Source organism: Sphaerodactylus townsendi, linkage group LG12 (genome assembly GCF_021028975.2).
Source record: "Sphaerodactylus townsendi isolate TG3544 linkage group LG12, MPM_Stown_v2.3, whole genome shotgun sequence".
In the NCBI taxonomy this organism is placed as follows: Eukaryota; Metazoa; Chordata; class Lepidosauria; order Squamata; family Sphaerodactylidae; genus Sphaerodactylus; species Sphaerodactylus townsendi.
In genome coordinates, this window is record NC_059436.1 from 28,885,311 (window position 1) to 29,028,935 (window position 143,625).

The 143,625-nt window shown below is 43.6% G+C and overlaps 5 protein-coding genes across 7 annotated transcripts in view; 2 read left to right on the forward strand and 3 right to left on the reverse strand.

Annotated features, from left to right (window-relative positions):
* Positions 1-7,316: 7,316 nt before the first annotated feature.
* Positions 7,317-22,354, reverse strand: LGI3 (leucine rich repeat LGI family member 3). 2 transcript variants are annotated; one of them, XM_048513080.1, is made up of 8 exons: positions 21,896-22,354; positions 16,311-16,382; positions 15,048-15,122; positions 13,782-13,853; positions 12,656-12,727; positions 11,182-11,351; positions 10,470-10,634; positions 7,317-9,651 (listed from the first exon to the last, which is right to left on the reverse strand). In XM_048513080.1, the coding sequence occupies exons 1-8, from the start codon at positions 22,108-22,110 to the stop codon at positions 8,834-8,836; spliced, it is 1,659 nt and encodes a 552-aa protein (XP_048369037.1). In that variant the 5' UTR covers positions 22,111-22,354; the 3' UTR covers positions 7,317-8,833. The 2 variants fall into 2 exon arrangements, with proteins under 2 accessions (XP_048369037.1, XP_048369036.1); XM_048513079.1 differs by having other exon boundaries at positions 15,037-15,122; positions 21,896-21,954.
* Positions 22,355-26,504: 4,150 nt separating this feature from the next.
* On the forward strand, positions 26,505-35,959 carry SFTPC (surfactant protein C). Of its 2 annotated transcripts, none has more exons than XM_048513196.1 (6): positions 26,505-26,586; positions 27,306-27,446; positions 30,149-30,289; positions 30,932-31,042; positions 31,988-32,155; positions 35,264-35,959. In XM_048513196.1, exons 1-5 carry the CDS (start codon positions 26,542-26,544, stop codon positions 32,120-32,122), a joined length of 573 nt encoding a protein of 190 aa, XP_048369153.1. In that variant the 5' UTR covers positions 26,505-26,541; the 3' UTR covers positions 32,123-32,155; positions 35,264-35,959. The 2 variants fall into 2 exon arrangements, with proteins under 2 accessions (XP_048369153.1, XP_048369152.1); XM_048513195.1 differs by having other exon boundaries at positions 31,988-32,129.
* A 5,486-nt stretch (positions 35,960-41,445) lies between these two features.
* LOC125441514 (pulmonary surfactant-associated protein C-like) lies at positions 41,446-44,951 on the forward strand. The gene is made up of 5 exons (XM_048512123.1): positions 41,446-41,524; positions 42,805-43,143; positions 43,331-43,459; positions 44,520-44,621; positions 44,823-44,951. The coding sequence occupies exons 1-5, from the start codon at positions 41,462-41,464 to the stop codon at positions 44,949-44,951; spliced, it is 762 nt and encodes a 253-aa protein (XP_048368080.1). The 5' UTR covers positions 41,446-41,461.
* Positions 44,952-61,347: 16,396 nt separating this feature from the next.
* Positions 61,348-92,227, reverse strand: RASSF2 (Ras association domain family member 2). The gene is made up of 11 exons (XM_048512835.1): positions 92,076-92,227; positions 76,015-76,098; positions 74,763-74,838; positions 73,949-74,100; positions 72,709-72,797; positions 68,428-68,588; positions 67,540-67,641; positions 66,157-66,208; positions 65,917-66,038; positions 63,331-63,428; positions 61,348-62,856 (listed from the first exon to the last, which is right to left on the reverse strand). Exons 2-11 carry the CDS (start codon positions 76,071-76,073, stop codon positions 62,787-62,789), a joined length of 981 nt encoding a protein of 326 aa, XP_048368792.1. The 5' UTR covers positions 76,074-76,098; positions 92,076-92,227; the 3' UTR covers positions 61,348-62,786.
* Positions 92,228-99,224: 6,997 nt separating this feature from the next.
* The window catches only part of SLC23A2 (solute carrier family 23 member 2), a 64,270-nt gene continuing 19,869 nt past the window's right edge, over positions 99,225-143,625 (reverse strand). Inside the window, exons 4-16 of the mRNA XM_048512326.1 lie at positions 136,464-136,580; positions 134,627-134,784; positions 129,910-129,998; positions 126,335-126,405; positions 124,960-125,141; positions 120,555-120,675; positions 117,062-117,218; positions 115,454-115,601; positions 114,046-114,151; positions 109,407-109,536; positions 107,638-107,775; positions 106,169-106,264; positions 99,225-105,358 (exon numbers count right to left, since the gene is read on the reverse strand). Coding sequence (XP_048368283.1) covers positions 105,138-105,358; positions 106,169-106,264; positions 107,638-107,775; positions 109,407-109,536; positions 114,046-114,151; positions 115,454-115,601; positions 117,062-117,218; positions 120,555-120,675; positions 124,960-125,141; positions 126,335-126,405; positions 129,910-129,998; positions 134,627-134,784; positions 136,464-136,580 — 1,734 coding nt within the window. The 3' untranslated portion in view covers positions 99,225-105,137. The remainder of the gene's footprint in view (positions 105,359-106,168; positions 106,265-107,637; positions 107,776-109,406; positions 109,537-114,045; positions 114,152-115,453; positions 115,602-117,061; positions 117,219-120,554; positions 120,676-124,959; positions 125,142-126,334; positions 126,406-129,909; positions 129,999-134,626; positions 134,785-136,463; positions 136,581-143,625) is intronic.

The window sequence follows — 143,625 nt, forward strand, 5'->3', positions numbered from 1 at the left end:
AGCTAAGGGGCAGGGCGAGCAGGTGGCGAAGCCGGAAAAATAAACCGGCCTGTCTGTTGCAGTATTTGTATGGGAGCGGATTGGTGTGGGCTTTTTCAAAAGAACCACCAATTTTATCATTTTTTGAAAGCTGCGGGATAAGGCAAATCTCGCAGGCCCGAGTGAGACCCAGAAGCCATGCGTAAGTCACAGCCAAACCGGGATGATTCACTTCCTTATCCCAGGATATATTGGCCATGGGGAAAATGCTCAACACTCTAACCACAACACTGTGTGGATCCCTAGCAAGGTGACTCATTTGGGTGAATCCTCCCAGAGGTCGGATTCAGGGGGTTCCGAAGGTTCTGTGGAACCTGTTGTTAAAATTTAAAATATCACTTTTTTAATACTTAAAATATTTTTATTAAGTATTACTATTTTTAATACTTAAAATAAAAAAGTGATATTAAAATATTTTAAGTACTTTTTAACAGTCATTATTTGAATCCCACCACCATCGGAACCTGTTGTTAAAATGTTTGAACGTTGAGTTGTCAGTGGCTAGCCTTAATACACGTTTGCATCTGTGGTGAAATTTCAAAATAGTGTTCTAAGTTGTACTTTGTACAAAATAAGTAGGGTAAATCAATAGACGCAAGGAAGCAAGGGGAAAGCTCTTTTTGTAGTAATGCCATGCAAAAAAAGAAGCTATTTCATTCCATTTTCTAGTAAGAGGAACATTTATCTACTGCCTTATCCAAAAGATCAATCTGTAATGACTTTTTGAGGCACGCCAAACAAGTGGCTTTAATCTGTTTTTGTCACAAACACACTAAGAAGTCCTCAGTCTTCAACACCATGCTGCCTGACCCAGAAGGTCTCTTTTCCAAAGCCATAAACACACAATGACGTTTTGGTAATTCAGTGGGGAGAAGGATACTCTGTGCTTGGATACACATTCTGGCTAGCATCCAACTCCAGGGAGGATGAATGTCAGCAACTAATATATAGTGTGGGACTTCAGATTTTAAACCTTCTAAAACTTCAAATCTGACAAGTTGTAGGTTAAAGGTTGAAAATGGCTTTTCCATTTTATGTATGAAGGCAGAGGAAAGTGTGGTGCAGTGGTTAAGAGGAGCGACTCTAATCTGGAGAAATGAGTTCGATTTCCCACTCCTCTGCATGAAGTCTACTGGGTGACCTTGGGCCAGTCACAGTTCTCTCAGAACTCTCAGCCCACATGGAGGCAGGCAATGGCAAACCACCTCTGAATGTCTCTTGCCTTGAAAACCCTATGGCCGTGGTGGCGAACCTTTGGCACTCCAGATGTTATTGACTACAATTCCCATCAGCCCCTGCCAGCATCGCCAATTGGCCATGCTGGCAGGGGCTGATGGGAAATGTAGTCCATAACATCTGGAGTGCCAAAGGTTTGCCACCACTGCCCTATGGGGTCACTATAAGTCAGCAGAGACTTGACAGCGCTTTCTACCACAAAAGAAAGCAACCTGGGATGAAGACCAACAATCAAAACAGATTTCTGTCACTTGGGATGAGGACTAACAAGAAAAACAGACTTCGCTCTCATTTCCATTTATGCAATAGGAGCAGCACTGTCTGGGGGAAAGTACTATGAGAGCTTGCATAATTGTATCTTGTGAATGGGGAAAGGAACCAGAGGAAAACTAGTTGATACCCCTGGAAGGACCATTTCTTCACATTGTATTCTGAAAATCTTAACACTGTTTTGACCAACCTACAGACCAAAGATGAAGATTATTACAGCTATAAACTTGATGACCAGTTTCCCTGGACTCACTGGCTTGCAGTGTTTGAAATATGCATGTTTGAAACTGACAAAGGGCAGGGGTTATTAATGTATTTTCTTGAAGATCTTGAACAGCCCAAGCAAGTGAGGAGACCAGAGACAGGTCTTTCACCACATACAAAGCGGGAGAGCCTCCACCTATAAAGGGAAAGTCTATGACACAGCAACAGAGCAAGAAAATGCAAGTAAATGAAAAGCCTGCAGGTGAGATTTTGGAATTCCTGAAGACCAGCACTGACTTGCCTGCTAAGTTCTCATGAACCAGAGCCTCAGGCAGTGTGCATGCTCAGACACTTTCAATTAAGAGATGGAGCTATCTTTGCCAACTAAGGGCACAGTCAATGGCTTTGGCAACAGCATCCCAGGCCCTCAGATTTACTTCCCCTCTTGCATTTTGCTACAATAGATCATGAGCTCACTAAGATTTTCTGAACCCCAGCTATAAAAAAGAAGGGGGCACGTTTTGTGAAGGGGCTGATCCAGCCAGCTTCTTGGTTCAATCTTCCATATTTCTCCCAATTGAACGTGTTTCTGATTATAATTTTAAATGCAAAGTAGGAATCCCGAGAGCTGCAAAACATAATTTCTGCCTCGCTGCTGTGTTATTTCAATGTCATGGAAAGAGAATTGTTTAGATTTCCCATTCACTCAGTTTTTGGAACCAACCTTAAAAGACCTGAGTGTTGTTTTCCTCATTTCTCAACTGTAACTCTTTGGCTTCCTCTAATGGCTAGAATCAGAAACAACTGAGGTTCTGAAAAGTGAACCCTCAGATAGAGTAATAGTGATCCTCAAATAGAGTGGGTGGGTTCCAGGGCAAGTTCAATGCATCCTGCTCATGGATTATTCCTTTGGGACATAATCCAATGTGAATATGCCCAATTCATTAACTTTGCAAAAGTTTAAATGAAATTTCCTCAAGGCTTTGAGTCCTGAATCAACTAAACTAAAATCTGGTGGGTTTTATGATGACACAACAGTCTCTCACATACTTTTCTCATTTTTGCTTTGATTTCTTCATGCTGTTCTTATTTTTATTGGGGCAGGATATAGTGAGAAGAGAGAGTAGGACAGGAACGGTTATTAGTGAGGGGCAGGGAGCATCATGTAACACCAAACCCAGGCACTACTTCAACCACTAAGTTCATAGAGCCTAACAATGTATTTGTGAGTCCTCTCCATTGCTGATAAGTTTGCAAGCACTCTGCAGCATTGTGAGGACTAGTAGCATTTTTATTGTAGAAAACTAGTTCTATTCTATGGAATGAAGTGAACAGGATTCTTTATGAGGCAACATATGGCATTATTTAAGGGGCCAACCTAAGGAATGTCTGTCATACCAATCCCTTCATGGCTTCGGTCCCTCATATCTGTGGGGCCACTTCTCCCTTTGTGTTTCACACAACAGCTTGGTTCACTGGAGAAGGGCTTTCTTCAGGTGCCACACTGCAAATGAGCAAAGCCAAAGGTAATAACCTCCTGCGCATGTGCATTTCGTGTTGTGGCCCCCACAATGGGCTCCCTGATGAGGTCAAGAATGTTCCCCATTCGCTTGGTTTTACACAAACTGTGCAAAATTGCATTATTCAAGATGGCTTTTTAACATAGGTAATAGGAATCTACTGTAACATTTTTTCAGAGATGTAGACTATACTACTGTACATAGTTTGTACTGTACATGGCTCTAACTATATAATTTTTGCATCATTTGCGTGATCATTAGGTGGTTACAATATGAAGTTTCCATAACAATTGTTGCATCAGAGTTACTGGCCACTGAAAGTAATCATGGTCTTCAAAAGTGTGAAAGTATGTCATCATGATTTGGAAGGTTCCTTCTGCTCATGGGATTTCATGCTAGTTTACATCCTCATTAGACCCATGAGGGAAACTAAAATCAAGAAAGCACACAAAAGAATATACAAGAAGTCTGTGATTGGATGTCCCATTATTTTTATTTTGAAGCAGCCACTGGGGAGGCAGGGGTCCAAACAGAACAGTGGCACGGGGAAAGGTGTTTAACCTTTTCTCTCAGAACCGTTTTCTTAATCTAAATTTCCCCTATGCTATTACCACACAAAGCAAGGAGATACGTCTTATCTATGCTGATTGGGATTTTCTAAGAGGTTTCAACTATCTCCACCCCTACATACACTAGGCTTTAAAATTTTTCAGTCACTGCAATCAAGGCTATTTCAACAAAATGTGTCTTTCCACCCATCAGAGGTGTTAGCTTTTAGCATAATGGTATTTATATTTTCCTACTTAGATTTGAATTTTACATCATTCCATTTGACTTTGCACCTTCTGCATTTCATGTCCACTTGACCCTACTGCATTCAAATGTCCTTTATAAAATAATTGCACAATGAGGAACTACTCATAGCATCTTAAGAAGTAGACTGTAGTTCACAAAAGTTTACGAAGGAGGTAGAGTTAGCAGTCTTAAGGTGCTACAAGGCTCCTATTTCTTTTCTGCCACTCAGGAATCATGGGCCTCCAAGGTAGAGGCAGAGCATGGCTCACACAGGTTGCTGCTTTTTCTTGTCCATTTTTTACCAATTCCCCCCCCCCACACACACACACACATTCTATATTTCCTCTTGAAAATACAGTGTGGAAGGACTTATTTGCACTGTGCTTCCCTTCATGCCTTCCTAGCAAATACCCACATATCCTTAGGGACACCCTTCTATAATTTATTTATAAACTATTTATTGGAATAGAGGGTCGAACAATGAAGAAAAATGCATCAGCTTTCTCTGGCAAACTTTTCCCAGGATTTTTTCCTTAGATTCTTTTAGGCTGTAGAATGATGGGTCGGGTTCCCTCTTCTACTTCCTCAGGATGTCCAATTTTTGCTCTCTCCTCACATCTGGTAACATTAGGACTGGAGGTGAAAACTCATGACCTGGAAATTCTGCCCTATCCCAAGCACAAATACCTGAGGCTGACCACAGTGCTTTAGTGGTGGTGAGAGACAAATGTTTTGCATACATTCTGAAGGACTCTGTTATTATTACCATTCTCCCAAAAACATCGGACAAGCTCCCGCCCATGGGCCCCACTGAGTCTCTTCAGTTGATTCCACACAGCAAATGTATAATGGGTTGCAATAGTTATAAAGGAACCTGCTGCACATGCAACTTCAAAGTTATTCAAATAACTCCCAGCTGGAGCTATTTCAGCTCAAGAAAATGGCAAGAAGGGATACACCCTCCTCCACACCCCAATTCTCAGCCAAGTTGGGCTTCCAACAGTTTATAAAATGACATTCCCTGCAGGTGGTGTGTGACTGCAGTGAAAGCATGTTGAGTCCTGGAAACCTAACTCACCAATATTAATATAGTTTAGCCCTGACTAGTGGTCCTAATCAGAGCTATTCATTGAAGCCAATGGTCATAGAAAGGTCTAATTCTGCTCAAGATTACCTTGTAAGCCTTGGAAATTCTTCCTAACCACCTCCCACTACTGCCACAATCACCTGACGTTCCTTACCACTGCCAGAGTCTGATCCTCCAAAGACCTAGATGGCAAGAACTTGGCAGATATTACAGTTGTGAGACTTCAGATCAGTGAATAGTCCTGGACAGAGATCTCATTGTGTCTATTTCATTTAAAATAGTCCAGGACTGAATCCTAGCAAATCCTGGCTTCGGACTTCCTTCCATTTCTCTTGAGACTCTTTGGTTGAGAGCCTGCCAACTTGGATTGATAAAAAAGAGTTTAGCCAAGGTAAGCTGGCCAGAAGTCATCTTTGTCCATTTAAGTAAATCAATCTGGAACAGAATCTGCAATCCAAACCCATCTAAACAGTCATCTGGCTGTTGTAGGTTTTCCAGGATGTGGTCATGGTCTGGTAGTTTTAGCTCCTGTGTTTCGCCCACATCTTTGGCTGGCATCTTCTTCAAAGGCATGTCATGGTAAGACGTGTTTCTCTCTGTGGTACAGCATGGAGTGGATGAATGTGCCACAGAGAGAAACATGTCTTACTATGACATGCCTCTGAAGAAGCCACAGATGCAGGTAAAATGGTAGGAGATAAAACTGCCAGCCCAGAAAACCCACAACAACCAGTTGATTCTGGCCATGAAAGCCTTCAACAATACACTAATCAGTCATCTGTTCATGTCCATTAATCAAGTGGAAATGGCAGAGTTCTGTTGGTCATCCATACCTGGAGCCCCAGAAATCAGCCTATCACCACCCTCTTTTTTGCACATGTTTCCACTTGATCCAAATAGAGGTGAGAAGCAAGATTGATCTTGGAGCTGAGCAACATTTTGGAAAGATGGAAAGAAGATATGGTGTCTGCTACCAAAGTAATCTATTTCAGTTGCATTATCATTGAACTGAATCTAATCACTGCACATCAGTTCCATGACATCATCTTGGATACTAGGCTGAAGCTGATGGTCCTTGCTCATATTCTGTGGAGTAGTCCTAAAATGTGGACAAACCTTGCTTAGGCTTTCAAAAATCTGAAACTGGGCTTGAAAATCAAGAAATGAAATATCTGCTATTGTAGGGCCACAGCTGGGAAGAGGCCTTACAGTGGTGGGATTCAGCCAGTTCGCACCAGTTCAGTAGAACCGGCACCTACTTTTTTGTTGAGTTCAGAGAACCGGTTGTTAAAAGTGGCTTTTAGAGCCTTGGAGCAGCTGGGCACCACAGCAGGGAAGTGGGCAGTGAGAGGGGCATGTGACAGGGTGTGTGTGGTGGGATTCACACGGTGGGGGCGGGACTGGTTGTTAAATGATTAGAATCCCACCACTGCTTATACATCTTCTAGTCTAAGCCTCTGCTCAGTGCAGGAAATGCACAGCGAGAGCATCCCCAACAGATGACAGTCTAGCCTCTTTCCCTGAAGACCTCCAGCAGACTTGTTTCCAAGACTTTGCTTTATCAGGCCATCATGTTTTCCAACACCTCAGCAACCATGAGAGTTAGAAACTTCCTTTAAGCAGAAAGCAGCTGTAAATTCCAGGATTAACGAGGGAGCCTGCGTACCAGTCAGCAGCTCATCTACGCTTGTGGCCCACATAATAACCACCTATAATGACCAGTGACTTGCTGTCAAATGTTGTGTTGGCAAAGACACCACCCCATGTTGGCTGACTGTACTACAGTTAGTACATCAGGAGAAAAGCAAAAATGAAGGGGTTGGGAGAGAATGTTCCTTTTCCTAAAGGACTGTCCCGCACAGGTAGCATGAAGTAAACCAGATAGCCTCTGTTGTATGGGCTAGCAGGGAACTAGAGTTAGCCTTGTCAATGAAGTACCTTATGAGGAAAAAAAGATCAAATTGCTCACAATGCACCTGTGAAACCCCATGGGGAAAGCCTCACGGAAAGGTGAATGTGTATGTGATTTGGAATGGAGAAACAGCAGGAGGGGAAGAGGTTAAGCTTAGTAAGCACCTTCTTCCCCACTCCATCACTGTGCCTCTGCTTTCAATTGAGCATCCCAAAGCAGTTTTTCCTGTAAAACAGGAGTCCTCAAGATACCATTACATAAATTTGCATATAATGTGTAGTTTGGTTTGCAGACATTTTAAAACATTTAAATTAGAACTATGTCGATGTGTCCTAACAGCCAGTCTACACAACATCACATGTTAAACCTGTTCCTGGGCTACCTCACTTCAGGCTGCAGGTGTTCCCCCAACTTAAAAACAACGTTCCCCCTTAAAAACAGAACAAAACTTCCTACGCAGAGAAAACCAGATTCAGGGAGATTAACTCCAGCCTAAACATTTCCCCGATAAGCTCATTTTCTGCACGCGTGGATTTTATTATTCTTGATGAGTCATACAAAAGTAGTCCCCTCCCTCGTGGCACCTGCTGTAGTACAGACCTATTGAGCAAAGTGTATGTAGATAACTGGTTTGCGTGACTTCCCCAGCTGACTGTAACATGAGCATCGGAGCATCTCTGTTATGCTATTTGGTATACATCTTTGTGTTGTTAAGTGGAAGAGAAACTGAACATAAATTTTAGCCGATGTAGATTTTCCATGCACATTATAGACTGGTTTAGGTCCCGGAAGAGGTTTTAATTTGAATAAAAACAAGTGGGAGGTTAGATGGTTTCTTCTAATGTAAAATTTGGCACTGAAAGGATTAATTCGTCATGATGACATAGAAATGCGCAGAAAAATTTCCATACACAAGCAGAACCTGTTAGGATCCTGGTCAGTGAATTACATCCAGAAATGTTGTGTCCCCATTCAATTGCCACCCAGCCTTTCATCACATGCACACTCAATGAATCACTGCGTAAGGGAAGTACATGAATGCTAAATATTGTAATGAGATTTTGGTGTGCAATTGAGTGTGCATAGTGTTCCAGTGCCCAAAACGTGGCACCAAGACTGGAGTTTCAATCAAGAAAAAAATAAATAAAAGCCCTTGTTCAAATATCAGATTCTCATTATCAGATTCCAAATAGTTCATGGAAGGTCATGACTCATATTTTGGACTTTCTTCCTAATGAGGTATAGCACATTTGTGTGTGGTAAGAGACTCTTCGATGCTCTCACTGACTCTGAAAGAAATTTGGAGAGGGGAAAAGTCGTGTAAAATCTCCTATTTAAAATCTGCATCTTAAAATCTGAATTTCCAATTTTAAAAATTTTCTAGAACTTGTATTAATGCAAAATTTTGTCCCAGCTACCTTTATGATTTGTGAGGTGGAGGAGGCATGGACGTAGAGTTATAAAATCTGCAATCTGCAAGTGTGTTGTTGCATATGCATTCAAGTCAGTAGAGAAGAGAGTGTGTGTTTGTGTGTGTTGGTTCCCTTTCATACTGTGTTGAAGCCTGTGCATCACAAAGGGCATCGATTCACTCACACCAAAGAGAGAAGCGTATACAAGGGAGGGTATTCAAGGGACTGTGAGGAAGCAACTTTGCTCTGTGTGATTATAGTGCTCTGATGCCTTTCAGCTGAAGGGCACCTCACGTGGCATGTCTTTGTGTGTATAAGTGTGTGTGTGTTTATAGGGAAAGACAGTTGTCTACCCATCCTACAAGCTGAGGTCCACCACAATATGTTTGTAGACCAATGTGTTTCCTTTGAAACTGGGTGCTAGCAGAATATCCATGCCTTCCAAGGGAATCGGGTGGAATGCTCGTGGAGCTTGGACAGAGAGTTCCTGGAACTTGACAAACTTCTGCTTCTTTTCGTCCCAGAGGTAGATATGGGTAAAAGAGAAGTCACTGCCCAGTGCCAAGTACTGATGCTGAGCGATACGAAAAGGCTCCATGACCATGGAACCTCGGGAGGGCAAGGTCTGCAGCTCTGTGAATTGCATCCCCTCCCATTTGACCACTTTGGAGTCACCAATGTAGCGGCTCAGGCACAAATAGTTGTCCCTCTTGATCCGGAAATGCTTGACCATCTGTATGTCCATCACATCTGCCACATCGCCCAGGTGGACAAACTGCTTCTGCGAGCGGTTCCATTGGTAGATAATGGGCACCTGGGAGCTGCTGGAGATGATGAGGCGGGGCTTGCCGTCTATCTCCACATATTCTACGTCAGTATCTCGGTGCCAAGAATGCAGGTCCTGGTGGGGATAGAAACCATTCTGGTTCCAGCGGTAGAGGCTGGTGGAGCCAGCTTTGGAGCTATCAGCAATGACAAAGAACCATTCACCCTCAATCTGGAAGGCTTCAATGTCATTGGGCTTCCGGATCTTCTGGCTATCGATGTCTTGGATCTTGATGAACTTGTCGATGTTAGTGTCCCAGCGGTAGATATAGGAGCCACCAAAGAGCTGGGCTACCACAACATACAGCTGCAACTCAGCCACTATCGGCTTGCAGTAGACAGCTGAGTGAGCTGTAATGGAGAAATGGAGAAAAGTCAGCAGACAAAAGGAAATCGGTCTGAACTCACCAGTACTGTATCTCAGGCTGACACATTCTGTGACAATCTGGATGGCTACAGACATCCAGTTCAGGCATGTCCCCAGCTTTTATTTATATTATGCAGAAAAATGGAGTCTTGGAATCTAGTTTAAATGGAAGAGATTAGTCCTGGAAAATTTTTAAGAATAGTCTATAATGAAGCATAGATTCTGTGTGTGTATGTTGCCCAATGGGGAATGGTGGGCAAGCCAATGGCTTTATGGTAAATTATTGTCAGACAACGCAAAACAGCAAGATCCTAATATGATCACACATCTAACAGACACTTATGGGCCCCAGGCCGATCAAAAATATACAGAGGGAGATCATCCCAGATAACCTTCAGGTTTGCAGTGTGTCCACTTAGGTAATGTGATTCATAGATTGCCGTGTTAGCCAAAGTGCTGGTGCATCAGTGTTTTAACTCTTTATTTTAAAGAAATGTATCCCTTTTGCCTAGATCCAGCACTATCTGAGTCCCATTCCCTTCACTTTCCATTTGCCTTCAATGGACCCACCAGAGGGTGTAGATCAGGGGTGACCATGCTGGCAGGGACTGATGGGTATTGTAGTCCATGAACATCTGGAGCACCATAGGTTGGCCACCCCTAGTGTAGATGAAGCAGCCAGGCATCTTTCCTTGTGCCTGACCCTTCACTGTGCCCTATTTCCCAATCCCTACTCTTCATGGCACCAACCTTGAGGTTTCACTCATCTATAGGAAAAGAGAGATGCTCACTCCATCATTACCTGGGATGCGGTCAAAGTCACGCAGCTTGCGCTCAACATAGTCCCACTTGAGGATGGTACAACTGCTGGAGCTTGGCTGGGCCAAAGCCACGTAGAGATCACTAGCATAGACAAAGGGCTCAGCAGACACTGATTGGAAAGGCAGGACCTGGTACACCATAAAATCTGATATGGAAAAGATGCTAAGAATCAGAATGAAGCCTGTATCCCAGCAAGCCAGTGGCTTCCTAATTCCTCATCAACACCACCACACCCTGGCTTAAAGGATAGCTGTTTACACTAAAGCTGAAATGTCTTCATCTGTGTTTCCTCAAATAGTTGGTTAGGTTGGACAGAGGCCAAGATAACCAATCAAGCCGTGCAGTGCTAATCAACTCACCAACAATACAACAGGCTGCATTTTTACATCAGAGATATTGTGATAAAGTAGCTTCACCAGTTGAATTCCTTTCTGCTTCACAGCTGTTAATGGCTACCAAAACAAGGTGGCAACCTGACCTCTCACTCAGAAGTCTTTTAAAGAAAATACCTACATGTTTTTCAAATGCCTCTTCAGATACATGTAGAGTTTTTCAAGACAAAAAAATGTCACTCAAATGTAAATATTTTCCTACGTCTTGTCCTGTCCTATCAGTTCTGACGCTTCCATGGCAAGTCCTGCTTCTCTACATCCTTTTGTTCCACAGTCTACACACATTCCAACTGCTCCTACCTGTAGTGATGCAATCAAAATCCTTGAGTGGAAGGTCTCGGACCTTGTGCCCTTGGTACTGAGGGGGGCTGCCACAGAAGATGGCAGGTACGGTGGTGTTGGAGCTTTCCATCCACTCCACCAACCACTTGGTTTTGCAATCGCAAGTCAAGGCATTGCCTCGGAGATCTCTGTTGGGAGAAACAATGCAGGAGGAATGGGAATTCTTCCCTTCAGTTCTAATGAACAAAGTTTTAGAATCTCTAAGTATGCCCCAAATATGGAAATTTCTTAACCTCTGGTAGGAGAGGACTGGAAAATCTGAACTGGCTGTTTGTAAATCATTGATCAACCACCTGTATTTTGAATGCCTGACCACACCCAGGATTTTTGTTGAGGGTGAGATATGCTGCTGCTTTGGTGTTGTCTGTTCCCCAGTAGAGGATACAGAAGCTGAGATGAGCCATTTGTCGGAGCAACTCTACGTGAATTCTGTTGCTGTTCCTTGACAGACTGGTCTTACAGCACACCCACAGGCAGGAATTTCTGACTGCTCTGGGAAATTAATTCTTGTCACTATTAACTCTGTATTACAGGCTCTAGGACAGGGGTAGGGAACCTGCGGCTCTCCAGATGTTCAGGAACTACAATTCCCATCAGCCTCTGTCAGCATGGCCAATTGGCCATGCTGGTAGGGGCTGATGGGAATTGTAGTTCCTGAACATCTGGAGAGCCGCAGGTTCCCTACCCCTGCTCTAGGAGAATAGAAGGATCACCACAGTCTGATGAGCTTTGCATAACACCCCACACACAAAGACAAAATAACACAGTTCTTTCTTTTGCAGTTTTCTGGGCACTTCATTTTCAGATCGATTATTTATTTATTATTTATTTATTATGAGATTTATAAGCCGCCTCACCCCCGAAGGGCTCGAGGCGGCTCACAGAATGGCTGCACATTAAATAACAATCAATAAAACATATCAAATACAAGAGTGCAGCTTAATTCATTAAAACTTAAACTTATCTTGTTTAATATCCTTGCATGCATGCCCCACAGAAAAAGACAAATGTAAATCCACCAGCATCACAATACATAGTACCGGTATGTCTTTTTGTTTAGGAAATAGCTGAATTATGTGGGACACAATCCAGTCCAATTTTAAACACTTTTATTGATTTAAATAAGAATATTAGTCATAAAATGAATTCATTACCCACTGAAATTAATCATTCCAATTATTAATTTATTATGCCCATTATTACCTCTTGATTGGTTCACATTCTTTTGTTTCCCTAGGCATTGTATAAATAACTTAGACTGCAGGACTTTTCAGGTGCAATTATAGGCCAATTGTTTTGGGGTAAAATTGCTTAATTTGCCCAGAGTTTGGGGAGTTAATTGTGGAAGCTGAAGCTCATCTGGAAGTAGTCTTTCCATTCTAAAGGGAAGAGTGACCTAAATTACTAGTATCAAAGTGATGGAGAGCCTTACAGATCACTTAAGATGTCCAACGGCTTCAAGAGGTCTCTGGGCAGCGTCTGCAGGTTGTTGTGGGCCAAAGATCTGAAAGAGAGCACAGCAGATCTGATTGGTTGCCTATTTACATTTTCAAGGTAGAAGTGGTGCTTTGTGAAATAGGAGGCAGAAATATCCCCTGAAAACCTCCAAAAGGTGGGAACATTCACCCACCTTTCCAAAGCTGTTTGTGGCTATTGTCTCCACTACCTACTTCTGCTGTTTCTTTGGTGCAATATTTTCCCTTGGTTAGGGTTTCTTTCTTCCTCACAAAGCGGCCCTAGCCACTCAAGGATCACACAGCAAATATGAAGTCAACACAACACTCCCTAGTCAATCAGATTTGTCACTGAGGGCAAAGGAGGGTGATATGTAAAGGTACCTTTTCATGCTCAATTTGAGGTGAAACGTGGTCATCTTTATTTGCATAATTTCTTCTGTTGCCAAAAGGCATGGAAAGCAGCAGCAGACTATGTGGGGCTGCTTCCTAGCAAGTAGATACTGTGCTCAGCCCCTCAGCTCCTGAGAATTACTCATCTCAGCTCCTGAGAGCTACTCATATACAAAGTCACAAGCAGAACGTTTCACTTCTACTCTAGGCAGAGGCATAGCTCCAAGGGAACCGGGGTGTGCGCGATGCACCGGGCATGCGCCCCTGTGGGGGTGTGGCAAGGGCATGGTGGGGGCATTCAGGGGCGGGGCAGGGCAGGGGTGTTCCGGGACGGGGCAGAGGACACACCAGTGCACTGGGCGCTTTCCCCCCTTGCTATACCTCTGAGTAAAGAAATCTCCAATTGCTGCTCTCTTGTGCTTCTCAAGAGCATGGTGGCCCTAAATAAAGACCTCCCTTGGTGTACCACTGTGGTGAAGGCTACCGACCTCTCCTGTCCCTGCTGCAGCATGCGATGCATCCTCACTCAATGTGCAGAGACAATCCTACAAGCCTCTGCAATACACAAGCTCTCCCCCCAGACCCAACCCATACTACAGAATGACAAGCGTTATGCTAGTTTCTTAATTTTGCTGGTATGTCTAGGAGTACACCCCTCAGCTTATGCTCCAGGCCCACACAAGGAATGCTTATACGCCAGCACTAACTCACAGGTGTGTCAGGGATTTAAGTCCACGGAAGGTGTTTTTTGACAGAGACCGGATGTCGTTGTTCTCTATGAACCTGAGGACATAAACCAAAATTCAGTCTTACTGCTCTGTGCCTTGATGCCGCTTGAGGAGTCTTCTTGTTCCACAAATATCAACAGACCTCTTTCTTCCAACCCCAGCCTCACACAGAAATGTCACTCCACCTATAATATGCCAACATTTCCTTGGCAGGACTTTCAGACCTGGCCTCCTTTGACAGAGGAGCTGGATCTCCCTTACCCCCCCTCCCTTGCACCTACTCTCTATACCAGCCTCCTTTCCATTGTCAGATGTGCACTTCCTCCCTCTCCTCCTATCTCCTGGGCCCCTGCAGTACTTTCCCATCTCCTAGCTGAACAGCTATCTTGAGGCACAGGTGGCAGCAAAATTAGAAATGCCCAGAGGCTGCTTGGACAGCATTCTTTGCAGGCTTAATACCAGGCTTAGAGCATCTATCTCACCCCTAAAACATGCAGAATATCCCTTTTCTTACTCTAAAAGAATATTCCTATTCTTCTAGACTACTTTGGATTTATATCCCCCCTTTCTCTCCTGTAAGGAGACTCAAAGGGGCTTACAATCTCCTTTCCTTTCCCCACCCCCACAACAAACACCCTATGAGGTGGGTGGGGCTAGGAAAGCTCCAAAGAGCTGTGACTAGCCCAAGGTCACCCAGCTGGCATGTGTTGGAGTGCACAAGCTAATCTGGTTTTTTTAAATACAACAACCTTTATTAGGCATATTAAAATAGGCTCCAGAGCATTATAGACATTTCTGAAGTACAAATCAAAAGTACATTCAAAACACAGACAGATAAACTGTATCTAGCACTGGACGTTACTTAGAGAATTCTGTCACTTGTAAAAGAAATTTTGCTACTTTTTCCAAGAGCATGGCCTCTGTGCTATGTAACAAAAGCTCCACAACAGAGTTGTCTCAGATTTGTCTAAGACCTCTAATCTGGTTCACCAGATAAGCCTCCACAGCTCAAGTGGCAGAGTGGGGAATCAAATCCGGTTCTCCAAATTAGAGTGCACCTGCTCTTAACCACTACAACACTGGCCACTGCAGCCTCTTCTTTGCCACTTAGCAGCCCTGTCTGCCCATCCCACATTCTCAGCCTAGCTTCCCCTATCAATTTATACTAGTTTGGCCCCATCCCTATCAGCTACTGAAACCTGGTGCTAGAACAGAAAGACCACCCTGTTGTTCATACAAGGTATTTTGCAGTGGTGTGAGGAAGTCCCATGGAAGAAAGCGATTGTCTCCAATGCTCGTGGTAAATTTATTGGAGTTGAGCAGGCTGCAAAGAAAGAAAAGATGTTAAAGTTGGTGACAGCAGAGACCAAAAAAAAAGGTCACTAACCCCCAGGATTATGTTGTCATTGTGTTGTCTAAGTTTGCTGTGAAAGAGTCAGGAGGTTCAATGGGGCTTTAAACCACAGAATTCTACAGTGAAAACAAAACTTTTAATAAATATTGAGCAGCATTAAATGTTTGTTTTATTGCTGCTTTTTTTTTAGTTGAATAGCCTACAGGCTTTAGGATTTCAATGGGAATAATTTTAAGAGACAGACAATAAGTGATCTATAAAAGGATACCAGAAAAACAAGCAGGTTCGGCGCGCCACCCAATAGCCGAACACATTCAGCCAAAGGTTCTCCTAAATAATATTGTCAAACATGTTTCATAAATGGCAGCAGAATGCTTTCCTGATCTCTTCTGGAGGGTCATTCTCGAACACAGAAGCCAATGAAGGAACTACAGCACATCTCACAGTCCTCAGGGTACAGCTGAATACTGTACAATAGGGCTTACTTTTGAGTAAACATGCTTGGCAGAAGGCTGCAACATCTAAAACAAATTGGCTTGGCAAGCGCTCTGGTTCTACCATTCTCTAGTATCCAGTTCTGTAAATTCTAACCTAGGCTTTTTCAGGAAGCAAGAGCTGTCTAGCAGCTCAACTCGGCTCTTGCAAAGCTAATAGATTTGCCGAGGAGCTGTCTTGCAACGACCTTTGCTGTGTTCCGGAAAGCTAAACATATGGAAAGTTCACCTTGGCTGGCACTGCAGTAAAGAGTGAAAAGTCCAAAACAAAAGAAAAAATTGGGATTTCAAACTATATCCTTAAAAATCACTGCTTCCAGTAAGTAAATAGAAACTTATTATAAATTTAATAATAATGTATTCTACTCCCACTGGGTGAATGTAGTTATTTGCAACCTAATAGCAGCAATACTGGGCTCTTTGTCAGTCTTTCTGGCTCCACTTGGAGGAGATCTAGGCTCTCTTCCTTTCCCGCTTTGCTATTGCTGGCCAGTGAAAGCACATGTTACAAAGTAGCCTGAGAAAGAAGGAGCCCTTCCATCAGCTGCTTCAGCAAGTATGCCAAGTGCTGCCGTACAAAGCCATTCCATTAGTGAGACCAGATATGGCCTCCGTTCCCAAGCTCTCCACCCCAAAAACACCCTAGCAAGAGAGGTAAACATACAGGAACTGCAGAAATGGAAGGTGAGCAAAAGCGCCTTCTTTGATTTCGCTGAAAGCTGCATTTATCAGAGTCCTGCAGGAGAGAAGGGAACGGTGAGAGAGAGATGGAGGGAAAGAGGAGAAAAAGAAGATCACTGGGAGGCATTTGAACTTCAAGTGTCGGTGCAGAAAGGCTGGGGTTTGAAACCTGCCTGAGCTACAGAACAGTGGTCTGATAAACAAAAGAATATTACACACAGTTTGTATAGCGCAACTTAGAATTCTGGTGTGATGGTACAGGGCATATATCTGCCTGCAAAGTTACATTGTTTATATGCCAGTTCAACTTGCAAGTCCTCTTCAAAAAGAATCCTCGGATGTAAAAGAAGATGAAGAGATGGTTTTTATACCCATTTTTCTGTACCTTAAGGCATCTCAAAGTAATTTACAATCACAGTCGCTTCCTTTTTCCGCAACAGACACCCCGTGAGATAGATGGGGCTCCTGAGAGAGTACTAAGAAAACTGCGACTGGCCCAAGGTCACCCAGCAGGCTTCATCTGCAGTAGTAGGGAATGTAGGCCTGTCACACCCTCTCTGCAGCTGATTGGATCAAGCCCAGTGGACTGCAATGTGGGCAAAGGTGGGAGCAGCCCTTTACACAGTGCTGGGGCTAATGGGGTTTGTTTGGCTCAATTTGCTTCCAGGTCTGCAGACCACTGGGAAATTTCCTCAGAAGTTAAAAATCCAATCCACCCCTGAGTTTGAAACATTCTACAGCCACAAACTCACCAAGAATGTGCCTATATTGCACAGTGCTGGGATTAAGGCATGCTGAGATCCTAAACAGGGCCAAGTTTCAGAGTTCCCATGGTATTACCAAAAAAAAGGAGTAATTTAGACATTTGGGGGAGTTTATTTAGAAGTCCGTCATAATCTGAGACCCTAAACTGCAGTTTACTTAGTTTGCATCCAGCTCTGGGGATTTAATTCGGCAGTGGAGGCTGCAGTTTTCTAATGCAATTCATAGCACTTAACTATACTATACTCCAGAGTTTCTGAGAAAACGTTGGAGCGATGAGGTGTTGTAACTGTATAGTACTGACAGAGGTCTTGAACTCCCATTCTTGTCACTAATTACATTACAACTGTCCCAACTCAAGCACCGTGGAGTCTATTTCCAGTAACTTGTAATCACCAGCTATCAAAAAAAAAATCAGTACATATTTGAGTATCTTCTATCACTTCCTATTATCTTCTCACTTGGGAGTCATAAATGGCCTTCTCAGTCCCATATTCCTCCCCCCACCTCCATTCTATCAGTTTGATAACAGTGCGCACACTCTCACACTCATGTGCACGCAAGCACACACATATTCAGCTTGCTCATGAACCTTGCTCAGAAGCACAGCTGATGAATTTCACCTACCACACAATCTCTGAGGGGACAGTGGGGAGTCTGTATTTAAAGATCTCCGCATTTGCTGTGATTAATGAAGGTTAATTGGAGCAGGGCTCAGAAGCCACTTAAACAAATCAATGCGGGCATCAGCACTGGCCAGTAGACAAATCTAGCCAGCACAACTGGGGAGAAAGCAGGCAGTAAGGGCTGCCAAAGGACCAGCAATTCTTGATAGTAGGAATGGAGAGACTCTGTCTTTCACTGGTCCTTTACTGCCTAAAGGGAGATGAAATTCATTTTAATTCATTTTATGCTCTCCTGTCTACTTTGGAGGCTATCTGCATCCAATGCTGGGGAAGAAACCAAGCTAGTTCACCCTTATGAAGAAGTGGTGAACTAAACTAAGGCTACATCCCTGCAACAAGCTCCCTACCACAATAATGTCCAGATGCTGAAAAACTAGGGTTGCCAGGCTGGGCTGGGCTATCTTCTGGAATCACAACTCAGCTCCAGACTACTGAGTTAAGTTCTCCTGAGAAAAATGGCAACTCTGGAGGATGGATTTTAAGACACTGTACCCCTACCTTTGAGGTCCCTCCCCTAATTTCACACTCCTTGGTCTCTACCCTCAGGGAGCCAGCGTGGTGTAGTGGTTAAAAGCAGGTAGATTCTAATCTGGGGAACTGGGCTTGATTCCCCACTCCTCCACCTGAGTGGCAGAGGCTTATCTGGTGAACCAGATGTGTTTCTGCACTCCTACATTCCTGCTGGGTGACCCTGGGCTAGTCACAGCTCTTCAGCTCTCTCTCTCAGCCCCACCTACCTCACAAGGGAGGAAGAAAAAGAAGCTTGTAAGCCACCTTGAGTCTCCTTACAGGAGAGAAAGGTGGGGTGTAAATCCAAACTCCTCTTCTTCAGTTTTCCAGGAATTTCTCAACCTGGAGTTGGCAATGCTGCAAAGTATGGGTTTACTCAAGTTTGACTCCTCAGGAATTATATTTTAAAGGCACAGAAACTGTATTTTTCTTGAGTCAAAAAATGCTCATGACTGTCCCACAAAGCTAACTTTCAATACTACGATAGCAGTGCATAGCCATCTTTCTTGTGGCTGTTGTAAAATTATTGATGTCACACACGAAAGCTCTCCCCCTGGCATGATTCAGACAAGTTGTACAAAGTATACCCATGATGGACACTCAGCCCAGCAACCACCATAGGTAGGATTCAGACCCATAAAAGCTGCCCACATTGTATGGGTGGAGGCATGATGTGTTCTCTTGCAATCATGAGAGCCACCAGAGGTTCTTTACTTGTGGGGAGTTTTTCTTTTTGACACAGAGGACTGTTCAACCCTTTGTGTTGCTCCAAACTATACCTACAATGTTAGCTCAGGGCACCTCACAATAATAAACAATACATACACAATACAATATTTAAATTTAAAACCACAAATCAACCTTCAAATACCACTAGTAATAGACATCACTTTGTTGGCACTTAATCCCAGAAATATCCTCTCAGAAGGACGGTTCAGTTGGCATCTACACAGTAAATAATAAACTGGAGGGATACACCCCCAGAAATAATGGAGGGAAGGGGGGATGGAGACCAGGCTTTCATTTCCACTGTCGCTGTCCTCAGCCATGTGCCTGATGGAACATCGCTATTTTATTATAGGCCCTGCGGAATTGTACTAAATCCTGCAGGGCTGAGGGCTCACTCAACAGGGATTTCCACCAGGTTGAGTCAGGACTGAAAAGGACCTGGCTCTGTTTGAGGTCATGTTTGTACGTTTCTAGACACAAAGATTGCCCCTTGTATGAAGCAAACTAACATGTGCTCATGGCACTCACCATTGTTTCCTAGCACCTGCCTGCCTGCTTCCCTGCAACCCCACTTTCTGACCTCTTCCACACTCCTCCTTGATCCCATTTCACACTTCCTTCTTTCCTTTGTCATCCTTCATCCTGTTCACAGTATCTCCTTTTCTAATCTTTCTTTTGACAGTGTCTGTATCCCTTCCCCTTTCTCTGCCCCACTTTATTTCTGGTCCTTGACCACTACCCTACGCCATTTCTCCAGCCAGTATGAGGTACGCAAAAGGTAATGGGAGGTCAGAGGTTGTGGTCTTGCAGCCTTCTGTGAAGATGGGCAGGAGCTGCAGAGTAAAGGGGAAAGAGTACTTGAGCCCTCAGCTAACTCTGCTTTTATGATGGAGGGGGTGAAACTATTTCCCCACAACCAGAGTGTAACCACCAACAGAAATGAAAGTGTTTCCCATTATAAGAACTTAAAACGGAATACTAAAAAAGCCAAAAAATATCATGTGGAAGCTGGAAGAGAGGGAGGGGTCAGAAAAATTATTTAGACTAACTGCTGCTCCCTCTCAGTTCCTGCCTCATCCAGAATAATTTTCTCCCATACTCACCTCCTCACATTCTATAAAACACAAATACGGAACCCAGTAAACACAGGCTCGCTGTCCCCAGTATTAGCTTCAACTGGATTATCCCATTTCCAGAGATGTGCGTATAATGCTGAAGGCTATTCACAACCATTTTTTGCGATTGCACAAACATTAGTAAACATGAACAATTACGCTACAACCTGAAAGTTGCCTTGACCATTACAAAGCCTGAGATCTTATTCTTTTTTAAAAAAAAATGTGAATGTTTAGTTCAACTAGAACTTTATGTTTTTTAAAAAGGAAGAAGGGGAAAATAGCAACCGTTTTGTGGCAGCATCCATTGTCTTTATTCATAATTCCAAACATGCTCAGAGGGATTCACAAGGACAGCAAACACCGTAGAAAACTGATGCCACAAATGGCCTATTCGGCCATGCTGGCAGGGGCTGATGGGAATTGTAGTCCATAACATCTGGCGTGCCAAAGGTTCGCCACCACAGGCCTAGTGTATGCTTGTTTTTCCAGTAGGTTATTTTATTACATACAGGGAGACTTGTTTTTATTTATTTTTAATGGGGAAGGACCATGGGCCCCACCGATACTGGTTAAAATGGTACCGATGGACATTCTACTACCTCATTTATTGCCTCACTCAGATTGAGGTGTAGAATAAGCACCCACAGAACATCTGTGAGGGAGATTGCAGTGTCAAATTTAGTAAAAATGTGGGAAACATTATTCTTCCAGCCAGGCTTTGGGAGCTTCGAGATCCGATTAATAAAATTCCCCTGGATCTCTTCTGGTTCCGCGCTTTCCATCTCTGAAGTCACTTCTTCCCACAGATTTTCAGCCAAGCTTGTGGTCAGAATTAGGTGACTGCAGCTTCCTCCAATGAATCCATATACCACCTAGTACCCACAAGTGCATCAGGACTTCCAGCTCCCCACCACAAGGGTCAAGCACGCCCTTTTAGTTACTTAAGCCAGTGAACACACACACTAATATTTCCTGTTTGCCCATCTGAGTTTATCCACCACATGGGGCACTATATACATATATGCATACTCCTACAGCCAGAGATGCAGTAATGAGTACTGAGAAATGTACACAGCACTTGCAAGTGTTCAAAGTACTTCACATACATGATCTCAAAAAAAAAATCCATACAGCAGACTTTTAAGGTCAGGCTGGTATTATCCACTTCTTTATTTGGGGGGACTGGGGCTGAGACAATAATGGCAAATTTGAAATACGTTGAAATCCAGGATGCAACTGGACCCCAGCACTTTGCAGGCTTGCTCTGTCAGTCTGAAGATAGACAGAAAGGGTACTCCTTTTTTTCTGCCTTGTTGTCATCACCAGTCAACCGATATGCACGCACATTTGAAACAGCAAAACTTTGTATACCCATAGAATTCCAGTAGTGACTAACATACTCCAGCGCATAGCTGGCCTTTTTACCCAGTAAGCTCTGATCCATCTCTCTCTTTCCCTAGGAATAAATCAGCCATTACCCAACAGCAGACTAACTCCTGAAAAGACTCTTCCACATGACAAGCAGACACTCTGAAGGACTCGAGACTGATGCTCCAGCAAATGTTGCAGATTTTGTAGCCCACCCCACCTCAGCCGAGCCTCCTTTCTCCAGCTGATAGCTCCAAACCCAACAAATTGACTTCCACTAGGGAATCTGACCACTGCACCCAAACAGCTTTCTGGAAACAGTCCCCCCAATACATATATTTGCAAACATATTCCCCAGTTTGTCCCTGCTAGGGATTTCCAAATTTGCCACTTACAGTGAAATGACATCTCGGGGCAGATTCTTGGGTATGCTCTTTGAGTCCACACAGAAGGCAGTGTCTCTCGTGCAAGAACAGCTGGGGGGGCAGGGAGGTGGTCTCGGGGCTCGCCGGCAGCTGGCGGGCAGCCAGAAGCAGGCCAGGCCCAGCAGGCAGAAGAAAAGAAGAGATCCCCTTGGGAAGGTTTTCCCCAACGGCTGCAGCTCAGTCATGGCCTTTTCCTGGCCTCTGTCTCCTCTTGAAGAACAGCCCCCTCCAACTCTGGAGTTTCCCCCGGGAAAACCGGTGGTTGTAGCTGCGGCGGCTGCTACTGCAGCTACCAAACGAGATGCTCTTTCGACTTCTCTCTTTCCTCCTCCACAGACAACCTCTGTGTGTTTTCAGGCTGCCGCTGAAGCCAGACTGGATATAGCAGCCTTGTGCGTGGGGTGGGGGGGAAGAGGCAGAGCACCAGGCTTCTGAGTGATGGGGGAGAATGAGAGCATGGCTAAGGAGGCAGCTCTGCCATGGGGATTTGTCACTAGATGGGTGGGGAAGAAACAAGAGACAGGCTGCATATGGGACTGTATGCAATGCAACTGCTCAGAATAGCTGTAGCTCAGAAGTGGGTTCAAGACATCTTACCCAGGGTGGAACAGAGATGGTAAAAGAAGTGAGCATCGGGATTTTAAAAATGTTGATAAATTAAGACCGCGCTTGTAAAGCAAGGAACAGGTTTCAATTAAAAGGCCTTCATGGTTTTAAGAAAGTTTTTAGCTGGTGACAGAGGGCGAATTCCCACTGGCGATTAATCCTGGGATAGTCACCCGAAATATCCAGGTTCCCTCGAGATCTCCTCACAGCCAAACCACGGAACACAGATCAGTCCCATTTCTGGCGCTCCTCCCCGCCCTTATCATGGGATTTTCCTGGACCTACTTGTATATGCAGCTTTTTGAGAGAGAGAAAATGCTCCAATGGGAGCTAATAAGAGATGGAGCTACACATTTGAGGGTCCATAACTTTGGCCCCCATGAACCAAACTTCACCAAACCTGGGTGGTATCATCAGGAGAGTCTCCTAAAGATACCCTGAAATGTTGGTGCTGCTAGCTTAACAATTGCACCCCTGACAGCAGGCACCCCTACCCCCCCAGGGGCAGGCCTAGACGTCTTCACTAGAAACATGCTGCAGTGGGGATGTTGGAACCTGGATGAAAAAGTTCTGATTCTTTTGAAACTTGGTTGTATCTAGATTAAATTTTCAGTGGGAATTCGGCCCTAGAGAAGAGGTGCAGGGAAAGATTAAAGCATAGCACTTGGGAACACTGTTGCAATTACCGTTGCCAATCTCCACAGGCCACCTGGAGGTCTCCCAGAATTAGAACAGATCACCAGAGAGTATTTCCCTTGGAGAAAGTGGCTTCATTAGAGGGTGAACGCTATGGCATTATACCATGCTGAACTCTCCCCTCAAGTGAACCCCACCTTCCTAAGCCCTATGCCCAAACCTCCTGGAATTTTCCAATTCAGAGTTGGCAACCTTAGTTGAAGTGAAAACACAAACTGTCCTTCACTCTCTGTACTGGCTTGACTGTCCATAATAGGGATCCCACAAGGGACTAAATGCCTTTATACAGAAATGCCCTACAACTCCTACTGTTTCTGTGATACCCAGTTCCTCCTACCCACACACATACACATCCGAATAATGAGCACTGTGTTAGTCCCAGATAAACAATATTGCACAAAAGCTGGTAACAGGCACAATCTCTGCATTTCACGCTGCTGCTGCTCCCCCATCCCTCCCTGCCCCAAACCTTTTGTGCTGCCTCATCTCTTTCCTCCCCAGTGATCCCAGCAACTCCAAGTGGCTGTCAAATAATTTATGGCACACGAGCTGCCTGCGGGAGCTGAGTGTGGCACAATCACAAACATCTCTTGTTCCAGGCACAGCTGTCCCAGACAACAAAAGACAAAGATCGTAAAAGCCCTGATGTGTGTGAGCCATTCTTAGTCGCTTGGAGAAGGGTTGAGATAGTCACGAGCAAACAAGACACAAGGCCTACCAAGGAGAACACGACTTGTGCCATCCTCTGAAAGGAGGGTTGCCAGTTCTCAGTTAGGAAACACCTGGAGATTTGGGGTGTGGAGCCTGAGGAAAGCAGGGTTTGGGGAAGGGAGGGGCTTCAGTAAGGTATAGTGCCATGGAGCCCACCTTCCAAAGCGGCCATTTTCTCCAGGTGAACTGATGTCTACTCTGGAGATTAGCTAATCCCAGGAGATCTCCAGCCATCACTGGGAGGTTGGTAACCATAGCTGCAGGGGAAGACTATGCACATCTCAGGGACACCACTGCGGAGTGAAAGTCAAGCAGCTTTTCCAGACAGCTGCTTCAAAGTGCATCTCTATCACATGTAACCCTCCTGCACGTCATCATGATTCAAAGGCAATAGCAATAATGAATGAGGAAGGATTGCTCTCTCGCCCTGTCCCTCTCTCCCATCTCATGCACATTCCCTTTTGGCAGGTTGAACCCTGACATAAGACTGCATCCACATACAGTTAGGTATTTTGCTACTGTAGTTCTATAGCTATAATTCCCAACTGTATTTTACTGGCATGAACAAGACAGTAAGAGAGGTGAATGATAATTATAGCATAAGGATAACACAATATCCAGTGATATGTAAAGTCTTCCAGTCACAAGGTAATACTCATGCATGATTCCCGCTAATTGCAAAGAAGGTGATGGCCACTAACCTGGATAGCTTTAAAAGGGGCTTGGACAGATTTATGGAGGAGAAGTCGATTTATGGCTACCAATCTTGATCCTCTTTGACCTAAGATTGCAAATGCCTTAACAGACCAGGTGCTCGGGAGCAACATCCGCAGAAGGCCATTGCTTTCACCTCCTACATGTCAGCTCCCAAAGGCACCTGGTGGGCCACTGCGAGTAGCAGAGAGCTGGACTAGATGGACTCTGGTCTGATCCAGCTGGCTTGTTCTTATGTTCTTATGTTCTTAAGGTTATACAGAACTTTCGAGGGAATTGTGCCTTAAATATTTATGGCGCACTGTTTGGATTTTCTGCCCCAGATGTCAACATTTCCCTGACTAGTCCTACAGACCTCCAATGAAAATGCTTCCTTCAAATGGGTCAAACTCTAACCTCAGCTAGAGACAGTCAAACCCTTGTTGGTTCAGCTAACCAATTGTTCACCAGTCATAAGCAGGGAGCCAGTTATCCAGCAATGAGTTTGCTGTTGGTTAACAGTTCAAACAGCTTGTCAGATTCTATTTCTCAAGCATTCAAACATCAGTTGGTGCTGTATCATGCATCCACCTTCTCACAGAGCACACCACCTCCCAGACAGACCTGTTATCTCTGCATGCTGCTTAACAACCCGTAGTATAAATAAAGGGAGCAAATTGATCAGGATGCCAGCAATTATAAACCAGGAGGGTGAGGGTTAAGCCTTATACTGTTTGATGTTTATTTAAGTCTATATTCTTAACATTGGTCCATCCTGCACAGGCTTCTTGGGGAGGAACTCTGCATGGCTTTTTCCCCGAGATGTCCTCAGGATGCCTTAGTTCACCCCAAGCCATCTTATTTGGAAGACGCTAGAAGAAGGATTTTTTCCTTCAAGTCATCTGCAAGACATCTCCTGCCTGACTGTGCAGAGTGCAGGAGCTCAGGAGGTGCCTTATGTTTCCCGCCCAATCATTAAGCTTTGTGGTCAGTCTCCTGGTCAGCTTGCACCCGTCTGCTGCTGAAGGGATTCTCTCTGCCTCTATTTGCTGAAGGTTGCCCCAGGACATTTGTTCTGCAGGCTCCAATCCTGGGAGCCTTTACCACCCTAAAAAGGATATAGTTATACTCAGCTCATCCTGCTGATTCTGGCAATATATAGTTTTTCTATTTTTTAGAAAAGTGGAGGGGCTGTATTCAAAGAAATGTAGATAACGAATAGAGAATTTTACCCACTCGGAAGACGGGTCTACCACCCAATGAAAAGCATTGCAAAGCTGTTCAAGGTGAACAAATCAGATGTTTACATCTCAGATGATTTTGGCTTTTGAACAAGGTATGTTTGACTATCGAACATATTCACTTTGAAATCTGTAGCATCACTTATCTTGACACATACCTCTCCCCTCCTAATACCCTCTCTGTCCCAGGGGTTAAGAAGTTCATGCATCTTGAGACCTCACATCAAGTTCTCACATTCTTATCAGAACATCTCAAGAACTTTGTGACACAATTGATCAAAAGTGACAAGGGTCCTTAATCCTGCTTGTATTGACATGCTGAGCCTGTAACTTTGCGGAAGCGTGACTAACCTTTCAGAGCAAGTTGACGTTGAGCTTAAAAAGACAAAGAGGTCCTTTGCTGCTAAGAAGCCCTTGTGCTTTTGGGCAAGATCCTCAGCGGCTCTAGGCTGACTTAACTTCAAATGCCACTTATCAAACTTGTCTCTGAAAAGACTCAGTGAAAAACAGTGAAATCACAGGACAAAGCTAAGAGTGGCTCTCAGCCAACAGTGCAGTCCAACAGACTAAGTGTTAACCACAGCACTCCAGTTCCCACCACCTGATATAAATATCAGTTGTCCAAGGAGCAAAGCAACGCACAGAAGGACCTGCTCAGAGTTGGCAAGGATGGCGACAGATGGCAAGGAGGTTCTTCTTATGGAGGCGCCGCCTGTAAGTTTCTCCTTCTGAAGCAATTTCTTTCTTATGATGGCAGGTTTGGTTTTCAACCCATGTCAATAGTGACCAGGTTGTCTCATGGGTTTTCAGTTCCTAAGGTCCAAAATTCCAACAGCAACACATCAGAGGGGCATTCCCCCGGTTGAGATGAATAGGAGTTGCACAAGAGCAATTCCAGTTAATTTCAGTAGGGCTTCTACAGAAGAACTTTCCAAACTGGATTGTGCCCTGAGTCAGATCTGTTCACCTCCCGTTGTTCTGCTTTCAGTAGTGCTCTTCATCTACTACCCAAGCTTCCTGTTAGTAGGGCCACTTGGACGAGGATGAAAAATGGCAGCCACGGTTGTGTGAATCAATTCCAATCTTTCACAACTCCTTCTAAAGTGTATACTTTGGCTTTTGTTGCTTTCCCCTGTGGCCTAGTTGGAAAAACTTTGTTTGGATTGTGCTACTTCAGTCTACAGGAGGGACTCCCATGAGTGAATACTTGCTCCTTGTTAAAAAAAGTGTTCACTCAGCACAGAAATCTAGCAGGGAGAAGCGGGAGGGGAACAACATTGGCTTTAACCAGACATCACTTTTCTATTTGCAGGGTGTTTTTGATTATCGTTTTAAATCATTGCCACAAGTTAATTGTTCTACCTCAGGTGAAATAAATTACATTTGTTATTATCATAATGTTTCCATTTCCATCTTTCTTTCTGCTGCTGCAGGATTATACTGCATCCCCCCGGCTCCCTGGACTCCCTTGCAAGAAGCTCTTGATTGTTGTGGTTGTGGTGGTAGTGATCGTTTTAGTTGTTCTGGGCTTTCTTCTGATGGGCCTGCACATTACAGAGAAGCACACTGAAACGGTATGTAAATTGGCTGTAGATATGGGCAAACCCTAAGGGGGATTGTGATAGTATAACATACCAAAATCAAGCAGCTCCTGTGCAGCAGGTAGGAATTGCACAGCTCTGACCCAACCCATAACAATCCCAGGTTACAGCAAATTCACATCCAATACATGTACGCTTGATTTGTTTTTATCCCTGCGTTGATTAAGTTTATACCTGTTGAATAATTCTGAGCCGGGAAGTAGAGGGATGGCCTATGAAATCCAATAAATTGAATTCAATTGAAAAATGCTCAAGTTGTGTTCAACTCACATACAGCTGAACGTGTGGCTGAAAATGTACATTTCTGCAGGTTCTGATCTCTGGTTTCATTTGTAATATGAATATGCATTGGGTCTTTATTTATGAACAGATGTAGGCACATACCTGCAAGCTGTATGTCTATTTACTGTAAGATGTGAATAGGGCTGATGGAGACAGTTGTGGTTAAAGTAAGTGATACAGATTACCAGCAACAAAGCATTGAAGTGGCACCTCCCATCTTCTGCAGGGAGTCTCTTCACCCCACACACACACACACATATATGAACAAGAGATGGAAAGTATCAGCAAGAAAAGTAAATGACTTTTACCCTGGTGACCATGATAAGAGGAGGCTTGCTCATTGCCTCCAACTGCATTACTGCTGGCAGATCCCCAGACTGGACCTCCCTTGGAATTGCTGCTCATCTCCAAACTACAGACATCAGTTCCCCTAGAGAAAATGGATGCTTTGGAGGGTGAACTCTATGGCATTGCACCCCAATGAGGTCCCTGTCCTCCCACAGGCTCCATCCCCAAATCTTCAGGGGTTTCCCAACCTGAATCTGGCAACTCTACCCCCTATCCCTCACTGGCGGCCAAGGAACGAGGAGCGTTCCTGGTAATCTTAGCAAGCAGCAAGCAGAGGAAGAGGAGGCACCAGGCAAGCTTGACCCTGTGGTCGGCCTGAGCCACCCTGCAGTGCAGCCAACACTACTGGGGCTCGACTCTGCTTATCCTTGACCACCAGCAGGGTTTCCATGGCAACAACTCACTGGGAAATTTCCAGTGGTGGGATTCAGCTGGTTTGCACCACTTCGGCAGAACCGGTTGTTAAAATGGAGCTTGTAAACAACCATTTGTTACATTATTTGAATTTCAGCACCAGAACTGGTTGTTAAATTATTTGAATTTCAGCTCTGGAACCGGTTGTTAAATTATTGAAATTTCCCAGTACATTACAGGCCAGTTGTGAAGAAGAATGTGCAGTTGGTTGCTTTCTATGCAGCAGTCAGGACACTGAACTGATTAAAAGTAAGCAAAGCTTAACTTGTGGAACTTTCAAAATGGATAGGAAAGGGAAGACATGAACCCAGCTGCCTTGCTAGCTGAGAGTTCTGGACTGTTCTAGAAAAGCCTAAGAATAGAATTCTGCCCACTGACAGGAAGCCTCTTTGGAAATAAGGTGTACCCCCCACCCACCTTTCTGTCTAGCTAGAGATTGCTGCCCCCTGCAGGATCTTCTTTATTGTCATTTTTTTTGTACCCAGGGGATTGCTATATTCCAACACTCTCAACTGTGTTCCTTAATTAGCACTTTCTGTGTGTGGTGCAGGCTGCCTATTCTATGCCCTCTCCCCTGGAAAATTGATATTTGAGTGGGTTAAAGAAAGCAAATGCTGCTGCTGCTGAAGTGTGCTGTTCTCACTACTCGGTATGCCTGTTCTTTCCTATGTTCAATGTTCAGCGCCCCCCCCCCACTCCCCACCCACAGTACTTAGTAGCTGAATGTGCTGAGTGTGCTGAACTGTGTTCGGCTGAAAGCACAGTGACACTGAGGGGGGTTATTTGGCCTGGCTTCCTGCCCTCAGAGCAAGTTGCTGCTCAGCTTTTCCATCACCATCTCGAAAAATTATGTTAATCCACACCAATAAGAAAATGTTCCATAAGATAACATTATTTTGATCTTTACCAATGTATTCTTTGATTGTTGGGGTCTGTTTTTTTTTAATCCATGTCAATGGCTGGCATCCCTGTTGACTCGAATCTCGCAGCTGCTGAAAATGTCCCTTTTCTTAGATGCACAAACACTTTAAGTTCTTAAAGGGAGAAGAAACAATGTTAGGATTACTTCTTTCCACCTAATTTACTGGGTACAGCTCTGGCTTGTCCTGTTTTGACTAGAAAGATAGTCAAAAGTGCTCTGGCAAAGACCTCATTGTCAACTACTATCTTAAGTTGAGTCATGTAAAAGCAGCACAATGTGTGCTGGAAGAGAAAGGAGGATCTGTGATCCATACACAGTTTAGAGAAAGCAACTGTGCACACTCTTCTTAATTTCCCAGTTATCCAGGTTGTCCCAAGGGGGTTCCTTCTCAGGAGAGAATACAGGTGAGTTAAAATGCTCAAGGGTTGCCAGCCAACATCAAAAATGAAACTTTCAGTTGCTCTGCTGGCTACTCCAATCTAGGCTCATGGAATGTTCCAACAACTAGTAATCACCAGTCATTAAAAGCCGCTCATGCTTATTTAAGAAAGCATTTTTCTTCTGCTGAACAACACCCTTAGCTACCAGCTCTTCATAACATGGCTATTGTCTCACTTGATACGATACAATAGATTTTTCCCTTGACCTCTTCTTCTGATCCACACAATTTCCTTTCCTTTGCTCTTCATGGTTCCTTTGTGCCATATAGGTCCTGCAAATGACCATTCAAGGTCTGGATGGAGAAGGCTCTCTGCAACATCTTTCCATGACTCAAAAAGAGAGGCTGGCAACATTCCATGCCCGGGTGGATGGCAATACTTCCGCCACAGTGGTGTATGACTACAGTAATGTAAGATTTGCTTAATATGCTGGGTAACTTCTGAAGGGAAATCTCTGATGACAAAAGTGAGCATCAGATGGCTATTTCACAAGGGTTTTCAGATGCTTTCAGGCCCTTATTAGAAATGTAGGTCCTCCCCTGTTCTTATTTGAGGTTGTTCTCCCCCGTTTTCATCTTCATGGTGACAGAAATAATTCCTTTTGAGTTGTACGGTACTTCCAAAGTTTTGAAATATTTATCATCTCTGCAGCAATTCATTTACAGAAAGGGAAATCCGGGTGATTACTTATTCCCACTTTCCTAGACGAGAAAGTGAAGCTGAGAGATTCTGACTTGCCTTCAGTCGCTGTGACTGAGTTACGATTGGAATTCTGTCTTAATGCTAAGTACGAGAATTCTTGAATTAAGGATGGGAAGGTCCACCTTGGCAAAGGAGCTGATGTGAAACTGCAGGACACTTGAAAATCCCACACAGCTGAGATCTTTGCATCTTTTGGTTTCCTACCTACATGTAAGAGAAAGTAACATAGGTAAATGCTACACGAGTTTGGATCCTTGGACGGGAAGGAATGAGAAAACAGAATTATGTGTGAGAAGATGATTTTATTGAGACTGAGAGTAAGGTTTTAAGTATACCCTGTATTTGCACAGCTGCTGATTGGGTACAGGTCCTGGCCAGGACAGTCCTGCTACATCACCAAGATGAACAAGGAGAACATCCAAAGCCTGGATGCTATCGTCAAGGCTTTCCAACAAGTTCAGGTGAGGTCCACCAGGAAGAGTCACCTTTGCAATTGCAGGGAGCATCTATTGAGAAAGAGTTGTCTCCATCACAGGGGAACACTTGGCTTAGAACCTCCAAACATTTTGTAATGGGCCCAACTCCTCTGGCAGTCATTTTGTGGTTGACTGTGGCCCTCCCTCCCATTTTTAGCAGTTATCTTATGGTGTCCACCACCTGTTCTCAAAATCTGTAAGTGTTCAAAGGTTCAACAAGGTCAGGGATCTGTGTTCTGCACTAAAGAAACTGATAAACCAGGAAGAAAATTAGGTAGAAATTTCGCCTTAACATCTTTTTCCATGTGCATAGAATTTTTTTAATATTGGGAGGCATATGCCCAACCAGCAATCTGAAGGGGGACGCAGTGCCTTCCTAAAGAGAATTATACCCTTCTAAACCCATTGACTTAAATGGACTTAGAAAGGTGTAACTCTGTTTAGGATTGCAGTGACAGCTTAAGTATAATTAGCCAACATGATCTACTTCTGTGGACTAACAATAGGAAAAGTGTCCAGATGGGGAAGTTCATAAGCAGGGCACCATGGTAACAACCAAATCCTCTGCCCTTAATCCCCAGCATCTGGATGCAGTGGGCTTACTGCTGGAACATGAACATTGTGCTCCTGGGCATCACAACAGTACCATCCAATACTTTTTTAAATTATGATGAAGAGGGGTTGTAGGGAGGGGCAGTGCTTGCCAAGTTCACAAGAAGCTTTCCCTCCCACCCCCCTTTCCTTGCAGGGTTATAGAGATTGCCACATTAACATTCTTTGACAGATGGTTTATCTCAGCCCCACAAAAACATCTCTTCTGAAGAGTGAATAGCCATGATGCGAACAATTCTGGCTCTGCATAACAGTTATAGCAAGAGGGTGCTGTCAGTTCAAGTTCTGGGACTATAACATTTTTCTTTCCTCCTTTAGACCAAGTCTCTTAGCCCACCCCACCAGCAGACTAAGGAGAAGGAAGAGGGATTCCCTGTCTTACTGACCAATCGCTCTCTCCTGAGCACCACAATGAACATCCTCTGCAGTAGTGTTCCCATCTACTGGGCTTAGAGAAGAGGTGGGTGACAAGCCAGTCAGACAGAGGTAAAGGCCAAGAACCAGATCTAACCTACCCATCAATTCTGACTACAAATCAAGCTGACTACAAATGATGTTGCTGTCTGAAAGATTCCTGCAATGACTCTTAGGCTGGTTCCGCATGGGCCAAAAACAGCAGTGTAAAAACGGTGTGAAAATGGTGTAAAAAAGTTTAAAACAGTGTAAAAGGGTTTATACTGTTTTAACACCGCTGTTTTGGGCCCATGCGGAATCAGCCTTAGGGTATTTCTCTTCATATACAGTTCTGAAGCTTACTAGGGTCATGTTTTTGAGTACAAATGTAATTAATCTTCCACCTAGTGCTGAACCTCTCCCACCCTACATGATCAGCCGATTCATGTTGCTGGATGATACCACTTCGGTTTAAAGGTGGGGGTTTAAGCATTAAGGATAAAAATAGGCATTTAAGCAGCATTCCTGTGCTTTGCATGCCAGTTATGACATGGCAATTTTTGTTAATGTACGAGGAACACTCAAACGTTCAGGCCTCCCCCAACAATCCGAAGTGGGACAGTCTAGCACCGTGGTGGCGAACCTTTGGCACTCCAGATGTTATGGACTACAATTCCCATCAGCCTTTTCCAGCATGGCCAATTGTAGTCCATAACATCTGGTGTGCCAAAGGTTTGCCACCACTGGCTAGCATCAGGTCAGGCTGCTGACTATGTAGCTTGGTTCTAAGCCATCAAGTTTTCAAGGCAATGGAAATGCGTGAGACCCTTTCCAGCCTACTTGGCTCAATCTCAGAGGACTGCCTTTCAGAATTATTAGCTGATGGTCTGGAATGCCAGTCTGACAGACCTTTTCATTGATCATTTTTATTAAATCTGCTGTCTCGTGCTGGCTGTGTTTTTGATGCTGCTTGCAAAAAAAAATCCCTATAATAAATAAAGCATGGAAAAGCAACAGTTGGGTTAACAAAAAAAAAATGTCTCCATTGTGCCACAAAAAATCCAGCTTTCACATTGCTGTGGGTGAAGTGCGCACCAGTGGGAAGCCCATGTGGCACAGGTGACATGGACTCAAGATAATGACAGCATCAACATTGGTCGTTTCCCCACTTGACCACCCTTTGCTGCACGCTACTCTCAGCGCGCGTCATCTCTGGAGCACTCCCGGGCTTCCGCACGACCCCACACTCTGCACGGGGTCATCAAAAGGCGCCGTTTTGAGGAGCGCCAGGAATGACGCGAGCTGAGGGGGCGCAAGAGCGGCAGCATCAGGGCGGCTGCGTTGTCACCGCCCCTGTAGTGGGGAGTGCCGCGGGACCCCGTGCTGCTTGGGGGGAGTAGCGCACAGCTTGTGGTAAGTAGGGAAACGACCAATAACTCCCAGCCTTATGTACCTGAGCCACACTGTATTCACATTTCACCTTAGTGCCCTTTCTGATCTTAATTTTTCTCCCTAGATGGTGTCTAATTAGTTTAAGCCTATAGCTTTCAGACTGTTTCTGGAACCCTCCAGGCAATCTTTTAGAGATTCCTCATTAAGAAGATGAGTATTGTCAATTAATGCTTCCAGTTAAGGACAACCTGCCTAATTGTGAACAGGAGTGCATAGGTCACAAGGAGCGACAGTGAAGTGTAAACATTTGTCCAGGGCCCTGCATGAACTGTGCCCTAATAAACTCCCCGAAGGCACAGAGTTCAGTGGCAGTTTGCAAGGGTTCCTCAGGAGAAATGCCACTGTGGAGAGGACCCACTGCAGCCAGAACGGTTTAAGCTACAACAAATATATATTGTGAGTCTCTCAAGGATAAAAGAGACTACTACACAATATCATTTTGATGTCTTAAATGTATAAAAATAACTAACTGAAATTAGTACTTGGAAACCAAGACAGCTCCAGTGATGGTTGCTGTGTATCTACCACTGTACGTACCAGTGCCCCATTCCTGTGAATGCACAAGGAACATCTTCATCTTGCTGACAGCAGGAAAGTCCTACCCGCATGCATAATTTACAGCGCTGAATTACGATCCTTTCTTAAACTCCCCCACAATTAACTTCATGCCAAGTGAGACTTACCAGCAGCACGGAGGAAATGCAGGAACCTCCCAAGATTCTAAGGATGGGGCTGCTAATCCCGAGGGCTGTTAACCATTTGGGTATCTCACACTTCCACCACAGAGCTCAAGGTGGAATACATGGGGAGATCCCATTTGTCATCGCATTTCTCTGGGGTAGATTAGCTGAGAGAGAACAGTTTCCCCTCAGCAGATGTCAAGTGAACTGGCTGAGTTTGGATTTGAGCCCAGAGCTAATAAGACACAAACTGTGGATGTTGAATAAATATCAGGGTGGGACTCTGTATGACCATGTACACATGCTCACAAAACAAGTAAGCTTACATATGTGTCATATCAAATCAGATTTTTTGAAAGGACTGTGGCCTATTATGCACAGCACAAATAAGATGTCCCGGGGACGTCTTTAAAAAGCCACCCCTCATTTGTTGTTCAGATAGGACAGATAAAAAAGACACCATTGGAGAAAGGAGCTTCCCTCCCCGCCATTTCCTCCCACCCAAGTTCAAAGCTCTCGTGTCCGACATTTTGTGGTGCTGCAGGGATTCTCTGTACCTGCAGCTTTTTGCTTAAGGTTTTCCCTGAGACGTTTGCTCTGCAGGCTTCACTGCTGAGTGCTTTTCCAGCTCGAAAAGTACATGGCTATACTCAACTCGTCCTGCCAATTCCAGCAATATATAGTTTCCCCCCTTTTTTATTTTTTATTTTTGTTAAGCTGTCTTCGAAGATACACAGACACGATTTCAGAATCCATGCCAATTTCCATATTGTGTCTTCATGTCTTTGAAGACAGCTCATCAAAAAAAATGTAAAAGGGGAAAACTATATATTGCTAGAATTGGCAGGGTGAGTTGAGTACTACCATGTACTTTTCAGATTGTAAAGGCACCCAGCAATGGAGCCTGCAAAGCAAACGTCCTGGAAAAACCTTAAGCAAAAAGCTGCAGGAACGTAGTTTTGAATCCTCAAAATAGGATGGCTTAAGCAGAAATAAGGCATCCTGAGGACATCGTGGGGAAAAAGCTGTGCAGAATTCCTCTCTGAAATGTCTTTTTTTCTGTCCTCAGGATGTCTTATTTGTGCTGTGAAGAATGCGCCTGAGTTTCAGACAAGGAAATAGAAGACACGAAATGAAGAAGCTTTGCATGAAAGCTGACCGTTCCTTTCCTCATGATTACTGTAGTGAGCAATCCTAGGCAGACATACTCAGCTGTGTGCACTGACCAATTGCGTTTATTCCCAGGGAAGTGTTCATAGGATGCAGCCATAATCATCCTTCTTCCTATTTGGTACTCTTTACCTCTTATATTTCTTTCTTTCTCGATTACCATCAAGAAAAGGATCATGTTACTTTTAAAAAAACATGAAATCTGAGATCCTCGGTGTTCAATTCTGTGCTTACATGGGCAGCCTACAACATATATACTGGCCTGCTGCAAAGGGATTATTAGTACTGCTGACTCTCAAGATTTAATCACTGACTCTTGAGAACAAACGAGCTCTGTGACTATTGTGTTACTAATTAATTTGATATCTCTGGGAGTTTTCCACATGCTGAGTAGACCCAAGGGAGAAACCCTTTCATGTGGTACAGAGAAGCCAGAAATAACTACTGCATGTCGTTTGAAGGACCAGACCTAGAACATTATTCCAATCAGCTTCAGGTGTTCGGGGTGGTTGCTTCCTACCCAATCTTGTGCTAGCAGCATTTGGGGGCTATTTGGGACTTGAACTGTACAATAAAACAAACCAGTTTTCTTGCAGTAGATTTGGTCAGTCTCCTGATTTCCATTCATCTGGTTGTACAATTGCATGGTAGAATCACAAATGGATGGGAAACTATTCATGGCAAAGAGAGAACAAGGAATTGGTTGGGTTTATTATATAATTATCCACCCCTTTCCAGGGTACTGCACTATTCAAGATCCCTATATTTTGAGGTCTCAGTTGCCCCCCAGCCAGGTTTGTATTGATTGAACTAATAACACCATGGTCTGAAAGATAAACCAGTATTGGGACCTGAAAAGCCAGTAAACCCCATATCATTCTAGATTTCACCCAATTTCACCCAAACCCTCCACTAGGTCCCTCCCTAGCAGGTAGTATACTGAAATTAAAAGAAGACAACCCTATTAAGGAACTACTGCACACTTAGCACATGACCCACAATTTTACATAAAAACAAGGAAACAACCATTCACATCTGTATAGTTTTGTTACATACACCTTCCACATGTGGCAAAAAACTCGAGGCGCCCTATCCCAACTGGTTCTTGTTGACTGAGAGAATAACATGATGGTTTTGTGTGATATTTGCTTTATTTAACTCCACAAGTACAGAACCCTGAGAAGAAGGGTTACTTCTTCAGGGCAGCAGAATAGCTAACCAATGCCCTTCAGGCAGAAGAAGTCACCATCTCCAAGCATTGATGGACCCTAGAACAGAACAAGGCACCCTCTCTTTACATCTCTGCACTCACTGAGGAGTATTAGGATCCTTTTGTCATTAAAATCCTTAGCCCAAGTCCATATAGTAATCTGGCAGAAATGTTGAAAGTCACAGTGAAGATTTGTGGGGGACAGCCAGTATGATGTAGTGGTTTAGGTGTTGGGCTGGGTTTTGGGAAACTCAGGTTCAAATCCCCACTCTGCCATGGGATCTTGCTGGGTGGCCTTGGGCTAGTCACACATTCCCAGCATTTGCCCTGGCAAGTATTTAGATAGGAGACCTCCAAGGAATACCAAGGTCATGAAGTGGAGGCAGGCAATGGCAAACTGCCTCTGAAAGTCTGTTACCTTGAAAACTCTATTGGGGTGACCATAAGTCAGATGTGACTTGACAGCAAAAAAAGGGGGGGGGAATCTGTAAGGAGCAGCAGGGGGTAAACAGAGTCCAGCTGTACTACATTGGCTCCTAAATGAATGGGGAAGCTGTCACAAGGAAGTTGGTACACGAATCTAGAATGTATTGCTTAGGCTGAAAGCATTGGCCTTTACATTAATCCAAAGCTCCTTTGTGAAGGCAGAACTAGCACAGGGAGTGTGCTGCCCAATCAATACATTGTGGTGCTCTTTTTAAGCAGTGAGAAATCCCATAAGCATCACTGCCAGATTTTGTTTCCTTTGGAGACAGGGTTGCTAACAGGCCTGGAGAAAGATGCACTATCCCTTTAAATATAAGTTTAACGTACAGAAATGGGCAGTTAAAACTTTTCATGGCGTGGAGTTAAAGAATGCCACCTTTTAAATAGGGCTGGGACATCTTTCTCCAGGTATGTTGACAACCCTATTTGGAGACAGAGCAATGGAACTGCAAGGCATCTTTATAGACAAGGATCACATACTGGCACAAGTAAACAAGAAGCTGGCTGCGCAGTCATTCAGGATGAACAAGCAACATGTACAGCTCTCTTACACCCCAGCTGCCTTCCCATTTCAGCTGCAGCTAGAGACTTCCAGCTCCGGCCCCCAGCTCAAAACTGCAGCTGCCTTGTGCTGCAAGCTGTCACTTTCCCCAACTCAGATAGGCACTGGAGCTACAGCTATCAAGATTCTTTAGAAATGTCCCTGGCTGACCTTTTTAAGGGAACCAAACTCAAAATACCATAGGAGGAACTTTTAAAAGAAAAAGTATTTAAAGTGAGAAGATTGCTTCCTTCCCCTCTGTCCTATATATCCAGATTGATTTTATCTTTTGCATTTTTTATATTCTTTGTAATATGTACATCATGTGCCTTGTAGACCATGGCACATAGTCCATTCCACATGTTCCCTTGTGTGGTATATAAATACATATGCTGCATAAATACATAAATAGATATATGGTACCTCCATTCCACAGGTTCCCTTATGTGGTACATGAATACATATGCTATTTTACCATTTCAAATGGCTGCAGAGCATTAAGTAGTTATCAGGAATGTGAAGGAGGAAGAATTGTGAGAGAAACATTGAGTACACACACACAGTTTCAGTCACATTCAGATAAGAGAAAAGGTGTTCAGAGCACAAATCTGTGGGGACAAAGAAGGAAGATGGTAAAATAAAACCTTTTGAGAAGTCTGGCCTAGGAGCCCTACCATCTTGTAAGATTGGAAGGTGTTACCTAGCATCAAGGGAGTAAAAGGCCTGGCAAGGCCCATTTTGGGAGTAGATGGTGAGAGGAGACCTGTGGAGAAGGAGAAGACAGTGAGGAGTGTTCTGAGGGTAGGGAAGCTTCACAGGTTGTCTGAGGGACTGCATTCTCATAAGAAAGAAACATGCTTCTCACCTTCTCCCAAGGAATAGATTATCTGTATGGGTGGTTGAAAGTCTGGAGACTTACCAGCTCTCAGAATGGAACTCCCCCCAGTTCTTGCTGAAGGTGGGAGCAAAGAATGCCTGAAAGGGGCAGGGAGTTGTACACATACCCCAAATCCACAGACTCTTGAGGGGTCACTTTCCACTTGACCCTTCTATAAAGAGATAATAGTCAGACTTTTCCTGAACTTGTGAGGAAAAAAAAGTGTGTTCCTCACTCCTGCTAACTTTGGGATTATTCAATTGACCTTTGATGCCATATATCACTGGTTTGTTGTTAACAATGTCTTCTCAGTTGAAACTCCCTTCCTCACCTTTGTTGGGGGAGTTCTTTTTAAAAGCTTAGTTCAGATTTGTGTGAGCTCTGACCACTATTAACACAACAACCTTGCCTTTTTGTGGCTGACAGGGGAAGGCAGAAGTGTATATAAATATCTACCCCAAATGCAAGATTAAAAGAGAAGGAGCACAGATAATTGATAGACAAAGAAGTGTCAGAGTTGCATATGGATTCCATAGCAAACATGTAACTAGCAAATGTCTCTCCAGCAGTGGTTTAGCGCCAAGGGGGTGGTGTGTGTGTGTGTGTGGTGCACTGGGCATGCACCGGTGCAGGGGTGTTCCGGAGCATGGTGGGCGTGGGGTGGCGTGGCAGGTGGGGCATGACAGGGCACAGGGCGCATGCTTGCCCCAGGCGCATTTCCCCCTCGCTCCAGCCCTGCTCTCCATTCTCCCATTTATTTTCCAGTCTCTAACCTGGCATGAAAGCATCTTTGCAGAGAAGATGGAGGCTAACTAATTAATGCAATGCATGCTCATCATATTTTAACAATACAATACAGCATTTTTCTGGATCTTCTCAGTGGGGTGCGTGCAAGTATTATACTCCCTCTGGGTTGCTTTGTGAAAACAACTGTGAGCTGATGTTCCTGGGGTACATTCCTTTAGTTCTGTCCCAGCTCTCTGGCAGCTGGCATTATACATCATGTTCTTGGCATAGCTTACAAAGAGTTCTATTATGTGACTGGGGAAAACACAAGGACCCTCACCTGTACAAAAACCTCTTAAAAACATTTGAAGTCGTAAAAGTCAAATCAGCCAAAGCAAAGAGAACTAATGCCAAAAAAAAAAAATTGTCAGTATCATTGAGCTGACAAACACAACGTCTTGAGGAAGGACACATGTGCACTCAAAAGTACAAAACCAAATAAAACTAGCATGTTCTAGAAAGCAAATACTTCAACTCTCCTCGAGCCCTGGTCATATGACTTTGCAGTTTATAAAAAGACTCCTAAACCTTCAGAATTTCCACATTTCCTCAAGACCTAGTTTGGCCTTCTTTAAAGGGCAGGTTCAAGGACACAGAGGCAAGTTCAAAGTCAGCTATGAGAAGGCAAGCACAAGGAAGACAGGGCAGAGGTTAAAAACATGGAGCTGAGCTGCTGTACATAAAGAAATCATAAAAATCTTCCACCAAAACAGCTTAAAGGAAAGGGGGAAACACTGCTGATCAAAGATGACAGCTTTGTGTGTTGTGACCAGTTCATGTCAAGAACAACAGACACAGCTACCTCCATAAGGGTGCCAGGGTGGTACAGTGGTTAAGAGCAGGTGCACTCTAATCTGGAGAACCAGGTTTGATTCCCCACTCCTCCACCTAAGTAGGAGAGGCTTATCCAGTGAACCAGATGTGTTTCCGCACTCCTACATTCCTGCTGGGTGACCTTAGGCTAGTCACAGTTCTTCAAAACTCTCTCAGCCCCACCTACCTCACAAGGGGTCTGTTGTGGGGACAGGAAGGGAAAGGAGCTTGTAAGCCGCCTTGAGTCTCCAAACTCTTCTTCTTCTCTTCATAACATGTTTGCTTAACAAGTTATTTAGAAAAACCTAGAGCAAAAGTTAGGCTGATCTTAATTTCTGCACAGTTATGCAGCTTTACTGGGTACTTTTTGGAGATCACATGTTCTTTGGTTATTGTGCAGATAGAGCAAGTTTGGCGGAGTACTGACGATAAGGGAGCAAGAACATCTTCTAGGATATTTATGAAAGTCTGTGAGGTGGAGGTGAAGGTTGCTAAGAAAGAGTTCTATGTAACCAGCATCACATCCACAAGCTCTTACCCGGCACCATTATTTAAGGTAATTCTCTGATTGATTATATAGAGAGCTCCTCAATATTTGGCTATCAGCTGTGAGGCATTTGCGAGCTATTTCGTGGATAAAATCTTGTCCCTCCACCAAGACCTTCCTGCCAACTTTGATACAATTAATGAAGTGGAGGCCCTTTGGCCATCTTCAGGTCCAATTTTGGCCCAATTCAGGTGAATCTCCCAGTCCAATGTTGAGAGGATCCTGGAAGCTGTGAAGCCTACTACTTGCCCCTTGGACCCATGCCCATCTTGGCTGGTGAAAGCCAGTGGGGCCCCCCTAAAGGATATAATCAACTTATCAGCTACACTGTGAGTCAATAAAGAATCAATCTCCTTGTTCCAAATGACTGTAATTTGTAGGATCTTGTAGCTTGAACGTTCAAGAGAGAGAAATAGTTTTCCAGTTATTTTTTTGAACATTCCAAAACATTTATAAAACAGGTAGTCAAGGTGATGGAAAAAGTCCCCCTCATTCTCATAAGGGGATGTTGATGTCACAAGTGTAATCTTATGAGTATACTTTGGCCCTCAGAGATGAACATTCACAGTTCTCTAAACAATGAGGCCATATCAGTGGAGGGCTTGACTTTAGCCGCTACTTAATGTTAAGGCCCCAGGCCACTTCCTTGGTTCTTAAGAGGCATTGAATCAAGTTCGCAAATTATACATAAAAAAGCAAAAGTGAAAATTTGGCTCCCATCCCACCTTCTTATCAAAACCTCTTAGCTGCAGGCATTCCACCTAGGCTTCATATATTTGCCACACTCCATTCAGAGCGGGCTGGGAGCTGCAGCAGCACAGCAGAGGTGGTGGGACCATGGAGGTAAGCAAGAAGATGGAAGTGGTCACTAAAGAAGCACTCCTTCACCCACTACCAATGGTGAGTTCTACCCTTATGGGTACAATGCTTTTAAAAAAGCCCTACTAGAAAATAGTTCTGTGAACCTGCTGTTTCCCTACTTCTTTGTTCTAACTCCTATGAATTCCAACACCAATTCTAGTAAGCGTCAAAGCAACCTGAGCAACAACAGTCCATAGAAAATGAAGACAACCTTTGTTAGAGTAAAGACACAATCCCAACAATTATGGGCTAGATGACTAGATATTTTGTCCCTCTAAAATCAGTTGTGTGCGTGTGAATAGGTTATCATATGAAGAAGATTTGGATTTATATCCTCCCTTTCTCTCCTATAGGAGACTCAAAGAGGTTTACAAACTCCTTTCCCTTCCCCCCTCACAACAAACACCCTGTGAAGCAGGTGAGGCTGAGAGAGTTCCAAAGAACCGTGACTAGCTCAAGGTCGCTCAGCTGGCATGTGTTGGAGTGCACAAGCTAATCCAGTTCACCAGATAAGCCTCCACAGCTAAAGTGGCAGAGCAGGGAATCAAACCCGGTTCTCCAGATTAGAGTGCACCTGCTCTTAACCACTACACTACGCTGGCTCTCTGTGCCTTTTGAATGCAAAAAATGTGGCGTAGTCATTAGAGGTCCGACTCGGATCTGCAAGACCTAGGTTCAAGTCCCCATTCTGCCATGAAAGCTTGCTGGGTGAACTTGGGCCAGTCACATACTGTCAGCCTGACCTACCTCACAGGGTTGTTGTGAGGATAAAATGGAGAAGAGGAGAACAATGCAAGCCAATTTTGAGCAGTCCTATGATTCCACAATTAGATTATGACATGTTATAATCTGGGTCATACTAGCAAGACAATGAACATCTTTTGAAGGAAAAGAAACAAGAAAGAAGACGATGGGGTAAGGCCCAGAAAAGTCACGTGTCGGACATGATTAAATTTGGCCCCATGCTGCAGACTAGGTGGTGCAGAGAGTGGAAAGGGGACGTTGTCTGGAGCCATATGCCTGAACAATAACATTATTTGTAAAATATTTTAAAACGGAGGTGGACCCAACCATCCTCTGAGTAACATTTTCCTCCAACTTAAATGGCTACTCAACCAATAGAAGACACATTTAAGTTAGAAGAAGACTCCTTAGACTGGAGGAAAACTTCAAACTTGAGCCAAGAGGAAAGGTGAGGTATAAACTTTTAAATAAATGAATGAACAAATTGATAAATAGAATAGGATCCACCCCACTGTGTACTGAGTCGTGCCACCCAGCCAGGGAATCAACCTGCCCTCTATGTCCCCCTTCCGCAGCACCACCACGGTTTGGAACCGGACCTTCTGGGCTGCTGTGACTGCTGCGACTGCTGCGGCTGTTGCTCCTTGCCTGACTGTTGCTCCTGCCCCAGTTGCAACAGCTGTGGCAATTGCTGCTGCTGCTGCCCGAGCTGCTGCTGCCCCCCCAGCTGTGGATGCTGCTGCCGGCTCTGCTGTTGCCTCCCCAGTCTTCTGTGCAAGTTACCCAAGTTCCCCAGCTGCCCTGTGAACATCAAGAGGTTCTTGATTGTCCTGATCATCATCGTCCTTGTCGTGGTGATCATCGTGGGTGCTCTGCTGATGGGGCTGTTCATCACCCAGGCGCACACAGAGACGGTGAGTGGAGGGTTAGGGAAGAGGGCAGGCACCGAACAGGGAGGGGGCAGTACAGTATTGTTTTTGTCCCTTATGCTTGCCTTAAATATCACATTGAGGGGCATTTTTTACTTTTAAGCAGGCTGATGAGAGGGGAAAATGAAAAGCAAGTATTCTCACCATGATGTGTCCTGTTCTTCATCCTTAGGTCTTGAAAATGACGATTGAAGGGAGAGAGTCACAGCTGAATCTCTCCCTTGATCAGGAAGAAGTGGCCACTTTCTACGTGGATGATAGAATCAATGACCCAGCCACAGTCGTTTATTACTTCAGCAAGGTAAGCACTAGAGGCAGGTTTTCGAAAGAGAAAGGCCTTGGCCATTCAGGCCGTGCCATGACACAATTTCCACTTTTATTGTGCCTGGACAATGTGCAGCTGCAATCTCCCAAATGTTTGCCACATCCTATTATATACCAACTGGTAAAATTCATGCCACCTGTTCACTCCTTGGTTGTCCATTCATTTGCCCAGAGCAGAACTGAAACAAAATACCTGTCACAACTAAAAAATTACAAAAAATTTGCCAGTTTTGCCCCTCAAATTATGAATGTGTGAGTTTATCTCAAAATGTATGTGCTCCGAGTGAAAAATGTCCAGTATTAATATGGTAAAATACATTTTAAACAGACATTTAATACATACTTGTTTGCATCTCTTGATCATTTTCAAAAGCATCAGATATGAAATCTTTGAATCTGATGGCTGTCAATTCTCCAGTATGGGAACTGAAATAAAATACCGTAGGATCACAAACACAGATGTATTTGAGTTTAAAATGTATTATTAGTGAGAACATCTGGAGAATTAAAATCTGTTAGGACTGGCAGTCCAAAAACAAGGGAAGCTGGTAGTTCTGGTAGGAATTTCATCAGTGACCTTCCCTGAACTATCACTTGCTCAGATAGTTATTTGAGGTTCGATGAGACCTCGTGGCCTTTTACAATGGTGGTGCTACAACATCAGAAAAGTTAAAGCAGTTCCATATGATTGCAGGCTGTTGTTGTGGTATTGGTTGTAAGGTGCCTGACCCTGCCATGATTGCGAGCTGTTGTGGTGGTGCTGATAGAGGCTTGAGAACGTGACCATTGCCTGACGCTGCCATGATTGCAGGCTGTTGTGGTGGTATTGGTTGTAAGGTGCCTGACCCTGCTACCAGAGGCTCTGCTTCCAGACCCCTGGTGCTTTAAAAATGCACAGAGGAGAGCTAGGTAACACATTCATTTCAGCTCCACAATAAGGAAAATGTACAGTGTGACCCACCCTAGAGTTACTTTTTGGCTTGCATAGCACCAATGATGTTGTCATATTTTAATGAAAGCATCTCCTTTGCAAACAGCTACTGATTGGTTACAAATCCTGGAAAAGAAAGGCCTGCTTCATCACCACAATGGACAAGGGGAACATCCAAGGTCTAGATACTATCCTGAAAAAATTCCAGGTAGGAGTAGAAGCATGATACAAAAGTTGCATTACAGGAAAATATTTTGAGATGATGCTACTGACGAGAAAACTCTGGTGGATTTGCAAATGGGAAGATGATGTCATCTACTCATTGGGAGGGTGACTGTCAGACAAGCACAGGTCATGGCCTAAGTGAAGAATGGTAGATTGGTTCTAATTCAATTGATTTCTTTTATAGACCAACCTATCCATCACATTTCCCATGCAGCGGGAAGAAGAGACATTCCTTCTGCCCCCAGCTGACCCTTCCACCTTGGGTGCTACAGTTAACATCCTCTGCAGCCATGTCCCGGTTTTCTGGATTTAACAAGGTGAATAGACAGAGATATTCAGTGCGGGTATCAAATGTACCTAAGGGCCTAGCAGTTACAATTTCATGCAATAGCACCTTTCAGATATCTGTGTACAATACATGTGTCCATGCAAATCACTTATTAGTTTATATGCTTAGTCTTGTCAGATGTAGGATTGCCAGTTTTGGGTTCAGACATTCCTGAAGATTATGGGGGTGAAGTCTGGGGACAGTGGGGTTTGAAGAGGGGAGGAACTTCAGTGGGTTATAATGCCACAGAATCCACCTTCACAGCAGCAATTATCCTCATTGGAACTGATCTCTGTCATCAATTGTCAACTCATGAGATCTCCAACCACCATATGGTGGCTGGCAACCCTAACTTGTCTTTCCAAAAAACAGAGAGTCAATAGACAAATTTGCCCAGGGTGAGTACCTGTTTTATTTCATCTACCCCAACACAGTGAAACACAAAACTTGTGCATGTTTATTGAGATGTTATCCCCACTGAGGCACAGTCCGCACTGAGGCTGGAGAATGTGACCATCACTTTTCCCAGCACAAGGGTCATCCCATAGGTGCTGAAGCATGGAGATAAGTTCCTCTCATGTCAAGGCAGTGTGCAAGTCTCTCTTGTGCCATCTTATGAGTGGTCTCTACTTCTTCCTGGGTGGAGTCATTTGGAGAGCAGAGAGCACTTACTGTGTCAAAGGTAGCTTGCCAGAGGCATCCCAGGGACAAGGAAGGGCCCGGTTGCAACTAGCAAGCTGCTAGTCAGCCATTACTGCCTTAACCCCATACCTGCTAATACCAAGAATGCTTAAGTGGTAGGTTGTCAGGTCTGAACAGCCTGACTAGTTTGACCTGAAATGTCAGAGTTGTAGATTCTTTTCAGGGTTTTTCGGGGAAAGACTAATATCTCAGGGTGGAGGGCCTAAATCAAAGGGATGGGTTGTTCTTTGACTTGCTCAGTGCAAACTTTTTATATTTCTTCTTCATGCTTGCTTTTCAAGCTCCAACCATTAGCCACCAGGTAAAGCCTGACCAAACTGGTGCCATCCTTCACTCTCTTCATCAGACTCTACCCCTTGATCAGCCAGGCATCACACCATATCCCCCAGCTCTGCCCACCACATCTTTGCCCCTTTTGGGTCCCCCTGGAGAGAAGGCCTGGTGTAAATGAAGTCAGGCATTACCATCTTCAGACCAGAGCCACTGAAGATATGCGAACACTTGCAGCAATGAGCAGTTATCTCCAGAAGACTCTGGATTTCATGACCATCACTTGATATGTAACATTCTCTGCTTCAACCCCGCATTCAAACAGAGGTCCAGCCAGAAGACATCAGCATAATTATGTGAGGGCAGTTTCTCACCTTCCCACGATTTCATCTTATTTCCTTCTCTAGCTTGCAGATTCAGGACAGTCAACCAAGCTCTAGGATCTTCTGAGCATGCAGCAGAGGTCCAGGGAGGGATGAGAGGAGTTATTTGTGAATTTCCTGCATTTTGTAAGGGGTTGGACTAGATCACCTATGATTGCTTCTAAATGGAACAGGAACAAATAGCACTATGGTGATCTTGTCCTTGGGCTCAGTTCAGCATATCAAGAGTGGTTTCAGGTGTTAACGGCATATGCAGCTACAGGAAATGTGCCCAATTTGTGCTTCTTGTATTTGCTCATAAAATTAACGCCTGAAGCCAGACTTCTAAAAGAATCCTGAAAGCAACTGGAATGCCAGTGGGTATTTAATTGCTCTGATTTTAATTGTATATGGATTATTTTATTGTTTTACAGCCCAGCCTTGGCTGAGAAAGGGTGAGATCCAAATCTAATGATGAATAAATAAAATAAAATCTTCCACAGGACTGTGTCCAAAGCTGTAAGCAGACTGGAGCAGGGACTGCAATACTGAGTTATATATTCGAGAAGCCAGCCCAGTTTGTTTGGGTTCCCTCACAGACTCCCTGTCCGGCTCTCTCCTTACAAATAAGAACTTCCCTGAAGGCAGTGACATTCGGGGAGCTCCGCTGTCTTCCCATCCTTAGTGGCAGCAAGTTCTGCTGCCTTGAAGAGAGGTTGCCTCTGGCATCATGTAGGGCTAAGTATAAGGACTCCTAGCTGTGTGGAAAAAAAGAAAAGAAGGGGAGGGCTAAAGAAGCCAAAAAGAAAGAGACAGTTCTGCCTACTCCATTTGCCCATGTTATCATCACGCCTGAATGAACTACTGTGAAATACAAAGGTGCTTAAATAAATGATAGGGACTTTTTAACACTAACTCAAAGAGGCAGCAATATAGTCCCAGAGGGTGGCATATAATAGACTGAGGAACAGAGTCCTTTAAAAGGGGCTTGTGCTGTGTGCAGACAGAGCCTCCTGGTGGGTCCCATGTTTGAGCAACAGCCAGCGCAGGCTGGAAGAGATAGACTTTCTTTGCCCTAGTTCTCACAGTGTTGATAATCTTGAACCTGGGCTACACCTGTTTCACACTGCAAGCCTGAATCCTACCATGTAAAAAACTAGTGCAGCAGGAAGGCTAGTGGAAAACCCCTTTTCCCGATGAACTAGCTTTTTTATGACATGTGTTTCTGTTCATTTGGGATTGGTTGTTTTTGTACAATGGAATATTAAGTCTAGCTTTTGAATTCTCCTGGAATTACAGTTGATCTCCAGACCATTGAGGTCAGTGCTCCTGGAGGAAGTGGGAGCTTCAGAGGACAGTGTGGCATCACATCATGACTGAGCTCCCTCCCCTCCAAAGACACTCTCCCCAAATTTCTAGGAATTTCCCAAACTATTGAATTTGGCAACCTTGCTGGCCCAAACAACAGTTTAAGGTGGTGTAGTGCAGACACAGGCTGTGACTACCTCAAAAGTAGGTAGGAAATTTTACGGAGCAAGGACCTACTGATTTTAGTTTTACCATAGAGTTTCATGTGAATGCTAGAGAATCACACGCTGTGTTGATGTCACTACTGATTCGCACTGGAAGTGACATCACAATGGGTGTGTGTGCCAATAACCTCCACTTGCCTGTTCAGCAAAGTGAGCAATGGTAAGGGGGCAGCAGCTAGGATGTCTCTCACTACAGCTGCCCCCTCCCTACTCAGAGAGAAAGAGTTTTGTGCTATGCAGCAAAAGCCCCCATCTTTCTGACCCAGACAGCCTCCAGGAAAAGAAAAATTCAGGAGGCAGGCCATAAGAATAAACAATAAGATTGGAATAAAAGAAGTAGATACTACAAAAAATTTAAAAGTACAGAATAGCTAAGAACCATTACCTTGGGTATGAATCCAGCAAAGAAAGGCAAACTAAAAATGCTGCAAATAAATAATAGCTCAGTTGATAGGGAAGGTGGCTGGCTGACCTGATATGGGTGTTTAGGAAACACTACATTTTGAATTTATTTTTTGAAATTTAAAGATAGGACTTTAAATCTGAGTGCTCTGGGCATATGGAAACACGTACCATTATACTCAGTGGGACTTACTCTTGTGTAAATAGCATAGAATCACAGCCTATAATCATTAGCATTCTCTTGATTCTTTGTTTTTGCCCATTGCTAAATGCCATCAGCTGTAAACCATTGAACGCTTATCAGAAAGTCACTGCCAGATGCTCAGCAGTAATTGTCACTGCATGTCACTTTATTTTCAGATTTTACTTGACAAACACGAGGTGTGTTAACTACTGAAATTTTGTCAAACATCAACAGGAAATCAAATCAAGCATTGAATTAATATAGGCGGGGGGGGAAATATTCTGCCTGTGTATCTCCTCTTCCTGTCTCCCTTTTCTTTGTGTCTTCTCTATGTAAAATTTAGAATGTAAGCTTTGTGGGGCAGGGATCTGTCACTTTGCATTCTGTAAAATACTGTGAACACTGATAATAAACATGTCAATGATATATAATATGAAAGATGCACTAAATATTAAATTGCAAATATTTGACACCAAAATTGATTAAGTTGGATTGTGTCTTGGCTCTGTTTATTCCTTTGATTTCTCAACTGCTGTGACTTCATGACTTACAGCAGGAAAAAGCAACGCCACAAAATGCCAAACAAATAAAAAAAATCAGTTTGAATGGGAAATGTAACACACTGTCTAGAAAAAACAAATTAAAATTACCCAATGATTTTCAGCCTAGATTCTAGAACAAGACAGTCTTTAAGTGACTTCAGAAGGTGCACAGGCTCCTAGGCTTAGACCCCTTCCACACATGCAAAATAATGCACTTTCAATCCACTTTCACAATTGTTTGCAAGTGGATTTTGCTATTCTGCACCACTGCAAAGTGGAATGAAAGTGGATTGAAAGTGCATTATTCTGCATGCGCAGAAGGGGCCTTAGACAGGTTGTGAATAAGTTCTGCACATGCAAGATAGCATTTAACATGGCGCATGCTTCCTGTTGCGTTAGCATGTTGGTTTGCACAAGATCAATGGTTTTCAGTAAGACATAGTGTGCTAGCACAACAGAAAGAATACCTCATTGTAGAGACTATTGAGCACGCACAGCACTTGTTCATGGGATCCAGCCCACAGATGGGCAATTCACAGTTGTGGCAGACCCCATGAGAACACTTTGATATAGACCTGCGCTCTCAACACCGATCAGCTCTATTCAGGAGATCTAGCTTTGCGGCACCTTGAAGACACAAATGTCCTTTCAATGTAAGTGGGGAACTGGCGCTCACGTCTTCAGGTTGCCTCACAAAGCAGTCATTTTACATAGGAGGCTGAAAAGAAAACAAGACAACAACAAAGTCAAGGAGTCAGGAAATGCAGGAATTGCAGGGTGAAATATAATTCTGTAAAATTCAAACCTGAACAAGAAAAGTACAAAAACCATTCACTAGTTTTGCTCAACAGGTCAACCCCGCATTTGTACTCGGGGTCTTTCTGTGAGGAGCCATTACATTGCATCTGAAGAAATAGGATGCAATTGCTGATTGCTGGTCCTGTCAAGATTGTTGAAGGCACAGAACAAGAGATGATCAAAAGAGCGGCTGCATTCTTACACATTTATTGCAGGCTTCCGAGCAGAGGGGCTCTTTTCATTATTCTTTCATAAGCCAAGCATTAGTTTCCTTAGAACAGCAAAACAAAGCGTGGTACAGTACAGCCATCTACCCCTTTCCAAAAAAAGCTGTTTTAAAAATAAATTTCCAAGCATTCAATCACCATATGAGGTCACTCAGGGCAGTAAGCAAGGTAGATCAAGGTCTCTGGATTTTGGAGGGGATCCAGAACGCTTGATTCTGTTATGGTGCAGAAAGGCCATCACCTTCATTTTTAAACAAATCTCTGGCACAACTGAAAACCCAGGCAAAATGTACGGTTATGTCCCCAACTCAGTTGCTATGCATGCTGTTCCTTCCACTAAAAAGCCCCATCCAGCTATCTGGACAGCAGATCTATCACATTCATCAGATTGATAATGTTGACACATGGAAGGGGCTGAGATTCTGCCCCTCACCTGTCCAGAAGCAGCTTTTCAAATCCCTGAAGCAGAGGGAGATAACACTTAAAATTCCCTTTTCTGGACATACATGTGCCCAAATGGCAAAAGACTGCCTTTCTGTTCCATCAGTGGGCCATGTAATCAGGTTGCTGTTTAGGGCAGAGGCTTCCATACTTGAAAGAGCCAAAGAGATCATGACCCTGACTTGGTGCTTGATCCAACTTGATCCAGAAATGAACTGGGGACTGGATAACCTTCTTCACGCTCAGGACTTGGAAACACATGCAGAGTCTATTTATTTATTTATTTATTTATTTATTTATTTATTTATTTATTTATTTATTTATTTATTTATTTATTTATTTATTTATGTATGTATGTATTTATAATTGGTTTTATATACCGCCCCTCCCCCGAAGGGCTCTGGGCGGTGAACAACACAATAAAACAATAGTTACAATAAAACCCCATTAAAACAGCAATCAATAATATTACATTGGCATCCAATCGTAAAAACAGAACTTCATAGATCCATACTGGAAAATAAAACAGAGAAGCGGAGAACCCAGAATGTAAGGAAAAGGAGGGGGAAAGGGGAGGGGGCCATCAGCGGCCGGCCCCTCCAAACGCCCGGTGGAACAATTCGGTCTTACAGGCCCTGCGGAACTCTCCAAGATCCCGAAGGGCCCGGATAGCTGGTGGTAGCGTGTTCCACCAGGCAGGGGCCAGGGCTGTAAAAGAGGTAGAGGCCAGCCGCATCACCAAGGGACCAGGGACCACCAGTAAATTGGCCTCTAACAAACGTAGAGGCCGTGTAGGGACATATGGGGTAAGACGGTCCCGAAGGTACGAAGGTCCCAGGCCACATAAGGCCTTAAAGGTAAGCACCCATACCTTATGAATGATTCAGAACTCAACTGGAAGCCAGTGCAGGCAGCGCAGCACAGGTTGGATATGTTCTCTAAAGGCACCACCTGTGAGAACATACACCGCCGCATGCTGGACCAGCTTCAGCTTCCGAAGCAGACGTAAGGGGAGGCCCGTATAGAGCGAGTTACAATAGTCTAACCTAGAGGTGACCATTGCATGGATCACAGTGGCAAGATCCGCCAAAATTGGGAGATCATGTGAGAAGGGGCCAACTTCGCCAGGCTCTGCGTCAAGAAGATGGAAAAACGCCAACCTCAGGTTATATGGGCCACCTGGGTCTCCCGCACGGAAGAGAGACAAATCCAGGTGGACCCCCCAGGCTCTCGCGTAAACGGAGGAGGCCAGTGCCAATAAAGCCTCCCTCCCATCTCCGGCGGTTGGAAATCCCCCACCACCCTCCCCTGCGGCCCAGCCAGAGTGATCCTCCGCCTTTGATGGATTCAGTTTTAACCTGCTCTGTTGTAAATCCACTCCAGCGGCAACCGGGCCTCCAAACAGTCGCGCACAGTGTAGAGCTGCTGGGGTGATGACTGCCCTCAACAGAATGAGCTGAGTGTCATCAGCTGCTGCTGGTGACGAAGATCTGCCCAAAAGCTCCGCTTTCCAACTGAGCAAGGGGTCGTGATGTAGATAAAGTTAAAGCAACTTAGCGGGGACAACGAAGCGCACCCTGAGGCAATAACCGTCAATGAAGCAGGCACTACTGGGAGGTTTGATCCCCGCGCCATTCACTTGCTTGACTCCGGTCCCGAAGAAATGAGATAATCCCACTGAAGGGACGAGTGCCCCACACCCTGGAAGCGGCCAGGCAGTGGGCCAAAAGGTCGTGATCGACCATATCAAATGCTGCGGTAAGATCCAATAATACCAGCAGCGCCGATCCGCTTCGGGTCAAGTTGGCTATGCGCGCGGAGCGTTATCTGTGACAGCCGATGAGGACAGTCTCTGTCCCATGCCCAGCTACGCTAAGAGGCGGACTGGAAGGGATCGAAAGCCGTGCAGGTGTCACCTCCAGAAAGCTCCTGGAAGCTGCTCCAACACTCTCACTCTCTCAATTACCTTCCCAGAAACGAAAGATTCGAAACGGGTCGGTAATGGTGGCCAGATCTGCTGGATCTAACGATGGTCTTCTTTCAAGAGTGGAAGCGGACCATCAGCACTCCTTCAACTCCACCCGGAAAGACTCCTTGCTCAAGGGTTTCATTGGATGATTTTCAACAGGAATTGGGGTTGAAGCTCCCTGGCAAGCTTCTTTAATAGGCCAGGAGGGGCACAGATCCAGAAGGACAGGTAGTAGGTCTAACAGGCAGCCAGGACCCTGTCAACATGGAAAAGCTTCGGAGAGCAGGGAACCAACTATGGGCCAAAACAAGGGCCAGAAGACGGCAAGGGAGCCTCTAGTTCACTAATTGTAGTCATTAGGTCGAAGGTCTTGGCTATGAGCTTGGACGCGACCTCTTATCTGCAAAAAAAGCTCATAAATAGCCTTACAGCCGATTACAGCCAAATTGAGAATTTGTAGAACCTCTAGATAATGAGGTCAAAGACTGAACCAAACGAAACAATTGAGCCGGGCGAGAGCTAGCAGATGCGAGAGAAGAGGAGAAGAAAGCTCTCTTCGCCTCCTTTGTCGCCATCTCGTAGGCTTTCATAAACATCCTATAAGATGTTCGCGCAGCTTCTTCACAAGATTTCTTCCACACTTGCTCTAGCTGTCTGAGCTCCCATTTCATATGGCATAGCTCCTCGGTATACCACGGAGCTAGCCGAGAACGGGGGCGCAGAGGTGGAATATTACAATAGTCCCTTTCTGGGCCCCTAATATAGATGGGTAGGAATGAGGGTGGAGAGAGTGTGACTTACTTAAGGCCGATGCAGTCCCCATCACTCCTTCTCTAGCTGCAGGCATTACCACCAACCCTTTCAGTGGCCTTTTATGCACTTAGAGAAGAAAAGAAGAGTTTGGATTTGTACCCTGCCTTTCTCTTCTGCAAGGAGTCTCAAAGTGACTTACAACCTCCTTCCCTTCCTCTCACCACAACAAACACTTGGTGAGATAGGTGGGGCTCAGAAAGTTCTAAGAGAACTGTCACTAGCCCAAGGTCACCCAACAGGCTTTATGTAGGAACGGAAAACAAACCTGGTTCACCAGAGTAGTCTGTCACTCACGTGGAGGAGTGGGAATCAAACCTGGTTCTCCAGATTAGAGTCCACCACTCTTAACCCGTATACCCAAAGATCTCCTAGAATTATAACTGATCTCCAGAAGACAAAAGATGAGTTCCTCTGGCAAAAGTGGTGGCTTCAGAGAGCGGTCTATGCTATGGCATCACATCTCTGCAGAGCTCCCTCTGCACCTCAGACTCAGGCACATCCCAAGCCAGACTTGGCAACCCTATAGAGCACCCACTTGAGCCTTAGCCCCCAGACAGGAATTAAGCAGAATCCTCTCCTCCCATGCCAGTATACTGACAGCATAGTTTACCTTTCTTTAAAACTTTATAAGCCTCCCATATCACTGTCAAGTGTGTGCAGGAACTCCCTAACCTTTCTGCACCTGTCTACTTCCTCCACAGGAAAACATCTAAGTGGAAGTGATCAGCCCCCACAGCAAACCAAATCAAAATATACACCACTCAGACTGTTCTCCCGGCTGTAACAAGTGGAGCAAGTCTGCCTTTAGCACTGGAATACAATGTAAGTGACCCCGCACACTACTGAGGAGATCAGGAGAATCGCCACACTGGCCTCCTTGGGAGCTTTGCTGTAGAGCTCTCCTTCCGCCATGGGATCTGACCAGTTGGGGTTCTGGAATCCAGGCTGGGCCATCTGCTTCCCACCTGAAGAGCCCTGTCCCCCTCGGGAAAAGTGAGACCTCCCAAGAGAACTCAGGCCGTAGCCCACTGCTGCCCCTGCGGCTGCCATTCCAGCCAGCTTTGCATGACGGCTGGAGCTTTGCCCGCTGCTGCTGCTGCCCTTGGGCAGGGAGTGGAAGCCCCCACGTGAGGACCCTCCACTTTTGCTGCTACTGCCACCACTTCTTCCTCCTCCTCGACGGCCATTGGCAGCATCACTGAAAACAGCGACCAGGAGCATTAGTATCCAACACCAGGTGGTCCACGTTCTTGTCATTGTACCTCACCTGGAATAGAAATGGAAGATGGACATCATGGGCAGCATTAAGAATGCATGAGCCTGAATATTCCAAAAGCAGCTAAATATAGCAAGTTGAAAGGCTGTGCCACATCCTCCCCCAAATTCATCTACATACATGTTGCTCATTGGCTTATTTTCCATAAAAGGTTGTCCTGCTTCTAGACCAAACACATGTAAAATGTGAGAGTTCACTTCTCCCCATGTGTAATGCAGGTTACTAGTCTGAAGAGCCACATTCAATTCCCTTCTCCTCTGCATGAAGCCTCCTGGGTGACCTTGGGCCAGTCGCAGTTCTCTCAGAACTCTCAGCCCACCCAGACAATGGTAAATCACCTCTGAACATGTCTTGCCTTGAAAAGCCCATGAGGTTGCCATAAATCAAGAGTAACTTCCTACCACAGCCAGCAAAATAAAACAGAAGTCCAGTGGCCAAGGTTAGCAACATTTGAGTGAGAATTCACTTCTTCAAATGCTGGAGGAGATCAGGTCAGATGGAAGGTAGTTTCCCGGTCACTGACACCAATTGCACCCTGGAATGGGAGGGGAGCTATCAGGACTGGCTCTGCTAAAAATAAATGACAGAGCAGAACCTTCCAGGAACAGGAGCAGAACAAAGAGCTGGAAAAGGGCTGAGCAATCGCTCATTAGCGCTCCCACACTGTGCATGTGATCAAAATTTACAATAGCCCAAAGGATTGCAGGCAAGAGGCGATCAAAATCTCTCCCAACAGAGAAAAGAAGAATCCTATCCAAATGGTGTTTTTCCACTTATTAGCTCCAGATACAGGACCGAACTATAATATGAAAAATAATATTAATATTTCATCATATATAGTTTGAGGGCAGCCATGTCAGCCTGCAGTACAATGGATAGATTCACGTCTAGTAGCATCTTAGAGACCAACAAGATTCTCAGGGTATAAGAGCCAGTGTGGTGTAGTGGTTAAGAGCCGGTGGATTCTAATCTGGAGAACCGGGTTTGATTTCCTCCACCTGAGTGGCGGAGGCTTATCTGGTGAACCAGATGTGTTTCTGCACTCCTACATTCCTGCCGGGTGACCTTGGGCTAGTCACAGTTCTTTGGAACCCTCTCAGCCCCACCTACCTCACAAGATGTCTGTTGTGGGGAGAGGAAGGGAAAGAAGCTTGTAAGCTACCTTGAGTCTCCTTACAGGAGAGAAAGGTGGGATATAAATCCAAACTCTTCTACTCTTCTTCTATAAGTTTTCAAGAGTCAAAGTTCCCTTCATCAGGTTTATTTTTAGGAGCTCAGGATGGAGATAGCCCAGGGGGATGCAGTGGTTAAAGTGCTGGACTAGAGTCTGAGAAATCCAGGTTCAAATCCCCACTATGCCATGGAAAGTTTCTGGGTGACTCTGGGTCAGACACACACTCTCAACCTTGTCCCTGGCAAGTATTTGGATGCCAGATATCCAAGGAATAGGAGGGGCATGACTCGGAAGTAGACAACAGCCATCCATCTTTGAATGTCTCTTGCCTTGAAAACCCCACTGGGTTGACATAATTCAGCCATGATTTGATGGCAAAAAAGGCTTATTTCTAAGAGTTCAGGATGGAGAACAGCATGCAAACAAGGAATTGTTATAATGTAGAAATGAGAAAAATGGACGAGCTGTTCCCATGAAAATAGACTACAGCCTCAGGTACACTGGAGTAAATAACACCAAACAATTATAGAGAATATTTACACGGCTTTGCATATATTCACACAATAATCCTCACAACACCCATACTGCAGATGGGAAAACTGAGGCTGAGGGCACTTTCGCACATGTAGAATAATGCACTTTCAATGCCCTTTGCAGCTGGATTTTACTGTGTGGAATAGCAAAATCCACTTGCAAACAATTGTGAAAATGCATTGAAAGTGCATTATTCTGCATGTGCAAAAGTGCTCTGAGAGAGTGATCTTGTCTAAAACCTCCTAATGTACTTGGCAAATAAGATGAGATTTTAGCTACCGTGTTTCTCCGAAAATAAGACAGTGTCTTATATTAATTTTTGCTCCCCAGGATGCGCTATGTCTTATTTTCAGGGGATGTCCTCTTTTTCCGCTCCACAGCTGCATGCTCTGGTGTTCTGTTCGACGGGCATGCTTCCAAACAAAAACTTTGCCACAACTTACTTTCGGGGGATGTTTTATATTTAGCACGTCAGCAAAACCCCTACTACGTCTTACTCTCAGGGGATGTCTTGTTTTCGGAGAAACAGGGTAATAACCTCCCAAATCAGACCCTTTGTCTCACCTCTATGCTACACCAGACCCTGAACAGAAGCAGGGAATTAGTGCAAACTGGGAAAACTTCTTATTCAGACAGTGGCTTAAAAGGGAAAGTCCCCTAAAGGAGCTGCAAAAACTGGCTGTTGTGGATTTTCCAGGCTGTGTGGCTGTGGTCCAGTAGTTTTTGCTCCAAACATTTCCCCTGTATTTATGGCTGGCATCTTCAGAGGGAAGTCACAGTAACATATCTTACCATGACATGCCTCTGAAGATGCCAGCCATAGATGCGGGTGAAACATTAGGAGCAAAAACTACCAGATCTCAGCCACACAGCCTGGAAAACCCACAAAAGCCGGTTGATTTCAGCCATGAAAGCCTTCAGTAATACATAGCTGGAAAACCTCTAATCTCAACCAAGAGTCAAGGGGGAAAAAATCAGCTACTTACTTTAACCCAGGTACAGCCGCCAACAGATGGAAACCCTCCACAGAAGAAAATGCTCTCTGCCTACGGAAGAATGTCATGAAGCTGTGTCCTGTGTCAGTGGCGAATGCAATTGTCAGAGAATGTTGGGGCTCTCTAGAAGGGAACAAAGGCTAGCCTGCAGCCTCATCATCACCTGACTGATTAAAAAGAGCATCGTCCATTCCAATTAAACATCAGCACACATAGCTGTGTGACATGCCAGGCCAATCGCAGACTAAGGCCCATGTATTGTGGGCAGCCAGGTGCTCAGAGTCAGGTTTTTTTTTCAGATACTGCAAAGAACAGGAAGTTTACTAAAGTACTGGTGGGCTGTCATCCTTGGGTGATGAGCTACAATTGGCTTGATGAGTCTGAGGCTATACAAGCCTGTTTTACACCCCATTGATGACAGCCATCAACCAATCCTATTCTCCAAGGTTTAGTCTAAACATTCCAATTTACTCCTGAAAATGTACATATCAAACAAGGTAAACAAAGCACTAAAGCTTTACCGAGAATTTCTTGAATAAGCCAAACAGGTGAATCTAAGCAAAGAGAAGTTCACTGATGGAAAAAATAGTCATGGAGATGTACCTATGAAGCTGCCTTCCTGAGTCATTGCATTGGTCTCTCAGACCTCTCACATAACCTAGGTTCTAATCCCTTCAGCTGGAGATGCTATTTGAGCCTGGGACCTTCTGCAGGCAAAGCATTTACTCTCCCACTAAGCCACCACCCTCTCCTCCAAGCCTCAACCAGTTCAAAGGTCTAGATGAGATGGCTTCCCACCCTGGTGCCACTCAAGAGCTCCTCTGCCCCTTTTTAAAAACTCAAATCTTCCAAACTCCTAGCCCAGATTCATCTTCCAAACTCCTAGCCCAGATTAATTTGTGTCTTCTTAATTTGTGTCTTGTCTCCACATGCAAAAGGAGTGATTAAACATACACCAACACCACCGACACATTTCTATTCACAAAGTGCTTTTTTAATTACAACAAAATAATCTAGTTGCATGTGCTTTATACTGTTATTTGACTATTATGGAATAGTATTGAACAATGAAGTATTGTCAGATTCATGATCTTCTGCCATGTTGCAGGGTTGTTGTTGTTTCCTCCTGAAACACAAAGCTTGGCAAAGTTTCTTTAAAAAATCTAAAATGGGAATTCTGAACATGTACTGCAAACTAACATAGGAATACAATCAAACATTTATTTATTTTATCAGTCAGCTTATTGCTAGCTCTCTCAACAAAACAACAGATGTTCTAGGCTATTCAAAATGGAAGGGGGGAAGATACCACACACATTTGCATTTCAGATTTCCATTCAGTATGATGAACAATCATTCAGTGTGACACTGAAGACTGCAACATTTTAAAAAACAATAAAAAACAAAAGTTGCCCCAGAAAAAAATATTGTGCTCAGTCCCATCCAAAACAGCCGTTTTGTGTGCTTGAGTGATGAATCTTGCAGAAAACACAGCCAGTATGGTGGGCCATGTAATCCAAAGAAGTCCCAGTTTAGTGCATGCTAGGGCACCCTACCCATTGAGAAGACAGGGGGTACAGAAGGTATTATTTCACGTGGCAGTAATAAGGTTCGGGCCAATGCTGTTCAAATTCCCAGCGGCCATTACTCAGGATCCACCAGCTCCTTTAAACCGCTTTCACCTTTTTTGAGAGATACCCCTGCTGATGAGGTGTTGTGGGGGGGAGGTTAGTGCGGCTAATCACTGGTAAAAAGTTAGACTGCTATTGAGCTGGTTTATTTTCAAGTCTTTCTAAAAATAATGTCATTTATGGTACCGTTGTTGCATTTTCCTGTGCGGCGGCGGTATTTGGCATAGGGATGAAAATAGAAAGAAACAGCAGCGCCGACAGTCAAACCGTTTAGTGCAATTTAGAAGTGAAAAGATGTTATAGGGTTAGCCAGAGGGCAACAAGAAAGACCAAAAGACTGGCCTGACTGAGAAGTAAGTCCCAAAAAGCTCAATGGGATTACTTCCCAAGTAAGTGTGCTTAGGATCACAGCCCTAATGCAACATACTGGAAAGACTATTCTTCTTGAAATGGTGCAAACAGATCTTCATCTGCCTCATCCATTTATCAACAAGATTCTGTGAAGACCACAAACGAAATTGGGGTGGGGTGGGGTAGGAGAACATATTAAAGAAGGAAGCCAGCAGCGAATCCTGACCACTGCTTTTGTTAGGGCAAAGGAGCTTCAGAGTGATAAGACGATACCCCAACCCACACCCCGGGCCTTTTCCTGCTGCAACTCCTTGCAAAGACATTTCTGACAACCAGCATGGTTCCAGGCACATATCAGAGAAGAGGTCAGCAAGGTATGGCTCCAGAGCCATGCATGGCTAGCATGGAATAAAATATGGCTCTTAAAAAAGAGAAAAAAAACCAAAATGTTTATGTTAAGATACCTTAGAAGGGGTAAGGGAAATACTAGAATAAAGGGAAAGCCAGGCAAAGATTCGTTATAAGGACTATTTAAAGATGCTTTACAGAAAGGGGAAAATGTTAGGTGAACAGGTTGTGGTGGGTTTTCCAGGCTGTGTGGCCGTGGTCTGGTGGATCGTGTTCCTAACGTTTCGCCTGCATCTGTGGCTGGCATCTTCAGAGGTGTATCACAGAGGGAAGTCTGTTACACGCTGTGTCCAGTGAGAATGGGAATGTTTTAGTGGGGTATAAAATTGTCATGTCCCAAGGTGGGGGACCAATCAGTAAGTGTTTGGGTGGAACTTGCTATGCAAAGCATAGGTTAGGTGAACAATTGGCAATAATCCCGGTACAAACTGAATGAAGATTCATGCCAGTACACTAAAACCAGGTGTGGAGCGAGGGGGAACTGGGCTGGGGGCACCCCTGCCATGCCCCATCCTGGAACGCCACACCACGCCCTCGGATATAAAAAGCTGCAGCCCCCCATTTCAGAGAGTGAATATGTACCTGGACATTCTAGGCCGGGGTGGGAAGAGCAATTTGAAGTGTAAATTGAGAGGGAGGGAAATCAGCTAGTGGAAAAGGGATAAGCTCTCTGAGGTCATAGGTGCACTCTCCTGCACCTATTTGCATGTCATGTTGCATATTCTTCCATTCTAAATCCTGTCCAAGAAGTCTGATTTCCTGGCTCTTTAAAACAAAAAAGGGAAAAAGAACATTCGGCTTTTTATTGCTAAATGAGAGGTATACTTCTACAGGCATCTTCTGCCACAATTATCCCTGGATATTGCCTTAATATCTACAGAATGCAAAAAGGCTCTTGAAAATGGTATTTCAAGAGTCAGCATTTGCTTTAATCATTCAAGTTCTGCCCAGGGCCACCATTTGCAGGGATCAATGCAGTAAAGACATTTCCACAGGAAGGGCAAGATTCACAGCAAGATTTTTAACAGTTCACTTATGGATATCTTCAAGTTTAAACTGATTCCAGATTCAACCCTCACTCTTCCACAACTAAGCAAAGGAATCCAAGCCTTTAGCAAGTTCACTGAATAGCTTGCAACGATCAGCACTCACTGTAGAACCAGAAAGCTGGCCAGGAATATTGGTGTTCCTGAGGAATATTTACACATGGTACAAAACTCTGGTTGGGAATGGATGGGATACACATTTTATAAAAATTAAAATTTAAAAATGGGGGAAGATGGGACCTCTTCCTGCCCTTTCCAGATAGTACCCCTGGGTCTACCCAATCTTCCTTTACACATTCCACATACTGTAAAGACCACCAATTGATTGAAAGGTCAGAGGTTCAGTAGATCCAGGCTGTTTGCAGCAGATCAGACTATGGCAGAGTCTGCAAGGACCGAAAACAGAGCCCCTGGAATGGTAAAAACACAGTTCCAGGGGCGCTGTACATACGGCTGCCGCCTCTGCATCGAGGCAGCACCGTGCTTCTCCCCTCCACCACAGGGGCGGAAATGCTTCTCTCCTCCCCCACAGGGGCAGAAATGCTGAGTGAGGCTTTTCCCAGCCCGCATTTCCCAGCGTTTCCCAGTTGGCGCCAAGCAAATGGCAGCGGGTTGGAGGCACCGCTTTTTGGTGCCTCCATTTTCTTTCCCCACACTTACCTTCTTCCCAGCGGAGCTCCGCAGGGAGAGAAGGTAAGTGTGGGGAAAGAAAATGGAGGCACCTCCATGTGGAGGTGCCTCTGTGGGCTGCAGCCGCTCTGGAGCCGCTCGCACCTCCATGCAAACAGCCCCGAGGCTCCACTGGCACATCATATATGCCAGTGAGAAGCCGCTGTAGGGGCCCGTGCAGAATCTGCCTATGCTGAGCAACCAGTTGCTTAAGTGAGACCGCGTGAAACCCCACCGGCTTCTTGGATCATCTCATTCCTGCTGAGCTGATAGTTGCAATAGCACCTTCTGGCCTCCTGCAGTGGTGGTGCTGCAGAGCAGAGGAGGTGAGGCCTACACGTCCTTCTGCCTGCAGCCTGTCCTAGTGGTACAGGGAGTCAGGAACCGGGCCTTGGCTGTCAGTCATGCTGATTCAGAGCCTCTCTCCATACTTCACTGAGAACTACTCTTAAACCAAAGTCATATGGAAAAGTCAACCCAGTGAAGCAAGTTCTTGGGCCAAGATGAATGTCTCATACTTTCTGCTTGGGCTTTTCAGCCATCATTTCTTCTCAAAGGAAATAGTGTGGCATGGGGAAGGACTTAAGAGAACTAACTGGAGATAGCCCAAAGGGGCTATGGGGGTCTGTGGAAGGGACTGAGATTTAGGCAGCTTTCACGCACATTGGATAATGCATTCTCAACGCACTTGAGCAGTTGTTTGCAACTGGATTTCCATGTGTGAAACAGGAAAACCCAGTTGCTAATCATTGCTAAAGTGCATTCAAAATGCATTACCCAACATGGGAAAAAATAGCCTTAATCAATTTCAACCATCTGAGTCTACTTGGGGCAGTTTTTCTGCCAAAAAAGCAGAACTACTTGCCTCGGAGGCTCACAAAGAACAAGGGAAGAGCCCCAATGCCACAGCAGAAGGCATGAGGACTCCCAGTGGCCTATGGTTGGGTTGAATGGAGATGCACCAGCCCACTGAGGAGAAGAACTAATGAAGAAATTGGAGGACCATACTGAATCTTGGCAAGCATGGCTGGAGGAGGGTAGGAAGGAGTGCCAACAAGGTGTGACCAAACAAGTGTTTGTTCCTACACCAGAAAGTTTGATTTGAAGGACAGGATGACATTTCTGACAAGCAAAGAGGCAGTATCCAAACAGGTATGGCCAACAGACCCCTAAGAACATTGGGTTTAGATGCAAAAGATCATCTAACCCAGAATCCTGCTTCCTACAGCCAGTCAGATGCCTCAACTGAGGGCACATGGTGACTTTCCTGTGTAGCTCATGCCCCACATGTTGTCCTCAGAGGTATTCTACTTCAGCACCTACAGATTCCACTTTCACCTTCTACAGCTGGGGAGAAAGGAAGAGACGTAGCCAAAGCAAGTTCCATGTTCGAGCTCAGCTACAGTGATGATAGGTGCTCTTTGCTTGTAGCACGGCATTTGTAGTCTTTGAGAAGTCCCTCGTCCAGACTCCAGTTTCTCCAAGGAGGGTGCTTTACATTGTGGCTGGGCCTTCGGAGAGCTCTTCTAATCGTTGCTCAATCATTACGCGTAGAACCGAATACCTTAAATACACAGAAGGAGCCAGTTTGGTTTGCAGCAAACAAAAGGGGAGAAATGGGTGGCAGTGAAACACAGTATTGATTTCCACACTGGCTGGTATGAACGAACGAAATCCTGCCTTAAAAAATTAAGCCCCCCTGACAGAGGTACCAACCATTCTGTCTCTCTCTGAACAGAAGATAACTGGTTCCTGGACATACAAGACATTCTTCACATGTGCAAAGGTGTTTAAAGAAGTCTTAAGGTGTGGTCCTAAGAATGCTTACCTGAAAAAAGGTGCTATTAAACACAGTAAAATCGACTTCTGTGAAAATATGCTGCAGTATCAGGCCAGAAGGCAATTTCAGCATTACTCATGAAAACACCTCCAGAATTATTCTTGTCCTTTGCTACCCTGCCTCAAGTCACTTATAAAACTATTTGCCTTGAGGACTAGAAACCAATAGTTTCCACCTCCCTGGCAAAGAAAAACTTACTTGCGTCTCAGTTTCTTCACTTCCCGTTCTTCTTCTTCTTTGAGTTTCTGAATGAAGCTCTTCAAGACAGGCATTTCAAATTTGATATATTGAGCAACCTTTGGGGAAAGAGAAAGAAAAGCAGGACTAAAAATTGTTGACATCGGCCTTTTCTTCAAGCACTGAATTTTACCAGAAGTGGTCTCATTCTACTTCTTCATCTGAGAGCTGGGCAAACATTTGCAGACTCAGGAGTGCTCTCTGTGAGGCCAATTGCAAACTTCCTGAATTTTGAGATGTATCCATTACGTAGCGATTGCATCACAAGAGCAAAGGAAATGAACCAAAGGTTGCTCACTTTGCAGGTATCCTACCACTGCTATGTGTAAAGCCTTCCCCCTTTCCTCCAGCTTCAGTGGCTCTTCTGGCCAAAAAATCACAGAGGAAGGCTTCTTTGGCTGAAAGAAGGTTTCAAACTTTGCTGAGCTGTGTGCTCTTCCCATTAAGAGCCACTCAAACCACTTGGTTCCAGCAAGAGACATTCCTTCCTTCTTGTGATATTTGAGCAATTTTAGAAGGAATGGGGACTTCATATCACACATTACTGTGAGGATGCTGGAAATCCCTGGGACAGTTTGTGCTTAGAACTCAGAGCCCTGTTTTGGTGTGGCAAGGAAGCAGGGAATACATCAGATCTTGTGATCGGGGAACTGTGCAAAGTTTCTGGACTGGCCAGGCCACATAGACATATTACAGGAGCTTAACCTTCGGCATATTTCACATGCTTCACTTCAGGCTCCAGTTTCCACCTCTTCAGCTCAAAACCCTGACTTCAGTTTCAACTTTGGAGAGGACAACTGCAGAGTCCGCACTCTTGATCTGGATTTGGGCACCAACATGTATACCTCCCAGCCAGGCAGAATCCGAGCCAGAGACTCATTTCACAAGACAGCACTCCCATTTGTAAAATGCTCTGATGCAGGCTTTGCAAGAGACTTGAAGTCCTAGCCTAAACAATTATACCCCATCCACTGACACAGAAGGGTGTAATTCTGCTTTGGACAGCACGATTACTAAGAAGTTTTGTTGCAACGATTTCATGCGTGATGCTATCTAGTGATTTGACTACATCTGACCGTATGCAATTTGAGTCAATGACGGAACTACGTTTCTGCCCTTTCTGAATGCCGCACAAGGGAGAAAGATGACAGGTTCTTATGTTCTTAGGTGGAAAATATGACATGGATACTTACAAACGAATATAAATGGTTTTCCATTCCAAGCCGAATGGCTCTGCTTATGAGGAAAGCCTACCCCAAAATGCCTTAAACAATCCAAGAGTCTCCTTCACTGGATCAGACCAAATGGTTTTTCCCCTACTAATTTATTTATATATCACTTTTCCAAATAGGCTAAGTGCAACTTGCTGTTGTTGGCATCGCCACCGCTGTCTATCCCACCCGCTTGAGTGGGATAGAAAGCAACGGCGACACCAATGATGGCAAGTTGCACTTGGGACGCAGCGAGCGTGCCTCCTTCCCCACCCCCTCCCTCCCTCCCTCCTTCCTTCCCCCGGCATCCTTTCCCCTCCTTCCCTCGTCTGGCGCCTGCTGTCACCTGCCCGGCTGGGGGCGTCCTCTGTAAGTGCAGCCGCCCCTGCAACTTACTCTGTCTGTCAGCTTGCATGGCTGGTTTGCAGGCTGAAGGCAGGGCTTGGGGAGGTGGGGCCACGCCCCCATGGCTCTTTGGGAGTTAAAGGTTGCCAATCCCTGATCTAATCCTAAATCCATGATGGCGAACCTTTTTAAGACCGAGTGCCCAAATTGCAACCCAAACCCCACTTATTTATCGCAAAGTGCCAACCCGGCAATTTAATCTGAATGCTGAGGTTTTAGTTTAGAAAAAACCGGTGGGCTCCCTCTTCCTCCGCCCCACCCACTCGAGCAGGGGCCAGCCTGCTCTAGCCTCCAGCAAGTCCTGCGTGCACTGCTCTGTGCCTCTCTAGCATCTCTGCCTCCTCTGCCCCCCCCCCCACTCCCGGGCAGAAGCCACCCGGAGCACAGGCACCAGGCCCACCAGCTGAGTCCTCCCTGCTCACCACGGTGCGCACATGTCATGCTCAGTGGCCCAGGCCAGCCTAGATGTGTGTGTGTGGGGTGGGGGGGTGATTTTCCGCCCCCCACATGACGAACTCTGTGTGTGCGTGCCCACAGAGAGGGCTCCGAGTGCCACCTCTGGCACCTGTGCCATAGGTTCGCCATCACTGTCCTAAATGATGTTTCTGAAAATGCCAATGCAGAACAGAGTGACTTTAATTTAGCACTAGATGGCAGCAGAGGTGTATTTTCCCCACCAACATCCTTCTCTGATAGGTAGCACAGAACTCAAAAAGTGAAAATTATCTTTGCCTTGCCACTGATCAAACATACACAAAGGCCAGCTGTGCAAGAACTGGGAAGACATGAACTCTAAAAGCAGTGGCAGCTCTTTGGATCTGAAGCACAATTATTTAAAAAAAGGCCAAAGTACAAACTGATATATCTCCCTCCTGCATTTCTGACTCAAACCTTAGGAAGCAAAACAGCATAGCAATGCAAAGCAACTCACGTCATAGGTGATTTCTTCTACTTGATCTTTCTCCATCAAAAAAACCTTTGAAACCTGTTCACATGGACCCTGAAGAATCCGCACAATCAGTGGGTAATCAGTGGCTTTTAGTTTCTGTTTTTCTGTGTATAAAAGGGAGCAAAATCAAGGCATTGAAGGCCCTGGAGAAGCCAACACCCTAACTCCACCCCATACTTCAGTCATTCTGTTCAAGCCAGCATCCCCTTGTTGGCTGCTCACCTCCGCTAGTGTGGACGATGTACAGAGCAAATTCCTCTGCAGAGTTTTCAATCTGAAAACAAGAAAATACAGGAGACGTTTCAACTTAGACACATCTCATTTACCCAGATTATCCTGCAAAAGAACTTCCCAATGAAAACATTTACCTGGGAACTTCTGCTGACATTTCCATATTCAAAATACTTCTGCCTCACTTTTCTCTTAACCAATGGCACTCAAAGCTGCTCACATGATTCTCAATGGACTGATGCTGTGATCTTTCACTCTGCGGGTCACCCAAAGGCAGCCCAGCTGTGAGGCAAGGAAGGGAAGACTCGCCACATCGGGCAGCACATTTCCACTGAGGGCAACACAGCCCAGACGGAGAGGCACAACTGATGCAACAGAACCCAGCGCAAAGGCTTCTGGCCTTGCATATTTCCTGTTCATTTCTGCAAGTCATGCACATGAGAACTTGCTGGATCAGACCCATGGTCCGTTGAGTCCAGCACCCTGTTTCACAGAGCAACCAAACAATTGCCCCGGAAGGACAACAAGCAGAACCCAAAGGCTCAGACCTCCTACTGAGATTGCTTCTCAGCACTGGGATTCAAAGGCTAATGGCTTCTCAACGTGCAGCAGAAAAAATCTGAGTCCAGTGGCACTTTGAAGACCAACAGCGTTTTTTCTTGATATAACCTTTCGTGTTCCTGCACACTTCTTCAGATAAAAGAGAAAGTTTGTGCCAAGAAGAGAAAATTGCTGGTCTTCAAAGTGTCCCTGGACTCTGACTTTTTAAATGCTGCTTTAAACCAACACAGTGACCCACCAAAATCTACCTCACCATGCAGGTTCTCCTTAGACACCATGGCTAATAGTCACTGATAGATCTAAGCATCATGAATCTGTGAAATCCCCTTTTAAAGTTGTCTGTGTCTATGGCATCACTATATCTCTGGCATTGAATTACGTCATTTAATTGTTCAGTGATGAATAAAAAATGGTGTAAAAATAAGTTGAGTTAAAATTTCCTTTTGCCAGCCTTGAATCTATTTTCCCATCAATTTGACTGGGTGCACCCAAGTGGAAGAGAGAGAAAAACTTCTTTCTATCTGCTTTCTCTGCCCGGAGCACAATTTTCTAAACCTCAATCATGTCCCCTCCTTGGTTGCCTCTTTTCTAAACTGCGAAGTCCCAGGCAATGCAGCCTTTCCTCATGTGAAAAGAGCTCCAGCCACTTAATCGTGTCCATTGCCCTCTTCTTTACTATTCCCAGCTCTCGCCTGGATTTTAAGTAGACTGAGGTAAGTTGCCACTGGGATTTTCTCATGCAGGTACCAGACTTTCTTGGGCCAGTGCCTTTAAAAGCTAAAAAGAGATTAGACCATTACAACAAAAACTTGCCTTAAACTTGTTGAGCAGCAATTTCAGAGCTTGGGGCGTTGTCATTGTGCTGTTTATTCGAACATTCGTGATGGAGCCATAGGCAGGAGTGAACACTGATGTCTGGAGAAAAGAAGAGAAAGACCTCTCTGGGTATCAGAAGAAGGGACTGCTGGATATCAAAGAAGTGAAGAGGGGAGAGGGGGATAGGGAACCAGACAGATGTAGAGAGCATTCAGGATGTCCGATCAGGGATTTGACAAGACAGAAAAGTGAAAACTGAGACTGCTGACAGGAACATTCACTAAGTTAAACCGTGAAAGGGGAGTGTATTGTTGAAAGCTTTCACGGCCAGACTCAACTGGTTGTTTTGGGCTTTCTGGGCTGTGTGGCTGTGGTCTGGTAGATCTTGTTCCTAACGTTTCGCCTGCATCTGTGGCTGGCATCTTCAGAGGGGTATCACAAAGAGAAGTGCACACACCCAGAAAGCCCACAACAAGCTGTGAAAGGGGAGCTTGTTTTGTTTTGAAACCATTATTATGGAGCTTTGCAATTGCTAGCTTATATATTATCATCAACGATCTGTGAAGCTGGCAAAAAAGTTACACTGAAATTCGTTGTATGTTATTTACATATTTTACAAATGTGGGGAAGGGAGATATGCTGTTTTCCCTCAGCTTGCCTTTAAAAATAGTTGGTAGGCAGATGGTCCTCAGGAAGTCCCTCCTCACCTTCTACTTGGTGTCCTGTCATGAATTAAGGTATCTCAGACACAACAAAGTGCTCATTGGTGAAGTTATTAACAACAAACCAGGGGCATTAAAAAACACTGAGCCACATAAAACCTGCAAAACAAACCTCAATTGGCAGCCAGGAAGAAGCGGTCCTGCAAGGGAACTTTGGACTTACTTTATGATTGTAGAAGTGCCCATTGATGGAGAAGCGGTGGCGCTTCAGCCGGCGCTTTTCATTTGGGGTGCGGAGGGTCGCCCTGCGGCGCACTCCCACATCGCTTCGCGTGCGCATTAGCTGAGGTGCATCTTCCTGTTGGGCTGAAAGATCTTTGGCATCTGAAACAGAGATGACATTAAAAATGCACATTTAATGGGCAGGCTTTAAACACAGCTCCCGCCCCTCTCTTTCCTCACTCTCTGGCCAATGACATTATTGATTTACTTACTTAATTTATGCTCCATCTTTATTCTCAATGGGGACCCAAAAAGCACATCATTTTCCTCTTCTCTATTTTATTGTCACAACAACCATGTGAGGCAGGTTCAGTTGAAAGCATGTGACTGATCTAAGACACACAGCAAGTTTCCATGGCAGAGTAGGGATTTAAACACATCCCTGCAGGTTAAGACCAAAGTTCTGCTCCTGCCAGCATCTCATTTCCAACAATGGCTGGAAAATGGCTTCTGAGAAGCTTCCTAGTAGGACATGGTGAATTATGGTCCACATCCACAAAGTCTTGCTTCTCTGACACAGAGAGATATTTAGGGTTGCCAGCCAGCTCATCATTTCATACACTCTTTGGGTTGTGGGAGCTCCATCTGAACAAACAGAACAAGTCTTGCATGCTGAGGTTGTCAGCATTTTCTGTGAGGGCAAGAACTGAGCACCTGAACCAGCTTCCACCTGTTCTGCTTCTAGATTCAAATAAGATGGGGCTGAGGTTTTAAAGAAATCAAAAAGGTGTTGCAGGGAAACTGCTAAGAGATGCCAAAGGTCTGTGTTTACATAACAACAGAATAGATAGATAGATATTTATTACGGCCTTTTGGCCAGCCAAACATAACAACAGAATGAAAATGCTGCTTTGCAGAAATATCAGCAAACTCAACTTGCATTCTGTAGACAAGGGCGCATGTTCTTGAGTACCCTTTGAAGACCAGTTCAAGTTCAGGGAGGGTTGGGTGAGGTTCAATTGGTGCTTTTGCTTGCTTTGGGCTGGAGTACCATATGCATTACATTTTAACTATTGGACCTCTACAGTCTAGTTTAGACTTGTATCAGGAGGAGGTATAAATGAGGCAGCAGCATGTATTAGGAGGCAGAATGAACTGTGCCATATCAGACTGCAGGGGGCATAAGCACATTTTTTTCCCCAACAATCCCTGTGTGGAAAACTAGCACAGCACACCAAGAGCTAGCTAAACTAGAACCACTCTCCCTAAAGTGCTGATTTTTAAAAACAAATTTCCGGAAGCTTTATCTTTTTACATGGGGAAACTTACAAATACGGCTTTGTCCACTGGCAGCATCAAGTGGCATAAGAAATTCTATTGCCTCATTCTGCCAAATATGCCAACAAGGGTCGCTTCAGCCAGTCATTCTCAGGATCTCTCACAACAAGCAACACATTTAATCTTCCTAGGCTATTTTGGAAGGACCCCAGTATTTGCGAAGTCCCATGCACAAGGCCAAAGGATCTTCACATACATCTCTTACCGCAGCCAAACTCTCCCTGAAAATGACAACTGATGTAGGCCTGTTTTGCAATGCCCCACACAATCATTCAAGCATGATGCAATCACAGGTTCAGACGCGATCATGACGAGCTCCTCTGCGTCACTTGTCCTGCGCCATTGAGTGGGCTGCCCGTAATTTTCGAGATTAAAAAGGTGGCAACTGGATTTCAAATGGCTTTTGCAGAGCAATGTAATCCTTTAACAAAGGGTGGAGAAAGCAAACCAGGCCTGCAGAACTCCTCAAGGACACATGGCTTGGACTCAAAACATAATAAAATCCTTCTTAATCCATTTTTAATGGGCACCTTAACCTCATGCTTCAACTTTAGATCACACTGCGTGGCAGCCCTTCCGCACCTGCTCCTATTTCAGACTCCAAACAAACTGGCTTTATTTTTTTTAATTAACAGTCAACATTCAGCATGTGGCGGATAGATCTTTTTTGGGAGGGGGGGGGGTCTCTCTTTTCATCAGCCACAAACACTAGGATTGTCAGGTTCTCCCATTATTAAGGTATCCCCACATAAAGTACAGAAGATCTATAATGTCAGGAGGGGTCAAAACAAGGTCAGAACAGGGGAGGGTAGTGGTAGGTGACGTGACAAACTTCCACCTGAGACTCTGGAGAGCCACTGCCAGTCAAAATAGGGCCAATAGTCTGATAATATAGAAGGCAGCTTTATGGGTTCATGAACCCACCCCCTGTCATATAAGTGTCCTCCCAGTGGACTCTAGTTATTACAGTTGTAGTCTGCCTTCTACCAAACAGCAGAGGGAAATATCTTTGTGGGTGGGAGCTGTCTGAGCAGTAAGAAGCAGGAATTTCAGTCACAAGACCCACAGACTTCTACAATTATGCTAAATATGCCCATGGGTGGGAAGAAACAAAGGGACGTATGCCCTCAGAATTAAGAATCCACCTGAGTACAGAAATGGACAATTATGACGTTGTCTTCTCACTTTGTTCTTGAACGCTTGGTGACTCTAATGTTCTCATCCAGCATCTCAAACCTTTGCTACAAAAGTGACATGCAGCCCCATTTTCTTTCTGCTTATTTGACTCGCACTGATGCTGTGCCTTTGATCTTCGAGAAGGGCGGGCCTTGCTTCTTTCATTCTTTTTTTTAATGACAGGGCTCGGCTCCGATTGCAGAAAGCCTTTAAATTCCTGTGAAGTTTTTGCTCTTCTGTTTTATTAAACAGGAAGGCTGATCTTTGCTCACAGAGGGACGGCCCATCTTGAAAAATGTTTACTTCCCCATGGTAACTGCCCTTAACAATGACTGCTGTTATTCCCTTGTTAAAGAAGTGAGGGCCGCACTGCCAAGGGGAAGGGAAGCCGAGTGAGTTCCTCAGCAGCCTGTGCAGGGTGGCGGTGGAGGGGGTTGCTGGTCACATGAGCTCCAAAAGGAAGAAAGCAAGATCTGTTTGGCTGCATCTCCTCTACATAAGAATCACAGGATGCTCCAGAGCCACAGGATGTGTGTCACAAAGCCTACATACAATCTCCCCCTCTGCCTTGCTAAAATCTTAAGTGTGGGTTCCCCTCCACACTCTCATGTTGCCCCTTAAGCCTATGATTTATTTTTCCTCCTGTGACTGGTAATGGGATGGAAGTGGATTTGTTCAACAGTGGGGTGCTTTCTTTACCCACAGGAAATCCCAGGTTTAGTCCCCGATGTTGCCAGTGAAACACTCTCAGGAAGCAGGTGTTCAGAATAGCCCCTCCTTGCACAAAATACTGGACAGCTGTTTCCATTCAGCATAGACAACACAGAACTACATCAACCCAAAGGCCCAACTTGGTATGGAGCAGCTTCACGTCCTCCAAGATGCTGGCAACGATTCACTTCCATCATGGTAGGTAGAAAGTAAAGGATATCCTTTGAGAATGCCCTTTGCAAAGGGGCTGGAATTGCACCTGATCATTCTTCAGACATATGACTGTTTCTTTCAATATATGGCATCCCATTTTCTGCAGTACTCAACAGGATCCACAGGGAACTGAGTCAAGCTCTTACTTGGCCTAGCCTTAATCTAGATTCAAGTTCTAAGAGAGGTGTGACACCTAAGACCACAACTGCACTTTTGAGAAATAATGCAAAACTAATTGTCGATTAGAGAGTCCCACTCTCACTTTAAGGATGAATTAAGGCTAGTCACAACACAAAACACTCTCTCTCTCTCTCTCTCTCTCTCTCTCTCTCTCTCTCACACACACACACACACACACACACACACACCCCTCCTTCACAGGGTTGTTGAAAGTCAAAACAGAATAGGAAATAACTGTGTAAACTTGGGGTCCCCAACCTTTTTGAGCCTGAAGGCACATTCAGAGTTCTGTCATGGCATGGTGGGTGGGTGGGTGGGTGCACATGGCACAGGAGGCTGAAACAGCCATAAAATTATTGCCACAGTTTAACTTCAGTAGCCCAGTGCAGATTTGTGATGTGATGGAGGCTGCTGCCAAAGCCACATTTTAAAAAACCGCCAATCAAATCTCCAACAGCCAATCAGAATCCTTGCTAGGTAAAGCCCACTTCCTGAAAACACTTGACAGGCCTCGGAAAAGGTGTTGGCGGACACTATAGGTCCACTGATGTAAACTATTCTGAGTTTCTCAGAGGAAGAATGCGATAAAAACATGATAGAACCCCAACTGTTGATGACTGGCAAGATTCCCACCCCCAGGAATCTGTTGTCCTTCCTGTCTTACCATCCATGCTGTCAATTTCATCGCCATCCATTGAGGGCTCAGCATCGGTTACTTCAATGTCCGGCAAGGTACTGGGTTTTATAACAGACCTGATCGCGAGTCACATAAAGAACCCAACGGTTAGTGATTCTGTGGGGACAGTCCTTCCCTTATTCAAACCAAAAGTCCCTATCACTTAACTTGCTGCTCAAGACAATGTTCTACTTGCATGAGCAGCACAATACAAGGTGCTTTCCCCCTTAGCTATTAAAGCAACCCCCCCTCCACAGTGATCTTATCTCTATCTCTATGTCAGATTCTAATTTATACCATATTAAGTAACTACAGAATGTATTAGAATAACATTCCTACAACGGATACCTCAAGCTTTCTAACAGCGACAACAGCAGTTACCAGACCTTCCTGGCAGTGGTGAGATTCAAATAATTTAACAACCAGTTCCGGTGGGGGGATTCAAATAATTTAACAACTGGTTGTTTACAAGCACCCTTTTAACAACCGGTTCTGCCAAATCCCACCACGGCTTCCTGGTTTTCACAAGGAAGACTAAAGGGAAAGCTAATCAAAACTAGCATCGGCATTAACCTCTGAAGCATTCAGGACATGACACAGAAACAGACAGTGGGAAGAGGTGGCTTTGGCTCTCCTGTGCTTTAAAAAGAATCCTCCTGATGTGTAATAAATCTTCTCATCGAGGAGAAAGCTGATTTAAGCTTCTCTTCCCAATCTGTCCGTTTACTGCACGCAAAAATGGGTTCTTTGCAAACGCAATGAGCATTTCAAGTGACAATCTCCTTCCACCCCAACGTGGCGAAGTCCAGAACTCTATTACCCCAGTTCTGCATAGTGCATACTGCATAGAATGACACTGTGCAATGTTAGCAACAGACTGTGCCAACGGCAGAAGAATCGGCCCCAAAGCATATATTTTTGTACTCTTGTTTATGCCCCAGCCTGTGACTGTTTAGATTATAGAGCTTCAGAAGCAGTCTGCGACACCAGAGATGGTTATAGTATGCTAACTGTGAGCACAGCCTCAAAACAGCATGCTCAGATGGAATCTTGCAGGGAAAAGAGGAGTTTGCAGGAGAAAATAACCCCTTCCCAAAACTGCCATGCCTTTAAAATGTTTTTAAAAATGGCAGCACTGCTTGCATGGCACTTATAACATGCCGCCAGCTCTTCCAAGGGCATCAGGATTAAAAAAAAATCAGTCCATACATATGCACCCCGCACTGACCCATGTGCCCCTAGATTGCAGCCAGAGTGCCAGGAGGAGGAGGATGGTGGGGGACGGATGCGCTGGTTGTCATCCTGCATCTGCAAGCGGATTGGCCGGCGTAACCCCCAGGAAATGTTTAATAAGCCTTCCACGATGAATTCCCCTTCTTCCTGGATGGGAGAGAGCGGAAAAAGAGAGAGAGGCTTGCGAATGATTTAAAACAGGAGCTGTTATAAAGATACTCTGCAGAGCTGCCCCTGTTTTCACAGTAGCCTTCTACTTGTGACTCTGCACATTCAGACTGCATGCATGGGGGCGGGGAGGGCGGGAGTAGATACGAGTATGCTGGCTCCAACTCAGCGCAATCGCTGGCTTGTGAGCAGGACCCACATCTGCTCCTCCTCTGTGCGCACTGATCACAGCGGTTGGGAGGTTTGGGCTCTAGTACCTTGCAGAGGTGACATCTGCTCCTCATGTCTACTATTAGCACAATGTATCAATTATACAAAAAAATAGTCAAAGTTGTGGTATATAATCAAAAGGTACGCACATCTTCTCAATATGCATAATGTAAGATCCCAGAAACCAGTTGCTTTGGATTGCAAATAATTTTAAATTTGTTGTGGTGGGTTTTCCAGACAGTGTGGCCGCGGTCTGGTGGATCTTGTTCCTAACGTTTCGCCTGCATCTGTGGCTGGCCTCTTCAGAGGTGTATCGCAGAGGGAAGTCTGTTACACACTGTGTCCAGGGTGTAATTTTAACTTTGTTTTGTTTTAGCATACTGTGTGATGTTTCCTTTGGGTCAAGTCCAGAAAAGGAAATTCTCTCTTACCTCTCTGTGCCGTAGCTGCAAATTCTGACCTTCGTAGTACAAGTTATATGTCTTCAGGTGTAGTAGCAACTCGTTTCTGGAAGGGGGCAGAAGAAGCAAATGGAGAATGGATGACTCCCTCCTGGAAAGCAACACCGGGCTTGTGTACCTCTGTCCAAGATAGGGGGCTGCACCCAGAGGATTAGGGACTGAATGTGGAAACATAGTCTGGAGGCCCATGTGCCACCCTCACTCCTCAAGGGCAAAACACACAATCTACACACTAAGGGAAAGCAGAAGGTCTCCTGGGCTGGTGAAGCAAAATTGCTCAGGCAAGTGCTGGAAATCAAGGGCAACTAAGAGCTTCTCCTGTTCTGGAGGCCTCACGTTAAAAAGGATGTGGACAGAATTGAGCAGATGCAAAGGAGAGTGACAAAGGTGACCGGGACCCTGTGGACCAAGCCCTACAAGGGAAAGCTGAGGCACATGGGGATGTTTAATTTGGAGAAGAGGAGATTGAGGGGGACATGAAGGCTCTTTTTAAGTATTTGAAGGGTTGTTACTTAGAGGAGGGCAAGGAGCTGTTCCTGTTGGCAGCAGACGATAGAACTGGCAATAACAGACATAAGTTACAGGCAGAAAGGTATGAGCCTGACTTAAGGAAGAATTTTTTTTACAGTTAGAGTAGTTTTGCAGTGGAATCGGCTGCCTAGGGAGATGATGAGGTCCCACTCTCCGACAGTCTTCAAGCAGAAGCTAGACAAACACTTGTCAGGGATGTTCTAGGCTGATCCTGCATTGAGAAGGTTGGACTAGAATCAGGGGTCTGCAACCTGTGGCTCTCCAGATGTTCATGGACTACAATTCCCATCAGCCCCTGCCAGCATGGCCAATTGGTTGCAGACCCCTGGACTAGGTGGCCTGTATGGTCCCTTCCATTGCTAAGATTCTATTATTCCTGCTGGAACACACTCTCTTGCAAAGACGCCTTCCTTCCACTGTGAACTAGCACCTCCACTCGTTAAGAGACATCTTCAGACCTGCTTTCTTTTCAAAGACCTTCTTCCCCTTACATGGCAATAGCTGCAGCTCATTCTGTGCCAGTCCTCATTTCCCCTCTCTCCACAACTTCATGACTTGCAAATGTCTGTCTCTACATCTGTCACACGCAGACACAAAAAACCAGACGGAGCCCTAAAGGCATTATGACAAATGCATCCCCAGCTGCAAAAACTGAAGCTGTGTCTGAATCGGCCCCCTCCCACTGACTTACTTTGAAATGTATTTCTCTTTTCCACAAGGGACCAAGAGTATCTCGCTGCTGTAGTCCATCCTCAAGGGAGTCTTTCATTAGGACCTGTGTTGAAAACAAAGAAAAAGCTACTTTTGGAAGGAGCAGGAAGATGCCCAGATTAAGGTCTGATCAGACACCGGCTTGCCTGGAGGAACATTTGGAGAGGGAAATCTGGCTAGGAGCAAATGCTTCCATCTCATCCGACATGGTTAGCTACTGGGAAGCTGCAGAAAGTCCTAGGTTCAATTTTCGGCATTTCCAATTTAAATTAAAGAATCAGTTGACAGGTGATGTGAGAGAACTTGAGACCCTGGAGAGCCAATGCCAATCTGAGCAGACAACACTGACCGTGATGGACCAATAATCTGATTGGCAGCTTCATGCATTCCTGTACTGGAATTCCCCATTTTCTTCACATCTCTTCACCAGCTAGGTTGGCAACTCGGGTAAGTCAGGAAGCAAACCCTGTATGGGCTCATTTGGCTTAGCAGCCTTGAGTTGCCGACCTGCAAGAATTATAGTCCGGATTGCACCTACAGGGTCCTGAATGAGGCTACACAGGGGCTGTTTTTCCACAGAAGAGAAGCGTAGTCCTGCTGCACTTCACCTTCCATTCGGAGGAAAAGCAGCCCACCTCAGCAGGGTCTCGGTGCTCTCTGCCACTCTTAGGCCTTGCAGAGCTGAAACAAATCATGCCCAAATGAAGAATAAGCTTCGCAAAGGAAGGTGTTTCACTTACATAAATTGTGCAGACTGTAAAACTAATCTTTTCTGGGCACAGAGTTTTGAAATTTTCAGATAGCTTTTTAAAAAAATGCACAAATTCTGCACCATGTTAAAAATTGCACAAATTAAGTCAGATTTGCATAACTCCTCTTATTTTGTTTTTCCCCCCTGCAGTTTGAAACACTGCACATAATTTATTTTGAAAATATTATTGAGCCAGCTCTGGCTTTTGAAACTATCAGCAGGCTTTGCCCACACAGAAATGTATATATGTGTATACTGAAATTCTGAGCAAGCTGAATTATGCAGATAGCCATACTTCCAGCGTTTTCCTATGCTCCATGATGACACTATGGCATAATCAGATAACCACTTTTCATAAGTTAACAGGGGCCCACAAAGCAGAAAACTTATTTCCCAAGATGCTTAATCATGCACGAAACAAAGCCACAAACGGCAGGAAACGCAGAAACCTAAGCCAGCCCTCCATCCACCATTCGTTGTTTTCCTCCAAGAAAGGGAAAAAAACAGAACAGATACACTGTACTAAGAATATCACAACCACCCAGCAGCAGGTCCCGACTTCCTGCCTCTTTCTACCTAGTTTCAAAACCAGCTCGGTAATGCAGGCTTCATACCCTGTTTCCCTGAATATAAGATATCCCCGAAAAATAAGACATAGTAGAGGTTTTGCTGAAGTGCGAAATATAAGGCATCCCCCGAAAGTAAGACATAGCAAAGTTTTTGTTCGGAAGCATGCCCGACGAACAGAAGACAGAAAAATAAGACATCCCCTGAAAATAAGACATAGCGCATCTTTGGGAGCAAAAATTAATATAAGACACTGTCTTATATTCGGGGAAACACGGTAGTAACAACACTTGAGTATCTTTCGACATGTTTCCCATTGGAATTGCCAACCTTCAGGTGGGGCTGAGAGATCTCCTGCTATTATCACTGGGGGGAAAATACTCAAGACAGCTTTTTAAAATAATCTGCTAAACTAAGGCTCATGCAGAATAATGCACTTTCAAACTGCTTTCAGTGCTCTTTGAAGCTGTGCGGAATAGCAAAATCCACTTGCAAACAGTTGTGAAAGTGGTTTGAAAACGCATTATTTTGCGTGTGCGGAAGGGGCCCAATTCTTTTTGCAGCATTTTGGTCACTCTGGATCACAGCAAGTCCCTGGAGTCTTCAGGAATGCCACTTGGGCAAAGACAAAGGCAGATCCAGGACTTGCCAAGTGAGCATGAGACCTGTGGGGAGAACTCCACACTACTATAATGCCTGGCTGTAAAATAATAATTCTGCAGATTCCCACACATGCTTCCACCAAAGGCAGCTAAGCTCCTGTCCTCTTCCAGATGTTCTAGAGAGATTCCAAGAATTTCTTGGCAATAAAAATTCTGGACAGCCCCACTGTGACAGCAGGAGGGGAGGAGCCAGCATCTCACCAAAAGCTGAGCTTCATCAGGGACTGGGAAGCAGGGAATTAATTTTCCCCAGATTCAGCAGAAACTGTGTGGTGGTTAAATCAGCAGAGTTCAATGATCAGGTACTGTCAGGGATACAGGACCAGGAGAAGGCGCCTTGGTGGTACAAGGGAGGCACCACAATCTTTAGATGTTTCAGAAAACCTTTTGCACTGTCTCACCAAAGGCATCCAAAGGTCGCATGAACAGCATTTAATTTATAGAGTAAGCTGCCAGGCTCTGGCCTAGCTGAGAGGCACAGCTCTGCTGCTTAACCATTGTTGCCAAGAGAGGAGAACTCTGAGGATGACCAGAAGCATATTTATGATTTCATATCTGCTTCCTTAAAGCAGGAGCACAGCCAGAGACTAGAGTGCCGGTACTCAATGGATGTGGCCAAAAAAGCTCCAAGACCACTACCAGCTGCAAGCTGGAAAAAACAGTTCTTGGGCACCTTTGCTCAGCAACAAAATTTCCTGCGTGATCTGAGGCCAGCCACCTTTTCTTAGCCTGTCTAGCCTCAAATTACTGTTGCCGGGATAACTGGGCCCTGAGCTTCTTAAAGGAAGGGTGGGGGTGTAAGCAGAACTGATAAAATTCACAGGGTGAGGCAAGACATTTGTGGTGCAACACTGATATGCAGTATGGTGATCTAGCTCGAATAGAAAATGCGTGTACCACAGCATCACAACAGGGGCCCTCTGCTCTGTTTGTCATCCACCATGATGGCTTCACTCCTTCTTCCATCCTTCCAACCTACTCTTCTCTATCTCTGTGGTTCCATCTTTCTTGTAAGCCACGTTTTACATTCATCTTTGCTGAACTGCATCCATTTGCCATTGGCTCTGCTGCTGATTTCTGGGACACAAACACCATCCATCTCCCTGACAGGAGCAGTTCCAGTTTCCACACGAATGAGGAATGAAGGACAAAGGAGCAAACAGGGGAAAGGAGGGGAGGGGGTGGCAGTGCCTTGTGGGAAACAACCAAGCCTGCCAGATACTTACTTGAACATAAACTACACAGAGCAATCACATACATGACAACTAAACTAGATATCTATCACACTCAAACATAATCCCACAGCTATTTGAGGAAATCGTTCACCCCAGTGTAACCCTCTGCTCCTTGGAGCCAAGAAGCAGTCATTTAAAAACACCTCAGGTGGCATCTCTAGCAACATGAATACGGTGACGTTGTTGCCATGATGGGGGGATTGGCCCCCTCAAAAATACTCTAGACTCCAAACGTTCAGCTTTGTCTAACAAGAAAGTCACTAATCTTCCTCCCAACTAATATATAAGGGCATTCGACCCAGAGCACAGTAAGATATGACCAGTGACTGCAAAGGAAATGAAACTGACAAATGTTTCTGATCCACAAGATTTCAGAAATTCTGGAATCCTGAGCTGAGATACACCCTTCAAATTCCATTGAAGTCAATGGGCATAGAAAGGTATACTCTGTTGAGGATGGTACTGCCAGAGACTTTGGTTGGATTTAAGTTTAAACTGTTTCATACTGCCTGCAACTTCCCCTCCCACAAAACTTCCAGCTATAGACCTTGGACTTTCCTCTTGTCTCCAGCCATGCAGCAAAAGAAGCATTGTCCAGCCCAGCAGTCAGTCAGGGATCAGCAGGCGCAGCAGCAGGGGTGGGCTGGGGGGTAGCAATACTTGATTCAATGCAAGCCAAGACAAAGCCCCACATTTCACATCAATGGAAGCCTTGTCTAAAGGCGGATGTGGAGCTCTGCAAACCAACTCCATTTGAGTACAGCAGAGAAGTAACATCTTTGAAGCATGCTTAGAGCTACCACCTTTTGTTTACAAGAAAGCCTGTTTCTTCCCCATCCCTCAAGGATTTAACTAGTGGTGGGATTCAGCAGGTTCGCACCACTTTGGCAGAACCAGCTGTTAAAATGGTGCTTGTAAACAACCCGTTGTTAAATTATTTGAATCCCACCACCAGAACCGGTTGTTAAATTATTTGAATCCCACCACTGGATTTAACCTCTCTGAGCACATAGCATATTTCTTTCCACAAAGCATAAGAAAGCTTTCAACCCAAAAAAGACCAGTGAGTAAAGTGCCCATGAACATGTACACAGTATCTTTCCTTTGCAAAGAAAATATTTCCTTCATCTATAAAACTGGCATCAAAGTCTTGAACTTGAAACGCTTAAAAACACATATCAGTGGCCTGGTTGGGCATAGCTTTATTTGGGTCCCACAAATGGGAGACCCTCATGAGCCATACCACTTCTATCTTCTTCCCCAACCCAGCTTGCTCATGGCTAGTGAGAACTTCTGACTGGGGTCTCTACCAGGCTCTGTACAAGGAGATAAAGCAAATCTACCGGTAGTTCCCTATCGAGGCCGTCAGAAAGCATGGGATGATGGGAATAATATTTCCTATGCTTCCCAACAAGAATTGATGCCGCAGTCTGAGGCCAAGGTTGCATACCAGGCCTACCTGACAGAATCCCTACTCCAACTGTGTTTGAGAAAAGGCTGTGAGGCATGGTTATGAGGACTGGCAGCGTAGGTTTGCAGTGGGGAGATGACACAGCCTCAAATTTCAAAGAGTTAAATGGGAACAAATCTGAACTGGTCCAACAAGAAGGTGGCTTTTCAAAACTAGGCAAATGGCACTTTATCTATCACTGATCTAAATCAAGACTCTAACCAGTGGTGGGATTAAATAATTTAACAACTGGTTGTTTACAAGCACCATTTTACCAACCGGTTCTGCCAAAGTGGTGCGAACCTGCTGAATCCCACCACTGGCTCTAACCAAGCACCCCATTATTCACTTGCCACAGGCTGGTGAAAGTTACATCTGGTGAAAGTTACATCTGGAAAAACAAAATTGAGAGGAGGTTCCAGATCTCATAGATGGGGGATGGGGACTTGGTGATAACCTCACTTTTAGTCGCTATGCAGCCATCAAGATCTTGAAATTGTCGAAGGAAACCAAACAGGAAGTCTCCATGTAAAAGGAAACCAAGTTACATGATTATTCATCTGATTAAAAACGTGTTAAAAATAGAAGCCTGTTATATGCCTCAAGGATGACAATTGCTCAAGCCTTGTATGAGGAACTCTGCTTTTGAACTTCCAGCCGAGCAGGAAGTCCCCTTGTGATCTTCCCCTCCAATGGAACCAGGAGTACAAAGAGCCTCATGAGTGAGCCTCCAGCAGGTGTGGAGGCTTCCATTCTAGCATCTATGAAGGTGGCAATGTCCTCTAGCCAAGCTCAGCCTCCGGACCAGGAGCAGCAAACTGAGGCTCATTCCGCACATGCAGAATAATGCACTTTCAAACTGCTTTCAGTGCTCTTTGAAGCTGTGCGGAATGGCAAAATCCACTTGCAAACAGTTGTGAAAGTGGTTTGAAAGCGCATTATTTTGCGTGTGTGGAAGGGGCCTGAAAGAAGGGGAGGTACCTTCAGGCACAGGAATGATGCCAATGTAGGCATAACTGTTCATCTATTTTTATCCAGCCCTTCCTCCAAGGAACTTAGGTGTGTACATGGTCTCTCTTGCACAACAGTGTTCTTATAACCCTGCGAAGTAGGTTAAACTGAGAGCCCAAGGATTTAAACCAGGGTATCTCCAGTCCTAGTATCCAGTGCTGAACCACAATGTGGAAGACTCAGGTTCAAACCCCCTCTTTGCCATGAAAGATCACTGGATAACATTGAGTCAGCCATTACCTCTCAACCCTGCCTACCTCACAGAGTTGTTGCAGTGACAATAAACAGTAGAGACAGACGTTGTAAGCTGCTTTGGAGGAGAAAAGCAGGGACTCAATTCTCCCAAATCAGAGACTGCCCTCAGCAATTAGGGTTCACTGGAGCAGAAGCAATTCTTAAAGCAGCACTGTTTAAACTAGAAACTCAGCTCTGCCTCTTCCTCCCCCCGCCCCCAATCCACTCTTGCTTTACCAGAGCCCACAGATAACTCAGTATATGAGAAGTCACTGAAAATAGCAGACAAGGATTTATTCACTGGCTATGGATAACAATTATATAAAGATACCCAATAACATTGTGTGCCACAGAAGTTGGTGACAGGTTGTGGAAACAGAAGGGGCTACAGTTTGGTGACAAAGCACAGCTTCTGCATGCCCTAGGCACCAAGTTCAAACTCTGGCACCTCCAGGGAGGCAAGGTTGGGCAAGACCTCGCTGTGTCTCAAGTCCTTGGAGAGCCGTTGCCAGTTAGAGTAGAACAAGCTAGATGGGCCAACAACTAGGCTCGGTTTAAGGCAGCTTCTGTATACAATGGATGCACTGCTTGAAAACAAAAACAACTCCTTCACCAAGAAGCCCCAAATGAGGCATTAAGAATACATTACCATCTGCCCTGATCTGCAACCTTTACATAATTTATGCTGCTCCAAGACCTTTCTTTTGCAATTAATTTGATTTCTGTCACTGGATATTCAGAAAGGACATGTAGACTTTGGCCCCTTCCGCACATGCAGAATAATGCATTTGCAATCCACTTGCAATGCACTTTGCAGCTGGATTTTACTGTACAGAATAGCAAAATCCACTTGCAAACAACTGTGAAAGTGGATTGAAAGTGCATTATTCTGCATGTGTGGAAAGGGCCTGAGATTCACTGGACTAGAAGGCCAAGAAGGACACGGAGTTGCAATGGCCCTTGGTCATTTAACTTGAGCTCCAACCTATTCTGAGTTTCAAGGTTTCCCCAGGTACAAATGCACAAACTTCTATCAACAACCCTATGGATTTGAAACTTTTTTTGGCCGTTTCCGCACGGCCCCCGAGGCGCCCCCACACCGGCAAGAATTCTGCTGGCGTGGGGGCGGAGGCCGTTCCTCAGGGGAGGCCAGCAGAGGACAAGCGGCTCCGCATGGAGCCGCCTCTGCCCTCTTCACCGTCCCACTCACCTTGTCCCCGTCGTTGGGCTGCTGGCCTCTGAAGCCCCGCCCACGCTGCCCTCCGACCTCCAGGGGTCGGAGGACAGTGAGGGAGGGGCTGCAGAGGCCAGCAGGCCGACGACAGGGACAAGGTGAGTGGGACGGGGAAGGGAAACAGCGTGTTCCCGGCGGTGCTGTTCACACCGCGCCGCCGGGAACACGCTGTTGCGGCAAAAACAACCCTTTAAAAGGTTGTTGTTTAGGGCGGCCTGACGCTGCCCTGGGGGAGGGGGAGCGCAGTCAGGTCAGCGCTGCTGCGTTGCAGCAGCGCCGCCTGTGCGAATGGCTCCCTGGGGACAGCGTTTATCCCGTCCCCAGGGCGCCATAAAAAGGCCGTGCGGAAACGGCCATTGTTAAAAAAAAAGAGCACTGAGGATCCCAGGATGCCACATTCTGCACCAGGAAGTAACAACATGGAGAGTTGATTAAACTGACTCAGTGGTTATTTTCTGTCACTGGAATCCTGGAAATTGTAGGAGAAGCTCAAAGTCTGTAGAAAATTCCCAGCAAGCACCCTCGGCCTCACCAAATACAATTGCTTTTGTTGTTTAAAACTGCTTTTTTATCAATTTTCAAATGACAACAACAACAAAAATAACAACAGAAGAGAAAAATAACACACAATCATTCTATCAGAGAGAGACCAATGTCCCTTTTCCGTTAGGGTCCAGTCATATTCATACAAATAATACAAACAATAAACATACTTTTCCCTTGGGAATCATATAGAGTAACAATTTTTGTATAGAACCTTTTTGTTGGATTACCCTTTCTTCAAACTACTTAATACATAATTTGTTTCATAAACATGACGGATCTGTTATGTCAAGATTATTGTTAATACAATTGTATATATATATTTATTATCTTTCAAACACAATATCAAACACAATTGCTTTTGGCAAAGGCTAAACTGATTTTGCAATAATTAGATATGTTCTAAGCTTTTTGTGGGCATATGGAACGTGTGCAGTCTATGGGCAGCTGATAGCTAAACTGAGTTTGCAATAATTAGATATGTTCTAAGCTTTTTGTGGGCATATGGAACGTGTGCAGTCTATGGGCAGCTGATAGCAGCATTTTAGCACACTCCTGAAATTGGCAGGGAATCTGGAGGACAGGATCCCATGTCATGCAATCAACTGAAAAGATAACTGCCCCCCAAACCATAATCCAAGCTAAAAATAACTTCTTAGTCTATTCCCTGATCCCAAGAAACCCATCTGCTCTGCAAACTGGCAGCTGCTACCCAGCAAAATCTCAGCCTGTGAAGGCCGCCAGATTATCAAAAGGAACTCTGCTGGCCAACACCTGCACAAGGAAGCAGAAGCCTCCATTTGGAACCAGAGAGCAAGCCTTTATTGGCATACAGCAATAATAAAAACAGCAATAATAAGAACAGATTAAAAAGCATATACAATACAGGAAATAAATGTTAGGTCGAAGGAAATCTAATGGTGTTTAGTAATTTCCAGGAGAAAGTCTGCCACTATCATACAGAGAGAAGGATCAGGATTGTCCAACAAGTATAGGCTGACCAGACGTCCCGCTTTTGGCGGGACAGTCCCGCCTTAAAACAATTTATCCCGCGTTCCGCGGGTTTTTACAAGTGTCCCGATTTTTGGAAGGCTGCTGCACTGCCTTCTGGGGCACAAGGCAGTGCGGCAGCCTCCCGCGCACGCGGCCGCAGGAGTGCACGGCCTTCTGGGGCACTCCCGTTTCCTGCCCTGTCACAGGGCGGGAAATGGGAGCACCCCAGAAGGCCGTGCGCTCCTGCAGCTGCGCGTGCGCGGCCACCCGCCTACCCGCCCGTCCCGGTTTACAAAGGTGACCATCTGGTCCCCTTAAACAAGTAGTGTGATCTAATTAAATCGGGGAGATCGGGTAAATGTAAAGGAGTAAGATTCACATACTTGGATCTGATTTCCTTGAATCTGAGACAGTGTAGTAATTGGTGGGCCAGAGATTCAACTGAGCCATCATTACATGGGCACAATCTTTTAGCCTTTTCTTGCTTATTAAATCTGCCATGTAACAAGGCAGAAGGCATAACATTAAAGGAACCAGAGACTCTTTCTGTTGTGTTAGATTTTTAATGGCCATGTGTTAAACCCGGTTTTGGGTGGAGGGAGTTTAATCCTATCTCCTGGGGAGGGAGATTTTCAAAAATGGGCATGTAAAAGGCCAAGGGAGGGAAAGAAAAGCTCAGCCACTTCCACCAGCATCAGCTTCCAAACCAAGATTCCAGGAAGGGGCAGCACAACTTCAGCCTCTCTAAACGACTGCAGGAGGATCTGGCTCTAGGAGGCTGTGGGGTGTCCAGCACTTCAGGGCAGGTCTAGAACCCAGTGGCGTAGCACCCAAGGGACGGGGGCGTCTTGCCCCAGGAGCGCTGGTGGAGGGGCATGATGAGGGTGCAGTGGCAGCGTTCTGGGGTGGGGGCATGTGGAGGCGTGGCTGGGGTGCAGGCACACACGTGCCCCGAGCACAGTTCCCCCTTGCTACGGCTCTGCTAGAACCTCAAAATTCTTAAATCTGGAAGAAACAGGGGGCAAATGAATCTCACCGAAAAGGTTATTCCAGAGTTAAAGGATGTGATTTTTAAGCACACAAGGTTTTTTTGTGGCTCTTTGAACACATGCTTTAATTCCTACTTTTTCTATCACCATATTTAAGAGAGAACTGGAAGCGATGTGCTCAGTGATCCTTAACGTTTTCACTCTGTTCTCTTACTTGGTGTATTCAGCCATTTCCCAAGGCCTCTCAGATACAAATCAGCATCAGCGTCTGCCTCTTTCTCTGCCTCCCTCCTTTATCAGCTATACAGCAGCAGGCAGAAATTCAAGAGATGAAGCTTTGCCACTGCATCTCCCTGCAGGACAAAACTTCCAATTTGCATTTCCACCAGGCAGCTGTTTAAGATAAACCTTCCCTCCTGCCTAAGACACATTTCTGCAAGATTCTGTATTACTGTTCCCAGTTCCACAAGAAGGTGAGACTTGCATTTTAGCACTGACTAAAAAGATACGCTTAAACGGGAATTTTAATTAAGGGGGCTATGCAGTGGTGGGATTCAACCGGTTTGCACCACTTCGGCAGAACCAGTGGTTAAAATGGTGCTTGTAAACAATCAGTTGTTAAATTATTTGAATTCCCACCACTGGGGCTATCCTAAGTATCATTCTATCTGACTCTGATCAACGGCCTCAGAGGGGGAGGTAAAGGGAAATCAGTTTCCCTTCCAGGAATCTTCACAGGTTCCCCCACTGGTATATATTTAAACATGAAGCATATTTAAATCACTTTTCATTCTAACTCGCTGTCTAGGAACGAAGTGTCAACATGAAAAATAAGATCGGCTTCTATTGGGAAGTCTGAATATTCATGAAAGTTTGGCCCCTCTGAATTATTTTGTCTCTTCTTTCTTTCCCCTCCCTAAAGCAGCCGTGGGGGAGTGACGAGTGACAAGCTATAGGAGGGGGTGATGCTGACTGGCAGCAGCTGGAGTAAAAGAGAAGTAAAACCTCCTGGTATCTAAAAGACACAGCTACATATTATCTTGCCTACAGATCTGCCTTCTTGTTATTCACAGAAGCTGATCCCAGGACCACAACTGAGGTTTTTGCAGTGAGCTCTGTCTTCTGGTAAAGGAATATGAGCTAGCAGAGTTCCGTCTGTTTGCCTTTCCTTGCAGGTATTTCAAGTGATGGCAGAGCCAGAGGTAGGCTCTCAAGGAACACATATTCACCAGACCGGCCTAGGATCTTGTTGTTTAATTGTATCATTTAACTTGGCAATTTGCATTTTGGTATCTCTCTGTGAGTTACTTAAGGGAGAAAAGCAGCACACAAATGCCATGAATAATAAACAGCCATATATTCATAGTATGTCTGCCTACAACCAAAGAGAGAAGTTTTAACGAGATGAGAAAGTGGGCTCTCACCTCAGTCTATTTTGTACACTGAAAAATAAACATGGACCTGAGAAGTGGATTCTCAAATGCTTACATTTTAACCCTTTTAAAATGTAAGTTACCGTTTGGCTAATACTAGACTTCCGTTCTGTGCTTAGGTCCAGAAGACATTCCCAGCAAGTCAGATTTCCCACTCTGTGAAGTTCCAGCCCTTGCTCAAAGAAACTCAGCCTGGAGGCAAGTCAGACAGATCCTCCTGAGCTTCCAAGAGCGGAAGCTCTGAGCCCACTGCTGCTGAACTTGTGGCGGCGATCTGAAGCAGCTGTTCAGCTCAGCCCAAATGAAGCATAACATATTAAACAAGCAGCCAGCCCAGAGCAGCTCAGCGTGAGAATCCAGCCATTACTTTTATGTATCTTGCTTGCCATGTAGAGCATTTGTGTGCCACCTCTCCAGAAAAACTGCTCACGGCCGCTCACAAAATAGGAGCAAATAAAGCGACTTACGAAACAGGCAAATAGGTCGGGAGAGAATCTTGCAACCTAGAGCCATTGTGCAAAGTCATAACACACAAATGTTTTCCCTGGTTCTGAATAATTTATAAGCAATCTCTGCTGTTTTGCATAACTCGTTCTGCTTCTGGTAGCCATGGCAAGAAGCAGAGCAGACCAATAAGCCATCCATCATCTCCTGGAAATCATCTGATGTTTCAAGCATATCTTTACAATCATAAGACACTGAGAACTTGGACAAAGAGTGTCAAAAAACTGAACTTCAAATGCGGTACAACGTATTTTGCATTTTCCCCATGTGCTTGCATGCAATAAACAGGACACATGCAACCCCCCTTACTAAACTCTGCCTTATCTGGTTTGTAGGAGTAAAGTCAAGCCATTCTGATTTGTGGGGGTTAAGTAATTCTGACCAAACGTAAGGACTTCTGATTTCTCGGGAAGAATTAAACCTATGCTTTAATCTCTCCCAATGAAATTAAAGGGATTTAGAAACACTTGTCTTTGGCTGGATTTCTCCTAAGGTTTTCAAACAGTTCTCTTTTAGTTATCTTTAATTAGGCATTATATCTGGATTAAAACAACAAACCCAGGTCATAACCCAGCCAACGTTAAGCACTTGTAAGTTTAGTTTATTTAAAGGGGGAAAGTTAAGTACATGAAATGGAAGAAGGGTTGGATGTGCTTGCATTTTTGCTGGTTTGCAAAACAAAAAATGCATTGCATATAATTTGCTTGGACTTGGAATAAGCCCCTCCCCCCCTTTTTACTAGTTTATCTATCTGTACACACCTATGCAAATGTACACACCTATGCAAATATGACTGCCTGAAAGGAAGACAGTCCCTTGCAGTTCACCAAAGCTCAGCTGCCTTGTCATCTGGAAGCTTTTGTTCCTCACAAGAGGTGAATGAACAAACTGGCGGTTCTTTTTTTACAAATGAGAGTCTGGCCTGAAAGTGACACACTTTCAGCCAAACTTACCTCAGAGGATGGTTGGAAGGATGAAATAGAGGGGAACTACGCAAGCTGCCTGAGCTTGCCAGAGGAAAAGCAGGATAAAAACACAACTCGTAAATAAAAGGAACATTTAATCTATTTTCACTTGCCCCAAGATGTCAAGACTGGGTAAGAAAACATCAATATATTGACTGGCTGTTTGGCCTCTTTAAGATCTATGGTCTGCTTCATGGCTGCCCCCACCCCCGCAAACAACCAGCCAGATATGGTGCATGCATGGCCATTCTCTGTTAAGGCTTGGGAGGCTGTTTTATTTCCATGAGTCTTCTGAAGTTAAACCTGACTAACATTGCCCTTATTCCATGGAAGCAATGCTTGGGGATGTTTAGTTATTGCTGGGCTTCCTAGCTGCAAGACCAACTGTGTTTTTTATTTACGGGGTGAATTTTTATATTTGAAGTTTTTCAGACTAGGCTAGAACTAGCATTTCATTGTCATTGTCTGAATTACTGCTGTTTTTATTGCTTGTAAATTTCATTCATTCAATAAATGCTTCTTATCTTTCTTGTTCTTCAGTTGCTTCATATAAAGCAGAATACAATATTTTCAAACGCAGAAAAGAAGTTCAATTTGCATGCAAGTTCAATGTAGATCTTGTTGGCGGGGATAGCAAAGAGCTTTTGAAAGCATGCAGAAATTAGCTATCACTAGGGCAATCTGCATACAGCATGTGTGTTGCTTGCTCTAAAAATGAAATCTACTTTGCAAGAGGAGATTTACAGTGTCTCCAGTCTAAATTCACTGAAATCAATGGACAGAGACTGGAGTAACTCTGCATAGGATTCCACTGCTGAACAGCTGATGCCCGAATCCAAATTTGGGGGCATTTTCTTTGGTAAGCAGCCATATTTCGTTTTGTACTGAGCCACATTTGGCTCTACAGCCAGTGGTTGCAAACTAGATCATCCAAAGATTTGGAGCAAATCCTCAATAAACAGTCTTCAACTCTCTTTCTCTCTCCTTTCCATCCAGCTCTATAGAAGCACTGCTTTTATCCTGGACCTGTAGAATCAGATTTTAGTTGTGTGTTACTGTCATTTTTGTTAGCCACCTTCAGCATGGCAGAAAAAAAAACAGGATACAGATTTTCATAAACAAAACACAGTTGGCCAGCCACACCACTAAATGGAGCCTGGGATTTCTCCAGTCCAAAGACTGGTGTACAGAAAGTGTTTGTGGTGCCAGCTAAGAACCTACAATAACATATGTCTGCAACATAAGGGAGAGATATGAGATTCCCACCTTTACACACCAGCGAGGGGGATTTCCAGTGGCTGCTAGGAATTAATCTATGTGAGCGCTGGTGTAGTTCAAAGTTTGTTATTCATGCCACCCACCTCCAGCTTTCTGGTACAGGACAGGTAAAGTTCTGAAAGATAGCAAACGTTTTGCAGTCACTTGGATCTTATGGAGATTATTCTTGGGAATGATGACAACTGCTGGACAGACTAGTTGCTAAAATGGACTAAGAGCCAAATGCAAATGTAACAGGGAATAAAGATAAACATGAACATCCTCTATCGGGAGAGTCCAATGCAGGTGTGCAGAACCTTTTTGAAGATTGTGGTCTAAAGCCTACATATTCTGCAGATTTGCAACCACAACAACCACTCAGGAGACCAGTCTTTATTACACCTACTAAGCATGTGCAGCTGTTTGGCACAATTTAAACACAACTCTGTGCAAGGGAGAAGCTGTATCAGAAAGTCAAATTGCCAGAGCATTTGTGACTTAAAGGTAGAGAGAATCTGGTTTGCGTGCACAAGCTGTGAGGTCTCTGGCCTCTCCAGTTAAAAGGATCGGGTAGTAAGTGGTGTGACAAACCTCTCTGTGAAGCAAGCCCTGGTCCCCCCCCCTTTCCAGGTTTGACTCCCTCCTAGAAAATTGAGATGCCTACACCATTGCCCTGGAGAGCCACTGCCAGTTAAGTAGACAATATTGATAGACAATATTGACAGACAGTCTGACACGTGCATTCATGCTGAAATTACGTCTAGGTTCTATAGGACAAAACAAACCCTTGCTAATCTGAAAAGAAGGCAATATCTGCCCCCCAGTTCAGACACTGGGGCCACCTGGATCACATTTAGCCCTCAAGCCAAGCAATGTCCCAGCAGGCCTTCCCTTTTTGTTCCATATAAGTAAATAAATTGCCAGAAATGAATATCAAATATGGGCTATTCTACAACACATAGAAAGCTATAGTTGAGACTACACAGGCCGTTCTGATTATGGAGAATCCTTTTCTGATCAGATCCATGTCCAGTGCACCTTTATGTACCCCCACGTGGTACCTCCAGAAGGGCCTGCAACTACAAGCTCTCCCCTTCTTGTCCCATCTGACTTTTCTCCAGCAACAAGGCACATGCCTATTTACTCAAGGGCTCAGTTTGCAGATCTCCCTCAGCCAGCCTCTTTCTTCCTCTTTTCACTCCCCACTGCCCACTTCCCCTTCCTCTACAGATCAGAGTATCTAACACCCAGGGACAGCAAGAGACAATATCCTGCCAGGAGGTGTGTGTGTGTGTTTAACTAGCCACAGTCCATCAGACTGATGGATAAACAGACCCATAAGAGAAATAAGGTGATGGGGGGCATACAAGGAGAGAGATTCCAAATAATCCCTCTCTCCCGGGGTTCAGTATTCACCCCCCTGGGTTAAGGGAGAAGCCAGGTGTCTTGAACGGGGCTTTCAACCCAGCATGGCAAGACGAAGCGGCTCATCATCAAGATTCCCCCAAACCCCTAAGCACTAGGGTGATGGGAGTCACCGTTCAGAAGCATGCCTTCCTACACACACACACACCCCTCGGAAATGAACAGGAAACTGAGAGTGCTCTCCTAGTCATTTTGATGCGTGCTTGTGCAGCCAGCCAGCCAGCCTTCCCTCCCCACCCCCACCGCCTCCCTAACTTCGAAGGAAAGCAGCACAGCCCTTTACCCACTAGGGAGCAAGGCCGCCTGACTCCGAGGGGCTTACTCCCCGGGAAGCGAGCAGAATTGCAGCCCGGATCTGTTCAGGGAGAGTTACGCCCTATCGAAAGTAGAATGCTACGTCTGAGCACCCAAACAGAAGAGCGGGTTTGGACGAAGACACCCCCAAGGACAGGGAGATTTGCCTGCTTTGCTTCCTAAGTTTCATCGCCCCCTCCCCAAATAACCCTCCTTTCCCGTCTTGGCTTCCTTCCTCGCCAGCGTGGAAGCAGCCGGTTAAGGATGCAGCTTGACAAACTGGGGCGGGGCGGGGGGAAGAGAGAGACAAGAGTGACCCCACCCTCAGCCCGGCTCAGTTGCCCGTGGGGACGGGGCTCGGCAGTTCCCACCAGTCCTTCCCAAGAAATGTCCCAGCCCTTCGCAACAGGGGGGCGCGGGTGAAACTCTCTTCCCGGCGGGAGGAGTCGCTGCCAGGGCAGCACTTTGCAAAAGAGACTGAGAAAAGGCTTTACCGTCAGGGGCGCAGAGCAGGCGCAGGAGGAGGGGCGCGGCCGAGCGGGCAAGGCGCCTCCGGGGCCCCGATCCGGCGCAGGGTCCTGGCAGCCCGAAGAGCCCCCAGCCCAGCCAGCGCGCAGCCAGAGGGCGACGGGAGCCGCCGCCTGCCTCGCCCTCCTCCCCTCGCGGTGATGGTCCCCGCAGAGCCAATCGCGGCGGCGCTCCCCCGGTTCCCCGCGTTCTCATTGGAGGGTCCCGGGCGAAGGGGGAGGAGCCGGGAAGTCCAGCCGGACAATGCTGCCAGATCCGCGGCCAGGCTGGAGCTGGACCGGCGGGGCTGGACGCGGAGCAGAGCCGGTGAGGGGCGGGGGTGCAGCAGTGCCCAGCGAAGGACGGTGGTTGTGGGGTGAGGAGGGCACCGGAGAGGAGGGAGCGCCGTTCCTGGCTTGGGCCAGTCACCGCTCAAACAGGTTGGGAAGGTCAAACCAGAAATGACAATGGCACGGAAGGAACACCCCGCCCTCGCTCGCCTTTACTGTCCCACCTGCTCGTGAAGGTCCCCTTTGCACGCTGCTCTCCGTTTCCTCACCAGATAGATTATTGTAATGCGCTTTGTGTTGGGCTGCCCTTGAAAACAGCCCTGAAACGGGAGCCAGTGCAGACTATGGCTCTGCAACTGTTGTCAGCGGCCAGCCCAGGTGTCTGCAACCTGTGGCTCTCCAGATGTTCATGGACTACAAATCCCATCAGTCCCTGCCAGCATGGCCAATTGGCCTTGCAGGCAGGGGTTGATGGGAATTGTAGTCCATGAACATCTGGAGAGCCACAGGTTGCAGACACCTGGGCCAGCCAATGGGACTGCACCTGGTCCATTTTAAAGCGATTCCCTCGGCCGCCGTTTTATTTCTGAGTTGAATTCAAGGTTTTGGTTACGACCTTTAAAGCCCTTCGCAGCCAAAAGAGCATCTCCTCCTCAAAAGGGCTTCGGCGCCGACTGCGTTGTTTAGGCTGCCACCTGCCGGCTGGTCTCCCACTCCAGTTTCCAACGCCGTGAAAGGGCCTCTCTGAAGAGGTCTCCCATTGTTTTAACTGTGATATTATCCCTGCATTGAGCCACAAAGAAAGGTGGGGTACCAATGTGTAATAAGTAAGAAGGGAGACAGGCAGCAGCCAAAGACAGGGCTTTTTCAGAGGTGGCAACTCAACTTGAGATGTGCTGCCCCCTTAAAGGTTCACCTAAGCGCCAAGCCAAAACAGTTCATTTCACCGGGCTGTTATCAGAAGGGTACCATCTTTTTAAAGCTGTTTTTATGGTCTGTTACTAGCCTGGTTATATATTTAGATATTTTTAGCAATATCATTTCATGTTGTTTTTTATATAAAATATTATTTTATATATAATATAAAATATTATATAAAATATTATTTTATTATATTTTTTACTTTATGAGTTACCACCAGGAGATCTTTGGAGAGGCAAAATATAAATTTTCTAATCCCTATGTAAATAAAGCAGCTACTTTCTCAAGCCAGTCTCAATTACAACAATGAAGCAAAAAAATCTCACATTTACCGGTTCTGTTGGGATATCCTGGTTTCTATTTTGCTTCTCCATTGTAAGAAGCACATGTGCTACCCTCCATTTCTGGATTTTTTTTGCCCATGAAAATGGAAAGAGTTCTCTGTGTTATAAATAGTTACCTTTATCAGTGCAGTAAAAATGGTGCATGTGTATGGATAGTATAAAAGAAGCAAAAGAATCATCCGTCACAGCAACAAAAACAACATAGTCCAGAATCGATGACAATGTATGAATTTCAGACTAAACAAAAATCAGTTTGGTGTAGAGGTTAGAATGTGGGACCAGGGTCTCTAGGACTTGGAGATCTAGGTTTGAATCCCTACCCTGCCGGGGAAACTTGCTGAGTGAGCCATCTGCACAACACAAACACTTTCAGGCAAAAAATAAAACATTTCCTCCATGGAATTCCGCAATGTTTTTAGCCCAAAACTTTTTTTTCCAACCAGAAAACTTTTTCTTTTTGTAAAAGCTATTCTTTTGTGAAAACCACTTGAAAATGTTTTCACTTGCTGCGCAATTTTTTAGATGTTTCCCATGCCTTTCTGGCTTCCTCATCTAGCACTGTATTTTCATCAGTTTTTAAACATTTATTTGGGGGTTCATGTCTTCGTAGGTACAAAGACACAACCCCCAGAGAATCACAGAATGAGGCTCTGAAGTGTCTAAGCATCAGATCTACAAAATGGTTTTTGAAAAAAAGAAATGGAATGGCCACAAAATGGCTTCCAGGAATTGTTTCAAGGGGGTTAGAGTGGGCAGACAGGAGGTTTTGAACAAGTTTGCAAAATATTTTGAGGGGCTTGTGCGGAATGGACCTCCCCCCAAACCTACCTCATAACATTGTTGCAAGGATAAAATGGAAAAAAGGAGAATGATATTGTATGCTGTTTGTTCTAAGAGGGATGGAAGGCCTGAGGACTTGGGTTTTGGTGGGAAAAATGGAGCAGCATTTTGGCAGGAAAAATGGAGCGCTTAGTGGGAAAGCTTCAGAAAAAAGTCTTGTTTCAGTCAAAATACACGATACGTGTGTGTGTGTGTGTGTGTGTGTGTGTGTGTGTGTGTGTGTGTGTGTGTGTGTGTTCTCAAGTCACAGCTGACTTATGGCAACCCTATAGGGCCATTTGAGGTGCTTTACCATTGCCGGTCTCCACATGGGCCAAGAGAATTCTGAGAGAAACATGACTATGACTGGCCCAAGGTCCCTCAGCAGGCTTCATGTAGAAGAGTAGGGAATCAAGCCCAGTTCTTCAGATTAGAATCCACCATTCTTAACCACCAGGCCACACTGGTTCTTACAAGATACAAAATGTTAAAATGCTACTGCTACTTCCTGAGGAACTTCCTGGCTGTATGTGCTAAAGTTTCTAATGGAGGGTGCTACAATTCCATGTGGATAGGCTCACATGATCATAAACTGGTTGCCTTCTAGAATCCCTTGCTGGACATAGCATTGCACCTCAGTTTTGTCACCTACTGTGTAGCTGCCCCAGATGTTCTTATGTGGTGCCTTTCAGCCAAGTTGGTGCAAAGCATTCACTATCATTAATATGCCGACTGCTATCAATATCAGGTGTCCAGTTACTGAGAGCTAAAATTCAGCTTTGCTTTTTCTCCACAAAGGGCTGTTTTCTGATTGTGAAATAGTATAATATGGAACATTCATAATACATAACTCTATTTGAGCATGTGGCTTTCAGCATCACCGCTCTCATTATTAACAAAAGATTGGGCTAAATTATTGTGGCTTTTGCAAGCTGATCTTAACTGCTTACATATCTATAACTTACCTCATTCATTGCATTATTTAGGGCTCTGGCATCTAAGCACAAGGAAAAGAGCAAGCCAAACTTCCACAAGTAAGAAATTATTAAAGGCATGATCTAACTGATTGAGAACCCTCTCTGCAGAGCCAACTCTACCCAGGACACACCTTAGGTTTGAGTAACAGGTGTGCTCCCTGTGCAGGTGTCTTGTATCCAGGAGCCATACCAAGACTTTGGTTCGGCCGTAACAATTCACAGCATCCTTCCAAGATTCAAAGACAGAGTGGAAGCACACTGTGTGTTTATCAAGCCCAACCTCATAAGATCGGGTTCAGATGCCGTTCTTGTCTAAAGGGCTTGGTATTTGTGCAGTGCAGCAGTGCATGTTGGACCCTGCATTTTCCAAAGACTCATCTCTTGTTTGCAACCTTATGGTGTCAGGTTAAAGCCCAAAGACTGTGAACCAAAAGGATAAGATAGTTACAACGCAGGCACAATCGTTCCACCGGTCCTCAAAGTGGATGAGCCACAGCAACATACTCTGTTAAGGCAAGAACTCTGGGCTTGAAAATCACGCAGATCGCCACGAGAACAGTGACCCCGAGAGCAAAGGAAACTTTCTGCAGCACAAATCAGCAGTTGATCTGGATCTGGTGTAACAAAGGCCATTTACACATGTGTGTTCTGTTTGCTTTCAGAGTACATTCCCATTGGGCTTTTAAAAATATATATATGTTTTCCCTTGTTCAAAACTCACTGCACTTTCTCTTCTGCGATTCCCTGTGTTTTGTGAATGCGCTCAAAATGTGACTTTTTCCCCTTTAGCAGGGAGAGTGAAGGCAATCCCAATGTTTAAACCTTTGTCTCGCGTGTCTTGTCTCCACCTTCCCCAGCACACCAGTCACTACAGCCACTCGACGGCATACCTGTACCTCCCATTCCCATGTCACCTCCATTTTCCAATGCTGGAAAGTTTTGAGAGCTTTTCCCTGTTTCTTTTTTTCTATTTCTTTTTTTAAAAAAAATAGCAAAAAGACTATTAGGTGAACATGAACCAGAGTGAATTTGACCAGGCTGGATTCTCACATTTGTCAATGTCTAGGCTTTTCTGTGCTGCTGCTTCTCCTGTGTTCTTGTTGAAAAGGAAGGGGGCAAGCCTCCAGAATCTGTCTGAAGGAGGAGGGAAGGAGTGGGGCCTAATCCCAGATGTGTTTACTTGGGAACAAGCCTCCAGAATCAGTGGCATTTAGCTGCAGCAGATTCTGAGCTTTCCTCCATGATGCCCATTTGCAAATAATTCCCCACCCCCTGCAGTTCGGCAAATTCATGGGAGAAGCAGCAGCACAGAAAAAGCTAAGTGCAGGCAAATCCAAAAATTCAGCCTTGTCAATTTCATTCTGGTTCATTGTTTCATCAATAGACTCTTGCTGCTTAAGTAAAAGAAAAATAGACTACTGGGGAAAATGGAGGTAACAAAGGTTTTGGTCCATGATTTTGCCAAACCGGGGTGAGGGGCAGGCTTATTTTCAAGTGACCATTATGGACCACAGCTTAGACCAGAGATCTGCCATCAGAAAAAAAAGAAACAAGGGAGGAGAGACACAATTAAGAAAGTGGGCAGAATCAGGGAAAGGGATTGCCTAAAATGGATTCTTGGATTTGCTGCCACTTCTCCTGTGATCTTGCTTAATGGGGGAAGACTTATTTACAACTGAGCATCACAGAGGAAAGCAAACATGTGATCTAGTGCAGGTCTGCTGCCACTAAAACAAAAAAAAATTAAACGGGGCGGGGGGAGGACACAACGAAGAAGGCAGGCAAAATAGAGTATCAGGAAAGGGAAGGGGATCATGTAAAATGGATGCTGGAATGCAATGAAAGGTTAATGCTGACACCTTTCACATGAAAAAATTAAAAAGGAAACCCCCTTTCACCATGTTACAAGTCATATGTTATCCTCACACCCAGGCAAGGCAAAAGCTGCAGCTTTTGCAGATATTAAAAAATACAAACCCCACAGCAGAGTAAACAAAAACTGTAGGGGAAAAGAATGGTGCAAAGAAGCAAAAAAAATTGCAAAGTGACTGCTTCTGAAGTGTGCAGTAAACAGTACATGCATAAAAGGCCAGACACTGAAAGAGTTAACAAAAACCCCTGGCTTCTCATGTAGCTGTCCAAAGTACTGGATTTGGCAGTTATTTATAAAGAGAATTATTCCAGCTATTATGGCTGGTGTACTGCAAACTACAAAATGTCCAGTTCAAATCTTGCATCGGTCATGAACACACTAGGAGGCCCCAGGCAAGCACTCCACTTTATAATATTCAATATGTGGATAATTCTGACCTAGCATGCAGTCTTTTTGCAGGCATGAAACAAGAAATGCATAGCCCGTGTTCTCAGTACAAAGAGGAATGTATTTCGAGTCCTTTCATCAAAAAGAGAGGAAAGTATTTTTTAGGGGTGGAGGAAGACCAAGAAATGAAGCAAAAGGTTTTTTTTTAAATGCACTTAGCAAAGGTGTACTCTGCATTTAGAATAAGACTAAAAACAGTCCAGCAGCAGAATGTTCAATGCAGTTTAACATATCATACACCTGAAAGCCTGTAAATTATTTTTAACATTATTCATAGACAACCGAGGAGGTATAGTTTACAAATTCAAAAAACAGATGCAAATTTCTATTATTCAGGTTTCAGGATACGCACATCCTAATCCTTTGAACTTCCCAAAAGGCTTTTGCAAATCTAATGCAGGAGATGGATGAACAGGTCCTCAGGATTCATTCTGAGAGATGCAGGGGGCTCAACTGCCACACTTCCCTTCACATAGAAAACAAACATTTCAGATCAAAGGCTGTTCATCCTGATGGTTTTATGTGGAGGATTTTATTTCTGTGTGCAGGAACATTCCAGCATGTGTGTTTCCACCTGTACCTTAGACACACACTGGATTTGGCTGGTGCCGTTTCAGGTAGAAGTAGGTCCAAGAGTAACTACAAGAACTCTCACCTTACCTACCACCTGAACCTGGAGATGCCAGGGACTGAAGCTGGCACCTTCTGCTTTCAGACAGATGTTCTTCAACTGAGCCATGACCCCACCCAAATGAATTCTGTAAAAGAAAATGGTATGTGGTTTTTTTAAATCCAATTTTAGGATTTAAAAAACCTCATATTTCTGTCAGTCCTGTTATAGTCTCAGGATCTCTTTTGGCACCCCTTCCTCTTCCTACTCTTGCATACTTCACTTATTTTGCAAGAAGACAATCCAAATTCAAATGTGGAAGGCACCTAGAGTTAAATGAGCTGTTTGAAGGAGCAGTTTTTTCAAAGTGGCATCCAAAGGAAAATTCTTATGGGCTGGTCTTTTATCCTAGAGAAGGTAACTGAGTCTCTTTATATTCCAGAAGGGCTAGCAGGGGCGGTCAACCTATGGCACTCCAGATGTTCATGGACTACAATTCCCATCAGCCCCTGCCAACATGGCCAGTTGACCATGGAAATTGTAGTCCATGAACATCTGGAGCACTATAGGTTGGCCACCCCTGGGCTAGGGTGAGCCAACAAATCTAAGTTTTAATGTTAATTCTTAAACATTTGACATGTGTGTCAACTGCATTTTAATATCATGTTCTATTGGAGATTTTTGCAGTTGATGGCAGGGCCACAAATAATAATGCGAGTTGATACTAAAACAAAGGAAAACGGGTTTCTTGGTTTTTGAGATACACAGCATCAAAAGCCACATATGTACATTCTCAATTACCAGCATAACAACCTTTTTCGGGGGGGAAATGACCACTCTAATCCAGTTGCAAAGTTGCATCTATGTCAGCTTTTATTTATACTGAACAGCTTTTAAAAATACAGAATAAAATAGCTTTTATCTACTATTATTCACAACATCTTGTCCAAATATTAACATATTTTTAAAATATTTCAACGTTCAATAAAGCAATGTTAGAAAAAAAGCCCAAAACAATTCATAAAAATCTCAATAAAAGAATTTACACATCTCAAAGAAAAAACCCAACTTGGAATGTAACTTGAGACTGTGTAGTTAGTCATTCACGAAACTTATGGAAAAAAATATCCCCACTGTCAAAAAAACAGTCAGGTTTGTTACATCAAAGGTTTTCATGAGGAGGCCAAAACATAAAGTACAATATAGTTTGGATTGGCAAGATGGTTTATTTGGAAAGATGCCAAACGATAAGACAAGGCAATTCTCTGCTATCAAATATGTACTGTTGACGAATCACAGTCACAATAAAAATCATAACGATACCGGAATGTTTTGAATGTTGCCAAAGATGAATTCTCAATACTTAAAGCAGTCCAGTACTGTTACGGTATGTAAAGGAAGGGAGGGAGAGAGAGAGAGAGAGAGACCAACCAATGGGCAGAAGCTAAATATTGGCTAATACATGGCCCCCTCACAGCACAAATGACAAAGGATCTAGCGCTGCAAAGGTGAAGCCCCAGCGTATTTGTCGTCCTCTGTCCAGGCATGTTAAAAAATATTTGAGTGAGCAGCTTTATATGCAACATGCACCATGCGAAGACAAAAAAAAACTACGAGTATATATTTTATGCAGAGGCTTGCTCTCTCATACCTCCCCCCCACCGTGTTTAATGGTTGAATGTTTTAATTCAAGAAGGCCACTGATGAAAAAAGAAAAAGCTTTTATTTTTCATGCTAGTCTGTCATCCATATTGAGATGCTTTGGAATGCAAGTGAACATTCAATGGCAAAGGGCCGCTTCCCCATGTTAGAATTTGCCACCAAGAGTCCCTCCCTCCAGGGTCTTAGCACTTCTCATCAGAATATTTTGCATGCGCTCTTTGCTCCAGGTTGGAGGCACAGCTCCAACAGAGGTGAGAGTCACTTGTGAAGGAGGTTGGTCCTTACACCTAAAGCAAGGATGGAGGAGGGGCCCTTTGATTTTAAATTGGCCAGTAAATAACAAGCATTCTGATACATGCGTACAAGCAGGTTGCATCATCTGCTTTCTGGCTGGGAAAAACAGCCCCCCCCCCCCCGTCTTCCCCAAGTCCACCACTGCAACAAACTGCAGTAAAAAAACGACAACACACAGGAGCCAGTAATTTAGGCTTTGCTCCAGGCAAAAAACCTAACCCCACAGCTTCTAATGCCATGCCTTTCCTACCACTGTACTCTTCCCCCCACACACACCCCACTAAGCCCTGTGCATGCCTTTTGGTAACCCCATATGTCATTGTGATGCTCGCTCAGAAGACATGGCTGGTGTAGACCTGAACATGAGGTGGAAACAGAGGGGGGTGGAGGAAGAAGGTAGCAACCCAAAACTACACTGTTGGAGGATGGCACTTCATAGATGGCAGAAGATCACAGTCTGGTTTATGCCATGAGTAAGAAGCTGGTACGTTTTAGTCTGGCTGCTGAATCTTGCATCTAATTGACCTCTTTTGCAGCATAACTGGTTCTCAATCAGAGCTGGCTTAAGGTGCTGTGGTGCCTAATGCCAAAGGTGTTTCCCCATCTGCGCACAAACCCCAATTAACTTGGCATGCAATCCACAGGGAAATCCTCCTACACAAGCCTCAGTTGAAACCGATGGCGTGCTGTACAAAAGCACTGTAGTTAACATTTGTGAGGGTTGCACAGGAGAACTTTACCACAGAACAGGACTGTTTGCCACTCTGCTACCTTTCTGGGGGCCAGAACCCAAATCCACCAACCGGGGAGGGAGGCTGCACACCTTATCTCCTAAGTTGAGCCAGCTCCATTTTCAACTTTTTCTCTCGCCACTATTTAAACCTCTACCTGCCAGTACCCTATGTTTTAAGTAAGAAGGTAATCAAGAGCTCTTTTTATTTTCAGTTATTAAGATAAGCATGGGTAAATAAAGTATACACAATTGCTAGGAATTCATCAATGAAGAAATTCTATCACCACATGACACTGTCATGACAATCAAATCACTCCCACCCAGAAATCCTGTGACAATTATCCTGGGAGGAAATGTTACTGGTTGGTTGTTGTTGTCTTTTTTTTTTTTTTAAGTCTATGGAAATAAAATACTGAAATATTCATGTACAAAGTCGCCATATTGAAAGTTAGTATTAAACGGTGTAAAACAAATTGACTATGTAAATTTAAAAATGCCCTCCCTGATGCAGCTTAGTCCAATTTGAATAGTACATTTTTTTTCAACCACTGATAAAATTAGCAATTAAATATAAATTCAAGAGGCATCATTTTATAAGACACATTCAAAGATCTTTGTCGAGAGTACTTAATTTAACCAAAATATTAACATAAGTTTACAGTGTACATACAAAAGCCCCCAAATTGGTTTCAGTTTGAATATATGGTTTATACATCATTGGCATGACACAGCAGTTACTTCTGTCATGGATATTTGCTTCTTGTTGTGGACATTTGTCAGTGCTTTTTCACCAGCCCTTCCACTGGGCATCCTCTCTAGACAGTCTGGTTTAATTTAGCTCATAGAAAAAGACAGGCAGCCACATGCAAAGATATAATTTAAAGCAGTCACAGCCTTTTTTTACTCTCTTCCAGCTACATATAACAATAGGATACATGTAAGCATCCAGCTATTACGCTAGTTCAGTACAGAATGATAAACATTTGAAGCCCATCAATCACCAGCCAAGGTTCATTTAACCTCCAAACACCAGAACAGACCTTTGAACACAAAGGAAATCCCAGAATTCTCTCTGTACAAATGCAAGCAGCAGAGCAGATCTGAAGACATTTCGGTGCCTGATACAGATACACCAAATGATAACGCCCCCTTCTCAACTAACGCAGGCTCAGGATACTGGGATGATGTTCTCCTGCTGATGCTCTCTTGAAATGAATGGATGCTACGCTCTTTCATTTCAACGGCATTTTTGCCGGAGATCTTCCCTGGCAGCTTGCGCCCCATTAGCTGTCTTATGTGCTGCCTGGCCACGCAAGAGCTGCTTCTGAGGTGCTTCACATTACAGTCAGCTGTGACCATGACAGTTTGCAATCTTTGATCAGAAACTTCCTTTTGGGGGAGGGGGTCTTTTTTACAAGACAAAATAAAGGTAGGCATTAATTCCGCCTTTATTATCTCAACTTTAGAAATACTCAACGTTCGGAGTCCTCTCCTCATAGCAGCCTACCATCAAGCATCCATGCCATTAAAACCTTTACTAACTACTACAGGTGTTTGCAGCACCCTCTGGTGGTTGCTTTTACAAGCTCAGAAGGCTGGCTTTCGTCACTTCACCTTTAAAATCAAAACAAATCCATCTTCCCTCAAGTCTGGGATTTTTCCAGCAGAATCATTTTGAAAAACCAGATTCTGTTTGCAAGCAATGCAAATCTTTGGCAAATGTGCTCGCCTCTACTGCATACTTACAGTTTGGTGCAGTTAATACAGTCACTGTAAGCCTTTCAAGTTAGCTGAGATTCACACATCATGGCTACAGTGAGATAGGAAATATGAGTCACTTCTGTGCAATGTATGAACCAGCTGTTGGTTCCATTTCACCCAAAGATTTTTTTTAAAATACAGTCAAGCAAGGAGATGGACATTAACACAATATTAAGATGCTTGAAACACACGGGTTCTGACTAGACCACGTATCTCATGTAAAAATGCTGGACACAATCCACTGAGGACTTATTCCTGCCCAAGTTCCTCGGAACTTGCTCCTCAACAAACCCTGTTTGTAAGTCACCTTCAGCAATATTTTGATTCTGCATTAAGGTACAACTGGTTCTTTAGCCGGAGGAGAAAAGAGAGGCCAGCCATGAACAAGACCAGCATGGGGGCGGGGGGGGGGGGAGGATGGGCTTTGGCATCTGACATAATTATATAACCACTATTCAACCGAGATGGTTGTCCTCCTCCATTTCTTTGGTTGCACATAAAACACAGGGAGGAAAAGAGCAAGATGCAGTCCTACCCTCTACATATTTACATCGAAGCAAGTCCCACTGTACTCAATGAAACTTATTCCTATGTCAGTATGCACAGAATCACTGCTGTAGCACTGTCAACCAAAACTCACAAGCAGTTCCCAAGGATGCAAGAGGACCTCTAAAAGACTACGTGCCAGCCCTAACATAATCATTTTTTGTTGCCTTATTTTAATTTGACTCCAACCTGGCAAACTATTGAAAAACAAGTTGAACAGAGATCAGAAAGTGAAACTAATCTGAATTTCACCAAAACAAAATCGCTACAAGAAGGATGCCGCACAAATGGCAGGAAACATGGTGAAATATACACCACTGACCGCTTCATTCCCATTATGCACCTTTCAATACCGATACACCAAGGCCCTTTGAGGCCTTTCACCAACCCAACCCAACCCCCCCCCCATAGCTTCAGAGATAAAACAAAGGCTGTTCTGCTCTTTTTTTAGTAGCCAACTTTAGGAGTCTGATGAAAAAAAATTACATTATTTGCTTCAAAAACAAAGGATACAGCAAAGCAAGTACCTCAGAGCATACTGGCCTTGAGAGAACACTTATCTCAATGCCTCCCTGACAAATCTTTCCACAGCTTTGAACAAAACACTTTCTGGGACACAATAAAGGGGGGAAAGCCATACATACAGACAAAATATTGATGTCTAGAAACTAATTTGCAATAGTAAGAACATTAAACTGGAATAACATTTTAATAATTATGAATGCATGATGAGTATTAACAGCCACATAACATCAGAGCCAAGACTAATACAGGAAAATAAAGTCAAATGGCACCCGCAGAGGGTCCCCAATACCCGTTAAACCACCTGGTGGACAGTGATGTCATACATAACGTCTCATCTGTTATTTTAAAAGGTCAGATGTTCAGTTCAGCTCAGAAAAAATTTTTTTTTAAAAAAAGACAAAGACCAGCAGAATTGTTCTGCCTCCAACCGTCTTAAAACAAATTAGAAAAATCTAGAGATAAAATAGACACTACCTGGATTATCCTTTTGAGGTCTAGTGACTCTAGGTCTTTAATAGCTATTCTGTGGAATACATTAAGTGCTGGGATGTGGAATACATGAAGTGCTCAGGTGTTCCTATTGCCAGATAAAGGATGTGCAACTGAGTGACAGCTCAAGACACACCCAGCAACTTTTAGGCTTTGAAATCTTCAGTCTGACCGAGAGTTCCAGGATCAATGTCAATTTTTAAAAAATTCCACTATTGCTCTTATGCAAAGAAACCATGTACTAAAGGGCATCAGTTATCAGTACAGCAATTCTATTCCTATTGTTGGGAAAAAAACTTTCAAAAGTACTGCCCGCTATGACATGCTCTGCTACAGTTTGTCAGAAATAAGAACTGACTGCAGGTTCACGAGGGGTAAAGAAATGGAATGTAACTCGTGCAAACAGGACACTGCGTTTATGGAAATGCTATTTACCATTGCTATTTTGCTAATGCTATTTTGCTAATGCTATTTTGAAGCCGGATTTAAATTTTCCAATAGATCAGCCACTGTGCTAAAATTTGGGATAACTTGTTTAAACAAAGTTTTTAAAATAAAGCCAAGCATCATGTTCACTAAAGAGAGACATTACAGATGGCGATCACTGCCCACCACAGGAAAGCTATTTTTAGAATCTGTCTCGGCTCTGGTTCCAGAATTTAAAATGCAAATATACAAAATAAAATAAAAATCAGCAAGTAACTGCAGATCTGTCTATAACTACAGCAAGAATGGAAGGGAGGTGTTGTCGGCAGGGGCTATACGGTAGCCTCCGAGTCCTCCTCCTGGGCTTCTTTCCTGAAGCCCTTCCATGTGTAGCCCATAAAGGTCGGGCTGATGGGCAAGAAACGGAAACATCTGTACTTCTTGATCACTTCCATGCCAAAAGGCAAGTCGTAGGTTTCCATGCCATCCATGGATTTGCTGCCTTTGCCCACTCCTTTCTTCCACTTCCGGATTCCTCTTTCCTCGGGACTTCCTGAATTTCAGAAGGAATGAAGAATTGTTTTTTATACCCTACTTTTCTCTACCTATAAGGAATCTCCAAGTGGCTTACAATTACCTTCCCTTCCCCTCCCTACAACAGGCACTTTGTGAGGTAGGCAGGGCTTAGACAACTTCAAGAAGTGTACGAGAGATGTAAAAAGTGAATTTCTTTGTACAAGGAAAGCAACTGGCTTGGGTGCTTATTGAAAAGCACAGTTCTACCAGCATAACCTGAACAGGGTACTTAAAGCCTTCCCTGATTTGTGGGCTCCATGAACGGCCTTCTGTGCTTTGCCAGGAAGAGAAAAGAAGGTGTTAGCTCTTCCATGTGCTGCTGTCTAGAGTTATGATCTTGAAGATCCATAAGGGAGTGAGGGCCCTTTAACTGGATGAAAGACTTGTACACTTTATGCAAACTATGCAACATTTGAATTTTTATTTTTTAGAGGGGAACAAGTTTTAGGCACATTTGTGTCATCTCCAAACAAAAGCAGCACTTTTAGAAAGCTAGCACCCTAGCTGGAGAGTTGTTTGGGCTCCATTAAAGGAGACAGTCTCACAGGACCCAATCTACTGGCAGGTTCTATTATAGCAACACAATGAAATGAACATTGGCCAATGAAATGAACATTGGCCAATTGGCCATGCTGGTAGGGGCTGATGGGAATTGTAGTTCCTGAACATCTGGAGAGCCGCAGGTTCCCTACCCCTGATCTATGTGAACAGAGATCTGGATTTTCTGCCAAGCATTAAATATCTTTGAGGCACAGAGAAAAAGGGAGTGGCATTCTGCATGACTGACCTGGAATTGTGTTGTCCAAAATAAATGCTACACAACCCCCAACAAACATGGCTGTGGTAAGAAGAACATTGAGCACTTGATCAATGCTGACTATTCCTACACAAACAAAACAGAAAGAAAAGAAGTTAACACATAATCATAGGAATCCAACATCACAGAGAAGCAGCTGGCAGAGCAGCCTGAGCAGTGGTTTACTTAATGCACACATAAGCCTCTATGCCACGCGCACAAAGATTTCTGTGGCACCTTTCTCCCAATGTGAGATCGAAAGGACATGGACATAGTACACAAAAGAGCCAGGTCATCTGATTTCCTCATCTGACTATCTGAAAGAAACAACCGGACTAGATTAATAGGACCCTGGTCAGTTTTCTATCTTATCATGTCACACCTGCCTTTGAATACTGGGTACTTGGGAGTGGCTTTATTAAGTGTTCTTCCCTCTCCAGCCCATCAACACAACAGGACTGCAACAGGTCACAACCTGTCACAAGTTGCAAAAGCCACCTGGTAGAGAGTCTACAGCTCATACAGATCCTAATCCAGATATATCAGCAACAGCAGTACTGACTCAACTTATTTTGGTAATCCATTAACGGTCTGATTTTAGCTAACCAGCTATCATTATTTTTTTTAAATTCTTGTAGATAAAAATGCTTTTGTGATTAATGCTGAAAATTTTCATCAGACCCAAAATAGCCTAACAAAAAAGAAAAGTGCAAGCATTATCAGTAGTACTGAGGTAAGTTGTGTGGTTTCCTGGGAAGCTGTATGAATGGTTTAGCAGGGATTCTTTTCCTGATATTACTCTGTATTTGTGGCTGGCATCTTCAGAGGATGATCTGAAGATGCCAGCCGCAGATGCAGGTGAAACGTCAGGAGAGAATGCTGCTAGAACATGGCCATACAGCCTGGAAATCATACAGCATCTCAGTGATTCCGGCCATGAAAGCCTTCAACAATACATTATCAGTACTGTGGAACATCCAGGCTTACGAAAGTATTTTTGATTAAGTAAGACACAGATGGAGACACCCAGCATTTTCCTCTGGTCAGCACTAATGGGTGCTACCGCACATGCTTAATAATGCACTTTCAAGGCACTTGAAAGCGACTGTCTGCAAGTGGATTTTGCTGCTTTACACAGTAAAATTCATCTACAAAGTGGATTGAAATATGTATTATGCAGCATGTGTGAAAGCGCCCACATGTTTCAAGAACCCCAAGAACTAGAGGCCAAACTTTGACATGCAGCTAAAGTTTCCATTTTTTAATAAAAAGCAGTCCTAATTGAAAGAACAGACTGATATTTTCAATATATCATACGTTATGGCTCAGAGTTTGTGTGAAAACGTAACATCAGATTTAAAAAAATTCTATTTGCTCTTTGAGTGGAAATCTTTGCTATGCACAGCAGGGAAAGACTGCTTTCTTTCACGGGAAAGAAGGCAAAGGAACAAACTTTGTACCTGTGACCAAAGGGTTTTGTCGGAGGTAACTCGGAAGGACTAATCCAAAGAAGATAGAAAAGCCCAGCACAAAGAGGTTCCGGGAAGAATTCAAATCGATGAACTGAAGGTTTGACAGCCCTACTGCAGTAATCATCCCTGAACAAAGATACACAAATAAGTTTTAGCTTTGAGGTGTTAATACGACTTCTTCCAAATAAGTGCACTTAATCTACTAATTAATCTGAAAAGTCTAGTTTACAGAAAATGCTTCAGCCATCCACAGTCAAGCTGAGAGTGGATTTTGATGGAAATGCATTCAGAGAAAAACTGCTTTTGGTTGTTACATTCTATGCAATTTGAATATTATGCAGAAGTCTAAAACTTTCTGAAGCCTACCACTGGAAGGCAAAATTAAGATTTTGTGAAGACAACTGGCAGACTCAACCATACAACTAAAAAGAGACACCACTGAAAGCTAAAAGTTTTGCCTTGTGTGATATTCAAGGTCTTGGAAAAGCTTTTATGGCCTTTGCTGCCCCATCTGTGATATGGAATTAATAAGGACATACAGATAATTCTGCCATAACATGCTACTTGCATTCTTGAAGACTGCCGTGTTATAGAAAATCAAGCTGTGGCCATGTTAATTGCCCCAGAAGAAATAATAAATATTCCAAATTCCAACCTGGTTGAGATATTTTTGTTCCATCTGACATGCTGTCTGTACTTTTAACTATATCAAAGTGTACCAACATCAATCACAATATGGGATATAAGACTCAGATCACCATTCCGCCATTCCAGATCACCATCTGCCCAAGAGAGCTTTGACTTTTGAAAGCTTGTTGTTGGTTTCTAAGGTGCTACTGAACTTAGCAATATCATATTAAATCACCTACAGCACATGGAGGAGTCATCAACAGAGGAGAGAAAAATGGAAAATGACTGAAATTGAAGGAAGACTGCTTGCTTTGACTGTCAGAGAAGAGGTGCTATTGCAAAGATGGAAAAGCAGAAGAGGTTGAGGCTACTCAATACACTCATCAGATGTACGATGCTACATCATCAAGAATGTAGCAGCAGAATTCCCTTGTGGCACACACCACGGGGTTCAACTTCTGCACCACTCAGTATTCCAATACAAATCACATTCTGTATGTTGTGTTATAGCAACTATTTTCCTAAGCTTCCGCAGTGCTCTAACAGAATTAGCTATACGTGACATGGTTGCGGTGGTGACACATTATGACAGTGCTTGTCACATTAATAAATGCTGTATAGAGATTTTGATGCTTCCAGGCAAAAACAAGAACAGCCACCTCATTTCACATCTCTTTGCTCTCCCCTTCTAAATTGGGAGTCCAAATCCACTGTGTTTACTATGGAGCTGGTGCAGGTATACAGTTTTTAAACACTGATCTGGACCATAGATGCTTCTGGGAGGTCTGGTGAGTATCAGTTGTTCTGCGTTTCATTTGGTCAGATGCTTTTACTCTCAAAACATTATGCTAGAACAGATATAAAACTCAATATACCATTCAAAAAGTATATTGACATGTATCTTAAAACTCTGCATTCCCAAAATTTCAGGCAATATCTAAAGAAGCATGCCTAGAGATGAGCATCAGAGTAAGGATGAACTTTCCATTCATACTCAAGTTAAGGTTTTATCACCAGAGAAATTCAATGAGGACAAATCCTCTTTCCAGGGAAAGGCCCGACATGGCTTGGATAACACGGATACCTACAGAGTTAACAGATAAAATAATGTGGATAGAATCCCTTACCAAAAAGGGTGCAGAAAAGAGCTCCAAGCACTGGATCGGGGAGAGATGCAAACAAAGCACTGAATTTGCCAACCGTTCCAAGCAGCAGCATAAAGACTGCTCCATACTGAATAACACGCCTGCTTCCAACCTACAACAAGAGAAAAGTAAAACACTTTAGAGATATTTCAGCAGGAATTTTATGGCCAATGAAAATTTGAGCCCCCCCATGCCAGAATTTTAAAACCTTGCTTTGAAGTTATGGGATTTCTGAAATGCTGAAAATAATTTCTGCTTGGATTTAAATTGCTGCCATTTTATTAATTCCTTGTTGTCACACTGCAAATTCAAAAATGGCTATCATTTTCATACAGCAGACCCTTCAGAAGGAAGAGATGCTACGTGATGCAAGCATTTAAAGATTCAAATGGTTCTTCTGAATCCATGAACAAGGTTTGTAGCCATCACTACTCATGACTTTTTTTGCAATTTTATTATTATTATTATTGTAATAGTGATTACAAAATAATGATACTTTTAAAATAAAATAAGCAGCTGCTCTGGCTGTCAGCAAAGTGAAAAACTACTTAACTTTCCTGCCCACAAGAAGAAGACAGTTTACAATTATTTCATGACTAATTCATAAGAACAAGCCTGAGAAACAGGAAACAATCAATTACGCTGGTGGGAGAGGAAAAGGAAGAATACTTAGGAGGACACTATCCCTAAGAAACCTCAATAGCGCTTTTGCTGTCCTCACCAAGAAAGTCTAATGCTGGTACTAGTTTAAGTTTAGAAAATGATCACAAACAGGTCTTTAAAATATACCACAGAGAGAGAGAGAGAGAGAGAGGGAGGGAGAGGGAGGGAGAGAGAGAGAGAGAGAGAGAGAGAGAGAGAGAGAGAGAGAGAGAGAGAGAGAGAGAGAGAGAATGCATATGAAAGCAAAATGTTGCCAACATCGTTCTTTGGCTTATCTATTAAAACCTAGGCCCTTTTTGCACATGCGCAAATCCGAGCCTCCGCCGGCATAATTTATGCTGCTAGCATGTGAGCGGCCGGCACTTTCCCCTCAGCCGGAGAGGTAAGCGGGAAAATCGCTTCTCCATTCTCACCTGCCCTGTCTCTTGGTCGCTTCTGAGGGCTGCAGGGACCTTCGCGGCCCACGCCGCTCTCTCCAACTCCTTCCAGGGGTCGGAGGGCAGCGTGGGCGGGTCTCTGCAGCCCTCCAGAGCGACCAAGGACAGGACGGTGAGTGGAGGGGAGGGGGAAAGCAGCATCTTCCTGTCAGTGCTGTTCGCACTGCGTCGACGGGAAGACGGTGCTTTAGAAAAACCTCGCTAGTTTTGCGAGGTTAATAGGAGTGGCTTCACGCTGCTCCCAGGTGGCCAGGATGGCGTTTTTGCCGTCCCTGGGCTGCTGTAAATCGCCTGTGTGGAAAGGGCCCTCATGAAAAATATAATGTAATGTGGAACCATCCTTATTTTAACAAGGAAATACTTAAGGACATATTTGTCAGTGATTACTTAATTGGGTGAAAGTGCAGATCAGTTATCATCCAGTTCTGTTATCATGTGGTCCCACATCATGATACTGTCTCAATTGGCATTTCAATTCAAGAGATTATTCCGGTAGAGTTATGCAAGAGAATGCAAATAAAGCACAGATACTTCCACTGCTTGAGGCTTCACTCTCTGAGGAGCATAACTTAGTAATAAGACGCTTCACTCCAAACAAGCAGTCTTAGGAGAAGGGCGGATGCATTCCTCAAAAAGATTTTGTGCAGTACCTTCGGACATTAGCATCAGAGTACATGTGATAATCATGATGTGTTTTGAAGCATCACATTCTTCTTCTGGGAAAAGGTTTCTTTCATTGCTTAACTGTTTCAAGGGTAACTGTGTTGGTCTGCAGTAGAACAGCCAGACTCGAGCCCAGTAGCACCTTAGAGACCAATACATTTTTCGGGGTATTGGCTTTCGAGAGTTAAAGCTCCCTTCATCAGATCTGAAAGAAACTTGGTGATATCTAAGGCAGCACTGGAATCCAATCTAGCTGCTACCTCCTTTAGTTTCTTTGACTGGGAAAGATCAGTTACAAAGAGCGACTGGAATGGTGCACGCACAGTACTGAAGATGCTTTCCAAAGAGATATTTTCTAAAACAGCTTTTATTTCTAAATTGTTATGACCCCATGACTGGATATTTTAATCTGACAAGGTCTACTTTTGGCCTTGTGAGAAAAAGGACTTAGGACAACCAATGTCTGACTATTTGGCTGTCTCTTGACATCGTTCTGTTTACAAATGGAAGTCCTAGGATTTGGGTGTGTGAAACAGTAATGGCAAGAATCTGTAAATGCATCCAATACAAACTCAAAATGGCCAACCAGCAATGGGAGAACAACACATTAATCCCTTCACTGCATGTTAGCTACAACAGACCAAACAGGTTGATAGGTTATATCAGCCACATGACTGCCACAAGGACTGTTGAAGGACATCAGCTGTGAGCTCCCTGTGAGAACTGCACTGTGGTCCTGATTTGTATTTGGCCTTTTGTTCCTTCTAAAGTGAGTTCCGATGGGGAATTTGCAGCTGTTTGGCTACAAGGACCCATGGAGATCACGCGGCTGATGCAATGTGTGGTCTAGACCAGGGGTCTGCAACCTGCGGCTCTCCAGATGTTCATGGACTACAAATCCAATTGGCCATGCTGGCAGGGGCTGATGTGAATTGTAGTCCATGAACATCTGGAGAGCCGCAGGTTGCAGACCCCTGGTCTAGACCAACAACAACTAGACTGAGAACTCTGGAATCCTTCACTGAGTTTGTCTTACAGGTAGCCTCAAAGTTTGGTAAGTGGCCAACCTGTACCACAGAGGTTTTATTTAACCTTGTGTGTGTTTTTTTCCAACTTGTGCTTTTTTTACATTTCAACCAAGCAGACAAGTAGAATGTGAAAAAGCACATTTTATGTAAAAAGGATCAAATGTATTGCGTCACATAAGCACATTCACATTCCACTTCAGGCTCTAAAAACAGCACCTTATAATGCAGAAGATAGTTACCTGTTTGGTAGCACTATTTGCAGCCATTTCCTTTTCTTCTTTAATCTTGGCAACACACAGTAAAAATAGAAAGCATGCCAACTTGTTCCTATTTGCATTATTTTTAATTACCAATGTTAGGCTGGCATAGAAGTGAGATTTCAAGACATGACTTAAAAAAAAAAAGAATCTCTCTCTTTATATGTATACCCAGCCCTAGGCACTCAGAATCACATAGGGGGAAATACAAATAAGTGTGCATATTTAAAATCTCCTAGTTACATGTACAATTAGACTGTGGGAATATGTTAGGGTTTAGGCATGGGCATCTTTTAAGGAAGGCTGTCCCTTAGTCCATCGTTAACAAGGTTTGCTTTCATTTTCTTGCGCAAATCTCTTTCTTAAAATGATCAAAGGAGACACATCCAGCAGATGGCAGTGTTGACACTTTCAAACGTTGACAGTGTCGGCCAAGTGCCAGATAATATGTGACGGCAGCATCCCCATGCCTTTTAATAAAGGCCTGTCTCAACAACATTTCAGAGCTGGTGGGTGATGCAGAGGAAGTGCACACGTAGGAGATACTGAACCCGCCCCACCTAGCCCACTGTTCCTCCATGTGATCCCACCTCCAGCACTTCAATTCTGGCTGTGAGCCTGGCTGAGGAGAAAGGTTTTTGGAGGAAGGGACAAGAAAGACATTCGTTCTTCCCACCACCCCCATCACTTGTGCACACCTTTATCCTTTAGAACTCAATGCACACCTGCGCCTGTAATATACAAGTGCGTCAGCAGGCCCAAATTTAACACGAGTCTTACATCATCCTAGGCAGTTTAGCCCCGAGACATTCAGAGACGTTCCACGCCATAACAGAAAGAGCTTCTTACACAGATTTTGACAACTGATGCCAGAAAGATGGAATCCTGGTTTTGGGCTTGGCTTAATTAACGGAAATTCAGTAAAACTGAATTATGCAAGAGGGCTCTTTTTAATAAAAGGAATACGGCAGGTTTATAAGGCAATCTAACAAGAGTTGCACCCTTCTAAGCTCATTTACTTCAACGGATTTAGGAGAATGTCATTCTGTATAAAACTGCTCTGCCAACTTCTAAAAAATTGAAGCCGTTTCCCCTTATTTTGTATTCCAGCACTGTACTGTTTGCTTTATGTGTTCTGCTGATTTCTATTGTGTTGTTTTCTAATTCTGTAATAGGTGTTGAGTCTCGATGAGAAAGAAGGGCTATAAATAAAGAATCTCATCTATAATCAAAATTGATCATGGCAAATGGCAAATCAACCATGGACAGAGTGGGTGAAATACCTCATCCTTTTGCTGAACTGTCCTGATGACAAGAAGAAGGGATAATTATTTGCAGAAAGGGCACTGAAGAGTACAACTTGGAGGCTAAATTAACTCCAAATGTTTAACTGGAATTAGAACACATGTCTAAAAATTCAGAGCAATCAGAGCTATGCCTTTTCTGTACAGCTCTAATCCTTGAAGAAGCTCCTCTGTCTTCCTTAAGCAAGTGCAAGTGAATCTTCCAAAGAAGGTGTACCAAACATGATTTTTGTAACAAATAGAAATACTATGAGGAATGCACCCAGTACCTTTGTAATTCCCAAGACTCCAATATTAGGACTCGAAGAAGTGGATCCGTTTCCAGTACCAAATATGCCATCCAGTACACAAGAAAGGCCTTCTATGAAAATGCCTCTGTAATTGAAAAATAGTTGAGAGGTTATAAGCCACAAAGAAGAAAACATCAGCCAGGACTGGGCAGCCTCTCTAATATGGGTTGAGTGTTCAGCTGCTAAAATAAGAGGATGTGGTGTGGTGTCGAATACTCTCATAATTCAGAATAAACAAAATAAAGCAAAGGGATCTTTATGTTATGGCACACACACACACACACACACAAAAGGAAAAAAACCACACCCATCTACTTATAGTAAAAAGATCAAGTCAAGAAACCAAGAAAAAGTGTACCCTTTACATTTAAAAAAAAAACTCCCCATGCCATCTTCCTGGTCTTTGCGCCTTTGGCTAATCCAATCTACTGTAACTTCCTAGGTCTCTTGCCAGTTCCTTTTGTGCAATGCTAGGGAACTTAAACACACATTCCTTTTTAAAAGTATGACACCACCTAGTGGGAGGGGGCATCATTGCCACACTCCTTTATTGAAAAGAAGGCCAGGTCAGTGTAGCCCTGCACTTATACTGACTTGGTCTGCTTTTTTAGGGAGGAGCAGGTTAACGACTTTGTGTAAAGCAGGAGTTCATAGTTAACCCTACCAGTCCTTTCAGAATATTAGCCCCAGGAGAAGCCAAGAGGCTTGCCTGGGATATACTCTTGCTTCAGATGTGTATGAGTGCGGGTAGTCTCATCCAGTTTGGGCCCAGCCTTCAGCTCCCCCCAAAAGCCATCTGCTCCTTCAAGCTTCCATCTTGTCAATGTTAACTGTATCATCCATTTTTTTAAAAAACCCGGCTGAGTGCTACTTCCACTGTTGCAACAACAGGGTACAGAAATTTATTTTGCAAGATGTTCCTGAGGGCAAAACAATTAGTTGGATCGTGCAGAAGTGTAGAAACCCCCCCCCCCAAAAAACCCCACAGCTCTTTAACTAGTAGTGATTAACATCTAAAGAAGTAATAGGGCTCAAGCCTGAGGAGAAACTCTACCACCTGCTCTAGAAGCCCTGCCCTGCACAGCAGATGTGTAAGGCTTTGCTGGGCTGAGTCACACATACATGCTAACCTCCTGATTACTCAAGACCTTGTGACTAGCAGCTGCAAGTGTGAACCACTCCAGGGGAAAAAAGATGCTCGAGGTTATGTAAAGTGAAATGAAAGCCGTTTGCGGTATCAGATCTGTGACGCTGAAACATTAAACTATAAACACCTGCAGCTGTAAAAAAACCCCTGCCAACAACAGAATTCCGTGGTAATCCTTTCACATCAAACCAGTACCTGTTTTGTAGTGACAGAACAGACAAGGCAGTTTAAACTTCTTACCTATTTATTGCATGGATTGGTGGTGGAGGAGCACAAGATAACCTTGCGCAGGCATAATAATCACCAATTGACTCGATGATGCTGGCAACCACCGCACTGAGCATCCCAATGACGCCTGCAGCTGAAACAGTTGGTAATCCCCACTGAACTGTGAAAGCAAGAAGGATGAAATCTTTCTTGGTATATTTAAGCATTGTCTCTTAAGATATCAAGAGGCTCTTAAGACCAGGGAGGGCCAACCTCTATTCTAGAGTGTGACTCAGTTCTCTACACACACAGAAACTGACCTCTTCCACAGGGCTCTGGGGTCACCATCACATGAGTGCCGCCTAATGGTAAGGGTTTCCAGCATGCAGTTAGACATAACATGCAGACAGGTAAATGTACATATTATAAAAAATAATATGAAGACACATGTGTTGTATCTATATGATGCAATCTTTCCCCTTTTCCTCATAAAACTATAGCATAAACGTAAGTTGGTTTTTATTTGGTAGGCTCAACAGAAACCAGACCACCTTATTTTGGGGACTGGTCCGGCTGGGCTGCCATCAGCTTTCAATACTCATGTGGTAAACAAAGTATCCAGAGAAGAAGGGATTGTTCTTTAGCCTATTTTGCATTATCAATAGCTTAACATACACAATCGACCAATCCAGAACAATACAGTTGACCCTAACTTTGACTGAAGAAGCGTTTAGATTTATACCCTGCTTTCTCTCCTGTAAGGAGACTCAAAACTCCTTCCCTTCCTCTCCCCACAACAGGTACTTTGTGAGGTGGGTGGAGCTGAGAGTTTGGCGAGAACTGTGACTACCCCAAGGTCACCCAGCAGGCTTCATGTGAAGGAGCAGAGAAACAAATAGAGTTCATTGGATAAGTGTCTGCCACTCATGTGAAGGAGTAGGAATCAAACACTTTTCTCCAGATTAGGGTCCACCGCTCTTAAGACCAGGGACTACACCACATGGGCTGTAGACTGCATCTGCACATCACTGAATGTTGCATTATATCAGTTATTCACAACTGGATTGGCTTCACCACACCAGGAAATCCATTTATAAATTATTGCTATAGCACAATGAAAACATCGCAAATGTTTTAGAAGATCCGATATCAAATGATGTGTTAAAGAAGCTTGGCAGTGGCTCTCTCAATTTTTAGTTTAAAAAAAATCTTTCCCAATCTTACCTGTGACCTTTTAAAAAAAACAGGTGAAGATTCTGCCTGCTGTTAATTCCACTCAGTTTTACCTACATGCAAAGCATACACTCCAGCACTGAGCTATGGGACACCTCCAGCTAATCCAACTGGCATTAACATATCAAAATCAGCTTAAAGCCAAGGACTTAAGCTTAAACTGGTTTCCAATGGGTGCTGAGCAAGGTTTACTTCCATTTTCAACTCTAGGAAATAATGAAAACTAATGCAGAATCCAATTCCAAACACTCATTTCTACAAGTACATGCCAATGAACTTGTAATTTTTTTTTACTGTATTCATGCAAGGCACACAAAAGAAGAAATCCAATAAATGTGAAGTGGTTACAGAAAGACAGCATCTTTCTATACTTTGTTTTGAGGAGAAAAGTTTGCTAAACCTGCTTACATGGATAGGGAACCTTGAACCATGGTGCTACCAAGAGCACTCCTTGCCTGGCATCAGTGCGCGCATAAAATCCATACTTTGTTTTATCAGGAGGAAAGACGTCCGTCACCGTAAAGATGAAGCACAGCAACCATGATACCAGAATGGCAAGAATGATCTGTTGTTGGGGAGAGAAAAGCATTACATGCCGTTGCAAGAAAATACTGAAAGTTCATGAGCTCCAAGAGACACATTATCAACATCTCATTGAAAATGTCAACTGGGAGCAGGAATCTTATCAGATTCGTCCCCTCCTCCACCCTTTAAATGGGACTGTTCTAAAAACACATTTCCAATCTAAAAGGGGATATTTTATACAATTTCAAAAACTGGGAACTTCTCCAAATAAGCACTTAAGAGATTGCCATTGATCCTTTTAATACAAAAGTGAAGCACTACACACACTCATCAACTCAAAAAAAAAACAACCAATGGATCTTAGGAGCCAACAAAAAATAAAGGATGGATTCTTAGAAGATGCCGCAGCACAGTCTACAGAACTTCTCAGACAGCAGGTACTTCATGTGCATTAGGGGAGTGAGCAAGATTTAATTACCATCACAAGAGCGAGATTTAATTACCATAGGTGGATCAGCTTCACCCATTTAAACCACTGAATAAGTAGCTATCACTGTATCTCACAGGAACTAATTCCCAAAATTAAATTATGCAACGAGGGAATTTATTTTTCAAATTTGCTATCAACCTTTTTTTTAAAATAAGCCCCAGTTTCCAATTTGTGAGTTAATACATTTTACAAACCTCCACCATATGCCTCCATACTAGTCTTTTCTACAAAACATTTGAAATGCCTTCATTCGTGGGGAAGATGCTCCCATGGTACAGGTAATTTTTGTAACTCCTTTTAGAAGCTTTTCCAGCTCTATAATATCCTTTTGGAAGTGGGGAAAACAGACCCTCACGAAATGTAGCTAACACTCTGGCTTTATATAATACCCCAGGTTGGCCAACCTATGGCACTCCAGATGTTCATGGACTACAATTCCCATGCTGGCAGGGGCTGATGGGAATTGTAGTCCATGAACTTCTGGAGTGCCATAGGTTGGCCACCCATCATGGTGTCGTGGTCATGCTTCCTTCAACTTTTCCAAACATTATGGCCTTTCCAGTGATGTCTTTTCATAATCTGCCCAAAGCATGACAGCCTCAGTTTAATAATTTTAGCTTCTAGGGCAGTGGTGGCGAACCTTTGGCACCTGATGGGAATTGTAGTCCATAACATCTGGAGTGCCAAAGGTTCGCCACCACGGTTCTAGGGAGAGTTCAGGCTTGATTTGATCTAGAATCCACACTTACTGTATATACTCGCGAATAAGGAGACTTTTTCAGCACATTTTTATGCTGAAAAAGCCCCCCTTGGCTTATACTCGAGTATATACGGTAATTCCAAGATAGTGGCCGGAGCTAGGGCTGCTGCGGGGATCTGGTAAACATGTTGCTGCTTTTTTTCCTAACTCACCAGAGAGCTGTAAAAACAAGCTGTAAGGACAGCCTGCATAGCATTACAACTAGGGTGTGTGTCTGTGTCTGTGTGTGTGTTAAAAGAAACCAAGGCATTTCTCTCCTATGGGTTATTGGTGCGTTGCCTTCTAGATGAATACAATTCTTCATACAGTAGTTTACTGCCAAATACTGATGTTGCTGAAGACAAAGACTTTCTTTGGAGCAAAGTTTAGGCTGGCATGGCTATGAATCCCAGAATTATTCTACATTTGGAGGAAACAGTAGTTCATTTGTGTTCCTAGAGTGCTGGAAAGCTGCTCATCCCTAATGCAAACTCTGTTAAGAAACTCTATCTCATCTTGCTCCCAAATCTTCTGTTTTTAGCTGCTACTGAGTCAAGTTCGAAGGCTTATACTCGAGTCAATAAGTTTCCCAGTTTTTTGTGGTAAAATTAGGTGCCTCGGCTTATATTCGGGTCAGCTTATACTCGAGTATATACGGTATTTGTCTTTTTTAGGAGTCCACAATATACATTTGGCCATACACAATATACATAAAACTCTCCTTCAAGACATTTCAAATGAATCATAATAATGTAGAATACATTTTGAGGCTTGAACTAGCTCTATTGATATCCATCTATTCCTTGTGATTTGTTTCTCCCAATTGCTTTAGTGTAGTATTTTTTAAAACTGTGAGTTCTTCAAAAGATTTTTCTTTGAAGACATGGTTCTTAAGTGCATTATTCCCACCTTTTATTAACTTTATCCTGTCTAGTCAACGTACTTCCTTGCTGATCTTTCATACTTTAAGTTTCCCTTTGATGTCTTATATCTTGAGGAACAGATTTCTTGTTCTTCCATTTTTGTTGTTCTTTTCTATTTCTTTACACTGTTCATTATAATAGTTCTCTTTCTATTTATGTGTATAAGTTGCTGGAATGTGCATTTAGACTTCTGATTCTATTTCTGTCACCTTTTATATTTGCTTCTCATCTTTCTTTAACAATTTTAAGAGTTTTCTCATCAAGGCTTTTCATTGATTTGGCTACGGGAATAGTCTTTGGTCATTCTTCCTTAATAACGTTTTTGCTTTAAACCTGTAGTTCTTCTGGCTCATATTCACTTGAAATTAGTTTGTTCCTTACATTGTCTTTAATCTTTTCAGGAATGTTGTTCAAATTGCATTTTGTCACTATGAACGTTTTAAAGTTTCTCTTCAGCTTTATTCTACTTTTCGATATTACCAATTCATGGTTTGTACCAATCAGTTCTTGGTCTCATTTCAACAGAGACAACAGCTGCTCCATCTTCTGTTTCCAATTATGTAACCTATGTAATTTCTGTATTGGCCATCTGGTGTCCACATATAGAACTGTCTGTTCAGTTGCTTGAAATGTGTATTCAATAACCAACATGTTTTCTTCACAGAATTCCACAAGTTGCTCTCCTGCTTCATTTCATGCTCCTGGCCAAAGTCTTCCAACAGTATTTGTTGCTTTGTTTCCTGCTTTTGTGTTCTAGTCACCTATCATACTCAACATCTCATTTAAGGGTGTGATCAATTTCTTCCCAAACACTTGCAGAAAAGCTTTTAGTTGCTTCCTCCCCACCTGTAGTTTTTAACTATGGTAATTATAGTAATTATTAAAATTACATTTGATTTTTCAAAGCTAGCCATGCTCAAAGCTTACCAACTTTGCTTCCATTTTTTTTTGCAAAGAGGTACACACCTTAAAAATTTCAAGTGGTTGAAATTCCTTGGTTACAGCACAGTCAGGAAAATTTACTGTTAGAGCCCCAGAGATCATTCATGTTTTTGTTCACAATATTGATTTGGGGATAAAGCTGTATGCTAGAAAATCAATTACAGCCCTTTGAATTTGAAAAAGAAAAAAACTAGGAAGCTTTCATTTCGATAATAACCCCAACAGAAGAAAAACATAAGAGCTCCATTAAAACTAAGTGCGAAAAGTCAGATGATTACTTACAGGAAACATTTTGAAAAGTTGCAACCGGTATGCAGTCCATCCTTTCTTGGACTTGTAAATTGGTAAAGGGAATTTGACGTTTCGGGCATACTGAGAAAACAGCAGCACTAGGAAAATAGTCCTGAGGAAGAAGAGAGACAAAAAACCGATTAACCTCTAACAGAACAAGTAAAAATTAATTCAGCAAATACATTTGCACCATCTATATTTGTAAATTTAATCACACAGAAACAACTTCAGTGATATCATCATAGCACAACAAAAAGATGCTACAGTTTTAGAGCCAAGGAAAACAACAGGTTAGCTTTTTTGAATGGAACAGTCTTTCTTGTTGCCCCTTGATTTCAAAAAGTACTTAAAACATGAGCAAAATGTATACAACACTGCAGATACTAGTCCAAAACTGTTAATCACTATACCACACATGCCACAAAACGGGGGTTAGCAGACTAAAATGTTTTCTGTGGCAAGGCCAGACTGGCTCGGGGTTAAACCAATGCGTCAAAATGATTTTTTTAAAAAACAATCTCCTCAAGACAGACTGGATTTTGCCCACAGGTATTTTTTTGCTTTCCTTTGTAATGCTAAGTAATTTTAGTTGCTTTCTTGAACCAGGTAGATCTGTTTTAAATACTCGGGGGGGGGGGGGTGCAACTTGAGCTCAGCTCAGTAACATGAGAATGTTCAAGCTGATCAAGCACATATTCTAAGTAACTGTATTCCTTAAAAAGAAGAGACAATGACAGTCCCAACCTAAGCAGAGTTAAACCCACAGAAGTCCTCAGGCTTAGAACTCTGCTGAAGATTGCTCTGTAGGTTTTACAAAACCTATTATTAATCTAGAAAAAAACAGTCATTATCTCCAAGCCCTTTAAAACACGGATTTGCACATGATCATAGACAACAAGATTCACTAGAAAAGGTAATAATGCTAGGAAAGACTGAAGAAAGCAGGAAAAGAGAATGACCCAACATGAGATGGATTGACTCGATACAACGGGTTTTCAGTCTGCAAGACCTGAACACGACTGTTAATGACAGGAAGGTTTTGGAGGTCATTAATTATGGTCACCCTAAGTTGGAAGCAACATGACAGCCTGAAACACACATGGTGAAACTGAAGACTAAACTACATGAGTCAGGGATACTTTAGGCTAATCCCATTGAGCATGGTGTTGGACTGGAAGGCTCCTTCCAAATCTATGATTCTATCCCCTGAATACTAAGGGTATATCTTTGCCTCTGCTGTCATCTGAGACACAGTAAACAATACTAAGGTGAGTACCTGAATACAAAAGGTAGGGAGAGGACCCATTCTGTCTCTGCTAACAGAAATTAATGTGGCTTCTCTCACTGTTCCAGTCTGGAACATTAGGTTTGGCACCCAAGGCTCAGTAAGACTCTAGATGTGTTAGGTTTGTGAATAAGAAAACTTGTTATTGGGGGTGTGGGAGAAAATTCAATACATAAGAAGCAATCCTAAACTAACAGCCTCTATAAATAAGCCCAAGATTCAGGTCATGCAGTCAAATCGTTGGAGCACACAAACTAAATATCTGTGTGCCATTACTCACATTCAGAACAAGAAGATATCTTTGGCATTCATCATAAAGACAGCTATGAGGAAAGCTAATCCATCAAGAACACAAACTTAATGTCCTAAATAAAATTTCCTGAAATTCTAGGAAGGCAAGTTACAGCCCTCCAGATTAGAGAGCAAAGCTCCTTCCTGTTTAAGACCACCTTTAATCCAAAAAAAACAAGTAAAGACTTTTGTTCTCTTTCAAGCAGAAAGATTTGTTCACCACAGACATATCATTTGATGCCATGACCCTTCTGTTAAACATTAATGAACAAAAGGGGAAAACTCAATATTTTATTTGCACTAAATCTAGATCTCTTCTAAAAATGTATAATAGTTCTAAAATAGGTTTCTATTTGAGAACATCGGACCTAGTTCTGTGCCAAATTCAGGGATCAATTTTCAGTGCAAAACTGAACTCCTGCTGGACAGGAGGGGCAGCATGACAGAGGAGGCGCAGCCTTCCAAAACCTTATATCCTGCTCTTTCATGCCAGTTTGCAGCCATTGCTTTCTCTACTGGATGATGAGTGTTTTTTTATTTGATTCCGTCACTACATTATTACAGCCAATCAAAGATCAAAATTGGGGCACAAGGACCTCATGGTACCATGTATCCAACAGAACCTCCTAGCAACGTTGTATGTTGTAGCAGAATTGGTATCTGTGAGCAGCACAGAAGTATAAAATATATTTGCCCCGGTAATCTATATAGCAGCAATGAGATATGGCTGGTACATATGTTTTTATAGCACGGACACTGGAGAAGCACATGTTCTATCATTTCCATGTGTCCAGATTTATAAGGATCCTGTCTCTCCCAATAGGGAATCTTCTTGCATTGGCCTTCAAGACCACCTGAAGGGTAGGTTTTGCATTGTGCCAGAGTAAAAGCTCTCCAATACTTGGGTACCTCAAGTTTAATTAGGAATGTCACAGGAGAGGTAATGTATCTAATGCACTAGCAATAAAAGCTGGACATCTGCTTAGATTCAATTGGTGCTCTATATCTGCCACATGGTTTTTAATGGACTCTTTGGCTATTCATAACCTATGCTGAACAACAGTTGTGGAAAAAATTCCAAGGATACAATTTTAGTTATCACTGCCTGTTTCCATGTGGATTGCAAGTCACCATTCATAATCAGTGGGGCAAGGCCAATTAGAAGAAAAAATAATCTGAGCCAGTAATTAACTGTGGCAATCCGTACTCCAGCCTCCACTCTTATGAAGCTGATCTCTAGTTGCAGAGTAGCATTAAAGACACATTTTGGAACATGAAGGGCTGATCTTAAAAATTTAGATTATACCAATTCCAATGACATAAAAATTGGGGAAAGGGCCTCACTGGGCACCATACAGGAGTTGTGACATTGGCTTAGCTTTGAATAATTTGAGTGCTGAAAGGATATAACGTCCACCCTTTGCCTTAAGGAATTTCAGGATGGCAGTTCAGCTCCACTGTGTGTTTCCAGCAACATACTCTCTATGAGCTTTCCTGCTTCTGGCAGAGTGGAGGACAACCCTCACGTATATAAAGCAGAAAACCTGCTCGATGTTCCATGAGTGGTACTTGGGTCTTTTGGCAAATGCTACGACTTTGGTTTTCTGATAATTAAGTTCTAATTTGTCTTCCTTGCATTATAGTGCTAGTGCATTCAGTGCTCTTTTAAGACTAGTAGGCATTCTTGAGAGGATTACTGCATCACCTGCACAAAGCAGAATTGAAATATGCCCTCCAGCAAGTTTTGGGGGTGAAAATTCATGTTATGCAGATGGCCCATCATGTCATTAACATAGAAATTAAATAAAAGTAGGGCCAGTGTACATCCCTGCTTAGCACCTTCCTTAGTTTCAATGGCACTGGATAAACGATTCTGAGGATTACACTGTACTTTGAGTTGAGGTCCCCTCACGTAGCAAATGTTTTAGGTAGCGCAGGCACTGGTCAAGTGAGGAGGCCTCTAATTTTTCCCACAGCTTGGCTTGAGATACAGAATCAAAAGCTGACTTAAAATCTATAAAAGCAGCATAAAGGGACAGTGTGCTGTGAGAGGAACATTTTTCAATGAAATGATGGAGTACAAGGAACTGATCAGTGGCAGAAAATTGCCTTTCCTGTAACCAGCTTGCTCTTCTGGAAGCATGAATTTTTTCAGTAAGTATTACAAGGACAATAAAGCTCTGCAGCTGTTGTCAGGACTGTCTACATGACCAAGTATGAGCAGCTAGCAGCAGCAGCTAACTACTACCATGAACAGGACCGGGTATAAATGTACAGAAGGATCGATGCACATCCATTGATGGCACTATAGTCACAGCCAAGTGCTGTGCCATCTCCGGAACAAACTCTTGCAAGACTTGCCAGAGTTACCTCCAATATCACTAGCTTTACCTCCAACACACTATTCTTGTCACCAGATATCCACTTTACCATTTGGTTCTCTCTCTCCCATAACTTTTGATATGCAACATATGAACTATATTTTGTGGGTGGTTTTTGTTTTAATAGGTCTTAGTTTATATTTCATTGTTGTGAAGCAGCCACATTTGAGCATTTGGAAAGGCAGTATACAATTTTTTTTAAATTGAAAAGTGTAATACAAGAGGAATCATGTAGATCACCACCATTCTGAAGATTCTTCCATTTCAGAATATAGCACTAAAGGGGCAAGGAATGTATCATCAGTGCTGACAGATGCTGTCATTGATACATCCAGCTGCAAGAAGTACGCAGGACATGCAGTCAGCCCCAGCCCTAGTGAAGCAGCTTAAAGACACATACAGCTTGGCTACTGGCCTTTGAAATATCACAAAAACTTACAGCATGGCTATGCCCCAGTGTTTGCCAGCTCTTTCTCCTGCAGCCTGGAAACCGGAGAGCCCAATGAGAGCCACTGTCGGTGTGATGGTCAAGGGCCCAATATATCTCAGGAGTGCCCCCGGCAGGCCCAAAAACCCAATCACCACTTCTATCAAAGATGACATGATAATAGCACCTTGGATCTGAGCACACAGAGAAAAAGAAATAGATTAGTTAGATTTTTAAAAAGATCGTCATGTTTTACGTTTCGGAGGGGATTTTTCAAGTGGGTCACAAACTGCAAGTCAAAAGAATTCAGTGACTAAGCAGAACAATAGCATGTGTCATTCAATGCAGTGCTTAAGCAGAAAGTCTTCCAGGTTAAAGAATACGTGTGACGTTCAGAGGCACATTCTGGATTCAACTGAAAGGTTACCAACTTGACCCCTCTTACTGCTTAAGCACATTGTTTAGGTTTAATACTCAACAGAGTTGTTAGGGCACTGCGGCAGTTGTGTCTACAGCACATCACACTGTCATACAGGAAGACCTGGGTTCCAAGCTAACCTTTAAAGCTCTGAGATCGAACCGGCAAGGGCTGGTGGCGCCACGGAGGTGATGCTCCTAGCTCCTAGGGGCAGAGTGTATGATGCATTTGGTCACATGTGCTCCTTAGAAGCTGGCATAGAGCAGCGCAGTGGTCTCAGGAGACTGCCAGCCCCCCCTTGGCTGCAGGCCTCTTGGCAGGATGGAGCTATGGTTTGAAGATGGGGAAGAGAGAGGGGATGTTTTAAAGTAAGGAACATTGGCAGCCCAAAGCAATGGGATGGGAGAAAAGTTCCATGACATACATGTGAACTGGGATCTATGCTATTTTTCCCCCTGTAATAAGATAGCTATTGTGGGGTCTAAAAGATTAATGGCATTTGTATCTAAAGTTTAGATATTAGAGAGGACGGATAAACTGAGCAGCTGGGTGAAGATGTGATTTTGGAAAAGCTAGCTGCTCTTTCCAGTTGTACCTGGCTTTCAAACAAAATGTGAAAATTAAATGCTGATTATTTTTCTGCAAACCAGTTGACTGCACGGCCATGCAAGAACATCCAAGGATTTGGTAACATCTCATTACTAATTTTAACCAGCTGCACATGTTGCAAGATACAGAACGTCAGGTCTCTGACGTGAGACAGCATGGTCTTTCCCAACGCTGTAGTGTAATTCCCTGGGGTGCCCACGAACACCCAGAAAAGGTTAAAAATCTGCACAATGAAACTGCAGAAAAAGCCACATGCAAAGGGCAGCAAGGAAAAAGCGCAACAATTTTAGCAATTCTGTAAAAGCTGGATGTCTAAATGAGAACTGCTCACTGAAGGGAGGTCGGCACTCCGCAAGTTACCTCTCGTATCCTGGGATACCAGATATGTTCTGTGTGCAGCAGCTCTGTCGTTCCATTTGTAATCGTTACAGCTTGGAAGGGTAAAAAAGAACACTTTTCATTATGGCAACATACAATTAAATATTTTGAGACATTCTGAACTCATCTAATACTTGAAGGTCTCTTCCCCTCCCCACCTGCTGAGTTCTGCATTCAAAAATCACAAGACAGGAAAGGCACCCACAGAAGCCTTGAGCCCAAAAGCATTACTAGTGGGGACATTCCACCTAAAACAGCTCGAGCTTTTTCCTTGGAAACTTGCAAGGAAAGGCAGATTTTATAATTTCAGCAACAGGGAAAACTGAATACCAGAATCCATCTACTTCTGAATATCAGATGCTGGCACAAGCAATAAGGGAATTCATTCCCTTCATGCCCTGTGTCTAAGCAGCCAACCAGTGGCCAGCTGTAGGGAATGAACTGCTGTCTGGCACAGGCAATTCTTATATTCACATGAACTGCTTCTGCAGCTGATTCCACGTAGCTTCCTCCAGTTTCAACTCAGCTTTTTGGTTGTCTTATTCCAAGTAGATAGGATGGACATTATCTCTCTCTCATCTTGGGTATCCTGGTCAATACTATCCTTAGCTGCCTAATTATGCAGTCCTTACAATTCCTCACAAGATCTGTAAGAAAACTTGCAGCAAGCTACCGTATATACTCATGTATAAGTCGAATTTTTCAGCCCATTTTTAATGCTGAAAAAGCTCCCCTCGACTTATATGCGGGTCATTAAAAGTTTTTGTGTGTTTTTACTTTGCCGGCCAGCAGGGGGCGCAGTTTTTATGCTAGAGGCACCAAATTTCAGGGTACCCTCAGAAGACTCTCCTGATGATACCAGCCAAGTTTGGTAAGGTTTGGTTCAGGGGGTCCAAAGTTATGGACCCCCAAAGGAGGTGCCCGCATTCCCCATTGTTTTCAATGGGAGCTATTAGTAGATGGGGCTACCCTTTTGAGGGTCCATAACTTTGGACCCTCTGAACCAAACTTCACCAAACCTGGCTGGTCTCATCAGGAGAGTCTCTTTATGAAACCAGCCAGGTTTGGTGAAGTTTGGGTCAGGGGATCCAAAGTTATTGACCCCCAAAAGGGATGCCCCATCCCCCATTGTTTACAATGGAAGCTAATAGTAGATTTTTCATTTCTGATAATATCCCTCTTAAAATCTAAGTTGGGTTACATTTGGACATACAGATGATGATGAGGAATCCAATTTTGGAGGATTTTAACTCTTGTGTTTTAGCTTGGTTGCTGGTTGAGCTAAGGTTTTTGTCCTTTTAAAGTTATTGTTGATACCATATTGTTCTTGTTGACCCTCTTTTCCACTTACAGAGCCACTGTTTTTCTTTGAAATAAATATTCAAAAACATTTAACCTAGTGATGCCTCAATTGATGCTGCATTTCCCACCCTCGACTTATACGCGAGTCAATAAGTTTTCCCAGTTTTTTGTGGTAAAATTAGGTGCCTCGACTTATATGCGGGTCGACTTATACACGAGTATATACGGTATTTACATTGCCACAGTTGTATTCTTCAAAGACAACCACAAGTGCTGCACATTAAGTTAGTCCGTGATGAAAGCAACTAGTAGGTAACCCTGATCAGCACTAAGAAGCACAGCGCCACTTGAAAGCTGCAAGGGGTGGTTTCATAGCACAGTTAACTTGACTTTTGTACAGTCTGTCTTCAAATTTGTCACCAATTAATTTGGCTGGCTAGACTACAATAGCAACCCCCATCTCATGCCTGATGAAGGTTAGAAATGGTTGAAGGAGACAGAACAACTATTCTTTTCATAAAGAAAGAAGTTCCACATTTATGACGGCTGAATCTCCACATATCTAGACCCAATAGCTCTTCCACAAGACATGCAGGAATGTAATCATGCCATTCTATCAAGTCAGGCTATTTGACCTATTGTACAGCAATAAGAGACACAACTGTGACAAGTCAAGTCTAATTGGACAGAGAAAATTAGAAAGATGGATTCTCACAGATGATGCCTGCTATGAGGCTGCTGAGTTGTCTCTAATGATACACTGTGCAATGCTGGACTTGAACAACAGCTCGATAATGGGCCTAAGACAAGTTATGTATCATAGCTTCAGTTGCCTGTGTTAAAACTGGAGCAAGAGTTTGGCTCACAGGGATGTTGTATGAAAGCTGAAGCAAGAACCTTAATACATTTTGCATACACAAATGAACCACCATCTGTACAGCGGTTTAAGCACAACTGCATTTAATATCCATTGGTGATTTCTTGGTTACCTGACAAACATTTGGATCCCAGAAGAGTTTCAAAACCAACACCAAGACCTCTCTCACCATCAAAGCTCGATAATTATGCATGAAAACATTGTTCTATTCTACACCCTAACCGATGTCTACTACATTCAGAAGTGAACAAGGAAAAACCATGCAATCACATGACCTTTCAAGCTCTTCAATGCTATCCCATAATTTCCAACCCTATGAAAAACCTGTTCCATTTTTCCAAACTGCACTGGTTTCAGGACAGTCTAACCAAAAAAAAATTCAGAGCCCTTGAACTCAATCTCCCTACAGGCCAGCTAATTGTGAAAGTGCAGCCAGTCTTAAAATTGACTACAATACAACCTCTTCTAAAGTAACACATTTGTTCCAGTGAACCACATGAGCCAGCTCTTTTCCAGAGTGGTTCTGCACTACTTGACTTGTTTACCTTGTTAAATCAATACAGCTAACACCAGTGGGTGCTAGAAAAAGAACTGACACCCACAAGTGGTGTATACCAGCGAAAGGATCTATCAGGTTCCTGCTGTCCAAACCTGCCCAAATGCATTCATGTCACAGCAGCTTTCAAAGGACAGCCTCTGTTCAATGGAAATAAGATGGTCTTTCACAGTCAAAGCTGTAAAAGTAAACATTTTTATAGAAAATGCCACCAAATAACCGAAAAGAATTTAGCCATAGTACGACAATGAGCAGTAGATGCACCTCTTGAAGGACAGAAATAACTGGTACCTACAGAATTGTTTTGGGGAGTGGATGTCCTGTTTGATTTTCCAACAAACAATGCTCAGGAGTAGGGCTGCTCATGCCTGCCACATCAAGCCCAAGCTGCACTGGCAGGCTGTGATGAGGGTGTATCCGGGGGTGGGGGGGGTGGGGGTAGTCTTTGTAGCCTGGAGGCAAGTCCCTAAGAATTTCAGAAACCTCTGATATCCAACACACTCTTAATAAAACAATCAGACTAACAGTGTAATCCTATGCAAAGTTGCACCCATCTAAGCCCATGGATTTTAAAACAGAGGACTTTCATCCATTTCAACGCCAACTCTGAGTTAAATACAGGATTTACCACTTTTGCTCACCTCTAAAAGAAAACTAAAAACAAAATCTTGCGGCATCTCAAAGATTAACCAATTTATTACGACTTAAGTGCACTAAAAGGCTCTAGTCCACCAAAGCTTAAACCATAATGGATCTGTTCAGTTGTAAAGTGTTACAAGATAGAGGGGGGGGGGGGAGCCCCAGACTAACATAATTGCCTACCTGTGGCATTGCATTTCCACTTGTCCAAAGAGAGAATCGCTTTGGCTGGAGCCAAAAATGCAAAAGCACTGGCTTGAAATAAAGGTAACCTGAGGGAAGGAATGAGAAAAAAAGCTGATATATTCCCGACATTGTCACAATGTTTATATAAATCTTTTTTGTAGGTATGAGGAAAAGGATAAGACAGTGGGATAAATCGTCCACTCAGCAGCCTTTTGACAGACTAAGGAGAACTCTGTCCAGCAGAACAGACACAAAAAACAGGAAATTAAGAGAAAAGCTGCACATTTGAGTCAAAAGGACAGGTGGGGTATAAATAGTTTAATAAACACATAAATAAGCAAACAAACTTTGCTCAGTTGAGTAGTTAGAATAGGGATAAGAGCCGCTTCAGTATTTGATTCACGTAAGCACTAGAAATATTGATGTCAGCGCCACTGAGATAAAGAGAACAGAATGAGGAAGGGATTCCAGTTCCAGCTAATCTGCAGATTAATTTGGTGGACAGGCCATTATTACAATTCCTCCCACCTCGCAAAGTGGGAACGGTTATTGATAATTCCAAATGCATTCCAGGAAATAAATTGATGGTCTTACTCTGATGGATGGGGAAGACGAGAAGTAGAAACAAAATGTCAGTTCTGACTATTTGACCATCCCACTACTGTCTCTGAGGAAACATTCCTGGTCTTTACTTCCCTGCATGTAGCACCCCACTTGCCTAAAGTGAAAAAATCCCTTTAATCTACTTCTGAATTGATGGGTCAAAAATCTTCTTGAAAGGAATTCTGAATGAGTACTCTGAGTTCCGATGGACCCAAGGAAGGAACACCCAAACCAGAGGGAAACCCCATCAATAAGGGAGTCTGAGGGGCAGGTTTTTGTTCATGGGTTGTGGCCTCTTCAAGACACATACCAGGTATCTTAGGTCTCCAGCAACTCCTTGAGCAAACCTCAGTCAGCTTTCCAACAACAACAAGAAGAAGAGAAGGGTTTGGATTTATATCCCCCTTTCTCTCCTGTAGGAGACTCAAAGGGGCTTACAATCTCCTTGCCCTTCCCCCCTCACAACAAACACCCTGTGAGGTAGGTGGGGCTGAGAGAGCTCCAAGAAGCTGTGACTAGCCCAAGGTCACCCAGCTGGCATGTGTGGGAGTGTACAGGCTAATCTGAATTCCCCAGATAAGCCTCCACAGCTCAGGCGGCAGAGCAGAGAATCAAACCCGGTTCCTCCAGATTAGATACACGAGCTCTTAACCTCCTACGCCACTGCTTAAGTACTATGAGCAAACCTAGCAAGCAATTGTGTTTCCTTTTGTTTTACTGGAGCTCTGTAATAACAATTCCATCTATCCATAGATTGTTCCCAACCAGAAGCACTTTCTCAAAATCTCGCTTAGTAAAATAAACTTTATGAAACCCGAGGAATGGTTTTCGGGAAGAGAATTACTGGGGACTCAAGAATTTATGTAGTCTTCTTGGTTGTGACTCTACCAGGAAAAGGTGCTGAAATGGACAGCATAACACAGAGAAAAGGGAAGGAGGGAAAAAGCAAGCTTCTTTACTCCTCCAATCACATATGCAAGGGGAAGGGCTGACCAGAAGCAGCTTGAATCCATACTAATACTGATTCAGACCCAGTAAATTCTTTTGGTGGTGGCAGTTGGCAAGATCTAATGAAACCAGAAAGCCCTGGAAAGTGGGGTGAAGTGGAACACAGGTGTCAAATGCCAGCATGATGCTGGCAGGGGATGATGGGAACTGTAGTCTATAACATCTGGAGGGCCATGAGTTTGACACCTATGAGGAAGACTGGAGTGTCATGAATATTATAAACTGCATTAAGACACTGAAACAAATCAGTTTATAATTCGTGATCTCACCTGGGTGTTTCTGTATGTAAACGTGCATGAGATCTGAAGATCAATTTTGTAATACCCATTCCTGGTAAGAACAACGCAAGAGACCCTGAGTGGATGATTCAATCTCCTAGGTGTTTTATTGGCCAACATGTTGTGCCCCTGGCGAAGTTAGTGGTAAGCTGCTGCTCTTCTCCCTCACGTACACATTTATTTTACCATTCTGAAAGTCCCCTAATTAAACTGATGCAATTAAAAACATTCTTGAAAAATGAAATCACATCTGAGAGTTTACAAAAGATTTCCAGATTGATTTTCTTTTACATCAGAGAGAAAAAAATGATTTATTTCATTGTTACCCACCACTTAAACTAAACCATTTATGATACGAGCTCATTTATTGGGATGATCAAAGCTGATATCCGCAGGCATTCTATAGGATTTTGTGCCTGTTTCAACTGCTGCAAATTATTCAAGGATACATTAGAAACCTCAGGCTTAACAACCACATTTCTTCCTTTGTTACAAGGCTGGATACAGGGATCCATCCACAAGGAGAAGACACAGACAGTCACAATTCTTCCCTACTCTCCCCTGCCTCCATACATACACAGTCCCTGCAACCCAGGACTAAGTTAAATCTCAAAGCAATGTGACTTGTGTGGAGCAACAGTTGTACAGGTCAGTAGGTTGCGGTGAAAAGGCTGAGGGGAGTGAAATTGCCCCTCCTAACTCTTAATTCTGTTGATAGAAAAAGGACAAGGAAATGATTTTGCCCCTTTTCCCCATTTCACTGCAGCCCATGAATTTGTATGGCTATTATTTCACATGAATCCTCCAACCCTCAGAATCAACTTTCTTAGGGACAGAAGGAATTTCTGGGGAGCAGGGTAAAGTTGGGAAGATCCATTATTCTTGCATGAGATTACTAGATTGAACCCAAACAGTTCAATCATACCTCAGAAATTTGAAACAGTCATAAAACTTAAGCACCTTCCTGCATAAGCCTGCTCACAGAAAAATAAATTAAGCCTATCTGCTTACTTTGTAACTTAACCACCTTATAGAGCTATATAACTTCACAAATGGAATTCAATAAAAGTTTGGTAGCTAATGTGTTATGAAGTAAGGTTTCGTGTAAGGCATACACTTTGAGATTTAAAAAAAATCTGAAATAAGACACCTGAGTTTAAGAACAGTAGCACTTCCACTATTGCACTATTGAGTTCAAATAATTAAGAACAATATTTAAAGTTTATTGGAACCCAGTGAAATACAGATTATTAAGGTTTACACAGCTCTCCCAATCTGTTATAGCCTAGTATAATCAGTCTCTTGGTGTAACTATCGTTACAGTTCTATAACATGGGATAATATCAGGTATGCACTGAAGCTTTCTAAACCACGTGAGTTAAGAACATAAGAAAGGGCCTGCTGGATCAGACCAGAGTTCATCTAGTCCAGCACTCTGCTTCTTGCAGTGGTCCACCAGATGCCTTTGGGAGCTCACATGCAGGATGTGAAAGCAATGGCTTTCTGGTGCTGCTGCTGCTCCCGAGCACCTGGTCTGCTAAGGTATTTGCAATCTCAGATCAAGGAAGATCAAGATTGGTAGCCATACATCGACTTCTCCTCCATAAGTTACTCCTGGATTCTTAGATTCAGAATGGCGAATAAAAACACAAATAATGCTATATCATGGGATGGAGGAAGAAAACAGGAGAAGTAGAGACTTGCAGCAGGCAGCTGGAGGAGGATGGACTGGCAAATAATAGCAGAACTGTGAGGACTGTTAGGAAAAACAATAGCAGGAACTGAGGGAATCGTGTAATTATAGATTCTAGCCTAGAACAAGCCAAGACCCCCATGAATGTTATTTTATCACAGTGTTGAGAGGAGACAAATTAGTGCAAAAACAAAGATTGCTGGCCAGGGGGTGCCTGAATAATGAAAAGGAATATTCCAGAGTGTGTTTCTGCAAACAATAAGGAAAGACTTATTTGAACAGAGACTTGGTTCACTTATTTCAAAAATAAGTGAGAGGACAACGTTTATTTCAGAAAGCACATCCTTTGAAGCAAAATATTAAAAGGGTTTACCATAGGGATTAACATTCCCTTCTTACTAGACACAGTGTGTAACAGACTTCTCTCTGTGATACACCTCTGAAGATGCCAGCCACAGATGAAGGCGAAACATTAGGATCAAGATCTACCAGACCATGGCCACACAGCTCGGAAAACCCACCACAACCAGTTTACCATAGGGTTTGGTGTTACTCAGGAAATTTTTCTTCCAACACTCTTGACTGATACGTTTAAACAGATTTGCCTGCCTTATCCTACTGAGCAGCTATCTGCATGTAACCATATTATATTATTTGGAAAAATGTGAACCATGAAAGAAGATAACAAAATGCTTAACACAATTTTTTTTACATTTTGTTTACCTGGTTCTGCGAAGGAGGAATATAATAAGGGTTTTTGCTATATCTGCCCCTTGTGCAGCAAAGCACAACCTATTTTGATTTTAAAATCCCGTAACATGTGTTCTCAAGTACAGAACTATACACATTAGGGAGAAGATTCAATTACTTCAAGCTAATGTATAAGGGACTTGCAGCCAGGCAAATATATATTTTTTAAAACTGGACCACATCCCATTCTAACCTCTTTTAGGTCATTAATATGCCACAAATGAACCAGGTCATGAGAATGTTCAGTTGGGGTAGCTAGTTTTATGGATATTTTTGAAAACGATGTACTAACTTTTGAATTGTTGATCACAGTTTGGAAAGTGTTCAGAGACAGGAAGATACAAACTTTCAAAAAGCTATCAAACATTCTCCTCAGACTCACCGGCATCCAAAGGTTGTTTGTAACAAAGTTGTGATTCCCACGCAGAAGAATATGGTCCCAATCAGCTGGCTGGTAGCCCACTGGTCAATTCCCACACACATAGCATCTGCTAGTAAGAAGGGCACTGCTATTGTACCACTGAAACAGGTAAGGTAGTGCTGCAAATATAAAAAGAGCAGTCTTGTTTACAGTCAACATAATTTTTTCCAGTTTGTTTGTTATTGTAACTGTTCACTGAGCAGTTTTCCAGAGAAGTGATTTTTAAAAAAACAATTGCACTCCCTGATTATGCTAAAACTACTTTCAATTATAGATTTATCACCCATAATTTGCTAATTATGTCTATATTTTGCATCCAAATCCTTGAACCCATTATGAGGAAAAATTATAATTCTTTATGGTTAATGTCATGCTGAGAGGTTCCTGATAACATACAAAGGCAATACGGGATTTTACTGCATTCCAATTCAAACAATTTTTTTAAAAAATAATAGTTCTTAAACTGTACATAAGTCATCTAGTGAGTCAAAGAGAATATTGGAACTCAAGACAAAGCAAAGGGAAAAGGTAACAACTATCCATCATACAATTTTTTTAAAAAATGTGAGTATCATGGATGTTGGGGTGGGGGGCACAGTTCAGCAACTGAACAGATGTTTTGCAATCCACTCGTCAGTCAATACAATACAATACCTTTATTGGCATAACAGAGTAAAATACTGATGGACACAGGTTAAAAATACAAGATTTAGGGTGGATTATGGTTGCCATCTATATCCAGTTGTAGTGTCGAAAAATTCCAGTTCGTTTACAGAAGCAGTTTGGTAGCATAGCATAAACATTGTCATAGAGATAATATTTTGGGTGTTAGTTCAGTTATGACATAGGGAGAATTATGATTAGAAGAATATACCAATGTACACTAGGTTCTGGGTACATGTCGCATGGGGTTCCTCCACTGGACAGCACATTTACTGAGAGGAGTTTAACCTTCCCAGCATTCTGTCCACGATAATATGAGATGCTTAAAATGTAGTGACTAACACTCATCAATCTTTGTTATTTCCAGTAAGAAGAAACTTGGGCAGCAGGGAAAGACTGATAGTCAGTTATAGGCTAAAACAACCAGAGACCTGACTCCGAGAAAGGCAGCTTTACATTCTCATATTAACAAACATGTTAGGCGGGTAAAAGAATATCCTGCCCAAGACAAGAGGCCATGGTTGATGCTCTCAGAACGATGCAGCTGTTGGGATGGCAGTGTTGCAAAGCATTATTCAAATAGTTTATTCATGCAATATTCAAATAGTTTATTCACGCAAATAGCATTATTCACGCCCAACTCCAAGGTAGTTAAGCTTGCCACTCTCCCAGTGTGGGTCTGCAGAGTGAACCCATGAAAATGAAATATAGTCTTGCACTTGTCTGTAACTACAGTTAATTGAGTGGGCACAAGCCCCTCCCTTCAACCCCCATGTGGGCTGCTCTTTGACATGCTTGCTTTTTGTAACTTCAGCCATGGCAGCGGAGGAAGGATGAAGGGAAAGTGCGTTCCTCCCAGTCTTGTTATGTGATTTTAGGTGGGAAGGTTTCCCGCCTTCGGTGCTGGGAGAGGGGGAATGAGTGCGTTTCTAGCCATCTAGTTAGCATCTAAAAGCTTTCTATTCTACCATGGCTGGCCTGCAGAGTGAACCCATGAAAATGAAATGGTATTTACAGTCCAACATCTGCACTGCAATCTTTCATTTCTGTGCCAGGTGCCTTAGTCCCTTTTTCCTGCTGAGAAATATTTAAACAAAAGAATTTTAAAATTGTCATGATACGTTTTTAAATGTACCTGTAAACCCAAGAATATGCAGAGGTACCAGGGAGGAACATCCTCAATCGTGTATATCATGTCTGATCTTTGTGCTTCTAAGCTTCCACTGCTGTCCAGTGTCTCTGCCAAGGAACTCTGTGGGGGAAAAATAAATCAATAATCATTTAACACTGAAGCAGAATGTATACTCCGATTCAGTATGCCATGCAACTTGGTTTCCAAGGTGTCTCGCACGAGGTCCCTGTTCTTTCCCGGTCAGTGTCAATATACATAGCCGAAAAATAAATGTTTTGACTATTCAAAATGACCAGCAGCACTGAACATGCAATTCTCTCTTTCCCGCTTTCATATAACTATCTCTTGCCTTCATTTCCAAGCTTGTGATATAACCATGAAAGATTATGCCAAAAGGAAGGTTATGATGACCTACTAGATTACATAAAGGAGGAGGAGATGGCAAGGATCACCAAATCACTTAAGTCAATAAGGGGAAAAAACAGCTAAAATTGTATAAGAGACCAAGCTTTCACAATATAGAACAGTGCTTCTGCTTACTAACGTTTTTCCCCCAATAAATCGAGGTTCCTTTAGAGACAGAAGAGTGTGAAATCTGACAACACACTACACAGAAAATCAACCCTTTGTGAAGAAGAAAATTGAGGAGCCAAGCATTGTTTTCAACATTTAAAAAAAGTAAGCTGCTACCACTCGTTATGGCAGAAATGTTTCAGAGCTGAACAGGAAAAACATTGCAATCATGGATAAAGCATCAAGGTAGCTGAACTGTGCATATTTCAGGATCAGAACAGAAAAACTTTACTGGCATATTAAAAGCATTACAGTTATAAAACAGACCAATACAGCGAAACACATCCAGTGTCCATTAGTCCATAAGTTGCATATTAAAGTGAGAAGATCAGCAATTCCATGCTTGAGCTCTTTCAGAACGCTTGGGTGAATGCAATCTGGGCCAGGGGATTTGGTAACATTTAGTTTATCAATGGCTGACAGAACTTCTTTACCACTATCTTCGTTAGTTCATCTGATTCGCCTCCTAGGAAGCTTGGTCCAGGTGCAGGAATTTTCCTCACCTCCTCTTGGATGAAGACAGATGCAAAGAATTCATTCAGCTTCTCTGCAATCTCCCTGTCATGGGGATTGGGACAGAAAGTTACTGGGTGCTACTTGGGCGCATACCCATTTAGTGACACTTCTTCCTGCCCGGGGTAGCGAGCTCGAAATAAAGCATCCACAGTCTGCGCCATCAAGCCCTCCACTACCCCAGACCTCTTATTGAGGTCCCCAACCATGGGAAGGTCCAGCATGCAAGCTCTTCACCATTCTGATAAGGTTCGCATATTCCCTTTTTAGTGGTTTGTTTTTCACTGTTTTATAAGCTTCGGAGAAAGGAAACATACAAAGTACCTCTGGAGATATATCTATTTCTTCTAATTTCTTGATTATTCTACTCTGCCAGCCAGTTAAATCTTTAAGTAATAAGGCTATATAACTTCCTGGAGTTGAATGCTAATGAATATGGAGCCAGTGTTTGAAAACTTTAGACTAGGCTATTGCAGCTAATGCATATTGACCTAATTCAAGGCAAATTGGTATGTGATGGGTGGTACATAATTTTGATAGAAGTGTTAAGACCATAGCTGTTAATGGAGGAACTTTTCCAGAAATTGAATAATACACATTTCCAGTTGCATTTTTTTTAACTATGGCTGTTTACCTATACGGGGATGCCAAAAAGTAGTTGGGAGTTAACTTTGGCATTAAATGCCTTGATAATCGCTGGAATGTATTGGTTTCCCCATCTGTAAAAGAAAGTGGAATATTACATTTAGAGAGATGGAAACTTTGGACATAGCCAATTTGAAATTGGGGTGGGGGGGGTCCAAGATAGATTGTGGTTAAACATTATTTCCAAATACTTGTATACTTTCACTTGGTCTATTACCTGGCCATGCAAGGACCAATTCTGCTTCTTCCAACTCTTAGCAAACACCACTTTGATTTTTTGTAATTTCTAGATTATTGGTCTTACAATAGTCTCCAAACTTGTTAAGCAGTCTAATTAGATATGTTCAGGTCATAGAGAGCAAGGCTAAAGGAATGTGACAGGATCCTAAACTGGGGGAGGGACTATTTGTTGTTGATAATGATGTTGCCAGGTCATTCAAATATATATTTAAAAGTAGTGGAGGCAGTATACACCCTTGTTCAACACCTCTTTTTACCGGGATGTTTTCTGTTAAAACACCTTTATTCGAACATCTGATCTGGCAAGAGGTATTGCTATAAAGCTGCTTAATTAAGAAATGTAATTTAACATCGATCTCCAGTGAATTTAACTTATCCCATAAGCGCTCTCTGGAAACTGAATCAAAAGCACCTTTCAGGTCCAAAAAGGCAGCATACAATTTGGAAGGACTGCATCTTGAGTATTTATGTGTGAGGTGGAAAAGAACCACTCCATGGTCTAATATTGAGCTACCTCTACTGAAACCTGTTTGCTCAGATCCTATTATTCCATTTTGACTTACAAATGTATCTAATTTTATACATAAATGTTTGCCGTACAGTTTACCAAAGACTGAGAAAAGGCTAATGGGCCGGTAATTATTTGTATCTGCACGATCTTCTTTTTTATATTTGGAAATTAAACCTGTTCTGTTTATTTTTGTAAATAACAGAGCCAGAAGCTGAGCCCACCATTTTGGATTGGCCTGTAAGATTTATGGGATTATTAGATCAGGCCCAGGGGCTTTGCCTGACTTCAGTTCTTGAATCAGGAGAAGGCTGCTGTTACAGGGGGCCAATTTAGCAACAGTAGATGTTTTTCGTCTATAGTTTTTTTCTGTTCAAGGCCTTCATTAAATAATTTGTAGTAGTGAAGATACCAATTATTGGGAGAGATATATGACTGAGATGGAGAGAGCCAGGAGGATTTGTTAACTCTGGCTCAAAACTGTTCAGTATTGTTAGTTTGTACTGCTTGTATTAAGAGGCTCCATTCTCTTTCTATAAAGTTCTTTCATTTTAATCTAGTTAGCTCATGAAATTAGTCTTTTAAATCTAGGAGGGATTTCAGAGATACTAACAATCCCTCTTGACAGTATTCTTTGTACATTAATTGAATCTGACTATTAGCTCTAATACAATCACTGTCAAACCAGCTCTTAGTGGTCTGCCTTTTAAAGTCATTATAATAAGGGGTTAACAGAATTACATTTAGGGACAGTGACTGTATAAACATTTCAAATCTAGTTATTCCCTCTTTTGGGTCATGTGAATTAATTATGATGGATTTATGATCCACTATAGTAGCAGTTTTAAATGTTGTTAGTACGTTCTTCATTGTCTCAGGATACCATTTAAGTCTTGAGACAAACTGATTGATGATTTATTCGTCATTGTTGTGTTTAAGCTGAAGGAGCATATTAGAGGAAGATGATCAGTAATCAAATAATCATCTATTATAAATGAAACAAATTGCCGCATTTCTGGAGAAAGTAAAATATAGTATATTACACTTTTATCCATCTGTGATACAAAAGTAAAGTTATCAGCATTTTCAAAGTTAGATAGACCATTCAACCATATTTTATTAAATTGAAGAGCTTGCTTAGCTAGGCAAATACCAGCTTTATTAGTAACAGGGTCTTCTATGCTTCGGAAAGGAGTAAGTAGACTTTGAACAAAATCTTCTTCAAATCCCTCTCTAAGCAGACTATTCCCCACTGTTCCATTAGCATCTCCTGCTAGTATGATTTCGGTATCTGAAAATTCCTTTTCTAGCTCGTCTAAGTATTGGACTAATCTTTCCCATGCATCAGACAGTACAGTTGAATCCATGACTGTGGCCATATAAAAATGTATCACAATTAAGGATGAATCTACATTCATCCAAAGTGCTTGGGCAACAGCGGTACAACTGTGAAGAGGCTTTGATTCAACACAATCTGAAACCATTATTGCTAAACCACCTGAGTGCCTTCCATATTTCTTACCTTTTGTTGCAGCCAAACAATATACTTAAAACTATCTAGAGTGATACATGCAGAAGATAAAGTTTCTTGCAACAGTATTATGGCATGTTCCTTTAGAGACTGTACAAAGCACCTTATTACTGACTTTATTCCCCCAGCCTGCGATATACCATGATAACAATCTAACTCAGGTGGGGGGTGGGCGGAGTCTGTCATTCTTCCATGGGTAAGGTTTCTATATTCATTGGGATCATCTGAACACAGCCATTATGTTGTCCTGGGTGGGCACTTGGAGCTTCGGTGTTATTTGTATTAGTAGGAACTACTCCTGTTACAGAGTTCTCTATAACAGCAACTAGGTCACAGTTGTTTTTACTTCATTCTCTTCTAGGTTCAGTTGTTGGGCATGGACAGTTTACTAATTTGGCATCACACTACTTAGTTTTTCCTCTCTCAGCATATCTTTTTATTATCACACTCTCCTGAAGGTTTGATTTCTTGAACTTCCTCTTGAGCAGCAGACATGAGATCAACTAAATGAGACACCATTGATTTCAGTTTGTTGACAACCTTCCTTTGTTCCTCTTGTGTGAGCACTTTGAAACTAATAAGAAACTATCAATTGAAACAAATAGTGGGTCTATTGAGGAGGGCTGATCCACTGTGGCCTCATTGGAGGTTAAATAAGTAGGGACTCCATATAGGGCTGTGGGTTGCATTTCGTGCACTTCTTCCAGTTCTTGGGCCCAAGATTTACCCACATTCCAGTGTTCAGTGGGATTAAATAGGGACCTGGGATCAGAGGCGTAGCTGGGCCAGAGTGCGCCCGGTGAACACTCTGGCTTTTTCGCGCGCCCCCCGGCGCCCCCCCCCCTTACTTTGGCAAACCAAGCAGGCTGGAGAAGAGGCCTGCCTGTGTTCCCTTCCAGGCTGCAAACGACGTGGTGGGAACTACATTTCCCAGGAGACCCTGAGAAATGTAGTTCCCACCAGGTCGTTTGCAGCCTGGAAGGGAACAGGCAGGCCTCTTCTCCAGCCTGCTCGGTTTGCTAAAGGAAGTGTTGGGGGCGCCACGGGGGGAGTGGGGAATTTTCTACCCCCCATGTGACCCAAAGCCATGCGCCTGGTGCGTGGCACCCCCCCCCCCATGTCTCCTGGTAGCCCCGCCACTGCCTGGGATTAAATAGGGCCCAGATCAATCTCCGAAGCGACCTTGAGCTGCTGAGAGTCATCGTTTTCGGTCCTTGAATCATCTTGGGATTTTCCTATATGGTTGTGAGCAACTTGGGCCAAGGTTTCTAGCAACATTGAAGTTGGTTCCTTTCCCAAGTTACAGAAGTTAATGTTCATCGAGATCAGAGTTGGGGTACATGGCTCTTCGGGGGGGAGGGCTCTACCAATTGAGGTTGAATAACAGACTCAGTGCATTCTGTTGCTTCTTGTTGTATCAATGATGTTGTTGTTAAATCTTGGACTGTATTTCTTATAGAAGGGGTAATTTGCTGTATTTCTGATATCAAGTTCTTCAAAGTTGCTCCAAGTTGCTCCCAATTCTCAGCCATCTCTTTCATCCCACCCAGAGGTAAAGATTTTACTGCACCATATTCTCCAGGAATTGTAGTTGCCGAGCTACACAACCTTGCAAACCTACCATTTTTTAATACTCTTAACAGAATTATATCGTATTTCCTTCTAAAATACTCGCATTTTTCCAGCAGATGTGAAGAGGGTTTTATTGATTTAAAGGTTAAAAGCAATCTCGAATAGCGACCACAGCTAGGTGGAGTCTCATAGGTAGATACCTGAACTTCATGAACAACTTCATCCAATGAACAACTTAACAGTTTGCTTATTGAGTATCTTATAGCTTGAAAATTTGTCCATTTGTTGTAGTTCAGTCTGGTATTTCCAATGAAGACTGCCAGCTGTTTTCTCTGCAAAATTAACCTCATCTCCTGTGAAAGTGCTGATGATTTCTTATGTCAGACTATATGGGCAATTATTATTCATTGTCCCTTTAAGAAAAGCATTTTGTTTCCATCTTTGTTGTTCAGATTTTAGAAAAGAAATATTGGACAACATCAGGTTCATTGACTTACCAATCAAAAATGCTTCTTTGGCAAACAAAAGAAATAAGTGGAGCTTTCTCTGTCGGGACACAGCAGTTTTTGTTGGTTTAACCCCTTCTCAGGAGCCAACAAGCTAGGACATAAGGGCTCTCCCCTGTCTTCACCTCCATTGATTACTTGTTCATGTTCCAAAGTTGTTGTTCCTTGCTGAGTACCTTCAGCATAGTCTGTATTCTCTATCTAAAGCACCTCAAATCTGTTGGTGAGTCTAAAACACTTTAATAAACTATTTGTTGAAGAATCTTCTTGCCAGAATTGGTCAATCTTAGTTTGCTTGTATGATTTTAGATTACTAGGCTGTGGGGCTAGGAGAAAGAGGACATTTCCTGGCACCCATTTGCAAGGTGATAAAAGCCTTCTTTGTTTCAACATTCACAGTGGATAAAATTTATAGCTTTTATTAGATCTCCTATAGTCCAATAATGACTTACTGCAGTCCAAAAGCTGGTTGGGTACTGGGCATTTCATCAAAGTTCATGAAGAGGCAGAAGTTTTACTTTTAAAGTTCATCTTTTTTCCTCTATAAATCACTTCCTCACACCGGCAGTAGCAATAATGGTTTTGCTACTTTAAAAGACTCTTATCACGAGCCATAGGATAAAAATAAACAATTGCTCTGCCAGAAAAGTGAAATTAGGTTAAGGGAGAAGCTTTAGATAGAGTCTGTTAACACCACAAAGTAATTGAAATGGATTATTAGGAGAATTAATTCTATTTAGCCAGTTGTGAGAATCAAGTCCATCTTGCCGGCGCCATCTTTTTTTCCTCCATCTTTCAAAATATTTTCAAAAAGTTTATCAAGATTGTGCTTTCACAGTAAACCAAGAGCTGCCAGTTGCAATTCAGTAGCTTAGTTATTCTTAGGAACAATTAGCAGACACATAAAAATTGGCAACCACTTTCTTTGGGAGAAGGAAGAAACAACTGAGTGAGATAGGGAGAGAAAAACAGGGTTTTAGAAAGGACAGACGCACAGAAAAAACAAAAATAATGTGCAAGGAAAAAGGAAAAGTTGGTTCCCTACAGCAGGTGAGGTGAAAGATAGGTGCTCCTTAT

What these genes read in the sequence shown, in the direction of transcription:
- LGI3 (XM_048513080.1), bottom strand. Translation starts at nt 22,110, where the DNA reads ATGACTGAGCTGCAGCCGTTGGGGAAAACCTTCCCAAGGGGATCTCTT. An exon ending in TGGGACTTCCTCACACCACT is followed by an intron (nt 13,854 to 15,047) that starts GCAAAATACCTT and finishes TTATGTCCTCAG; the next exon opens with GTTCATAGAGAACAACGACA. An exon ending in TGACTTTGACCGCATCCCAG is followed by an intron (nt 9,652 to 10,469) that starts GTAATGATGGAG and finishes TCTCCATTACAG; the next exon opens with CTCACTCAGCTGTCTACTGC.
- SFTPC (XM_048513196.1), top strand. Translation starts at nt 26,542, where the DNA reads ATGGCGACAGATGGCAAGGAGGTTCTTCTTATGGAGGCGCCGCCT. An exon ending in TTCTTATGGAGGCGCCGCCT is followed by an intron (nt 26,587 to 27,305) that starts GTAAGTTTCTCC and finishes CTGCTGCTGCAG; the next exon opens with GATTATACTGCATCCCCCCG. An exon ending in AGGCTTTCCAACAAGTTCAG is followed by an intron (nt 31,043 to 31,987) that starts GTGAGGTCCACC and finishes TTCCTCCTTTAG; the next exon opens with ACCAAGTCTCTTAGCCCACC.
- LOC125441514 (XM_048512123.1), top strand. Translation starts at nt 41,462, where the DNA reads ATGGAGGTAAGCAAGAAGATGGAAGTGGTCACTAAAGAAGCACTCCTT. An exon ending in TCGTTTATTACTTCAGCAAG is followed by an intron (nt 43,460 to 44,519) that starts GTAAGCACTAGA and finishes CTTTGCAAACAG; the next exon opens with CTACTGATTGGTTACAAATC. An exon ending in CTATCCTGAAAAAATTCCAG is followed by an intron (nt 44,622 to 44,822) that starts GTAGGAGTAGAA and finishes TTTCTTTTATAG; the next exon opens with ACCAACCTATCCATCACATT.
- RASSF2 (XM_048512835.1), bottom strand. Translation starts at nt 76,073, where the DNA reads ATGGACTACAGCAGCGAGATACTCTTGGTCCCTTGTGGAAAAGAGAAA. An exon ending in TGCAATCTAGGGGCACATGG is followed by an intron (nt 72,798 to 73,948) that starts GTCAGTGCGGGG and finishes ACTCGCGATCAG; the next exon opens with GTCTGTTATAAAACCCAGTA. An exon ending in TGAAATTGACAGCATGGATG is followed by an intron (nt 68,589 to 72,708) that starts GTAAGACAGGAA and finishes TCTCTGTTTCAG; the next exon opens with ATGCCAAAGATCTTTCAGCC.